Consider the following 144,179-nt stretch of genomic DNA (forward strand, 5'->3'; position numbering starts at 1 on the left):
TACCATGTTTTGGGACCTTGATTTTGATTTTCTTATTAGGCTTTGCCATAAGCTTCATTTAGTACACTAGAGATACTTCTAGAAGCATTGGATCTACAGAATTTACACCTAAGGAACAGAGTCAATTGTACTTCAACCTGGGGTGGCTGAAAAGTCTTTTTTGCCTTAGTCTCTTCCTAAACTAGCAACTTTCTAGATCGCTCATTAAATGGTTCAGAGCATGATATCCTAATGAGATATATGTTGCTTATAAAATGTAGACGTCTTTAGGTATCATTCTTCATAGTAGGGAGCACAAGAATAACAATGCATTCATTTCAGTAGAGGAATCCAACATACACCCGCAAGGTTCACTGGTAATATCTCCTACCCACTACCACATATCTGTCTTTCCAAGACACCAGGGAACTTGCTACTTCCTGTTATCTCATCCTACCCACGTGCTATCATTAATACCACAGATTAGCATGGTACCCTTTGAGATTGTCAAGTTCCTTAAAGACTATATCCAGAGTCAGGGGCAGAGCAATGATGACTGCCTGAGCGTGGAGGTAAAAATGTACTGTTGTCCCTGACAAATGAAAGCTAATTAATTCTGAGCTTCTCAATGCAATGTACAAAAATACATTTTCCAGATGGATAGATGCATACTGAGTGTGAAAGACTGTGTTTATTTGCTCTAGTAAAGAGCCACATACGGAACAGCAACTATAATTGGAGTTACCACGCCATACTCAACACTATCATTCCCCACCACTCTTCTGACGTGACCAACTGAAGAACCAAATGAAATTATAACTCCAATTATCACCCAGCATATTTCAGGTCTGTGTTGGTAGTACTGGCCTCTGCAATGTGCTGATGTTTTAGATTTACTAAGGGGAAGTTCCATCAACTTTCTCTTAGCCCTTTCTACAACAAAAGTTTACTTCACAGGCCTGAGGGATATTGTAGAAATTCTACCAGTTGTGGGGAAAAAAAATGTACCCCTTCCACCCCTGCCAGTGCACATAAGTACTGTGGAAATAAATTCTAGATGGTTTCAGAGTCCCATTGAATCACTCTAGGGAAGACTTAGGAAAAAAATCCAATTATGCCTCAATTTTCATAAGCCCCACTCTGATCAGAGGAGAACACTGATTATAAGTCTTCCCCAGCATCACAACACTACAAATTAGTATCAATTCAGGACAAGAATCTCAAAAAATTCAGCTATGTTCAGGTCATCTTTGTATGGGCTGGAAGGGAGACTCAATGTTAGAACAAGGTTCATTCTTTGGGGTGCTGGGTTCCAAAAGAATCCTCTTTAGGGTCCCAAAACATCAGATAATATTGTTTGTTTGTTTCCATTTTAAGAGTAAGAGAGGCAGATGAACTTAATAACTTGACATTTGTCTCTTTTCCTTAAACAAGTTAAACTAAAATCTGAGAGGCCCTTTAGTGGGGGACAAAGGTCACTGTAAGAGGAGGAACGTGTGACACCTGTAGTGTTCTGTGCAGGCTTTTTATGTGCACTTTATGTTTTTAGCAGGAAATGTGGTAGAATCCGCCACTCAGTGTCCTGAATGATGGAATACATCTTTCTAATTTTAAGTTACAGCCTTGGGAATTCCGTGTTGCCATGTATCTAAGACATATTCTCTATCAGCTCTATAAGTAACATTGCCAGAAATTTCCCTTCCCATCTGCCTTACTCCTTTGTCTCTCTCAATTTGTTCAGAAGTTATGTGGAGAAAATGGGGGGGGGGGTCATTCATTAGTTTCCTCAAATGATAATAAAATGTTAGGATTTGGAGAGTGCGATGTTCCATTGAGTAAGGGGATACCCCCTATAACCACTGTTCTCAAGGCTGAAAAGCTGTGATCCCAAAAGCTAAATGAGGATGGATAGGCCAGAATCTTAACAAAAACAAAGTGGAGATTAGGCTAGAGCTTATGCTTGTGCACAGAAATTAATGCCAGCCACCGCACTGATGAGAATTTCAAGACTTCTTACAATTTGTAATTCTTCTCCTGCGCCTTCATTTCCAGGACAGGAGGGTTTCAGAAACCATAAAATGAGCTCTGTTCAATAGGGAATCAGGGTGGAAGAAAAAGCCTTGATTTGAAGTCATTTTGGCTACAACAACTGGTATAGAATCAAGTTGCCCACGGGAAGCTAAAGATGGGGATAAGAGAAGCAAGCCTAGGGCCTGACACTGGCAAGGAGCCCGAGGTCATCACCCCAGGCCCTTTGAAAACTCAGCAGTACTAGGCACCTTCCTTATCTCACTTTGGGGTTTCTGGAAGCTACTCTGACTTACAATCGAACCCATGTTCCTTGTTGTCTCTCTTTCCCAGTCTGTGATTGGTTGTTCGTTGGTGGTGGTTTGTTTTTAAAAGATTATTAAGTGTTAGTAAATCACTTGTAGGATTTGCTTCAGCTATAAAACACGCATCCAAACTTGCTTTTGCCTGGCTCTCTGTAGCCCCAAACTCCTACCTTAAGCCGCTTAGTTGACACACCTATAATCTCTAGAGCCCCATCTACAATAGCAGCCCAAGACATGGGTCCAATGCTATCCTTGGTGAAAAGAAGTTTACCTTGTCACCAAACCAAACTTGCTGTTATACTTTTCTACTCAAATAGCCCAATTTTAGTAACAGGGCTTCTGTTCTGTTCCTGCAATGAAGCCACTTCCCCTCCCCCCCTTTTATCCCAGTTCCATTAATGCTGTCTTTGTCTTGACAAGCTTGTCTGATTCCCCAGCTCCTATAAGCCTTGGGCTGACCCTTCCCAAATGTTTCTGGAAACCCATAGGAGGCCTGCTGCTGACTGCCTGCCCTAGAGCTGGTTTTCCTGGCCTGTGCCCCTCTGCTGGCCACCTGCCTGACTTCCCTTCCACCTTCACTTCAATATGCTTTGCTATCTGGATCCTGTCAGCTTAGCTGACTCTCCCCAGTGTTTGTTATCCCCCCACTCTGATTTTCACCATCTGCCCCTCCAGGATGAGTTTAGCTCATTTCTAGATCCCCAAAAGGATGATCTTGGGCTTAGCACAGATGAAAGAGCCCACTTTTGGGATCCAATTTGGTATTTAACCCCAACTTCCACAACTACCAGCTGTGTGTCCTCAGGCATTAAGGAATTTAACCTATCTTATTTTAGTTTATCTCTAAAATGGGACCAATAATACTCTTCTAAATAGGATAATTTATGTAAGGCATGGAGCAGAATATTTAGCACATAGTAGGCACTCAATGTATGATAATCCCACTTAAATCTTTGCCACTGGATTACTGGTAATCTGTCGCCATTTCTTTACATCTGAGTTTATCTTTCTTCAGTTAGGATGGAAACTATTTTCATGTCCACATACACAATCAATCAATAAATATATCAGGTTATATCAGAGAGCAAAGAACATTCTGATAGAATTTACCAATATATGTTCCCTTTCCTCAGGCACCTGTGCCTTTCCCAGTATGTATGGGAGAGGCCCTTAGATATACAGAAAGGAAGTTTTACAACGTTATTGTATTTATTTGGGTAGAGGTCTAAAACTATAACTTCAAGATAAGTACATTGTAGTATCACTTAGGTAGGAGATTGCCAGATAGGGTTGCTTTGTTTTTGAAGTGTTTCCCTGATTTCAGAAATCCTAAACACTCATTGTATATAATGGGGAGAACCCACAAAAGTAGAAAAATAAATTTAAATTCACAATCCTATTATATTATTTCGTAAAGTTTTCCGGTATTCTATGCTTCTCTCTTCTGTTTAGCTAACTGTTAATCCATGCTGGGATTCTCTGTCTACGGAACCCAGTTCATGCAGTTTATCCCAGTTTATCCTTAACAAGCCCCACCAGGGTGCTACGGACAGACATGTGTCTAAACTCAAAGGACTTGCATGGATCCGAAGCTCTAAAAATTATTAACCCATTACCAGCTCTCTCTTCCCAAGTGCACCTGTATCTAAGCCCCTACTTCACATTAGCCCCATAATTGCTCTCCTGCTCAGGGGCCCTTAAATGATGGCATAGGGGCCGTAAATATGGACTGTGTTTCTGCTCGGGGCTCAGGAATCTGAATTATAACAAAGACACTCATCTTCCTTCCTCTGCCTCTCAGAGCTGCAAGTGAAACTTTGAGCTCATGCTTTCTGCTCTCCGAGGACCTTCTAAATGAAGGAATAAGGAAGGTAAGAAGAGGGGCAAAATTTGGAGGAGGTAAAGAAGAAACATGCCTCCTATTTCTTGAAAGTTCACACCATATCTGGTAAAATACTGAAAACGGAGTGGGTATTTTATGCATATACCGATTAACTGAGAGGATGACTAAGAGAAGAACAGAGAGATGGCTACCTTAGGTGACTATATTCACTGGCCAGCTGTGGAAGTCCACGAACTTAAAACGAATCCAAACTACGGAGAGACAGAGCAGAATCCAATTTATACCATCATAACATATATTACCTTCCCCTCCAAATGATTAGATGTCATTACTATAATTCCGTCTACTCCCATCTGGACCCATTGAACCCTAGGACAAGTCTGTGGGGTACTGAGTGTCTTTGCAGGACACTCCCCTGACCTGCTGCCACGTCGCGTGGGGACGTCCCTGTGCTCTCCGACCACGTCTGCAACATGACGGGCGCTGCCTTTCTGGAAGGGGCAGAGATGCCTGAGTGTCACACCTGCCTCAGTACAGTGGCAATGCATTCATGACGCAACAAGGCTGACTCAGAGTCACAGGTCTAACTCGGAATTCCCGGACCTGAGTGCTGGCTGTGTGCCATCAGGCAAGTTGTCCCAGGTGTTGAGCATCCATTTCCCTATTAAAATAAAAACAAAAATAAAAAGCCACAAATGGTGGTACTTGCCTAATTGGGCCTTTGAAAGTACTGGATGAGAAAATGAGGTTAAATACACTTCCCAAAGACATGGACAAATCCCTCACCCCAGCCTGCAGACAGGAGACCACATCACAAGACCGGTATTTCCTATCGGAATAACGACGGGTAAATAACATAATCTAATCAAAAAGCATTGTTTGGGCCCCTAACATCTGCCAGTCTAAGAGGGCTAGTTTAGTCACCAAGGAATCAAGGGTCGAGGCACTGGTATTAAGGCATCGGTCATGGTCCAAGTGAGCTGATTGGATCTAGGAAGTCGCCACGGAGCTCCCAGGGACAGAGGCTGAAGGGCTCCCATCAGAAAGATGGTGCTTGGCTGTAGTTGTTTGGAAAGCTGCAAGCAGAGGGCCTCAGCTTTCCTTAAGGGCAGGTGGTCCAGGCCTCCCTGCGCCACCATCCCTGTATTTAACAGCCTCTAGGTGGCCTCTGACCAAGGATCAGAGGTACCCTTCCAGGAGGGAGGAGAGAACACAGGTATCCACGTCTCCAGGACTCTGGCCAGGCTCTAGACCTGCTCCCATCACTGTTGTAGTCCTCTAGAGCTGGGCAGGTGTTCACCACAACACCGGAGTGGGGGTAGGGGGACGGTGAGGGAAGACTCACACCTGTGATCCATGCCAGACCCTGAGCAGATCACAGAGAACTATGGGCAGATGGTGCCCCCTGGTGGACAAAATTCCTCCCTCCCCACAAGCCCTGCGTAAAGCGTGCTTGCCTGCAGCTTTGGGCCACAGCCACCCAGACAGCCATCAGAGACGGAGCGTTGAAATGTCTTCTCGTTCACGCCCACCTTGCTCCCCAGTTACCTGCTCCTCTGGTCCACACGCTCTGGGCTAGAGCTGCTCCTAGCTAGAAGCGGAGTGCTGCCGCTACAGCCGCCTTCGGACCTCCCATCTCTGCAGAGCTCCCAGGATCTGGGCCTCTCTCCCGCAGTGCACCTGCCTTGCTGCTTCTGGGCCATTCGCCTGGGATCTGAGCCTCCCTGCTCCACCCTCACTCCAGGTATGGCCTCGCTCAGGTGGCAGACCCAGTTCTGAACCATGGCTGCTTAGTCAATGTTTGGTGAGCCCTCACTGTGGATCCAGACCCTAGTCCTTTCTAGGTCAGGCTCTCTCTGAGGACCTACTTTTAAAAAGATCAACCTGAGATTGGGGGGTGAGATGTTTAGGTGGTGGCGAGCACCCAGTATGGGGATCTAATTGAAAAAGTGGGTGTTCATTCTAGGGGTGTGAGTGAGGGGCTACACATTGAGATACTCATTCTTCCTCCTTTCTGAGCTCTCAGAATTTCTCCAGGTTTCTTTCCAGCACCCCTCTGGGCGTCGTCGATACTGGTATTAAAATGCATATGCTAATGAATCATCGAACTTTACATCGGAAACTGGGGATGTACTGTATGGTGACTAACATAATATAATAAAAAATCATTAAAATAAATAAATAAATAAATAAATAAATAAATAAATAAAACGCATATGCTTGTTACCCAGCCACACTGCGGAGAATTGTGCCGTTTGATCCTCGGCACTGGGTAGAGTTACTGTCTCTACTTTACAGGCACAGAAACCAGGATTCAAGGAGACAAAGTCTTTCCCAAAGCTCCCAAGTGGCAGAGCAAGGTCTGCAACAGAGCCCATCAGGGGTTAAATCGGTGGATTAACCTGCGCTGTGCTGGGCAGGCAGAGCATAAGGAAGAGTCTGCTTGTAGAGGAGAGGCAACAAGGGAGGATGTGGGGAAGCGGAGAGGAGTCGGGTGGAGGAGGAGGAGGCTGGGTCTGTGGCTGGCAACCCGGGATGGTTTGTATTCACTCGTCCAAGGGGGCTCTCTCACTGTGTCTGTACTGCAGGTGCAGTAAAGAGTTCTGCCCTGGGTCACATTGGTCACATGCAGCCTCAGCTCCGTGCTGTCGACCCGCCTGACCCGGTAATCTGCTCCCGGACGGGATACGACCTCCTCATCCCCAGGACTCCGCAGCGTGGCCAGCACCTGCAGTTGCCCCTGGAGGTCCTGTTGGTACCAGCTCAGCCAGGGGTACTGGGAATTCCGCAGGATGCAGTGCAGGGTTGTAGTCTGTCCGCGAGCTACCAGCACCCATCTGGGCCTTTGCTCCACCAAGCTCTCAGTGGCATCTGAAATACAGTCAGGCCAGGCTAAAGGTCTCGAGGGCAGCAGTGACTCCCCAAATAATCAGCTGCAGCCAAATCCCGAAGAGGAGAGCCCATGAACAATGCCAATGGGAGGCTCCTGGGAATGGAAGCAATGTTTTCCCGTGGGGTGCTATGCCAGGGAGGATCTCAGCAAAGCTGGGATCAGCGAGCAAAACTTTCTGTGCCTCCTGGTCCCTCGTTCCCTCCCCAACCCACGGAGGGGCTTTTGCTGCCTGGCCTCTGACCTGTACTCACGGTAACCACGAGTGCCCAGCCCCACAGAATGGACAACAGTCCCATTCCCTGGCCCCACGGGCTTTCTCCAGCGAGGCAGTGGGTCAGGGCCAGGAGAACACGATCAGGTCTATAAGGTGGCAATTAGTAGCTGACACTCTAGGCCCAAAACTCAAAAGGGAGTGGCTTTTTCGGGAAACACACTATTTTATCTCATTTTCTCACTGAGGTTTCCTGTTTCCTGTGTGCCAACAGCCCTCACACAGGCAGGCACACACTCTCCACCTTCACCGAGTGCTTTAGTGAAGGTACGTGGCCTGCACCCTCTCAACTGTGTCCCAGGGATTCCGAACACCTGAACACAGACAGTAGTGGTTCTGAATCCGCACCTCAAATCTCCGCAAGGGATTCAAACATCTCAATGTAAGCAAGCAGACTGGTAAATTGAGCAAAGGCTTCTCTCCCCTGTATGCCACACACACACACACACACACACACACACACACACACACAGAGGCCACACGCTGGGCAGTAGACAATGGGCTTTCATTTCCAATTCCCATGTTCTCCTCTGTAAGGGCAACTAATGAATTAAACATAAGAGACTCAATTTTCACTGTTGAAAATAAGGGAAGAGACTTACCTCCTGCCCATTTTCTTAGAGCATTTACTCTAGAAAACTTGTAATTTTAAGTTTTCTCTCTTTCTTTGGAATATATGTAAATCACCCAGAAATGTTTTTCTCCAGGACCTGCAATCATCTCTTTGAAATACAAACATCAGAATGAGCCTGTCCCTCGATTTAGAGCACATGCCTCATACCAAGTTGCAAAATGACGCCCTGTCATAAAGATATGGCAAGATTACTTGCCCTGTGGGTAAACCCGGATGGACCCCCCCAGTTAGCAAGTGACTCCAGGATGTCCTCTCCAGCCTCTGATCTGAGGACTGGTTATCACTTATCTCGAGAACGTGTATGCAATGAGTTGTGTCTGATGGCTTATATAAAAGACCTGCCTGTCTTGGCAATATCTTAACAAGATGCCTGGGATGAACATGATTTAATGCTTATTCAATAATAAGACTGCTGTCTTTCTTTTCTACTTCTGGGGAGAGATTTCCTGAGTTGGGAGGAGCTTTGATTTTCGGTTACCTTTTCCTGACAATGCCCAGTGCTGGCACTACTTAGCACTGCGACCTTGGGACTCAGTTTATCCATCTCGAAGATGAAGATAATAATGAGAGTGATTTTGTAGGAGTAAATAGATTCATACACACAAAAAATCTTGGAATAGTGTTTGGCGCAGAAGGAGTACTTAGTGAGTTGACATCTGTCACGTCGATGGTAAATTGCCAATTCAATTTACATATGATGGAATTTATGGCAGGATTTACCTCCCTTTATCTCTCTCTTAGTCATCGGCTGAGATGAAAATCACAAGTTCTCATAACTTTCTAACATTGGCAATAGGCCTCGTTTTTCAGAAAGTTTGGAAACCAATAATCTGGGAAAATAGCTCTCAGAGTGCCTGTGTGTCTCAGTCAGTTAACTGTCTGACTCTTGGTCTTGGCTCAGGTTACGACCCCAGGGCCCTGGGATCGAGCCCCACTTCAGGCTCCTCGCTCAGCATGGAGTCTGCTTGAGATTCTCTCTCCCTCTCTCTCTGCCCCTCCCACCTGTGTTCTCTCTCTTTCTTTAAAATAAATAAATAAATCTCAAAAAAAAAAAAAAAGACCCTCTCTTCACCCTCAGCATTTTACAGACAAAACCATGGGGACACATACTATTTCAAGCCCTGGGATTGCACTGTATTCAAGTCTGTGCTCCCGGTAAGGTGTCTGTGCTCCTGGAGAGGTGTCTGTGCCTTCACGGACCCTTGATGAAGGAAGAAGGGAACTGGAGCAAGGGGAGAACACAGACCCATCACCCGGGGGAGCCCACACACCAGGGAACAGCTGTGGCCTGGCGTTTTAGGGCTTTGTGCCTCCTAGAGTCAATATTTTTGTTAATCTGCTGACATATAAATACTTAAACAATATGGTCCACGTGATTCTGGCAAAGAGTAACAGTTACTGGTGCCCTGTGCTGACAACAGAATACAATTTCTAACTCAGTGGGCTTGATAACTTTGAAAGCTTGTGGTTCTTGATTTAAAAAAAACGCTCATTTTCATTATGTACAATTTTGCATATAAAGTGGGTTTGTTAATATTTTCTATGTCAGATGATTTCAAATGTGCATAATCTAATTGTGCACAAAATGTCCATCACCCTCATTCTAAGTAACATGTGCTGCTTCTCTTTTGGCTTTTGCTCTCTTACCTATTCCCAACCTCTTCACTCCAGAGAGGGCAGGGGAGGATGCTCTGGGAAGCATTGCCCAAATCACACATCTTGAACACCAGAAATATATACGTGCCAACACAGAGGTGTCCTCACCTAGCAAGCCACATGCATTGCATTCTGAGTTTACTGTGGAGAGAGTGGCTCTGGGGAGCAGACAATGCAAGGGAAGAGGGCTGGGAGCAGGGAGCAAACCAGAACTGGGGGAAAAGGTGAACAGGGAAAGAACAGCCCAGTAGGCCGCCAGAGGGAGCCCAGGAGCAGAAACCCCCAAGGCTGCAGGCACTGGCTCCCAGCTCCCTCCCTCAGGCGGGCCCACTGGCAGGTAGACAGATTTCAGGATAAGGGATCCTGGCCCCATCTTGGTTTACAGGGCTGGCTGACCTGTCTCCCTGCCTCCCCCTCCCTTAGCCTTAATCCCCAAATGCGATTGGGATCGGAGTGTCTCTGACACTCCTGTTATCTCCTCCCTGGATTCCTGCTCCTCAAGGTCAGTGCCTCCCCAGTCTCCTCCTCCGGTCTTGGCCCTGCTCCCATCCTGGGCCGAGGTAAGCCCCTTCCTTCCCCAATTCCTACTCAGGTGCTCACGGCAGCTGCCAACAATATCGGCTGGGTACTTACCAGCTTTGATGAGCTCAATAGATAATGAAAAGAGTATGCATGCCCTGAATGAGGCATGAACAGATCCTCTAGCTCCTGTCCACCATGGTTTGAGCTGAATTCCTGTGGGATGTGTGGTCCAGTTTCTGTGCTGGGGGTGCCTCCTGGGCACATGTCCTTGTTAATTTCTCAGAGCCTCTTCATTGTCTGATGGAGAGAAGACCCTGGGAATCAGTGAGGTGATTTCCAGCTTTGGCTCAGCTATGTCGGAGCCTGGACAGAAAAAAATGCCAGGCATAGAGTGAGATGTGGGTCCCCTCCCTAAGAAGCAGTCAGCAGATGACAATTCCCTCCACCAGGGCAAGCTATGGTGGAAAGACACTGTGGGTGGCTGGGCGCCCATCGGGTGTCTGTAACCTAAGGAAATAATGGAAAGAGCAGTGGCCTGGGGGCAGGGCCCCTGTGTGCTGGTGTTAGCTCGGCTCCTGACTGCGCGGGGCATCAGGCACTACTCTTCTTACCTCTTGGTATTTTCCTTTCCTCATCCAAAAGTTAAGTGGGTAAAATTCCTTTCCACTCTCGTGTTCTAATATTCTAACATTCTTTCTGTGCTTTTATGGTTTGAATACCAAAGCACTTGTCAGTAGGGACCCTGGGCCAAGCCTCCAGTGGAGCGAGAGTCACTAAATGTGACTTCTCTGGCAGGCAATTCATGGAAGGAAGGGTAGAGCACCAAGCCGCCCACGGGCCAGTTTACATTTATCTCCCATTTTCTCCCTCTTCTTCCCCTCCCCTCCTCCTCCTCCTCGCTGCTCCCCAGGAATGTGCAGAAACTTAAGGCTGACCCAGACTCGCCCATCTGGAAAGCTGATTATGGTTCCTTCACCTCTATGTGTCCTTCCAGGGATTACTAGCAGAGACTCCTCCAGGAGATGGAAATCATAGCCTTCCCCAGACACCCCCTCAGAAACTTCTCTCCTTCCTCTGCTGCATGTTATCAGTCTCGCCCCCCACCCCCTGCTATGCCCCAGTTCCAGATACAGAAAATGCCCATAAAAACTGGGGTGGGGCAGGTGCCAGAGAGCAGAGTGCTCAGTAAGGACACCCAAGGATACAGGGATGGGGGTGCAGAAAGGGAGAGAGAGAGAAATAGAGACAAGGAAGGGAAAGCAGGGAAAAACCAAACCCCCAGGGAAGACTCTGGCATGAGGTTGGGGTGGAAGAGTCTAAACGATCTGCTCCTGGGAATGTCAGGTCAGGTCCCTGCTCCGGGGCAAGAGCAGTCTGCTCTGCACCCTCTGGGCACCTCACACCTCCAGAGTTATGTAAGCGGCACCACTCAGAATCTGGAGGATAATCAGCTCAGAAGAGCCCCGGTCTGGCCCTCCCCCATGGCACGGTGCCTGGCACAGGTAGAGGCACATATAAATCCATACTTCTTGAGTGGCCATCCATAGGAGAGATGCTCCAGACCCCAGGAGCCATGACCTGTGCCCTTCTCTTTGGGCTTTTCCTACTTATGGCCCTGGCGGTCCCCTCCCAAGGCAAGCGCCTTGGCCCCACATCTCGCCTGCGTTATTCCAGGTTCCTAGATCCTTCCAATGTCATTTTCCTGCGCTGGGACTTTGACCTTGAGACTGAGATCATCACTTTTGAGCTGCAGGTCCGGACAACTGGCTGGGTGGGCTTGGGTGTCACAAGTCGCTACACCAGAGCGGGGAGTGATCTTGTTGTTGGAGGAGTCCTGCCTGACGGCAACGTCTATTTCTCGGTAAGTCTGAGGGTGACTCCCTTCCAAGGATGAAGGTCTCTTGCTGGGCTGAGCATGGCTCTGAGTCCAGAAAGGATCCACACTTTCCAAACTTATTCAGGCACATGCCCAGAACACCAGCTAACTGATGACCTCTCTCTACAGAAACGGTCCATTGGAGAGTTTCAAACTAGGTCTTCCAGACTTCATGGCCTTGAGGTGCTAAGGAATGGAACCACTGGTCTGAAAGAGTCCTGCACTGCTAAATGCAGGACAATGGGAGAGAGTCAATACTATATAAGAGCCAGTCTTCAGCCCTTATTTCCGTTAAGCTCAGTCAGGGGGACGACAACATAAAATGTTCTAATAACCACAATGGCAGCTATAGTAATAGTAGCTTAAAATTGTTATGTATTTTTGATCAACCAGGCATTGTTCCAAGATCTGTGCATGTTCAACCTCACAGCCGCACTATGAGGTGGACAATTACTACCCCATTTTGCAGATGAAGAAGCAGCTCACCCATCTCTCCCAATCTCACCCATCAGAACTGCTTTTATATGGGGAAGTGTCAATGTTATGAGCCACAAGAGAAGACAAATAGCATAGAGAGTTCAGAGAGTAAGTGAGCTTTCAAGAGCTGGAGATGCAGGAACATTAGGATTGATGGACTTTGGACGGGAGCAGTAAATCAAGGTCAAGGGGTGAAACCCCATCAGACACTGTCCATCCCAAGAGCAAACTACAAAGTAAAGGACCTGGATTCTGCAAATTTAGTGCCTTGGGGTTGCTAAAGGGACACAAGCTCCTCCAAAGTCATGACCACTGGGGTTTCTTGTCCTTACTCTTTGACCTTCTCTGGACCCCAGGATCAGCACCTGGTGGATGAAGACACCCTGGAAGAGGACGGGAGCCAGGATGCTGAGCTGCAGGGGCTGACGGAAGATGCTGTCTACACCACCATGCGCTTCTCCAGGCCCTTCCGCTCCTGTGACCCTCACGACCAAGACATTACGGTAAGACAGTAAGGAGAAAAGCATTCAATTGTAAGCAGCTTTTCCTTTTGGGGATGTGGAGTCACCCCCGATCTAGAATGTAAATTTATCTCAGGCAGCGGTCACGGTTCCCAGGGCTTCTGTCCCTCTCCACCTTTCCAGGCACTGCCCCAGTCGTGCCCCTCTCCAAATCCATAAGCCCTCTACAGAGTGATTTGCCATGGATTAAGCACCCAACTCACCCTCCTCTGGTTCCCCTCTCCAAGAACCTTGCCTGATTTCACTGAACTTTAGTCTCATTTCCCAGATATGGACACAGGCATCGAGAGAGAATGTGACTTGCTCAATATTTCCAGCAAGTTGTTCCCTGAGGTAGAACTAGAACACAACTAGTTCTGACCCCCAGTCAGAAGCTCTTTCCATTCCCCTGTGTAGACGTGAGCAAGTGGTTTGTGTCAGTCCTTGGGTGTGGGTGTGTGCAAAGTGCTGCTCACGGGCAGCAGCACCTCAATGCCCATGACACCCCCAGAGCGACACCATAAGGGTGCTGGCCACCTACGGCCTGGACGACACTCTGAAGCTGGATCGGGACCGTACTTTTGTCAAGTCCATCTTCCTGCTACAAATAGTCCACCCTGACGACCTTGATGTCCCTGAGGATACCATCATCCATGACTTGGAGATTACCGATGTAAGCCTCCTCCACTGCACCCAGCCACCTCCAAACCTCCTTCCCATCTTCCCACTCGATCTAGACCCTCCTCTTGCACCTGATACTCAGTACATTCCTTGAATGGAGGTTACTGTGACTTCCCGTAGTCCCCTGAGGACCACCAAGCTGGTCTGTCCCTTCCCTGGCTTCTCTAAGAGCCTCATTTCCAACCCAGCTCAGCCTCTGTGTGTCCCTCCCCAGTTCCTCATTCCAGAGGATGACACCACGTATGCCTGCACCTTCCTCCCTCTCCCCATCGTTAGCAAGAAGCATCACATCTTCAAGGTACAGTGAACCAGACATTGCTAAGGCAGTTGAGCAGGGCAGTGGGCACAGTCAACTCTGAAGGGATGTGTTGGGAAAACTGCTGAAAGGAAGCCAGAGAGAAGTAGCTGGGAGAACATTTGGGCCAGGTCAGATTTGGTGGGGGTGGTAGTTTCATGCTTTCTTGAGCCCAGAACTATAACTCCCAGCACTGTTCTCTCCGAGCCCCACAATGCAGCAGAGATTTTGATTAGTAAGTGTTTCCAAAGAGCAAAGTATAAGCCTTACCTTGGACCCAGAATTGTGCTCATGGCCAAGGAGGAAGTTCAGGCTGTGGGGACAGGGCCCAGGGCTGTCAGGTCAGTGAAGTCTGGCTAGAGGGAACTCCAACGTGGTCACCTGATTTCACAGTTGAGTTATTTCAAATTTTGATCTTATAAAACCCAGAAAATATGTGGGAGCCATTTTTTTTCCTTTAGAGGAGAATCCAACAAGGCATGTGCTCAGATATAGTGGACTGGGGAGGTTATTAAGGGAAAGTCAGAAGTCTTGGGGATATTCTCGGCTAGATTTAGTATGTTGTGCACTCAGGGGAGGAGTTTAAAAGGATGGGGGCTGAGAGAGAAGTCAGACAAAGCAGGGGTAAGTGATGGGTTGGGGAAGAAAAACAGAGAACAAATAGAAAAAAAAGAGACACAGAAGAAGGGAATGGGTGTAGATTTATTTGGGGAAAAGGGATGGGGGGAATAGGACTTGACATAGATGATCTTGACCATGATCTGCCTCCTTCTCTCACCCAGTTTGAGCCCAAGCTGCTTGAGCACAATGAGACGATGGTGCATCACATCCTGGTGTATGCCTGTGGCAATGCCAGTGTTCTCCCCACGGGCATCAGTGACTGCTATGGGGCTGACCCTGCCTTCTCCCTCTGCTCGCAGGTCATCGTGGGCTGGGCTGTCGGGGGCACAGTGAGTCCTGTGATGAGGGACCTAGGCGGCTGGTGGGGGTGTGTGTGTGCATGTTGTCAGGTGACTGGGATTGATGGACTGACTGATGGCAGACCAGGAGACAGGGGAGGTCTGGGATGAGGGCCAGTAAACACGGGCAGTTCCCGGTCCCTGCATCTAGCACCTGGCCCTTCTTGCTGCCAAATCTTCCTCCATCCAACAGAGTTACCAGTTTCCAGATGATGTGGGTGTCTCTCTTGGGACCCCCTTAGACCCCCAGTGGATCCGACTGGAGATTCATTACAGCAATTTTCACAACCTTCCTGGTGAGCATCTAGAGTACTTATGGAGGAAGAACTGGTGCAGCTTGCTGATACCTTTAGGTGTTGGGAAGTGCCGTGGGGTGCATGCTGGCTCATGTTCATCACAGCCCTGTCCCAGCTTTCCTGGGCCTCTTGTTCTCACATTGTGACCAGGTCTCTTGCATTCTGTCGTTGTTCCATTCTGCACCAGGCGTGTATGACTCCTCAGGCATCAGATTATACTACACCGCACGGCTGCGCAAATACGACATGGGGGTCCTCCAGCTGGGCTTCTTCACTTTCCCCATCCACTTCATACCCCCAGGCGCGGAGTCCTTCCTGTCCTATGGGCTGTGTAAGACAGAGAAGTTTGAGGAGGTGAAGCTGGGAGGCACATCCTCCCTGAGGTTCCTTGTTTCCCAGCACAGATTTGGGCTGGTCCCTAAGCACACACACCCTGAGCCTGGGACTTGGAGAATAACTACACCCTGGTGCCCAGGAAAACCACTAACCTGGATCATGCAAGGGAAGGAAGGAGTTGGGGCTCTGGGGACTGGAGGGTGGGGCAGGAGAGGGTCCAGTAGGGCCCAGTAAGAACGAAAGGGGCTCCTGTCGGTCATGTGAGGAAGGTGTCAAATATTAAGGGAGGCAAATCAAGAAACAGGACAAGATGAGAGTTCTTAGCAAACCAGATGTGTCTCCTCCCCATCACAGATAAATGGGGCCCCAGTGCCTGACATACAGGTATATGGCTACCTGCTCCACACCCACCTGGCTGGCCGTGCTCTGCAGGCCGTGCAATACAGGTAAGGGAAGACGTGGTCTTGAAGCTTTCCCATCTGCATGTGGGAACAAATTTGAGGATAGCTATTTATTCTACAGCAAAAGGTTATGCTCAGTTGGGAGTAGGAGGAGCTAGAACTATCCCTGGAGTAGAGGTGGTTGGAATAAGACTGTGGAAGGAGGAGCTTTTCTGTTTTATGGGCAACCTGTCCCACCAGCATGAGCCCATACACTGCTTCATTCCCTCTAGAAATGGAGCACAACTCCGAACAATCTGCAAAGATGATTCCTATGACTTCAATCTGCAGGAGACTCGAGATTTACCTTATCGAGCAGAGATCAAACCGGTAGGAGCCTGCGGGGAGGCGTGACTGGAGTCGGGGTGGGGAGGCAGGATCAGAGGTCATCACTGTTCGCCAAGAGAGTTCTAAGTCTGTACCAGTCCTTCTGTGTCTTACTTTGAGCCTTCATGTTTCACTCTGAATAGGGAGATGAGTTGCTGGTGGAATGTCACTACCAGACGCTGGACCGGGACTCCTTGACTTTTGTAAGTACCTCCCTTCCCACCATGGTCAAGCACAATGGCCTCTGAATAGAGCCCATCCCTGACCTTGACTATAGAGTGACTCTGATTATTCCAGCTGAAGCCCTTTTCTCCCTCCAACGGTATTATCCACTCACATGGGGCTTTTCATGCTCTCACATCCCCACGATTATAAGATGGGTACAAGGATTCCCTCCTTTCTCTGTCGACGACCCACTTAGACCATGGGCAGACAGCATGTTATAGTGACCCAGAGCATGGACTCTTGGTCTCCATGCCTGGTTTTGAATGTCAACACAATCATTAGCTTTCTAACCTTAGACAAGTTATTCAATCTTTTTGTGCCTCAGTTTCCTAATTCATACAGGAACTAATAATACTACCTCATAAAATTGTTGTAAGAGTTGATTGACCTATGTAAAACCTCTAGATCATTGCCTGGCTTATAGTAGATGCTCAATGAGAGTTAGCTGTTGCTGTTACGGTCACAAGGAACCCCACACCTTTTGTGTGTCAAGAGTGGTTCAGTGCTTCTAGGATCCCAAAGGGGTTGCATGCTATTGAGGAAGAAACTACAGCCATATGTATTATTATTATTACGTGAGGTAGATACATACTATAAGAGACAAATGGGGATAATTCCCAAGGGAATTCACAGGGAAAAACCATAAGGCCCTACTATGGTGAACTGAACATGTGACATATTTGAATAGGTCCAGCTTTAGACATGTAGAGATGAGGAATCCTGGAGAAGTTCAAAAGGGAGTGGCTTTTTCAGGAAACTCAATATCTTCTCTCATCTTCTCAACTATCTTATCTTCTCAAACCAGAGCAGAGGCCATGGAAATGTAGAGGACAGGGCAGATATTATTTCTTTGGAAATAATATCAGTGATTGTCCACCGACTGGAAGGAGAGGAGGGGAAAGAAAAGTGTGGGTAAGAAGCCGATGAACATTCATTCAGCTGGTTATAGGTTAAGGGAAAAGGAAAACAGCATCATTGGTAGAATGACCACTTACACTATTTTCTGCCTACCTTGTTCCCCTCTCTCTGCTTGCCTTTGTGACTTTGTGTTCCAGCTCTGTCTCTCTCTTCTTCCCCAGGGTGGTCCCAGCACCATTAATGAGATGTGCCTCATCTTCCTCTTCTACTATCCCCGAAACAACATCTCCAGCTGCATGGGGTACCCTGACATCATCCACGTGGCCCAGGAGCTTGGGGAGGAGGTATCAGAGTGAGTCATCCTGGAAGATAAGACTTTCAAGTGTGTGGGAGGGGTCTTGGGGAAGACTGGAGGAGAAAAAGGAAGACACCTACTACCCCCTACACTAGTGAGGCAGGATTCCTCAGTGGGCGCCTAGTTGGCACCTGCCCTCCTAACCCCTGCTGCTGTCAGTGTCTGACTCTCAAAGCTCTGACATAAGACAGAATAGGGTTTTTCTCACATATCAATGAGGTCATTCAGGAAAGCGGATAAGAACTGACCTCCAGAAGTTAGATCACTTATGCACAAATTCTCTGTCTGCCTTTTTCTCATGTGCTACCTGACTCAATCACAGACTGTTTAAAGTAATGACCCTTAATTATTTAGGGGTGAGAGTTGTCTCTGGGATTCGATGTCTCTGAGATTCCCTGAAACTCCTTTCCGAGGAAAATGCACATTGTGCGGACACACCCATTCCACATACAATTTCAGGGCCTGTACAGGTTCCCTGAAGTCACTCCATCCAACTTCTTGGACTTCATTGCTCCCAGATTAAGAACCACTTCTTTAAAGAGTCAGGAGTTTCTCTTTTTCACTTTAAAAAATTCTCATCTGTGAGTTTTGCTAATTCTCCTTCTACCAAATTCATGCTTGTCTTATTGAGTTGAGAGGCATTCCTTTCAGCTTATGCTGATGTGGAAATGATACTAACCAATGTGAAGGCATTTTGTGAAAGCTTTAAGTTGACCCTAACATATTGTGTGTTCCCCCTGCCCATGGCAGCTCCATGGAGGGCATGATGGCCATGAACAATGTTGAGTGGACCCCAGAGAACATTAAGAAGGCTGAGAAAGCCTGCAAGGAGGCCCAGCAGATGGTGATAATAAAGACCATTGATGTGAGTGTCCCAGGAGACAGCACCCTGTCAAGGTTGGAGATGGCAGGGGTGGGATGGTGTTGGGCCAAGCCCAGAAAAGAAAGGAGGAAGCAGGTGAATGACAAAGGCGGGAACACTGGGTCAGGGAAGGAGGGGCTGGGAAGTAGAAAGATGGGCTGATGCTGCTCTGGACTGTGGAGTAGTGGGGGTCTCCCAGATAGTTTGTGAGGCTGCAAGGACTGCGGAGTGGCATGTGAGAGCCAAAGAAAGGAAATGAGTGGGGGAGGCTTCTGCCTCTACCCATTTTCTCCCATTTGCCTTTTGCTGCAGGAATTGGTGGAAAACACGACAGGCTGGATTCCGGAAATCATCCCAGCTACACGGGGACCCTGCTTGGAGTCCTCTGGAGGCAAAGTGGAGCCCCAGGACCAAACCCCTGCAGGCTTCAGGGCTGCACCAGTAGCCCTCTCAGGCTCTAGCACTGCTACCCTGAGGTGCCTCCCTTTGGCTGCCCTCTTGTTTGGGCAGGGGGTTCTTTCTTGGCTCCTTGCTACCCTGCAGGTTGGAGTCTGATACTGTCTCCTCATTTCAAATACTCAGGTTCCTCTCTGCTCAGCCTTCCCCTTATTATCAAATGCAGAAACTCCCCTCTGCTTGGGCTCCCCGAAGTCCCCCATCTGTGCCCCTTCCCATGACCCAGGCCACAACATTGCAGGCCTGGGGACTGTACCTATTCCATAAAGGCTCTCCAGGCTGAGGGATGCAATTCAGACTTTCAAGCTTTAGAAACACTGATGGGACCACATATTTTCTGACAAAATCTGGATTCAGGGGTGGACTACTCTCTGAGAAGTCTGGTGCTCCAGCTTACCTAGGGGATGCCAGCTGGGGAAGTGGGGGCTTGCATGCAGAGGAAGAGCCCTCCAAACTCTCCCTTGCCCATGCTGACCCTAAAAGGGGGCTCCTGGTTCTCTTTTCTTATGGCATTTTTTGCCCAACCCTCCCTGTGAGGCAGAGGCAGCAAGCTACGTGTATGATTTGTAGTAAAGAGAGAGGCTGTGTTTATAAGGACAAAGCTCAAGACATCAGATTAAATAGAACTTTACTTGCTTCCTGTTGCCATCTTCTTCCTTTGAGCCTTTGGTCCAGGAAAGGAAGCTGGGAGGTCTCTTGGATGGCTCAGTATAAGGCATCCAGAGGGTATTTGAGGACCCAGTTGCCCAAAAGGCAACATCGTATGCAGTCCTTGCTCTTCTCACCTGTGCCTCTACTATCAGATAATCTTTATTTATCCCACCAAGTGTCACATTCTCAACACTCAGGTCACTAGGGGTTCAAGAGCCTAACTGGCCAGGCAGGCTGAATTGGGCTCTGAAAATGGGTCAAGGCCAAGGTGGAGGGAGCAGTCCTTAGCTCTGAGGCATGTCAAGAAGATCACATGGACAGAGCCGGGAATAGACACACATCATTTGTGCAGTCAGGCTGCAATTTGCAACCACAGTTGAAAGGAAAGGTGCATTGGCAATGGCTGTTCTGGGCTTCTGGGGGGGGGGGATTTCTGCTTTCTAAGCTTGAGAATCTGTGTAGCACCCTGTCCTTTGAGATTTAAAGTCATCAAACTACTTTATGAATTGCCTTGCTCATTGTTCATGTGCTCTGGAAGGGACCCCTTCTTTGGCTATCCTGAGGTGTTTAGAGGAATCTTAATCCCTTAGAAACGAGGAATCTGGCCTCAGTAAATTGTTTACCACTGCTTGAGGGGCCAAGCATTGACTGAACATCATAGCCCTGCTTCCTGGCAGAGCAAGCTCTGACTGAAGAGGTATATGCTAGATAATGAGCCCATTATCACTTCCTCTGGAGAATTCTGGAGGCTCCGTTCTAAGATTACGCAACATCTTCAGTGTTCACATTAAGCTCCTGAAGTCAGTCCTGGATATTTTCAATGCTTGGGGTCACTCCTGGGCCTTGTAATGTGTGAGCAGAGGGACTCGCTGCCCTTAAATCAAAGTGGTTTTTCAAAGTTTATGATTATGGAAAAAACTAGGTTCACCTGAAGCAGAGGACTGTGTGTGCTCACTGTTGAGTATCTCTGTGGTCCCACCATTCAAGGCAAATGGAGGATTTTCTTTTGATCCTAAAACATGGTTGATGCCGTTTGGCAGCTGCGTGAAGTACACAGAGTACTTTCTACAGCACGAGGAAACACACAGATAAAGATGAGATGTAGACAGAAACGTGAAACAACAAGCACAGACCACTCTTCACTTTGCTTTGTCAAGTCTGACATTTCTTATCCAATATTCTATATTACTCCAAGCCTCCCAAGCAAATTCTTTCAACCCCAAACTCCCAGGTTAAAACAAAAACCAAACACCCTTTCTGACTGGGTTTCAGAAGCCAGCCCTCAGTTTACACTGTAGCCTTAATCTCAAGGCCTATCCTGACAGGTTCAAGCCAGCTGGGCAGCTGCCCCCAGGTTCTGCACCAGGATCTCCCCATGGCTCCCTTTGCCCAGCTCATGGCCAAGAGTGGGTCCCAGGCACCTCTACTTTCCTTTGTGCACCCTTGAATTTCTTGTTCCTCTTTAGCCTTCCTTCTTTCATCTTATTTTTCTTTCCCTCTCCTGACTTGAGCATTTATTGATCATGCATACTCACTAAGCACCATCTGTGTGCTTGACATTAGGTTAGAGCAGGAGCCACTGAAATGAACAAAAACTGGGACAAACACCTGCTCTGCCCTTGTGGGGCTGTGGTCAAGTTTCTATGAACCCCTCAATGGCTGTTTTCTTCTTGGGCTCACACTATCCATCTCTGAGCTTTTCCCAGTGCCACGGAGTGTTTCCTCCCCAACTGCCTAGAGAGAGGAACTCTATTTATATCAACCGATAGAGGATGATGTTTCTATAGTTAAAAGGGATGCATTTACATTATACATATACTAGACAGAGAGCTCGGACCAATACTTCTGGGGAAATGGTTTAAAACTTTCATACTTAAGGTAGGATACTTGATACCTCAAGGCTTTTTCCAACTCATGAGCTTTGTGATGCAGTTTCCTGATGGCCTAACGACACACTGCAGGAGGAAGCGGCTCAGTGCTGAGGTTCAGAGATGACCCCCAACTTCAACATTCTGTTCCTTGGGCCTGTCATCCCTCATCCCTGAGGGGTCTCTAAAGTCAGGTTGGCTCCAAGTGACTGAGACTATAGTTCCTTCTCCACCTCACCTACTCTACTCAAAACCCCATATTAAAAGTGGAGGGTAAATAAAGGATTTATTCCCTGATTATTTTTTTCTGTGGTTTTGTGAGGACAAGAGGAACCATGAGCTCATGTTTACAATGACCCTGGTCTTTCTCGTTGAAAATTTTTTTTTTAAGATTTTATTTTATTTATTTATTTTAGAGAGAGAGATAGCAAGTAGGGAGAGGGGCAGAGGGAGAGAGTCTCCAGCAGACTCCCTGCTGAGCGAGGAGACTGACATGGGGTTTGATCTCATGATCCTGAGATCATGACCTGAGCCAAAAACGAGTTGGATGCTTAACTGACTAAGCCACCCAGGCAGCCCCCTTGTTGAATATTTTTTTTAAAGATTTTATTTATTTATTCGACAGAGAGAGACAGCCAGTGAGAGAGGGAACACAAGCAGGGGGAGTAGGAGAGGAAGACGCAGGCTCATAGTGGAAGAGCCTGATGTGGGACTCGATCCCATAATGCCAGGATCACGCCCTGAGCCGAAGGCAGACGCTTAACTGCTGTCCCACCCAGGCGCCCCTCTTGTTGAATATTTTGATATAATTAATTTATGGGAAAATTGCAAGGATTCTCATATATCCTTTATCTAGCTTTATCCATTGTCTATATTTTGTCACATTCTTCTCTCTCTCTCTTCCTTTCTCTTCTCTCCTTCATCCCCTTCCTCCTTCTTCCTTCTCTTTCTCCCTCTCTGTCTCTCTCTTTCAGGAAGCTGATAACTTAGTTTCTTTTCCCTGTTGGCTAGAATGTCCATCAATGTCTAGATTCCTGCTACCACTGAGTCAGCAGAGACTGAGCAGGAAATATCCCTGCCTCACTGTTCCACGAACATGGTGGCTCCCAACGTTGCCTCTATATTGGAATTACCTGGGTGATGGGCATAGAGTCCAGGCATTAGTGAATTATGGCCCTCTCCAGGAGCTTCCAGTATGCACCCAAGACTGAGGATCCCTGAGCTAGAAGTTCAATTGCTCTTGACTAGTCCATTTCCTCCACAGACAGAAATCACGTTCCAGCTTCACACATTGGAGGTTTTACACTGGCACTCACCAGCCAGAGAGGCCCCAGTAAAGAAGAGCCTGGAAGCCCCCCAATTGCTAGAAGTTAGAATTTTAGTTGCTGGATTGTGAGGGTATGTGGGGACCTCAGAAAAGAAGCACATTTAGGGGGCTCAGGGAAGTGACGATTTACCAAGAATTAGTAAAAAAATAAATAAAGAACAAAAAACCTTTATAATGCTGAGTAATGAATGCAGGAGGAAAAGCACCACTTGAAAAATTCATAGTAATAATTGATTCAGGCAAGACTCATCAACAGATGACAACACAAATAGGAGGGGAATCAGATAGCTACCTAGCCTCAAAGTATCTCCTTATGGTGTATTTAGCACTCACTATGAGAAAAAAAAAGTAGCTTTCCTATAGAGAAACCTGGCAGACACCACCTCAACCAAAGTAACATCACCAAAAATGGACAGACAGATGCCGTGTGCGTCCTGCTCTGGGGCACCAAGAGGGACCCAGCATCACTTCTGTGGTATTTCTGCCCAAAATGCACAACATCAATGCAATCCTGAGGAAATATTAGACAAACCGAAAATGAGGAATATTCTACAGATAGCTGGCTTGTAATCTTTAAAACGTCGAAATCGTGAATGGAAAAGAAGGACTAAGGAATAGTTTCAGCATAGAGGCAGCTAAGTAGCAAACAACCGAATTAAACAGTTCAATGCAACATGTGACATGTGCTTCTGGGTCCAATTCTTTGTTGTTGCTATTGTCATTGTTGTTTTTGTGTTTTTCATAAAGAACATTACTGGCTTGATTGGTGAAATTTGACTGGTGTCTGTGCATTAGCTGCTAGTATTGTATGAATTCTAATTTCCTGATTTGGCTGGTTATATTGTGGTCATGTAAGAGTATGTTCTTGTGTTTTAAGAAATACACGTCAAAGCATTTTGTGATGATGAGACATTTTGTTTACAAACTCTCAAGTTATATACCTGTGTGCAAGGGAGAGGGAAGGAAGAGTGAGAGAGAGAAAGCAGATATTGTAAATAATTTATAATCTATGGATAATGTTCGGGAAATCTGGGTAAAGAATATACTGGAGTTCTTTATACCATTCTAGCAACTTTTCTCCAAGCTCCTTTCAAAATGAAGGAGTCAATTTAAAACAAGAAACCAGTCCAAACACTGTACAAAGACAGCATAAAAAATGGGGGGAATGTTAAAAACAAAAAAAAAAAAAAACAAAAACAGAAACAAAAAACAAGGCACATAAAGAGTAACCTGGAAAAAAATCCATTTAGAAAAGTGTCATGTTTTTCCAAGCAGGAGTTTTTGACTACTCTGAGCAGAGAACTTCCAGTCTGAAAGCTAGGGTATGCTCTGGGATTAATTTCAGCTGTTGTGCATAATACAAGTAATAACAAGTAAGTAATAGCATGTCTTTCTTTCCTTCTTTCCTTCTTTCCTTCTTTCCTTCTTTCTTTCTTTCTTTCTTTCTTTCTTTCTTTCTTTCTTTCTTTCTTTCTTTCTCTTTCTTTCTTTCCTTCCTTCCTTCCTTCCTTCCTTCCTTCCTTCCTTCCTTCCTTCCTTCTTTCTTTCTTTCTTTCTTTTTCTTTTCAGAGAGTGCAAGCGGGCAGGGGGGCATGCAAAGGGAGAGGAAGAGATAGAATCTCAGGCTCCACGCTCAGTGCAGAGCCTTACATGGGGCTCGATCTCCCAACCCTGAGATCATGAAATCGAGAGTCAGTCACTTAACCGGCTGAGCCATCCAGGTGCCCCTAACATGTATTTCTTAGAGCTGCAAATCACTAGAATTTTACAGACAATTATTTAAATAGCTAGAAAATGGCAACATTTAAATAAAAGTAAGCAGGCCTTTCCTAAAACTATAGGTCATGAGAGTGATGTTTGAGAGAAAAGGAGCTTTGGTCTAGGTGATTAGTAGGAAAATAGTAGCCACCATCGAAAAGGTGGAAAGCTATCACAGTGATGACTTAAGGCATGAAATTAAAGCTCATGAAATCAGGAGCCAAAATTCCTTTCTGTGCCACAAAAAATGTTTTAAACATTAATACTGCCCAACCATTGAATGGGCAACCTTTCAAGAAAGTGTTTAATCAGATGCTGATGAGGATTGGAAATATATGGCTTAGAGGAAAATTTATGAGGTAGCAATTTTAAACTACATAATCCCTAAAATCTGTTTCCACTCAGGTGTGCCTTTATTTGGGCATATATTCGGAAATAAGCTTGTGTTACATCCATAACACAGCCTGTTGTCTATAGCACCAATTTTGTGTCTGACTAATCATCTTTTTATATAATTCAGTAAAAGACTAAATTTTTCTCAAGCTGGAATTAAAAATATATGTCTTCACAAAGTTCATAGGATATGTTATAATCATAAATTATAGCTTTCCAGGAAGAAAATTAAAGTCTTGTCTAATTTGAAATTAGAGTATCTCATCTTACTCTTAAAATTAACGTGATAAACTTCTAGCCTTGGGTAAAAGCAGTTTCCCAAAGATTTCTAAACATCTTGTGCCCAGGGGCACCTGGGTGGCTCAGTTGGTTAAGCGTCTGCCTACAGCTCAGGGCATGATCTCGGAGTCCAGGGACAGAGCCCCACGTCCGGCTCCCTGCTCAGCAGGGAGTCTGCTTCTCCCTCTCTTTCACCCTCTGCTCCCACTCGTGCTCTCTCTCAAGTAAATAAGCAAAATCTTAAAAACAACAACAATAACATTTTATGCCCCAGTGAATCAGCCTCTGCCTGGTTTGAGATCACCTTCTCTGAGGATTGTCCATCATCTGATGCCTTCAAAACACCTCCAACATGGAAGACTGCTTCTTGCTCCTTCCACTACAGTATGAAGCGCATCTCACCTCACATTCCATTCACTGTGGTGTGATTATAGAATGTGTATGCTGTATTTCAACAAATAACCCTACATTTATATTCTATTTTGATAAAACCTAAGTGAAGAGAAGTATAACCATATGCAGGTAAGTTGAGGGACAACTATTATCCTGTCCTCCCCTCAGTGCAGAGACTGAACTGTAAGTCGCTTTTGGGAAAGCATTGCGCAACTCAATATCTCACTGCCAGAACAAGAGGTAGACCGAGGCCTCGCTAAGCAACAGCGCTCACATCTATTCAGTGAACCACCATCAAATGACAGTGCTCTTTGAAGAAAGTGAAGAAACACTGATAGATTTAATTTCATTATACAAAGGAAAGAAAATGCTACTGGCAGAAAATACGATGTTTGCTTTGTTAAACAATGTGCGTGGAAACACACACAGACATACACAGATACACACACAAATACACACACACACACACACACACACACACACACACACACACACTGTCCACAGGAACTCTACTGGCTACTTCGGAATTTTTCTTGTCTGTGTTTTGTTTATACATTTTGTTCTCTAGAAGGCAACATATGAATAGCAGCAAGTATAAGAAGCTTAAGAAAAATTATAGAAAAATAACCTAAACCTAAAATTGGGATAGTTCTATCCATTCACTTTATTTTATAAAATGAGGAAAGATGGGCATTATATAATTTAGCAGTGAAACATTTGAAAACATTTGAAAAAAGAGACACGGTGTAGACTTACTACAAAGTACCAGCACTAAGGAGAAACTGCTCTGCTCTCAGGAAATCCAAGGGGGAGGAAGAAGGGAAAAGTTTAAATAGACATTTAGGACACTCAATGGATTATGAAATAATAATAAAAATTATAAAATTTTGTATAGCATTTTACAGACTGAAACTGCATTTCCACGTACATTGCAGTTCTGGTGTTTACTCCCTCTTATAGATGAGAAACCAAGGCAAGGAGTGGCATGTCCATCTAAAGCCACGGTCCCTGGACAAACCTCACGGCAGGCGGTGTTCGTAGAGTTGCTCCGATGGAATCTATTATCTGTGTCGGGCTCTGAAGGAAGCACAGGGCTCAAGACTCAGAAGGAACAAGCTGATATTTGCTTTTACCTCTTCCCTTTCCAGGTTTCCTAAATGGTTCCAGGATCATATCTTGTGTGTCGACTCTCAAGTTTCAATCCTCAATTTTCTTCAAACATCTGAAGTCCAGGTTTCCTTTCTTCTGTCTTGTTTAGTTGGTGGTGGTTGTTGTTGCTGTTGTTGTTTTCAGCAGTACTTACCTTTTCAAGATCCCAAATTTTCAATTATGGTTGATTTATATTCACAAAGAGAATGAATTTCAGTAACTACAGAACTATGGTTGTTTGAACAAATTCATCCTCAGTTTTCCAAATCCCAAGTGCTTTAAGCAAAGCCTTTGGCAAACTGATCTGCCTAGGTGTGCAGAACCCCGTGTGCCTTAGGACGTGGAACACTTTGTCCCGTATCAGGGTTTGTGGTGCCAATAAGATAAAGGGCACTGGAGCTCCCTCGGTAAAGACACAAGTGAGGGAGTCCATGACCCAGGCCAGTGGTACAATTTGGAATTATGAATTTTGTTTTGTTTTGAGTGGGAAGGTCAGGTTGAGAGGCATATATGCCCTGGTATAAGGTCTATCAACTTTATTCAGAAGACTGCAGCTTGTGGAAAGATTCCGAAAGGCAAATGCAACTAACTGATGAATCTTTGCCCCTCGTGTAGAACCCCATCGGGCCAGCCACACAATAGTGCAGGAGTGCTGGGAGGTCAGAAGCCTGTGCAGGCGTGTTCATAGCAGGGGGTGTGTGTAGTTAGAACCTTAAGGCACAGGTGCTGGAGTTCCTAAGTGCTGGGAGAGTTCATAATGTATTTGACTATGGAAGTGATCCTCAAACTCTTTGTGGTCTCAGAACCGCTTTCATTATAGGGGTGCCTAGGTGGCTCAGTCAGTTGAATGTCAACTCTTGATCTCAGCTCAGGTCATGATCTCAGTGTTGTGGGATTGAGAAACGAGTCGGGCTCCGTGCTTAGTGTGGAGTATCCTTGTCCCTCTCCTTCTGCTTCCTCTGTTCGTGCTTTCTCTCTCTTTCTCTCTCTCTCAAATAAATAAATAAAATCTTTTTTTAAAAAAGCCCTTTACATTCAAATTTAGTGAAGACCCTGTGCTTTGTTTAGGTGGCTTATATCTGCTAATATGTACTTTCAAAATTAAACTTGAGTCATTTGTAAAATACTTTGTAAAAATTTATTTTTTTCATTCATTAAAAATAACAATATATCAACTGCATGTTCACATAAATAATACATTTTTATGAAAAACAAATATATTTTCAAAGCATAAAATAGTGAAAAGAATGATATTTTATATTTTGTAAATCTTTTTAATGTTTATCTTAACAGAAACAGCTAGATCCTTGCATCTGTTTCTATATTCATCTATTATGACACCGAACAGCATAAAGTCTTTGGAAAATGCCACTGTCTACTAATAGAGAATGAGAGGAAAAGAGGAAAAGAAAAGCATAGTATTATGGAAACAGATTTGACCTTGTGAACCCCAGAAAGAGTTCTGTGCCCTCCCACGGATCTCCAAACTACATTTTGAGAATACTGTCCTAGGATTAAGCTGTCAATAGCATTCCACTGTCTGTATTTGGTTATGACCATGAGTCTATTTATGAGGTCTGGCTGATCTAAGAAAGTAACAGACCAAGGATAAATAGTAAATTTTGATATGAAAGACCAAGAACATGCTGAAAGGTCTAACACAGAAGGAGAGGTCACAGTGAAGTAATAATGGAAAAGCTGGTAGATAAGAGAAAAAGTAAACAAGAGTATAATCAATTAAAAGTAAACAAGAACTCTGATCCCAGGGTAGAGACCATCTCCCCTAAGCCATATCTTTAAATATTCATCTCCATCTGGGTGATTTCTGGTCTACAGAAGAGTTAGAGATTTGTAAGTGAATTCAGTTATTCAGGGTAACAGCAAGGGCCTAAGATTATCTGTATAACAGTAATTTCCTGGAAGTGTATTTAATGTCTGTAAATAAAAGTACGTATCAAATTTGCAGTAAGAGTATCAGTAGTACCTATGCAAGTAGTGGTTGCAAAGTTTAGGAAGTTATGTTATTAATATCTATAATCACATTTTTATTTCCTATGATAGTGAAAGTAACATCTAATATTTTTAATTTAATTATTTGAGTTTCTGGAGTCCAAATATGTACAAGATCTACAATTGTAGCACTTTCCATATCTATGGTTACAGCTAGGATTGCTTTAGAAGCAATAATACTTTCAGGATGTGTAATAGTGAATTGCTAAATTGGTAGCTGTGGTATGTGGAAAAGTCCATAGGAAAAAAGGCATGATTTTTAACATTACTAATTAAATAATCACTATAATATTAACAACGGTTGCTACAGTGGCCATGTGAATGCCATGTATCACCAGTGCTCTCAGTTATAGTATCATGCCCTGTAACCCAAGAACAAGTTAGGTTACTTCAATAACTACGTCTAAAGCAGTAGTATTTACAGAGCTTAATATGGTATTATCTGAGATACCAAATCACCTATGACGTCTCCAGCAAGGATATATAAAATATCTACAGTTTAATTGATAGGGCTGTAGGGGTTATAATTTTTAAAATAGGAGTATATATTCTGGCTACAGAAGAAGTATCCAGAGCTTCTTTAATTATACTTATAAAAATAATCATCGATGCATCTTTAGACATATCTGCCATGTCTACAGTGCTTGGAGAAGCCATAGTTATAAAAGCTAGTGTTAATATCTGTGAAAACTTATGTAACGTAAGATCATGTATATTTAATTGATTTTTTATATCTATAGCTGTTGTTTTAAAGAGATGTCTGTAGTAATTATCCTGCTTTGAGTAGTAATCATGGAACTAGAGTAGCATTTATGGCATTTGCAATATAAGTTGGTATGGTAGCAGAAGCATTCATTGGTCTATCAAAAATGGTAGTATTTAGAGCATATGCAGTAGTATTTATAATACTGGTGGTAGCATTAGTTACAATAATAGGTAAATAACTGACTGTAGAGTTTGTTGTTACCTGATGGTGTGTTGCTGGGTCTAGAAGAGCAGTCATTAATGTGTCTAAGGCTATTGTGGTATTTGGAATAGAAACATGTGTAGTGTTACCTGGAACACTGCTAGAGTTATCTGCATCAGTAATATTTACTGCATGCCCTGTACTATGTATAGTACTGGTGGTAGGGGTAGCTATGGTATTAGTGCTAGTAGTGTAAATATCTGTAGAAAGAGTAGACATTGTAGGAATAGTATAACTAGTACTATTACCACCAGATATTGTAGGGGAAGGAGAACTGGTAATGGGAGTATGGTTGCCAGTGCTAGCAACATCAGTACTTATAGGAGAAGTGGTTACCATAGCAACAGTAGTGTTCATAGCATGAGTAGTTACAGAAAAAGTAGTCATAATAGGAAAACCATTGATAGTACTATTAGCACTACCATTCGTAGAAGGAGTAGTTGTAATTGGAACAGTATTATTGGTGCTACTAGTATCAGTACTTATTGGAGAAAGAGTAGTGGTAATTAGAACAGTAGTATTGGTGTTAGCATCAGTATTACTTGTTGGGAAAGCAGTGGTTATGATAGGAAGAGTAGTACTAATGCTAGCAGTGGTACTTATAGGGGAAGGCAGAGTGGTATTAGTAACAGCAGTACTAGTTGTAACATCAATAGTGCTTGCTGGGAAGGGAGAGCTTGTGATAGGAAGGGTAGTACTAGTGCTAGCAGTAGTGGTACTTGTCAGGGAAGGCGTAGTGGTATTAGGAACAGGAGTATTAGCTGTAAAGTCAGTAGTACCTGTCGGGAAAGGAGTGCCTGTGATTGGAAGAGTACTACTGCTAGTGGTAGTATTTGGGGGGGAAGGCGTAGTGGTATTAGGAACAGGAGTACTAGCTGTAAAGTCAGTAGTAGCTGTCGGGAAAGGAGTGCCTGTGATAGGAAGAGCACTAGTGCTAGTGGTAGTATTTGGGGGGGAAGGCGTAGTGGTATTAGGAACAGGAGTATTAGCTGTAAAGTCAGTAGTAGCTGTCAGGAAAGGAGTGCCTGTGATTGGAAGAGCACTACTGCTAGTGGTAGTATTTGGGGGGGAAGGCGTAGTGGTATTAGGAACAGGAGTGCTAGCTGTAAAGTCAGTAGTAGCTGTCGGGAAAGGAGTGCCTGTGATAGGAAGAGCACTAGTGCTAGCGGTAGTATTTGGGGGGGAAGGCGTAGTGGTATTAGGAACAGGAGTACTAGCTGTAAAGTCAGTAGTACCTGTCGGGAAAGGAGTGCCTGTGATAGGAAGGGTACTACTGGTAGTGGTAGTATTTGGGGGGGAAGGCGTAGTGGTATTAGGAACAGGAGTACTAGCTGTAAAGTCAGTAGTACCTGTCGGGAAAGGAGTGCCTGTGATAGGAAGGGTACTACTGGTAGCGGTAGTATTTGGGGGGGAAGGCATAGTGGTATTAGGAACAGGAGTACTAGTTGTAAAGCCAGTAGTACCTGTAGGGAAAGGAGTGCCTGTGATAGGAAGGGTACTACTGGTAGTGGTAGTATTTGGGGGAGAAGGCGTAGTGGTATTAGGAACAGGAGTACTAGCTGTAAAGTCAGTAGTAGCTGTCGGGAAAGGAGTGCCTGTGATAGGAAGAGCACTAGTGCTAGCGGTAGTATTTGGGGGGGAAGGCGTAGTGGTATTAGGAACAGCTGTAAAGTTAGTAGTAGCAGCTGTCGGAAAAGGAGTGCCTGTGATTGGAAGGGTACTACTGCTAGCGGTAGTATTTGAGGGGGAAGGTGTAGTGGTATTAGGAACAGGAGTATTAGCTGTAAAGTCAGTAGTACCTGTCAGGAAAGGAGTGCCTAGGATTGGAAGGGTACTACTGCTAGCGGTAGTATTTGGGGGGGAAGGCGTAGTGGTATTAGGAACAGGAGTACTAGCTGTAAAGTCAGTAGTACCTGTCGGGAAAGGAGTGCCTGTGATAGGAAGAGTACTACTGCTAGCGGTAGTATTTGGGGGGGAAGGCGTAGTGGTATTAGGAACAGCTGTAAAGTTAGTAGTAGCAGCTGTCGGGAAAGGAGTGCCTGTGATAGGAAGAGTACTACTGCTAGTGGTAGTATTTGGGGGGGAAGGCGTAGTGGTATTAGGAACAGCTGTAAAGTTAGTAGTAGCTGTCGGGAAAGGAGTGCCTGTGATAGGAAGAGTACTAGTGCTAGCGGTAGTATTTGGGGGGGAAGGCGTAGTGGTATTAGGAATGGGAGTGCTAGCTGTAAAGTTAGTAATAGCTGTCGGGAAAGGAGTGCCTGTGATAGGAAGAGTACTACTGCTAGTGGTAGTATTTGGGGGGGAAGGCGTAGTGGTATTAGGAACAGCTGTAAAGTTAGTAGTAGCAGCTGTCGGAAAAGGAGTGCCTGTGATTGGAAGGGTACTACTGCTAGTGGTAGTATTTGGGGGGGAAGGCGTAGTGGTATTAGGAACAGCTGTAAAGTTAGTAGTAGCAGCTGTCGGGAAAGGAGTGCCTGTGATAGGAAGAGTACTAGCACTAGCGGTAGTATTTGGGGGGGAAGGCGTAGTGGTATTAAGAACAGGAGTACTAGCTGTAAAGTTAGTAGTAGCAGCTGTCGGGAAAGGAGTGCCTGTGATAGGAAGAGTACTACTGCTAGCGGTAGTATTTGGGGGGGAAGGCGTAGTGGTATTAGGAACAGGAAGAGTACTACTGCTAGTGGTAGTATTTGGGGGAGAAGATGTAGTGGTATTAGGAACATTAGAACTAGTTATAACTTCAATAGTACTTGTTAGGAAAGGTGTAGTGGTACTAGGGCCAGTAGTACTAGTTGTAACTTCAGTAGCACTTGTTGGGAAAGCAGTGGTTGAGATAAGAGTAGTACTAGTAGTGGCAGAACTAGTGAGAATAGTCTCAAAAGTGGTAGCCTTAGTAGTAACTGTAGAAGGATATAGAGAACCTGTTGTGAAGGTACTTGTCATAGGTGTAGTAGAAACTATAGGGCCACCGTATATCCAAGTAACCTCAGTTAGCTTTTCTAGGCTGATAATCTTGTCAGTCAGTTGAATAGTCAGAGTCTGCCAGAAAAGAAGAGATAAAGTTGGTATTTGAGAACTTCTTAAACATCACATTTAAGTCTTTTTTTCAAATTACAATTTAACAAAAACCAATGTATTCATTCTTTTCCAGAGAGTAATAAAAGGATATAAAGATTCCTTTTTGGGTCACTGATTTCAGACAGATAAATAGGGGGATATATTGTATGCATGATCCCTGTGCTGGAAATCTGTGTCTTTCCACTTCATCGGGCCACACCACATTGCTTGCAAGTATTTGCAGCTTTGACTAAGCATTGATAACCAATGCTTATAAAAATCTCTTTGCTTTGCCACTAGATTTTAACCTCCCTCGGGGCAGTCCGGTTTCATGCTTTCACCAGCCAGACACCTAGTGTAGTGCCTGGCATATAATAGGCGTCTGATATGCTACAGAGTTTCCTACAAAGCAGGTCTGCCTCAGTCTTAATTGGAAGTAATTACTTGCAGAGGGTAGTCTTGAGCTCAATAGTCCAGGAAAAATGTGTTGAAGTAAAGAACTAGAAAGAACTAAAGAGAGAAAAGCTACCTGATTGATCAGAGGGTCATTTTCCAAAATCCAAATATCAGCAGGGTGGGCACTCTTTTACTGCTTGGAAGACAGGAACTGTACTTACCCATTTTCGCTTTGCTAAATGACCCCCTACAGGTCACTGGATCATTCTTAGGACAGGTCTAGGGTTCTAAAGCGGGTTACTTTCCCCTCTGTGGTTACTCTTGGTAACCCTACTGGTAATCTGTCTTCCACATAGGTGGCTCCAAAAGTAGACCCTGCTAGAGGGTCTATTTATGTCACTCTGTTTTGTTAACCAAATAATTTTATCTCACATCACAGGTGGGACATATTCATTTTGATGATTACCACAGCTGACTGCCAATTTTCACCAACCTCTAAGATCTATCAATCTGACCAGGGACATGAGTAATTTCGGAAGGAGGGAGAAAATCTCCAACAATTTTAGGCAATCTCTCTTTTATTTTAGCCTCTGCCACAGAAGCAAATAAGTTTTGTTATGCTAGCCTGAGAGACCAACCTCACTAAACACATAGAACCACTTCTGGGAAACACATGGAAAGGATTTCACCAGACCATTGACTACTGATCCCTGGACTACATTGGGAAGACCACTGATGCTGCACATTTTACAATAGGATTCAACACTCCCAACTTTTCAGGAACATACTATTGTATGTTTCTTTATAACCTTTCAAATACAAGCAAATAAAATAATGAAAATAAAAGTGATAACTTTGCAGAATAATAAAATTAATTTATGATATAACATTCCTTTGAGACATACCTGATTGTAAGGGTCACTCTTGAAATTCATCTCTGTGAATTGCTGGTTGTCGTAGGTGAAAGTGACTTGTGTCACAGAAGTAGAGTTTGTCCCCCAGATTTTAATATATCCAACTTTCAGTGGATTCGAGTCACTCAAATACTTATTGTGTATGGTCTGGATTTGCAATAGATTCTATAAAGAACATTAAAGAGAAAAATACATAATACATCTGCTAAGACACTGTATTTCACATTAAAATATTAAGAAATCTCAAATTACTATTGTCGTGCTGTTTGCTGTTTTATTCTTAAACACCGCATGAAGATAGACTTCCTGAGTACCTGCTGTGATAAACTTGATAACACCAACATAATGAAAGTTATTTTACCTATATTGTTACTAATTCTTACAAGGATTTTGAAAAGCAAGCATCATTATCTCAGTTTTATGAAGGAGGAAATTGAGGCTCCGGGAGTAAAGGGAGTAGCTAAATGACACAGGTAGGGTCGGAAGTGTGACGCCCCTATGTGCATAGCTCTGTATGAGTTAACACAGAGTGAACACAGAATCACGGGATATAGCCCCTAGACTAAGGATAGTTGGCAATAAATATAGGTCTTGACTAAATCATGAACTGTTTAAGTGTTAACACAAGAGTTAAACTAATGTGAGGTAAGTCACGAAATAGCACATGATTAAGGCCCAAATGAAAACCATAGTGAATATTTGTTATGGGTGGTAAGAGAAAGGAGAAATCACTACGGAATGGGGGAGGGTCAAGAAAGGACTTAGGAAGGACATGGAACTCTAGGAAGCCAGGAAGGGTGGATGGATTTAGAAAGGTGAGATGCATGAGGAAGGGGCTGGAGGCAGGGACATACGGAAGAAAGGCATGCTCACTGAGTGCAAGAGCTTCGGTAGCTCATGCCGAGCAAACAAAATAAGACTGGTGAAGACGTAAGACAGGATGAGGAAGATTCTATGCAATGCCTCAAGGAGCTAGCCGCAGTACAGCAACGCTATAAACTTGACTTTCATGGCAACAGTAGAAAGAAAAAGAAAGCCATTCAATTGGCTTTATGGAGAAATTAATAAGTTTTGAGACTGACTGCACAAGCAGAATCAAGGGAAAATGAAGAAAAAGGGATATAACTTGAAGTAAATGGGTGAGCTGAAGCTAGTGCTTATGGATTTGGGAGAGTCTACTGTTTAATTGCCTGGAATTTTGAAAGCCAGTTGATAGCCTGAAATTGGCTAAAATGGTGGGAGTACTTACACGACAGAATTAGCAAATGCTACAAATCAGCTCTACACCCCCATAACCCCATAGCAACCAGCACGCCATTGACAATTACCCCATGGAAAGTTAGAAGCTTTCTTTCATGTCAAGCCTCTGATCCTTAGAAAGAAATGCCATCAAATATCACATAGAAATAAGCATTCACTTATCGCTTCTTTGGAATAACAGAAGAATGAAATTTTAGAGTTAGGAAGTATTTAAGGGAAATGTAATGCTTTGTAATAAAGAAACACAGATTAAACAGGGGAAGTGTCTTCCCTAGGTTAAATAACCAGTTAGTAGTACAAACAGAACTAAAATCCAGGACTTCTAAATCAACAGTTTCATTAAAACAACAACATTTTAAGAGGAAAAATATGTAGTCTTCAATTCAACTTTTCTTAAATTAAGAGCAGAGAATTTACACATTTAATTAATATACAACTTATATTATTAATTAAATGCAAGGTCTTGCATTTAGTTTCAAAAAGGCAACTGCAGGATGGAGAGAGCATGACCTGACAATCATGTCTATGAAGATAATTTGAAAGTTTTAGTTGACTATGAGTTTGATACATGTGTTTAAAAAATTAACACAATGTGAGGCAGTGACAGTAAGAAAATAGAGTATAACTAAAAAGAGGTAATAGTTGGGCAATGAACAGTTTATTGTTTCATGTCACTGATGTTTTGAGGTTGCCTGTTTTGCAGTATAAAGTTCATGCCATCTACAGAAGTATATGGCAAGCCATATATGTAATTTTAAATTTTCTCATAGCCACATTTTTTTAAAAGATTTTATTTATTTATTTGACAGAGAGAGACAGCCATTGAGAGAGGGAACACAAGCAGGGGGAGTGGGAGAGGAAGAAGCAGGCTCCTAGCAGAGGAGCCTGATGTGGGGCTTGATCCCAGAATGCCGGGATCACGCCCTGAGCCGAAGGCAGATGCTTAACGACTGCACCACCCAGGCGCCCCTCGTAGCCACATTTTTTAAAAGTAAAAGGAAACAGGAGAAATTTATTTGAAAATACATTTTATTTAACCCAACATATCCAAAATATTATTACTTAACATGTATTCAGTATAAAAATATTAACGAGGTATTTTACAGTCTTTCAAGTATTTCACATTAGGCTAGTCACATTTCTAGTGCTCAAAATCACATGGGGACCCTGGGTGGCTCAGTTGGTTAAGCGTCCAACTCTTAATTTTGGCTCAGGTCATGATTTCAGAGTCATGAAATACAGCCCCACATGGGCCTCCACAATGCACTGGGTATGGAGCCTGCTTAAGATTCTCTCTTTCCCTCTCCCTCTGCCCTCCCCCCAACTCCGCTTGTGCTTGAGCATGCATGTGTGCTCTCTCGCTCTCTCTCTAAAAAAAAAAAAAAAGTCACATGTGGCTAGTAGCTATCATATTGGATAATGCAGCTCTAAGATATTCTTTCAATCATGGGTACCATCTTTTGAGAGGAATCTAGACTAATTATGGTCCAAACAGAATAATCAGATCTGTTTAAGCACAAAACAGAGGAAGTGTGAAGTTAGCCTGCAGGTGTATAATTCCAAAAGAATTCAGAATTTATACACAACAGACATCTTCAAATAACTGAAGCACTGTTAGTAGAAAAGACAATAGATTTGTGTTATGCTATTCCTTAAATGCAAATCAATAGGTAAAAATTACAGAGAAGCAAATTCCAGGTTTGACATTCAGTGATCCTCCCAGTCTAATGAGAATGATATGGGTTATCTCTGGAGTCATTTAAAATGCCTGGTAGATTGGTTGCATTATTTTCTCCAATTTATTCACTCCTGCCTATTCATACCCTTTTCCATGTAATTTTGGTAATGCCCTTCCTCTCTGGATAGGGCATTCCATCCCACCCTTGTCTTTGGGCTTGGCCATCTGACTTTCCCTTGCTAATAGGATATTAGTCAACTTGCTGCAAATTGGAGATTTTAAAAAGTGCTCAAGCATTTCCACTTCTCTTTTTGCCCTCTACCACAGTCATAAAAAAGATCCTGCCCAGACCTGCCCCTAAGGCGATCTTAGATAATATTAATATAAGGACTAGCTTATAAAATTCCAGGCAATTTAACAGTAGGCTTTCCCAGGGGTCCCTGGGTGACTCAGTCGGTTAAGCATCTGCTTTCAGCTCAGGTCATGATCTCAGGGTCCTGGGATCAAGGCCCACATTGGGCTCCTTGTTCAGAGGGGATTCTGCTTCTCCCTCTCCCTCTCCCTCTTCCTCTATGTGTGTGTTCTCTCTCTCTCTCAAATAAATAAATCTTTAAAAACAAATACAAAACAGTAGGCTTTCCCAAATCAATAAGAGCTAGCTTCAGCACACCCATTTACTTCGAGTTATATCCTCTTTTCTTCATTTTCCCTTGATTCTGCTTGTAATCAGTCTCAAAGTCTTGTTAAGTCTTCATAATGCCAATTGAACATATTTCTTTTTCTCAGATCGTTGAAGAGCCAGATGACAGGTATGTGAGGGAGTACAGCCAGGATCATCCAAGCAGCCAAACAGCCCCCTGACTGATTGTGAACCAGCCAAGATCAGCCAAGTCCAGCCCAGATCATCTGAACACGATGAACTCATGGGCTAAATAATTTATTTATTGTTTAAATTATTTATTTATTGTTACAGCTGCTGAGGTTTTGAAGTTGTTTCTTATACACCATTGTTGTGCAACAGATAATTGATCTGGCATTTATCCTGCAATTATCAGCCAGAAAACGCTGTCTCATCCCCAGAAAACATGTCATACATTTAAAGACTCATTTTTTTCACCAGCATATATATGAATTACAAGTTCCTTCTTATAAAACTGATGGCATACTGGGTAATTGTCAAAATAAGGACCATTTCTTCCTTATATTAATGTTAACAGACCCAATTTATAAGTGTAAAGGTAGGAAGTTCCTCCTATTATGATGTAGGATATTACTGTGATACAACTAACTGATAATGTTTACTCTGCAGCTAAATGGGAATGGATTTATAAAATTCAATAAAACAGTCTTACCTGAGCTGCTGTAAATTTTGCCAAGAAATAGTTCCCATTTGCATAGGTATCTGCAAGCAAGAAAAAAGAATAAGCAACTACTCATTGTTTCAACTATAGCAGATAATCTCGTATACAGTCAAAGGGGTCACAATTACTGATCAGGATAATCACGACATCTTTAAGGAACATTAAGGATAGTAGCCAAGGGATTCTTTCACTCCAGGGTGGTATGGGGATGTGCATATGGACGATGGTATTTCAAGTGAGGATCAAGTGGCTGTAAAACCAGAAAATCTTGGTTGAACTAAGGATAGATAACCCGGATGAGGAAATGTGGAGGCTACTGACTGGTTTCTTCTGTGCTGATGTAACAAGCACAGAGCCATGAGAGTTGACATGGCTATGATGATAAAGGTTCAAAGCAGAGGAGAGTGGTTAGGAATTCAGGCTCAAGTCAGACTGACAGGGATTCAAATCCCTGCTCCTACACTTAGTAGTTGTGCAAACTCCAAATAACATTTTCTCATCTGAAAAATGGAGATAGTAGCACCTAGCTCATGGTATGCCCTATGAGCAGAGGAAGTGCTCAAAATGTATTCTTCACTACCATTAGCAAAGTCGTCATCATCTTCGCCTGCATGATCCTTCTCTGAGATCATCTTATCACAGTGCTCTAGTTCCCAAGCCCTCCTGCCTCTTCAACGCTTTCTCCATCAGTTCTTCCCCAGACCCTCTTTGCTCCTCTAGCCTCCAAATATGCTCCAGAACACTCTATTCTGACAAACCCTTTTCTTGGCTCTCTCTATAGCAAGCAATCACCACATCTCCTTTTTAGTGCCATATTGTCAAAAAAGGTAGCCTCTGCTTGTTAGGTCTGTGGACTCGACTCATAATTCAATCCTACATCTCCTATACTTCAGTTCCTATGTTGCCTTTTTCACTGAATCCAATCTTTTCAAAGTCACCAGTGACACAGTATATTACATCTAAATGTCTCTTCATGATATTCGGGTGTTTTAGACCTCTTTCCCGACACGTCTCTTCCTTGAAATAATCCTTAGCAGATGCCTACTTTACTCATTCTTCTCATGTAGCTTCTATAATTCTTATTTCTTAAAAATAAGTCATTTCCATTTCATGTTCTGTTCTTGCCCTTATCAACATTCTATCTCTTACCAATATTCCAATGTATTCTCTCTGAACCAATTAATCCTCTTCTTTCTTTTCTATAAATTAGCTCTACTCTTGCAGAAATAATTACAAAACCTATATTTTTTAAATTTAGCCTTGGCTAGAAAATGTAACCTAAGCAAATACTTATAGACTCTTTCAGCAGTTTGAATGAAGAATTTTTAAAATGGAATTTTGTTAATAAGGTGATCTAAGATTATCCTTGAACTAGCTATTAAATCTCCTTATGTAAGAAAAAATTTAACAAATAGTTAAAAACCTATTAATAGAAAATTTAAGTTAAAGCTATACTTACACTGTGTCTTGGTGTTTTAAATTTTGAATTTCTAAGTCTGTTTGGTGAAAAGGAGCAAAGAGTCTCTCCATAGAAGTTAAAAAGTGTAATAATTTAAAAACTTTCAGGGACTATTGATTTTTAACCTCGAGACTAAGACATTTGTTGAACGAAACTAAAATTTTATAGAAAGTTGTTTTCCCCTTACATTTTTGAAATATATTGCTCACAGGGAGCTGATTTTTAACTAGCTGTGGTGTTATTAACCCACTATGACATCAATCATCTAGTCTAATTAGCTCAAGCTATGTAAAAGGACTCTAGATTCCCTTAAAACATTGGTTCTCAACCAGCAGTGATTTTGCTGGTGGGACATTTGGTGATATCTAGAAACACATTTGATTGTTACATCTTGGGGTTGGGGAGAGTGCTTTTGGCATTTGGGGGGTGTTGCTAAACACCTTGTAATTAACAGTTCAACCACTACCAGCAACAAAAAACTATCTAGCCCAAATTGTCAGTATGATCAATCATATGTCTGATAAGGGACTTGTATCTACAAGACATAAAAACACTTACAATTCAATAATAAAAAGATAATCTAATGTAAAAATTGACACAAGTTGTGAATAGACATTTCTCCAGAGAAGATGTATGAATGGCCAGTAAGTACATGAAAAGGTGTTCGATGGGATTAGTTATCAGGGAAATACAAATCAATCAAAGCTACAATGGCATATTACTTCGCACCCCCTAGGATGACTACTCAAAAAGATGATGATAAGTGTTGACGAGGATGTAGAGACACTGGACCCCACATACACTGTAAAATTGTGCGGCCTCCTTATAAAAGAATCTGGGAATCCCCACAAAAGTAAACATAAAGTTACTATATAAAGGGGAAATTCCACTCCTAGGTATGGACCCTAGAGAACTAAAAAAATATATCTATACAAAAGCTTGTACACAATTGTTCATAGCAGCATTTTTCCTAATAGTGAAAAAGTGGAAACAACCCAAACATCTACTAGCTGATAACTGGATATATAAAATGTGGTATATTCATACAACATCATACTATTTCAGCCATATTAAAGAAATGAAGTATAGATACATGCTACAACATGGTAGAATCTTAAAAATGTAATGCTAAGTGAAAGAAGACAGCAATCAAGGGCCACGTTTATTCCATATCTGTGACTCCATATGATCCCATTCCTATGAAATGTCCAGCATACACGGATGTATAGTGACAGAGTAGTAAATGCCTAGGGCTGCATCTCCTGGGGCTGGAGAGAACGGGGGCAGGGCAAGGGGGGATTGAGGGGTGATATCTAAAAGGTGGAAGGCTTATTTGGGGGGTAAAGAAATTGTTCTAAAACTGTGTAATGGTTGCACAACTTGGCAACAACCTAAAACCAGTGAAATGTGCACTCAAAGTGGGTACATTACATGGTGTGTGAATTGTATCTCAATAAACCTGTTACCAAAAAAGTTAAAGTCGGGCCCCAAAGCTAACAACAACAAAAAGGCATTTATTTTTTATAAGAATATATATTTAAAAAAACTTCTACCTGATTAATCTTAAAGATTAATCCAGTGTGATTTCTACTTGTCACAACACTCCCAGGCTTCTCACTCCTCTCTTCATCAGACTTCCTGTCATCACACCCAAATTTGCAAATTGTGAGCCCCACCAGGAGACTCCATAGGCATCTCAAATTCCAAGTGTACAAAATGAATCTCCTTATCTCTCATTGTTCTCTAACCGGACTTTATTGCCCATGTTCCATATCATGATAATGGAATTGCTTCCTGCCCAATCACCAAGCGTGTAGCTGGCGTAATCGGACAATGCAGTCTGCAGTCACCTTGGCAAGACATCACTGGCGTGATACAGTGTGGAATACCTCGGCACAGCCACTAACTCCTTTTGTTGCAATTTCTTGCTCACCAAACAAATCCCTGATTAAAATCTCATCCTTCACATAGATTTAATCTAAGGAAAAATACGTACTTCCTAAGAGATGGGAACATTATAGCTCATTAATAAATATAATTCTTAAATTTAAAAATTGGCACTATAAGAAGATGTGGTTCATATATACAATAGAATATTACTCAGCTATCATAAAGAACAATTTCTCAACATTTGCTGCAACATGGAGGAAATAATGCTAAGTGAAATAAGTCAAGCAGAGAAAGACAATTATCATATGGTTTCTGTCATCTATGGAACATAAGAACTAGGAAGATCGGTAGGAGAAGAAAGGGATAAAGAAAGGGGGGTAATCAGAAGGGGGAATGAAGCATGAGAGACTATGGACTCTGAGAAACAAACTGAGGGCTTCAGAGGGGAGCGGGGTGGGGGAATGGGATAGACTGGTGATGGGTAGTAAGGAGGGCACGTATTGCATGGTGCACTGGGTGTTATATGTAACTAATGAATCATGGAACTTTACATCAAAAACCAGGGATGTACTATATGGTGACTAACATAATATAATAAAAAATATGATTATAAAAAAAATCGGCACTATAGCTTATTATTCTCTTACAAGGAAGGCTGCAAATCTCTTAAAACCTAGTTTGGGTGGCTGGTTAACCTCCTTTCTCTGACTTTTGGACTTTCTGTTGTCATTTTATTTATTTATTTATTTTTTAAAGATTTTATTTATTTATTCAACAGAGATAGAGACAGCCAGCGAGAGAGGGAACACAGCAGGGGGAGTGGGAGAGGAAGAAGCAGGCTCCCAGAAGAGAAGCCTGATGTGGGGCTCGATCCCAGAACGCCGGGATCACGCCCTGAGCAGAAGGCAGACGCTTAACCGCTATGCCATCCAGGCGCCCCTCTGTTGTCATTTTAGCCACACTGATGTAAATGTAGTATATCTTACCTAATATATCTTATCTTAAAGGCTTATACTGGAGTTCTATTTACCTGCATATTAATGTCATATGCTACTCTGCATCCATGTGCCAGGAATTCTCTCTATATACAAAATCATTTTGTCTGCATAAAAAGATCTAAGTGATAGAGTTTTATAGATGTTAAAAATGAGAAAATCCTGGCAAAGAGATGGTAAGCATCCTTCCAAAAGGCATACAACCAGGAAATGACTGAAATGATATCTGAATCCAGAGCTACGGGATGCCACGTGCCACATGTTTCTCCATGGAGTTTACTTATCAGATTGAAGTTTACAGAAATAATCGAAGACTAAGTTGAACTTTGAAAAAAGTAATAAAATTCTTTTATATCCCACCCACCTCTAAATGAGCAACCAAATCAATTTCCAGGAGAACCAACCCTGTGATTTGAAGGTTGGAACTTCCAGCCCCACCCAGAGACCTTTGGAAGGGGTTTGGGGCTGGAGATTGAAGCCGTCGCCAATGGCCGGCAATGCAGCTAATGATGCCAATGTAATGAAGCCGCCATAAAAAGCCAAAAGGATGGGGCTCAGGGAGCTTCCAGATGGGTGAGCAAGTGGAAGTTCAGGGAAAGTAGTGCCCCTGGAGAGGGCATGGAAGCTCGGAGCCCCTTCCCACATACCTTGCCCTATGCATTCCTTCCACCTGGCTGTTCCTAGGTTATAATCTTTTATAATAATCTGGTAATCTAGTGAGTAAAACGTTTCTCTGAGTTCTGGGAGCTGCTCTAGCAAATTAATCAAACGTGAGCAGGCTGTTGTAGGAACTTCTGATTTATGGCCAGTTAGTCTGAGGTACAGGTAACACCTGGACTTGGAAGTGGTGTCTGAATCCCAAGGCAGGAGTTGTTGGAAGCACGGGTTATTCAGAAGCATGGGTGACAACCCAGCTTAGTATGAAGTGGGAAAGGGAGGAGGAGGCAGTCTCGTGTGACTGAGGTCTTAACCTGTGGGATCCGATGCTATTTCCAGGTAGACGGTGTCGGAATTGAGTTGAATGTAGGACACCTAGTCAGTGTCCCAGAATTACTTGTTGGTATGGGGAAACACCCCCACACATGTTAGAATTGGTACCAGAATGCTTTTCAGACCAAGGCACAAGAAGCACAAATATAAAAGAAAAGCATGGAGAAAAATGGGCTTTTATCAAAATTAAAGTTTGTTTTTTGTAAGATACTATAAAGGAATTATATAGGCAAGTTACAGACAGGGAGATGCAAATCATATCTGATAAAAGACTAGTATACATAACTCCTACAGGCCAATAACGAAAAGACAACATAATAAAAAACAGGCAGAGGACTTGAACCAATACCTCAATAAGAAGACATACAAATAGCCAATAAACATAAGATGTTCAACATCAAGGAAATGCAAATTAAATCCATAATGAGATGCACTATGTACTACTGAAATAGTTAAAATTTAAAAGCTGACACCATCAGGTGATAGTGAAGATGTGGGAAATTGGAACCCTGCATTATTGCCATTAGTAAGGAGAAGCAGGATAGCCATTTTAGAAAATACTTGGGCAGTTTCTTCAAAAGTTAAACATATCATCTGACCCAGCCTGGGAATTTCACGTCCAGGTTTTTACCCAAGGGAGATGAAAATGTATGATCACAAAATGACTTATCCTCAAATAATCATGGCAGGTTTATGCATAATGGTTTTAAAAAACATAAAACAACTTAAATATTCATCAATAAGTAAATGGATAAACAAATTATGGTCTATCCATACAATGGAATGTTATTCAGGAGTCAGAAGGTAATAAGCTACTTTATATGCCCCCATACGGCAAAATCATTTTGCCGAGTGACAGAAGCTGAGCACAAAAGGATATGCACTGTATGGGTCTATTTACGACAAGCCTAGAAAAGACAAGTCTCATCTAGAGGGACAGAAAGCAGCTCAGTGGTTGTAAGAGCCTGAAGTGGGAGTTGGGAGGGGGGAGCAGTTCACTGAAAAGATGTAGAAGGGGAAATTCGGGGTCATAAAAATATTCTAGATCTTGACTGTGGTGGCGGCAGTACAACTGTATCTATTTGTCAGAACTTACTGAGCCATATACTTAAGATGGATATGTTTTATTTGTGTAAATACAACTCAATCAAGTTGATTAAAAAAGCAATAATTTCACTTCTAGGAGTGAATCTATTCACTTCTAGGAATCTATCCTGTTAAAATAATCTGAAACGCAAACAAAGGTTAATACTCGATGGTGTTCATAACAATGAAAACGGAAAACATCCTGTATCCTCGATTAGAGAGTAATTACAGAAAGTCAGATGAATTGTGGCATATCCTTTCATGAGATATAGTATTCATAATGGTGTTTATAAGGAGCATATGATAACATCTAGACATTTCTGTCGTTATGGTAAGTGCAAAGAAACAGCATTCAGAAATTAAATATGAGGTATGTTTTCAGTGATATAAAAAATTAAGCATTTTCTTAAGTAACATGAAAGCAAAAGAATACAGCAATAATATTAAGTTATTACTTTTTCTAGTTTTGTCTTTAAAATATTTTCTTTAATGATAGTATATTACCCTCATAATGAAGAAAATGAAAAGGAAGATATTACTAGTGAAAAACAAGCTATAATTTCAGAAACTGTGACACTTTACAAGATTAGAACGTTGTAGTCCGCAGTAATAAGTATTGGAAAATGGGTGTCAGTTGGTAACAGCATGTCGGTTTTTCTATAGCGATGTCTAAGGAAAAGGATGTTCCGACTATCGTGACAAACCCCAATTATCTCAGGTAGCACTGTCATAGCCTTAGATTGGGGAAAGAAAGCATACAAAGTAGTATTTCACTGATATAAGCATCTTTTTGACAATGCTTAATTCCCTACTTCTGAGACACTAAGAAATTTTCTGAGCTCTAATTTGTCTCCTGAGTGAGCCTACTTAGGAGGAAAAGGGTGCCTGGTTATAGATGGCTGGCCCAAATAACAGAGCCAGGCCTGTGAACCACTGAGAATGAACGAATGGTCAGCCTGATAGTTGCAGCCACACTTTTACCAGAGGAAGACAGTCAGATATACAGAGATAAATCACCCCTGGCTGAATCCATAACATCATGTTGCTGAGCCTACAAAGCTGGGGACCATATACTCTTCCATAGTAATTACAGTGTGTATAAGGGGCAGGCAAAAATTGCAAAAATTCACCCAACACCATCGCTTTATAACAGTAGCAGAAACAGGTTTAGAAATAGATTTTTAGGTCATTCCAATTATATCCTGAGCTATGGTTTTTCTGCGTGCTATATGGAGACCCTGGAATGCTCATACTCACCAATGCTTTCTCCATCATCCCAGAATATCTGGCCTTCAGCTTTCCCATTGTCGTCCAATGCAACAGTCAATCCCATAAATTTTTGTCGACTAGGGAAAAAAAAAGGAATTATTTTTTTCTCTAAGTTATAGGTTGTAAGAATGAAGGACAGTTTCTGTTGAAAATATTATTCATCCAGAACAAAAAAAATTAATGCATTAAAAATGCACATAAAATGCATGTAAAGTTCTAAATATAGATAAATTAAAATGTATCTTCTTTATAAAAGAGCTTATTGCACACCTCTTAAGTATTAAGGTTTCCTAGATGGTTTAAAACAGAATTCTATTTTTAAAAATTATACACAAAAATGTCTACTATATAACACATCAAAACACATAAATACCATTAAACTGAGACGTACTTAGTTATTTGTCTATGAAAATATATTTTGCAAATAGAAATGGATTCCATCTCAAAGGGTGTATGTGCAAGTCAATTTTCATTAAGTTTCTCATATTTATATTATTTTATATAATGAAAGAATATATTTGTTTGGAATTTTGAGGTGGTTTCTTTATAGAAGGGACTTACAAATTTATGGTAAATTAATACCAAATATGTGTAATCAATGTCCTTTGATTTGAATATATCTCAGAATACTTAATTTTTTGAAGATTTCATTTTTAATAATTAATACAAATTTATTAGGCATGATCCTCTTGTGGATTAAAAATATAGACACTTAAAAAATTAAATAAACATACTTTACTTACATACGTATTACAAGTAATATGATAAGACATGATTTCCTTAGGAAGAAAACTATCAAATAACCTTTCATAGCTTCCAGATTGCTACAGAATAAAATGCAAAGTACTTGTTCTGGCGTTTATACCCCTCCATGACCTGATCCTAGCCTGCCTGAATTTTATTTTCTTCATCCCTCTTCCTATCTACTCTCCAATTAAATTGACTGGTTTACTATTCCCCAAACAAAACTCATTTTTCACCTTTAGCTCTTTAATACTCCCAGAATATTTCTCTCCCCGTCTTCATATATTCAAATCCTATTTATTATTCTAGACTCAGCTCAAAGCTCTCTTCCATATGAAACCATGCTTTACACCACAAGGCTGAGTTAACTTCTCTTCTTTTGAATGGTTATAGTTCTTTTTGTGTGTGTCTCTCTTGATATAACATGTTCTTTTTAATTTAGTACATATACACAAATTAAATATATAAATATAAAATAAATATATATTTATTTATATTTATATAAAATCTATCCTGAATTGACTAAAGTAGACCTGGAAAAAAGCACTAAATCATCCTTGGATAGCCATCGCAAATCAAGGAGCTCATTAATATTCCCAACTTTTTTAATAGTGTGGAAAGAGGTAAATGCTACTGCCCTCAAGAAAATTTTTGTCTTGGGGTGACTGAGCAGCTCAGTCGATTAAGCAATGGACTCTTGATTTTGGCTCAGGTTGTGATCTCAGGGTGGTGAGATCAAGCCTTCCTACTGGGTGCTCAGCATGGAGTCTGCTGAAGATTCTCTCCCTCTCCCTCTGCCCCTCCCCCCACCCCCCCACCCGCACATACACTCTCTCTATCTAAAAAAAAATAATAATAAAATAAATAAAATAAAATATAATAAAAATTAAAATTTTTGCCCCAGGCTTTGGACACAGAGCTACAGATAAAAGATCTCCCCAAGACTGACTTCATGAGTGCATTCTCCTCCAGATCCCAGTCAGAAGGCGCTCACAGAATGGAATCAATGAGAGGGTCTGTAACCGGGTTTATTGATTCACAGAGCCCTGGTTAAGGCGGACAGCTCCCTGCGAGGCTGCCTCAAAAGGACAAAGTGAGGCCATCGGTACCATCGCTCCTCCTTACCTGGAGTGAGTGTTCATCGCAGGCTCTTGCCAAGGCAGGATGTAGCCCCCTCTGATATGAAGGTTGATGTGGTCAAGGGGAGCACTCAGGGCTTTCCACTCACCTGTCGACACACTGCCAGATTCCTAGAAGACAGAATACAGGCAAGGAAGGATGAAGAGAAAGAGATGAAATGAACAGATGCGCGCTTTAATATAAATCTTTCTAAGGAAGCATGTTCGGAAGTCAGCAAGAAACAGCAAGTAAAAGGAGAAAAATCTCTGATTTCAGCTTTGTTAAAAACTCTGGAAATCTAGTCTTTTCTCTGTATTCCCCAGAAAAGGTGGGAGTGGGGGTGGGAGAAAAGTCAATGTGAGATGGGTGTCAGATTTTACCTCATTATCCTTTTGTGGATACTTTTGTTTAAGCAAACCTTGCTTGGCTGAAAGGCTGAAAATTATTGCCTTAGAAATTATGTGCCTCAAAGTCAGGAGAAAGTGCTGGCCACCCCTCTAGCCATGGAACAATCTGATTCTTCACAAAATATGTGAGTTCTTACCATGCTGTAGTCATACCAACGGGCTCCAGGAAAATAAGCAGAGATCTCAGAAGTGTTCTGAAACATAAAATTGACATGTCATTATGCATATTCCAATAACCTAATTATTAAAAATTTTCCATAGAATTAAGATAAAAATGGGAACTTTATTAATGATTTTAAGAGTCTGGGAAGTTTTTAAAAATTTTTTTAAAGATTTTTTAAAGGTTTTATTTATTTATTGAGAGAGAGAGAGAGCACAGAGGGAGGGGGAGAAGCAGGCTCCCTGCTGAGCAGAGAGCCTGGTGCAGGGCTCAATCCCAGGACCCTGAGATCATGACCCAAGCCAAAAGCAGACTCTTAACCCACTGAGCCACCCAGGCAGCCTGAGTTTGGGAAGTTTAATTGAAAAAGATCTGAGAAAATCCTCCAAACATATAGAAAACTTCATTTTTTAAAAATGTACACTTTGCAAAGGTGCAGGGTAACAAGACACTAAAATGAGAAATCTGTTGGGGCTGTGAAATTTTCATTAATGGGAATTTTGAAAAAAGAAAAAAATCTCCCTCGTGTTCTAGAAAGGTATTTGCTGGAAAATAGCGAGCAGGACACGATGATCTTTAAAACGCCCCTCTTGTTCTTGAGATTATATGACTGAGGGTTTCTGATCTATGATGGAAAACTCACACTTTCCAGCACGGGGCTGATTAAGAGAGCAGGACCCAACATGAACTGACGGTCTATATCCCACGTTTTGTTGTCATTCGTAAACCTTAAAAAAAAAAAAAAAAAGTACGTAAAACCCACCAAACTGTTAGGACTGTTGCAGAGGGCTCCCCACAAGACATCGCCAGAACCTCTTCTTGGGGGAACAGGCCGTACTCACTCATGGAGAAGGGGTCGGACGACAGTGCTGCCCTCAACGTGAGCTTTATGCATCAAAGTGTAGAGGTAGGGCAACAGGGTGTATCTGGTCTGAAGGACTTTTCTGGAGAACATCTCAAAGGTTGAATTCCAGGCCACAGGATCTTGTCTCTAAAGAGATAAAGAAACACGTGGCAGATACTTCTTTATGCCATTCTAACGCCATCAGAAAAAGGTCAGCAGGCACATATCCCACGTACCAGTTACACAGATCCCACCCTTTATTTCTATCCCGTCCTTTCTCTTGCCCCTGCTGCCCAACTAAACTAGTGCTGATGAGGGAAGGAGAAGGCAAGCTGAGGACAAAGCAGAAACTGACACCCCGCACCCCCCCATGGGATGTATGTGACATTCCTCAGGCACACCTGGCTGCCATAAAGGACAAAGAAATAGTTAACCTATAGAGACCACAGTCCTGCAAGACTTGAGTCTCCCTCCATTACGAATGTCTTCCGCAGTCTACAAGAACGAAGCATTTCTATCAATAACCTAGCTGCCAGAAGGGAATGTAGATACAATTAAATGTCCTTGTAATCTGCAGCCTCCAGGAAGTTCCCAACTGTCTTCATGTTAATGCCTTGCTAGAGGGAAAAACAACCTTAACTTGACAACAGCAAGGTCTCTGGTATCCTGTGAGTCTTCTTTAACATATAAAAATCCTTTTGAAACCTCCGTTTCCTTACCTCCCCCAACCCCATTGTATATAATCAGCCCCCCTCACAACCTGGGGCAGCAGCTCTTTCTGCCCAGGGGTCCTGTCCCCGTGCTTTAATAAACCACCATTTTGCACCAAAGACGCCTCAAGAATTCTTTCTTGGTCGTTGGCTCCGGATTCCACCCCACTGAACCCCACCTATATTCCACAACCTCATCAGCGCTACTTGCTTCCCACTCTTTATCACAGACTCCCAAGTCCCTGCGCAGGGCTGGAGAGATGGGTCTCTGTGCAGCACTGACGGAGCTTGGATGGATTTGAGTAAAATAAAAATTTTCTAAGGAAAAGGAGCTTCTTTTAATTTAGCCCACAGGGAGCTCCAAACACTACTGTCCTCATCGGCACATATCCCCCAAGACATGAGCAAAAGTATATTCTTGAGAATTGCTTATAACTCTGGGGTTTTGAACGCTGTGGGTTTTCTAAGGAATGGGGGGGTTCTGATTTTTATGATTTTTCCTCAACAAAGAAGTACACTACTTTTAAAGGTAAAAAAGAAGTGTGATTCGAGCACCAGCTGCCACCTCACCCTTGTCCCGATGGTGTTGTGGTTTCTGGAAAAGGGATAAAAGGCCCCCAGTTGCATCCAGCGAACACACATCTCATACTCAGCATTTCCAAAGAAGCCACAAATATCTGCTCCTGTCTGAGAAGATGCAAAATCAGAACATGAGGTGGGACTTTTGTAAGTTGCAGACATGCTGGATTCTGACTAATTAATAACGGTCCTGATGTAACTTACATACGATATTCCGAAGAGACTGAACTCCATCATGCCTGCAATGAGAAGACACAGCTGTGTTGGACGAAGTAGCCCTTTCACAGGCTAGGTCTGCCCTGTCTCTTCCATACCCTGTTTGGAAGCCCTGGGCCACCCATGATGAAAACACCCAAAGACCGGTAGAGACTAAAACTCATACCCACAGAGAAGTCAGCTCCTGCTGCTTTCGCTGCCCATGTGGATGATATGTAGACATAATCAACGCGGCTGCCAGCACACCACCCAGTTCCCTCCCTGCCATCAGAGGCCCCTGGGAGGAAGCCCACCCACCAATGATCGATTTCCTCAGCTGGTCCCACGAGGCTGTGTTGTCACCCAGCCAGTGGCCTCCCCAGCGGCCAGAAGAGGGGAATGTGGAGCGGGTGATGACGACCCCTCGCTGTCCCGTCACCTCCTGCACAGCTCTGGTTGGAAAGGAACAAGGAGGAATTGAGGGTGAATTGGAGGATGGACAGTCATGGGGTTTCATTACAGAGAGGTGCGCCAGTCTGGAGTAGGAGGCGGCCATGGTGTTCCATTTGGAGCCAGAAGGTGTCTTCCCTGGGAGCATCTGCTATTTCAAGGGGATGCTAAGAGCCACAGCAGGACAACTGGAGATCCATCGTCCCCTACACGTGGATTTCCTTTCTTAACTAGTTACCTGCATAGAGGTGGCAGGAAGGAGTGGGGTGAGGTGTGAGACAGGTGTTTACGGAACAATTACTCTAGCCAGGTATTAGCCTGGTCACTGCCATGTACACTGCCTCACAGCCTCCTGAGGTTTCCTTGGCCTCCTTTTACTGTTACAAAACTGAGGCTCAGAGAAGTTAGATAATTTGTCAGAGGACATTTAAAGAGCAAGGAGGCAGATCCGGGATCCAAATAAAAGTATACATGACTATAGCTCTTTGGTAATACTCTCTCTCTGTGCTACTCCTCACAAAATGGGATAAATTTGGCACACGAGGACAAATATACACAAAGATGTTCAAATATCTCCCTATGGAAAGGGGGATCTTCTGCCTGCAGCCTCGGTAAGAAAATAAAAACAATTGCATGAGAGGAAAATCAATGGACCAAAAAGAGGAAGGCTATTAATAGATCTGAGTACATAACGCAATCCACATATTTGCTGAAGAAAGCATTACGAATCAATAGACACAGATGAATTATTCGGTCAATGATGTCAGGAAAAGGGTCTAGCTACTCTGGTAGAGATTAATCCATTAGGTCACTTCCAATATTTCATACCAACACAAACCCCCACCTGGATGGATGGACACACACACACACCCACACCCACACTCCCCCCCAACACACGTCTGACTGAGAAATAACGAAGGCCTGAAATACAGCAGGGATAGAGAGGAAGGGTAGATGTGAGTGGTGCAAAGAGCTTTGCCACTGACCATTTCAGAATTCTAGAAATTAGCCAGCTCTAGAAAGAAATGAAAATCATCTATCCAAGAAAAACTACTAAAATCTTGGCAAGACAGTGAGGTCTGTGGGATTTGAACTTGGGGTGTTCCCAGCTGACCCCACCCCTAGTTCAGTGGCTCTAAAAGCCAGCAGCCCTGCAAGAGCCTCAGAGGTCTGACCTCTTCGGGGGCTCTGTGAAAAGCACCAGCCCCAGAGCATAATTCATACTTATGTTCTAGCTTTCAGCCCTCTGGAAAATCTCTATTCCCAAGGTGTTGTGGCCATTTGATTGGACTCAGAGCTCAACTCGGCTGGGGAAAAAAATTCTCAAGCCAGGGAATTAGCAAGACAATAACAATTTTTCCATCATAGGTATTCAGGCTGGGGTTCCTGTTGGGACAAACAAAGCTGGGCTGTTCTTAGAGTAAATTCTGGAGAAGTAGAACTGTGGAGAACTTTGTAAAGCTCCTACGTATTTCTGGGGACTGAAAAGACAGCACATGCACAAGGCTCTGGGAATGCCCAGCAAAGAGCCATGAAAAGAGAAAGTTCCAGTAACTCACTTCTGGCTGTACCTCAGGCCCTGAGTCAGCAGGAAGTGAAAGGTCTTACAAACCACCTCAAGTTGAAGGTGTGGCTTCTCCTATTTGTCCCCTTGGCAAAGGGTGAAAGACATAGAGGCAAAGAATCCAGGTGCCCAGGAAGGCCTTAACGTTCCCTTCAGTTTGACTAAATTTTAGCCAGGCTTCTTCCCCCCCCCCTTTTTTTAAGTTTATTTATTTGCTTAAGTAATCTCTACACCCAACATGGGACTCGAACTCAAGACCCCGAGATCAAGAGTTGCAAGCTCTTGGACTGAGCCAGCCACTCTAGGAACACACTCACTCGTAGGTGGGTCTGGTCTGGGCCCATCCGTACAGGCTGTGAACGTCATAGTGCCGCATCCGGGAGCCGTCTGGCAGGACCTGCTCACTCTCCATGCACAGGGTCTTGCTGCTCAGGCCCTTGTCCCTGGACTCCAAATCTGAGCGGAAATGCTGAGTTACTTCCCAAACATCTTGCTTTGTGCACTCGTGAGAAATGCTCATTAGCTTGCTCTTTCTCCATTCACTCAATGACTATGTTATCAGTAACAGTTCCAATTTCAAGAATTATTTTGTCTACAAAATCAACATGCTGTGACTTTATAACTAATGAAGGGTAAGGACAGGGTGTGGGCTAGGAAAGGCACACTTCCTTGTCCCCCGATATTTATAGAGTGCAATCAGAGCCCACTTAATCAGCACAATAAACCCCTTTGTGGTTATGACTGTTTCTTCCAGTAGGTGGTAATATTCTCAAGGGAATAGATTTCGTTTCAATCACCAGTATTAAGGTCTCTAAATTTTCTGAGTTGTTAGCACTTGTCTAAATATTGAGGGAGGAAGGAGAGGAAGGGGGAAGGGAGGGGGGAAGGAGGGAAGAAGGGGACGGAGGGAAGGAGGGAAAGGGACGCAGGAGTTAGTGAGCGATGGACAGCATAACTGTGACCCAGACGTCAAGAAACTCAGATTCTGTCCCACAAACTACTGGTTTGGTGTTTCCAAGAAGGTGAGTCACTTCCTTCCCGGGGTTTCTGTACGGTGAGAGGATTCAACTTCCTGAGATACCTTTGATGGTGAGGCCCTATGATGCCCTATTGCCGTGTGTACCACAGGATTACTAGGACATGTCCTTCATGAAGTGTCTGTGGACATGGGCAGAGAAAGTACACAGCCTAGATTTTCATTCTTTAATCAAAATATTCTGTGTGTGCGGTGGTGGGGGTATTTAACGTGTAAGCAATTTGTTCATAGATACCAATGTCATCATGCATTGCTTGGTTTCTTTCATAATCCATCGTGTCATTATTTCTATGCCTGATTAGTAATTTACACTTGTTCGAGGTTATTCTATTTGGGATTTTATGTTATGGGTACAAGTATTTTCTTTCTTCAAAATTAGTTCGCTTTGACAGTAAGAGGAGAATGTTCAGAGTTTTGGGGGAAGGGAGAAATTTGATGAAGGGATCATTTACATACATGGCACGTAGGGTGGGTTATTAAGAATGTCATCACTGCAGTTCCTGACAGATCCATCCACAAAGTTTGATGGCTCATTCATATCCTGCAATGAGTTAACAAGAAAGATTCTGTGATGTCAGAGGCAGTGTGGCCTTGGCTCTGGAGGACATCGACTTCACGGAGATGAACACATCTTATTTAAGTCCTCAGCTAATCATTTCATTGACTGTTAACTCTAAGGCATTGACCCAAACAGACTCCAGGAACCCATGGTCATCTAAGTAGGGTGTGAAACTCCTAGTTTACTTGGCATTTTTAAACTTGTAAGGATTAGTTCATAGTAGCAAAAATATGGAGATCATGCTGGATCCATAAGGAGAAAGTGGAGACCTAAGGAGATTCCTTGATACATCTTCCCACACAAGAAGCCCATCTTTGTCTTCCTATGTGTGAATCACTCACTTTTTATCTGTGGCCAATGGTTGCTATTATCTCCCCCTACTCTTTCTTAGTCCAGTAGCTTAGACTAATTCTGACATCAGCAGAGACCAAACACAAGGAGGAGCGTCAGGCTTTCTGCAGTAGCTGCAGCCCTCAAGAGTTGTAGGTAACTCAGAACCAAATCCGGAAATCAAATCATACTTGGGGGATTTATTACTTAAACGCAAGAACTGGCGGTTCCTGAAGTGAATGTTCACTGCCCACTTTGTTAGCGGAAAAGTGAAGATTTTGTAAATTAGACTACCTTAAACAGGACATACTAAGGGCCAAGGTAAGTATTCAGGGAACTGTTCACTATTTTTTTTTCAGCCACATCTTTCCTCCAGCAGAACAAATGCCCCAGAGTAACCATCTCCCCCTATTCCTCAGGGCTACCCACATTTCTTCACTATTCGCTTTGCCTGTATTTAGGCTAATCTTTCATGTGTCCGCTCTGGGCCTGTCTACGCTGAGAGTGGTGGCTAGAGAAGCCCCAGGGCTGCTAGTGGGCTTGCAGGTATGTCTCTATCTGAATTATGGGATTCTTCCAGCCTAGCCCAGACCTGTGGAGCTCTTGAGAGCTGGCCTAGAAAATGCTCAGCATTTCAGGCCATTGGACGGTGAGGAAGGAAATTGGAATAGTAATATGCCTCCCATCCCTAGAAAAACACAAAAAGAAGCCTTTGGACCCATGTCCCACAGACATTTCAGGAAGCCCTGTTCTTAAACCCAACTGACATGTGTAAGCAACATCTGAACAGGCCTTTGAAGGTGAGTCTGTACCAGCACTATGGTGAATATCTATTGTCTCTTGGATTCATGCCTTGCCTGCCCTGTATGGAAGGATGGGCCCTCAGGCTCCCCTAAGTGTTAGCTTCTGGGTAGTTTGGCCAATGGGAGGCAGTGGCCCGAGACTGGAGGGTGGGAGATAAGAGAAGCTGTGGTATTTGTCCCTCTTCTTCCTTCTCTGGCAGCATCTCCAGTAGAGGCACATCTCCTCCATGGGCTCCAGCTTTGGCAGGCATATTCCTGGGCAGACCCACAATCATCTCTGTGTCTCTGGGGGTCCAGCACCTCAATCGTACAAGAGTATCCCTCTCTCTCACTCCTCCAGCCTTAGCTCTCTCCTTTGTTTGTCTCTGAATTGCCTCTCCATGGTTTGACTCCTAACATTTCCAAAGAAAAAACACTAAGGGTGCACTTACAATCCACAATCCGTCAAACTTCAAGCTCTTCTCTGACTCTTGAGAATTTGCATAGAGCTCTTTTATTTCCAGCTTCCACCATGCAGCTGTGCTATTACGAAAGAAGTCGGGAAAAGCAACGTTGGCTCTGTACAGCTGTAAGAGTAAACACATACTCTCACATTGGGTCTTTGCCTGTCCAGGGAGGGGAGTCTGGGGACCAGGAAGGGGCGAGGAGCAGGTCCTTGTACAAGGGTCTGCCCCAGTCAGGATCTGAAACTAGCCTCAGCTCTGCTGTTGCTTCTATAGAGTTTACTGTGAACATGAAGATCACAGAAGGCTGACTTCATTCTTTATTCTCCTAGAAGGAGGTCAGATAGTCTTAAATCCCCTTTAAACATAAGATTCACTTAATGACTGGACCTTTAATTATATGAACTGGAAAATGAACTATCTGTGCCTAAGTGATCAAACTTTAGATACGCAAATGTTTATTCTACACTGACCAAATAAAGGAGCCCAGCCATCCAGGGAAAAGTGAGCTGCAGAGGGAAGGGGTGTTAGATGCCCAGGCTGATGTGGCATCAAGTGCTGATAGCAAAAACATTACTCCTTTTAACTGACTGGCATATTTTTTTATATGGAGTCAATTCATCAAAAACCCAGTTTGTTTGTAAACGCTCCAGTGAAAATATTCTGGACTTCAATTCATATTTTTCAAGCACCATTGGATTTAAACAAAACACAATCTATTAAAGGCACATATGTGAAGACATTTCACTTGATTTCCCTCTACACATTTCCAGTTTAGTTGCTTATTGTGTTTTCTGTTTGAGGATCTCATTCTACCAAGAAATTACCAGTTGACAAGCATGCTCAGGGAGCTGCTTAACAAAGTGCTGGGATAAAACTCACAAGTATCCAGACGGTTAAGGCAACGTGGACAGAAATCTGCACATAACTATACCTTAACCTGAGTTTCATGGTCAAGGGAGGTATTCACATTCACGTTGGGCAGTTCTGGCCAAACCTAGAGAAAAAGAAGAAAAAACCTCTAAAAGGCATTGCATATGGACCATGAGATGATTCACGTGTCAGACTCTATTGACATGCATCTCCATAAAATTCTTGGAGATCTTTGACATTAATTAAATTGTAAAATCTGAATATATGAAATTCTGTGAGGGGAAAATCGGCTAGGGTCCCTTGACTCATTTCATGAGCTTTCAAAATTATTAAGTTCAAATATAAAATGAGTTAAATCTGTTTTAACTATATCATCTGAACAATTACCTTTCAAATGATTGCTCTGCTGTCTGTCATAGACATATAACAAAAATCTCTTCAAAAATAACAAATTTAAAGCATAACTCTAAAGAACTAAGATTCAGTTCATTCACAACCTATAAACTTAGCCTCAATATTCTTAAGCAGCATTATCACTTATTTGGGACCCCAAATATACATAGCATTAAAAAAAATCCAGAATTTCAACCAATCTCATCTATAACTAGAAGGACATTAACTATATACATTGATTAATTAATCCATTCAGCAAACACTTACTGACACTCACTATGTGATAGGCCCTGTACTACAATCTGTATCTACTGAGATTTAAGTAAGAAATAGTCCTTGTTTACTTTTTTAAAAAGATTTATTTATTTATTTGAGAGAGAGAGCGGGAAAGAGAGAGCATGAGCAGGAGGAGGGGCAGAGGGAGAAAGAATCTTCAAGCAGATTCCTCATTGAACAGGGAGCCCAACGTGGAGCTTGATCCCAGGACCTGGAGATCATGACCTGAGCAGAAACCAAGAGCTGGACTCTCAACCCACTGAGCCACCCAGGCATCCCTCTAGTCCTTGTTTTCTAAGAGTTCACAGGTAAAATGTGCGTGCTAAGTGACATGCGATCCTCACTGAGGATACTGACAGAGAAAAAGGAAGAAATAGGGAGAGCTAAACTGGTCACTGAATGCTTTTTAGGAGGGTACATCTGAGTTGGTCTTGAAGCGCAGGTGTCACTTGGCTAAGCTGAGAAGGTAACGTTCAAAGGCACGGTAAGCATGGCATGTACTCGGAACAACAGGAAGTAGCCTAGTACAGTTACAGAGCAGAGTCTGAATCCTGCCTAGAAGCCTCTGTCGTCTGGGGTCAGGAAGTTCACCTACAATCCTGTGGCTATAAATCAAACAGATGACCCCTGAGGTCACCGAAAGGAACTGAAGGAGATAAGAGGAGGAGGAGAATCTACAGGACTTCATGATTTATTTAGATACGGAGGAAGCTAAGCAGGCTAGTCAAAAATGAATGCAAGTCTTGAGTCCGGGTGTCTGGCACACACACACTTCAGAGCCATTCTCAAAGGGATTCTTTAGGTTTGTGACACGACCAGCTGGAATGCATAAGGGGTGGAGCACCAGAATGTTTCCAGACAATAAAACAAAATTCACTGATATTTTAGAGTATTAGACCTGTAACCTTGGTCTTACTAATCAGCATCAGGCAGATTTCTACTCCCTCATAATTTATTAATTACCTACCGTATTTTGCCAAGATTTATTGACAGCCTCTTTTAATCAAGACATTCTGGTACTGATTAATTATGGGCATCTTCTCCCAAGGCTTACCTTTCCCCAGACAATGTCATTGCTGTCGGGCCATTTGATGAATACATTGCTATCCTGCCCTCTGGTGAATGGGCGATACTGGGTCTCGTTGCCAGAAATGGCTGGGTCCTGCAATGAAAGGGTTTAAAACAGTGAACATGAGAAAAACGTCTCCAAGACAAAAAACAAAAACAAAATACCCATAGATAATTTGCCTTATGTCTATAAAATTCTTGAGGAATAAAATATGCTGTTTGAAAACATTAATAAGACATTACCCTCCCATGAAGAAAAACAATTTATTGTGCTCCCAGAGTGTGGTATCAATATGCCTTAAGAATACGAATCTTATTTCTTCTGTTCTGTGTCCAAAGTGGCTTCCCCGCCTCAGTTACTCTATAACAGGATCCTGTTTCACAATTGTCATATCAATCATCACTGTCTGAAATTATCTTTGTTTTCTTTTCATTTTTTTAAAGTTTTTATTTAAATTCTAGTTAGTTAACAGGCAGTGTAACGTTAGTTCAGGTGTACAATATAGTCATTCTTTAATGTTTATTTATTGGTTGTCTCTGATAGAATAAAATCCCTATAAGAAAAAGGACAATGTCTTATTCATTAATTTAGATTATACACACACACACACACTTTTTAGAACAGTGATTTTCAAAGACTCCGTATTTAATTAATACCTGATTGAATGAATGAATGAAAGTCAGGGAATAGTGCTCTATTTCTTAGAAGCGAGAAGGCAGGACCATTTGCAGGTAACTACTTCTGTGTTTATCGAAATATAGCCTCTAATGCAAAATAATAAATTGGTGTTCTGAATCTTAGCTCAGTTGTTTGTGAGTTTAATTAAGAAGAAGTAAGTCCCCTGAGCCTCACCATTGCTGGGTAATGATACAACTGGAGTAGCTTTTGAACCCCCTACGGTAAAGATGAGACTAGGATAGAGCTATTGCCTCTGAGGCACAGCCTGGAACAGTGAGGCGTTTTGATTGTTGTTGCTGCAGTCAGTGTTTCAGTCCACAGTTCTAACTCTAACCAAGGGAACTGTAATAACAAATTACATCCCAGTGACAGTTACGAAAAATAAATAGTGCAAAGTATCATGTTTGGAAAGCCATTTTTCATTTGTTCTGTCCTCCTTTATTTGTTTTTTAAAACTTCAAAAAAATAATTATAGTTTCACAGGAAGTTGCAAAAAAATGTACAGGGAAGTCTCGTGTACTCTTCTTCTAGTTTCCCTCAATGGTACTATTTTAAAGCCATGAACCCAGAAACAGAAAATGGGCCCTAATCTTCTATATACCTACCAGAATGAGAATGAATCTCATGCCATTATTCTTCATTTGCTCAATCAGGACGCTGAGGTTTTGGAAGCTGGGGCTGAGAGTGAAGTCCAGCTTCCTGTCCATGTAATCGATGTCTACATGCTGGACATCCTACAGGAAGGAGCAAGCAAGATGCTGGGGATCCTATGGCAGTACCCCACAGGGCCCACAAACGGCTCTGCTGACCCCATAGCCCCCTACGCTGACTTCTCAATTCTGCTGATTGAAATTGCTTTCTGATTCCTGCATACAGATCACCTGTCCCCATCCTTTTCCTTCTGTTCCCCCAATTGGAATTCTCTCTCCCTTCCCTCCCTTGGTTCATTTCTTTTCCACTCTTCGAATTTCAAACCTGGTGAGCCTATCAAACCAAGTGCTAGTTGAATGTTCAAGGGTAGAAAGCAGGACTTCCCCGAGAAATATGTTCATTTCCCCCCCTTCAGTAAACCTGATTGGATTCATTCACATTTAGAACTATATTATTGTATAGCTTTCTAGAATGTGTATATTTCTGCCGTTTCTTTTGACTGGATGGTCCTTGAGATGAGAACCTTGTTTTCCTTTTTCTCTAAACAGTACCAACCCAGGCTTCTGCATGTGAAAGTCACCCAATCCAGGATTGGTGAGTGATGGCCAACGTGGTTAATATCCAGTTGAAAAAAAGAGACACTCCTTTTTAGCCTGAGGAGGATAATCACCCGTATTGCCTTAAGATTCTAGGTAAAACTTGTTTGGGCAACAGAGACTTGTGCAAAAGCCAAAGCTTGGAAAAGAACAAAGCAACATATTATTAACACCGATCACCTTAGTGAGGTAGATCTCTGGATTTTTTTCATCTTTTGATCTTCCTACTTCTTAAATTTACATTTAATAAGCGTACGGTAGAGTAGTATATAAAAATAAAGTACTTAAAGCCTCAGTGAATGTTTCAAATTATCTTTGATGAGAACATCATAACACTTTATTTTTATCTTCCAGTCATTAATTGTCCTCTAAACTCTCAAGAGGTGGACTGAAAGCAGAAAACGAGCATGCGTGATGAGAAACCAATGATTACAGAGGAGGAAGGGCATGCTATCTGTGGACTTCTGCTTGCTGACGGCAATGGCCTATACTTCTTGGGGCTTCTGAAGCAGACTAGGTTGTCATCGTGTGATATGCATATGTGGATATGTGTTCTTTAGAAAGAGTAAAGATGTGATTTTAACTGCTTTCTTTCATACTGTCACTTTATATCCATCCTCTCTAATAACAGTCAAAGTATAATCTAGAATTGTCATCCCCTTGACATGATTCTCACTTAGAAGTTCCCAAAGTCATGGCTAAGACCAGCCATGCCTACTGCAGGATATTCCTGGCAAAAGGCAGTGAGTAACAATATCCTTCAATCACACTGACAACTACTGAAAAATTAACGCGACTTTCAATTTTGAACCCTTGATTTAAAAAGGTGGCATGACGGGGCGCCTGGGTGGCACAGAGGTTAAGCGTCTGCCTTCAGCTCAGGGCGTGATCCCGGCATTATGGGATTGAGCCCCACATCAGGCTCCTCCGCTATGAGCCTGCTTCTTCCTCTCCCACTCCCCCTGCTTGTGTTCCCTCTCTCGCGGGCTGTCTCTATCTCTGTCGAATAAATAAATAAAATCTTAAAAAAATAAATAAATAAAATAAAAAAATAAAAAGGTGGCATGAAATAAATTTAAAAAGCACTGTATTCCACACAAGAATAGCTCCACAGCTACATTTTCCTATACTGAAGTAGTCATCAATAATTTCCCTGAAGACATTTTCATTCTATAATTCAGCACAAATTCCCATAACTAATTAAACCATGGGCTGAGTGGGGGAATTCATACATAGGGAATCTGGGCCGCCATCATTGCCTCATACAAGTGGGAGATCTCAGAATCATTCTGGTATCCATAGCGACTTAGCTGGAATCCCAAGGCCCAGTATGGAGTCATTGCCGGCCGACCAATCAACTAGAAGAAAAAAGAGAAATGGATCCAGGAAGACTTTGGGGGAAAAGGAAGAAAAGGCTTATACTGGAAGCAATTTGAACACGTCTACTGAGCACTGTCCCATCTAAGAGGCCTCGCTCAAGAAAAACAAGAAAGTCAAATAAATATGGAATGACCCTCAGCATGCAGAATGACAGAAAATCTCCCGTATTCTGCAGCTTCCACTCTGGGAAGACTGAGAACTCAGGGGTTATTACTGATTAGAGAGTCTTAGGATGCTTAGCAAATAATTAAGAGACACATGGGGTATCTTTATGCCTTTATACCTGTAACATGAGAACCTAACTTCAGGAAAGATAGAAATGATGAAGTAGGAATACCCAAGGGACACAGAAACAAAAATCGACCTATCTCAGTGCTAAGAACACGGTAATACCCAATACACATTGGATTGTTTTTCAATGCATATTCTAACCTCAGTGTATTGTTGAGTTACAAGCTCAGGGGTTGGCCCCAAAACCATATAAAAGTCCAAAATCCCTCCTGTGGTGCGGTATGTCAGGGCAGGAGTGGGCTGGAATGACACATCTGTTTAAAAAAAGAAAGGAGAAGAAGAAGACAATGAGTCCTTGGAGCCACACATCACCCAGATAGGGAATCTGCCCTAAAATGTACTCTACACTCTCTCTCTTTCTTTAATGCTCTCCTTCTCTGGAAATTTTCTCTCATGCAGTGGAACAGATGGGTTTGCAGGTACCCCAAACATAATCTTAATCTCAACATCGTGTATCACTCTGTGAAAGGAAGTTAAACTGTCACAGTAAAAGAAGGTCATGCAGTTTGGTCAAAATTTTACCGCTAATACCTGGCCTAAAGCTCTTTATAAATGTGGAAGGAAAGAAGGAAGGAAGAGAGGGAGAGGAAGTCAGTTTATCTGTCCCGTTTCCCTTGCCCCTGAATTTCTCTAGTTCTATTGATATTCCAGATCCAGGGAAAGTGGTCACAGCTGGTTATGGTGGTACATGGGGACATGCCGCTGTCTTACCCATGGCATTGCTGTTTAGCAGAAGCACCCCATGGGCACTGCCATCTTCCTCCAGGGCCATGTAGTAGGGGTGGACGCCATAGGAATTCTTCTTGTACTGGGAGAGTCATGGGGGAGAGTAGGCAGTAATCAAAAAAAGAAATATCCAAAAAGTTGTTTCTACATCATAACCCAAACAGCAAGCTCCTATTCAATACTGAAGATTCACCACAATGTCATGTCCTTCATGAAACCTTCCTTAACCTTCCTTTCCACCCCAAACAAAAAAGCAGGTGCCCTCCCCCTCTATACCATCCTCGTTTATTATCACATAATTCTACTATAGCACTGATTATACAGGGTTACCATTAATTCTGCATCTCTCTCTCTCTCTCTTACTAACCCATAAACCTCTGGAGAACAGACAGCATTTTATTAAATAAGACATGTACCTGACACATAGAATATACTAAAGAAAAGTTTATGAAGTAAAATCCATAGTCCATAGGAAAAAAATATGTTAGGGACAGAAGGAGCATAACCTGTGGCCTATTTCATCTGAGAACAGAATTTATCAATATAAGATGAAGCTGATTAATAGAGCACTTATACATGTACATATGGACTGAGATTCATTTACACGGGGAGAAACGGATTGATAGTCTTGTTCTTCTGTGCTTACCGCTGGGGGTTCATCACGAGCAAACATTCCCCACGTGGTCCAGTTCATATTTCTTCTGAAAGCTGTGTGCTCTGTCTCCCCAAAGCCATAGATGTACTGAGAGGGGAGGCGAGTAGAAATGGAGAGGAACATGTCGTTGAACGTGAAGCCAGGCAGCTGAGAATCCCAACTGCAACACAAAGGCATACCTCCACATTGCACTGATCACAGGCCAGAGTAAGCACTGGGCCCACTTGGGAATTCTAGTTGGTTCCAAAGCCTCCTAAAGGAATGCCCAGCTGGATCCAGGTTCAAATATTGTAAGATGACAGAGCTCAGAACAATGGCCATGACTCACTGCCAACGTTCTGCATTTGCATTTTTATTCTGCGGTCTGCAAGGCTGAGAACTCCTTTTCTGGGTCATGGGCTCCTCCGAGGCAAGGACTATCTCTCACTCATCTTTTTATCTCTAGGTATCATTGTCTGGGGTATCAGTTTGAATACACGTATGAATAAATAAACAAGGTCTAAGCAAATTTCCCAACAGTAAAGGGTGAAGCTCTTCGAATGACTTTTCTGGGTTGGCCAAAGGACTTCTTGGCAAAGAAGGCAACGGACTCAAGTGAGACCCACACAGTCCAAAGAGAGCCGAAGGCTGCCTGCATGTGCGCAGACAGGGGATACTTTCTACTTGGAAGGGGAACGTCAGCCCCAGGCAAAATCCAGACCTTCACTTCATTCCATTCAGCAGCAGGACAAGGGATGCGAATTGACGACTCTTTTCACGTTTAACATTGGGAAAGGCTTTACGTCTGCAGCGCTGATGGAAGCAAAGATTGTGAGAGCTGTTTCTCTTTCCTTAGTAAACGTTCCCTCTCTCCTGAGTCTTCTGTTATTTTGGAATGAGGCTATATAGAGCTGATTTCTAGCCCAGGTATTCTGTCCTGCTTATTAAAAAGACTTCTGTTCTATTTAACAAGCACAATGAGTAGAACATGCATTTTTCTTTTTTTCTGAAATCAAGCAACACTTATTTTAAGCCTCTGATGAATTTTTCTTGATGAGTTAGTGACTAGTAGAAAATGGAGCAATAGATCCACTCCCTGTTTAACACACACACACACGCACACACACACATACTTATTTATATTGTCTCTAAGATTAATATTTTATGTGTATTAATTAGAACCACAGTATTTAGACCTAGAACCACTTTAATGAGAACTAAATAAATAGTGCTTACATCACAGTGCTGGAGCTTTTTCGTCGAATCTGGATCCCAAAAGGATTGTTCTGAATCCTGACGTCATACAGACGGTCTTCAGGGGAGCCAACTGGAGAGGGAGGGGTGTTTAGAGGCACTGGGACCTCATACCTTTTGTTCATGGAATCAAAGATCTAACAAGAAGAGAGAAGGAAACTCTCTTATGGAATAATCTTAGACAAATCCCTCCTGCCAGCTCATATAATTCAGTTCCCATGTTTTCTGGACAGTTTGAATCACATTGGGAGGTATCAAATATGCCAAAGCAAATAGGTGTGAAGCCTCTCCACCTCCAGTGCTCACTATGGATCCTAAACTCCAAAATGCCTCTGAAATACCTATTCGGAAGCAGGGAGGGCACTTCCTCTAAATAATTTATGAATCCAGTGTATAGAATTTCATGGATGGAATGTGTGTGTGTGTGTGTGTGTGTACATGAATATGGACGTGCACGTAATTGTGTAAGATTTTGTTTAGGCCTGTATATATATGTCAGTAACTAGAGAACCGAGTTTGTATACGGACTCAGATCTTACTGGTTGAGCTTCCAGATGCTTAAGACAAGTTTTGTCCATAGCCCTGCTTCTTAAAATTGTGTTTCTCAGACCCAAAGCAGCAGTATAACCTGGAGGCTTGTTAGGAATGCAAAATCTCAGGCCTCCCTCCCCTCCACCTTCTGAATCTGAATCTTCATTTTCACAAGATCCCTGGAGTGATTCCGCCAACACAGTGTGAAAAACAATGTTTAGAGCTGAGTTGTCCAAGGAGGTATTGTCACCGGTGAGACCCTGTGACCCCCTGAATTCAAGATTGACCCCCCCAACTCAGGAAACTCCAAAGAAGTTTCTGCCTAACTGTAACTTCATCTCTTAGAAACTATGGAATTGCTGGAACAGGAAAAGAAACATTTGAGGAGAGGTCTATGTAGATGAATCAGAAAGGGCGGGCACAGTTATCTCAGCTTCATTATGATGTTAAAACCCTCTTCTGATATTCACCCCAAGCCCTAACAAAAGGAGCCTGCTTACCCCAGTTGGGAAGTTACTGGCTTTAGAATTCATTCCCTGAGATGATCTTTTTGTTACACATAAAGATGACCTTGTGAGGCACCTGCTGTGGTCTCTGTCTCTAACACCCAGCAGTGGACCCACCAGACACTTGTGGCCATTAAACATTGGAAAGGTGCTAGACATACAAATGGCTAACAGACACATGAAAAAATGTTCAAAATCATTAGCCATCAGGGAAATTCAAATCAAAACCACACTGAGATACCACCTTACGCCAGTTAGAATGGCAAAAATTGACAAGGCAGGAAACAACAATTGTTGGAGAGGATGTGAGAAAGGGGGTCCCTCCTACATTGTTGGTGGGAATGCAAGTTGGTACAGCCACTCTGGAAAACAGTGTGGAGGTCCCTTAAAAAGTTAAAAATTGAGCTACCCTATGATCCAGCAATTGCGCTACTGGGTATTTACCCCAAAGATACAGACGTAGTGAAGAGAAGGGCCATATACACCCCAATGTTCATAGCAGCATTGTCCACAATAGCCAAATCGTGGAAGGAACCGAGATGCCCTTCAACAGAGGACTGGATTAAGAAGTTGTGGTCCATATATGCAATGGAATATTACTCAGCTATCAGAAAGAACGATTTCTCAACATTTGCTGCAACATGGACAGCACTGGAGGAGATTATGCTAAGTGAAATAAGTCAGGCAGAGAAAGACAATTATCATATGATTTCTCTCATCTATGGAACATAAGAACTAGGAAGATCGGTAGGGGAAGAAAGGGATAAAGAAAGGGGGGGTAATCAGAAGGGGGAATGAAGCATGAGAGACTATGGACTCTGAGAAACAAACTGAGGGCTTCAGAGGGGAGGGGGCGGGGGAATGGGATAGGCTGGTGATGGGTAGTAAGGAGGGCACGTATTGCATGGTGCACGGGGTGTTATACGCAACTAATGAATCATGGAACTTTACATCAAAAACCAAGGATGTACTGTATGGTGACTAACATAATATAATTAAAAAATATTATTATAAAAATAAAAAAATTAATAAAATTTTTAAAAAGGTGCTAATCTGAATTGAGACTTGCTATAAGTGCCAACTACACACCCAAATCTGAAGAGTTAGTATGATTAAAAGATTCTAAACTATCTCAATAACTATATTTGGATTACGTGGTGAGATAATATTTCAGCGTGTTGGGTAAATAAAATGCTATTAAAATGTACTGCATTCGATTTTTTTTCAAATACATTCTTAGGAGTGTGGCTCTGAGGAAATACATGTGGTTCACGTTGTACTGCCCTCAGAGCAGAGCTGTGGGTCTCAAAGCATGGCCCCTTGACCCACAGCAGCATCGGGATCACCTGGAAACGTGTTAGGGACGCAGACTCTCGGACTGGAAACTTCGGGGCAGAGGCCCCGTGATCTGAGTTTAACAAGACCTGTGAGTCCTTCTGGTGCTCTCTGTAGTTTAAGAACCGCTGCAAGAAAAATAACTCTAACTGGAAGTGAGCTAATGCCACTTGGGTGAGTTTCCCATGGAGCAACCACATTTTTCACAGGCCTAGGAGGGGTTCTTTGAGGACACTTACCACTGAGCACTTGGCAGTGCAGGATATTCACAACCCTGGTGGGTCCAAGGTCTCATCCTGGTTCTACCATGCTCCTAAGTCTCTAACCTTTACCTCTCTGGGCCATGGCGCCTTTGTCCGTAAAATGATGGATTTGGACCAACGGTGTTTCGATGACGTTCATCCGCATGGAGCTGTAAGAACTCTGTGTGGAAGATCAGAACCTGCACCACTGAGGAAATTACCTTGAACTGCAGCATGTTTTCTGTGTGGTAGACCACGCTCAGCCGGAGGAGGCTGACTGGCGTGGAGAGCGAGCGAGAGGCAGCCCGGGCTGATGCAGGGGCCCCGAGGTGGGCGAGGTCTGTGGTGATGCCCGTAGGCAGGTACTGAATGTTACTGGCGGCATAACTAGGGATGGTGTCGTAGTAACAGGTGGGCACATCAGGAACAGCTGTGGACTGGAACAAGAGGAGAAATTCCCCATCAGCCTCTAACCCCACACTTCGAGGGTCTGATTCCTAAAGAAGTTGGTTCACACAGAGTAAGGCTCTTACACCATGCCCATTATTGTGGCCTGAATTCTGATTCCCCCATAAGATGTGAAGTCCTACCCTGGTGTCTGTGAAAGTGACCTTATTTGGGTAGGATCTTTAGAGATGATCAGGTTAAATGAGATCATTAGGATCGGCCTAATCCAATATGCCTGGTGTCCTTATTGAAAGGGGAAACTGGACCCAGAGACAGAGCTGCAGCCAGTGAGATCCCCATGTGAGGAAGAACGCAGAGATCGGGGTGATGTTTTTATAAACCAAGCAAGACCAAAGAGTGCCAGAGAACCACTAGAATCTGGGAGAAAAGCATGGGACAGATTCTCCCTCCCTTTTCTTAGAAGGAACCAACTGACACCTTGAGCTCAGACTTCTAGCTCCCAGAACGCTGAGATAACACATTCCTATTGTTCCAAGTCACCTAGTTTGTGGTACTTTTTTCATGACAGCACCAGCAAATGAATACATCCATTTAAAAAACACATGCCCATTGCCCTCCTCTCCTGGGTGGGCAGGGAAGGGTCAGCAGGAAGCCTGATCTGGAGACTAGAATCCTCAGGCAGGGTTCTGTTCCCAGTGTCCTCGTTGCTGCCATTGTGACCTTGAGATAATCTCTCTGGCTTTCATTCTGTTTTTCCAATGAAGAGAAACAGTCTTACCTTACCTTCCTCATGGACTCTCTAACAGGTGAAAAAAAAATCACTTATAATACTCAATGCACAATGCATATCCAATGTATTATTGCTGTGTTAAAAATAAAAGTGGGGTTTTAAATGCTGTGGTTAGAGGAGAGAGAGCCAGAGTGCCCATAAGTGTCTTCTGATTCAGGGTATCTGAGGAAAACACTGACCACCTCTCACATGGAGCTGGCAAAATAATTTATCAGTTGACATAATGTCATTTTCTTTCTGAAGGATGATTACCCTTCAACCCATCAATATTGGGGAAGTGTTTTCTAGGTGTCTAATTATTCATGGGATAGTTTTTCCAGCTTCCTGCTCACTGCGGTAATGTGTCCCTGATCATTACCTCCCAAAGGCACCCCCGCTGCTTGCAACTCTCCTCAGAGACGGCAGCATCCTCAGGGTAGCAGTTGAATTTCTCCAGGTCACTGACTGGAAGTTTCCATTCAATGGAGAATCCTTGACCGAGTATCAGTCCCCTGAGATCACTGATCTCCACCACCTGAGGAAGGAGAAAGGAGGCCACATGACACATAAGGTGAGGTTGAGCCACCTGGCTAATGTCCTTCCCTGATGACCTGGAAAGGGAGCTAGCCCTTAATCCAACACCACTTTGTCATGGGGTATTTGGAATATTATTTTTATCCTCTGGGGCTTTTGACCTCCCTGTTGGGAAAACGATCTTGGCTTATTCCCGACCATTCTCACCTCATGGAGTCACTGTGGAATATTGAATGGGAAGGGCTTTCATCATGTTAGGGAGTACAGATCACAAGCAGGGCTGTCTTTGTAAGACTCATTGCCCTCTGGGTGTGGTGCTCACACGTGGTAAGAATGATGGCAGTAATAACAATAGTTAAACTTTATGGAGCATTTATATGGGCCAATCACTGTGATATCCACTTTATATGCATTATCCCCATCAATCCTAGAAGGTAATTCTATTCTGGAAATAATATGGCTATCTTCATTTTACAAAATAGAAAACTGAGGATTAGAGAGGTTTAATGCTTTGCCCAAGATCTCACAGCTAGGAGACAGCAGAGCTAGGACTGGAACCCCATTCTGCCTAGTACAGAAACCAGGCTCTGATTTTTTGCTATCTGCATTGTCAAAATGGAAGGGGGCTGCCCTAAGAAATAGTGAATTTCCCAGCACTTGAAATAGTCCACTAACAATCAGAACCTTTTGTTAAAGATTAGCATGTAAGGGCTCATTCAATAAGAGCAGAACTGGGATTACCCCTCGTATTCTCTTCAACTCTCCTTTTCTGTAATGGTATAAAAGTGGTGTGTCAATTGTGTCTCAAACAAAGACAGTCTTTAACTGAAATGAGAGGACTAACATGTAAATACTCTCCAGAACTAGGCTAATGTGCTGAATCCTGTTTTCACTACATCACATCTGGGATCAGCAGGTCTCTTTTTAAATCCACCCAGAGAAGAACTGCCTTGCCTCAGGGTCCCAGCTCCCACTGCCTTCGTCAGTGTTCTGATGCAAACAAAGGTCAGGAGTCCATAGTTAGCACGCATATGTTTCTCCTTCTGCAACTGCCCTGTGGTATGGTAGATTTTGCAGCAAGCCAGCTGTCTCCGTAACTGCCCAAAGTCGAAAAAGCAAGGGATCTCTGGCTGTCAGAATCTTAGGCCAGGGCTTTTGACAAGGGCCCTGCAAGGATGGAACAGTCTCCCACCTTTGATGAAACATTGTAGGCAACATTTGAAATGGAGGTGGCAGAATTATTAAGTAAGACGGTAAAATCAGTAGGTTGCTTGTCCATTCCCAAGATTATGATATCTGTAAACATGAGGTTGTTAGGGTCCGTATAGCTATTATTTATAATATTTGCCTGAAGACGGTTCTGGAAAGAAAAAAAACAACACAAAAACATCTGTTTAGAAGCCAGGTACATCACCAAATACTGCTCAACATCTTTCTGACATCTGAATATGTCCTTTATCTCTGAAGTTCTAATTGGTGCCTGGTGATCATCCCTAGGGAATTCGCTAACCCAGACTCTTCATGGTCTTCAATCTTTCAGTAACATTTCGTGTTTGCTTTGGTTCATTGGTTATTTATTGATTTCATCGCTCAAGAAATATGCTCCTGACATCACAGAATTTCCAAGTGGACAAAATGGGTGCTCTTAAAACAAACAAAAAGACATCAGCACATACACAGACCTATTGGCACACAAAGATGAAGCCACACACACACGCACGCACATGCACGCACGCACACGCACGCACACGCACGCACACGCACACACACACATGCACACACACAGTGCCCAAATACATTTTTCTTTTTATTTTAATGATAATGAGGATAGGAGCTAAAATTTATGAGTGTTTACTCTCTGCGAAGCACGGTGCTAAGCATCGTGTTCCTTTCCGACAGCAAGCTGTGAGGCTGAAGCTACAATGAGCCAATTCTTGAGAGGAGAAGACTGAAGTCCCGGGGAAGCAGACAACCTTCCCAGGTAACCACATTTCAAAAGGGATGAAGTTGACTCTGGCTGGAGCCTAGAGAAGGGGGACATTTTGCCGGTTCTGAAAGGGCGTAAATACGCCTGTTCAAAGCTCCTTAAAGGCTCTGCACCTTGAATGTGAAGAGAACAAGTTGTACCAGGAATGCCCTGGCTGCTACTAGAAGATGAGGGACAATGATTCGGAGGGGGGAGTTAAGATGGCGGAGGAGTAGAAGACACCGTTTTCAGCCGGTCCTCCAAGTCGAGCTGGATAGGTACCAGACCAGCCTAAACAACCACAGAACCAGCCTGAGACGCAGGAAGACGCATCTGGATCTCTACAAATGAACATCTCCAGCGCTGAGTATTGAGGGGACGCGGAGACTCTACCCAAACAGGGCTGCCTGTGTATCGGCGCGGCAGGCCCCTCCCCCAGAAGGCAGGCTGAAAAATCAAGAAGCCCACAACCCGAGGCGCCTGGGTGGTGCAGTCATTGAACTCCTGTCTCCGGCTTAGGGCGTGATCCCGGCGTTCCGGAAAGGAGTCCCTCATCGGGCTCCTCCGCTGGGAGCCTGCTTCTTCCTCTCCCACTCCCCTGCTTCTGTTCCCTCTCTCGCTGGTTGGCTGCCACATAAATAAATAAATAAAATCTTTAAAGAAGAAGCCCACATCCCTAAGATCCCTATAAAACAAGGGGCACGGCCTGGGACCCAGTCAATAATTTGGGCTCTGGACAACCCCGCAACCTCTCCTCATCAGAATGACAAGAAGGAGAAGCCCCCCCCAGCAAAGAAAAGACAGTGAGTCTGTGGCCTCTGCCACAGAAATAATGGATATGGATGTAACCAAATTATCAGAAATGGAATTCAGAGTAACGATGGTCAAAATGATGAGTAGAATTGAAAAAACTATTAACGAAAAGGTTACTGAGAATATAGAATCCCTAAGGACAGAAATGAGAGCGAATCTGACAGAAATTAAAAATTCTATGAGCCAAATGCAGGCAAAACTAGAGGCTCTGACGGCCAGGGTCGCAGAAGCAGAGGAACGGGTTAGTGAATTGGAGGATGGGTTAATAGAGGAAAAAATGAAAATAGAAGATGGTCTTAAAAAAATCCACGCCCACGAATGTAGGTTACGGGAGATTACTGACTCAATGAAACGATCCAATGTTAGAATCATCGGCATCCCCGAGGGGGTGGAGAAAAACAGAGGTCTAGAAGAGATATTTGAACAAATTGTAGCTGAAAACTTCCCTAATCTAGCAAGGGAAACAAACATTCGTGTCCAAGAGGCAGAGAGGACCCCTCCCAAGCTCAACCACGACAAACCTACGCCACGTCACATCATAGTGCAATTCGCAAATATTAGATGCAAGGATACAGTATTGAAAGCGGCCAGGGCAAAGAAATTTCTCACGTACCAAGGCAAAAGCATCAGAATTACGTCAGACCTGTCTACACAGACCTGGAATGAGAGAAAGGGTTGGGGGAGCATATTTAAAGCTCTTTCAGAGAAAAACATGCAGCCAAGGATCCTTTATCCAGCAAGGCTGTCATTCAGAATTGATGGAGAAATAAAGACATTTCAGAATCGCCAGTCACTAACCAATTTCGTAACCACGAAACCAGCCCGACAGGAGATATTACGGGGGGTTCTATAAAAGTAAAAAGGCCCCAAGAGTGATACAGAACAGAAAGTCACAATCTATAGAAACAAAGACTTTACAGGCAACATGGCATCATTAAAATCATATCTCTCAGTAATCAGTCTTAATGTAAATGGTTTGAACCATCCCATAAAACGCCACAGGGTTGCAGATTGGATAAAAAGAAATGACCCATCCATTTGCTGTCTACAAGAGACTCATTTCAAACCCAAAGATGCATTCAGACTGAGAGTAAGGGGATGGAGTACCATCTTTCACGCAAATGGACCTCAAAAGAAAGCTGGGGTAGCAATTCTCATATCAGATAAATTGGATTTTAAACTACAGACTATAGTTAGAGATGCAGAAGGGCACTATATTATTCTTAAGGGAAGTATTCAACAAGTGGATATGACAATTATAAATATATATGCCCCCAACAGGGGAGCAGCAAGATACACAAGCCAACTCTTAACCAGAATAAAGAGACATATAAATAAAAATACATTAATAGTAGGGGACCTCAACACTCCACTATCAGAAATAGACAGAACACCCTGGCAAAAACTAAGCAAAGAATCAAAGGCTTTGAATGCCATACTCGACGAGTTGGACCTCATAGATATATATAGAACACTACACCCCAGAACCAAAGAATACTCATTCTATTCTAATGCCCATGGAACATTCTCAAGAATAGACCATGTTCTGGGACACAAAACAGGTCTCAACCGATACCAAAAGATTGAAATTATCCCCTGCATATTCTCAGACCACAACGCTCTGAAATTGGAACTCAACCACAAGGAAAAATTTGGAAGAAACTCAAACACTTGGAGACTAAGAACCATCCTGCTCAGGAATGACTCGATAAACCAGGAAATCAAAAATCAAATTAAACAATTTATGGAGACCAATGAGAATGAAAATACAACAGTCCAAAACCTATGGGATACTGCAAAGGCAGTCCTAAGGGGGAAATACATAGCCATCCAAGCCTCACTCAAAAGAATAGAAAAATCTAAAATGCAGTTTTTATATTCTCACCTCAAGAAGCTGGAACAGCAACAGAGGGACAGGCCTAATCCACGCACGAGGAAGCAGTTGACCAAAATTAGAGCTGAAATCAATCAAGCAGAAACCAGAAGTACAGTAGAGCAGATCAACAGGACTAGAAGCTGGTTCTTTGAGAGAATCAATAAAATTGACAGACCACTGGCAAGACTTATCCAAAAGAAAAGAGAAAGGACCCAGATTATTAAAATTATGAATGAAAAAGGAGAGGTCACGACGAACACCATTGAAATTGGAAGGATTATTAGAAATTTTTATCAACAGCTATATGCCAATAAACTAAGCAATCTGGAAGAGATGGAATCCTTCCTGGAAACCTATAAACTACCAAGATTGAAACCGGAAGAAATTGATTCCTTAAACAGGCCAATTAATTATGAAGAAATTGAGTCAGTGATAAACAACCTTCCAAATAACAAAACTCCAGGCCCGGACGGTTTTCCTGGGGAATTCTACCAAACATTCAAAGAAGAAATAATACCTATTCTCCTAAAGCTATTTCAAAAAATAGAAACAGAAGGAAAGCTACCAAACTCATTCTATGAGGCCAATATTACCTTGATCCCCAAACCAGGCAAAGACCCCATCAAAAAGGAGAATTACAGACCGATTTCCCTAATGAATATGGACGCCAAAATCCTCAACAAGATACTTGCTAATAGAATCCAACAGTACATTAAAAGGATTATCCATCACGATCAAGTGGGATTCATACCTGGGATGCAAGCGTGGTTCAATATTCGCAAATCAATCAGCGTGATACATCATATCAACAAGAAAAGACTCAGGAACCATATGATCCTCTCAATCGATGCCGAAAAAGCATTTGACAAAATACAGCATCCTTTCCTGATTAAAACCCTTCAGAGTGTAGGAATAGAAGGTACATTTCTCAATCTCATAAAAGCCATCTATGAAAAGCCTACTGCAAATATTATTCTCAATGGGGAAAAGCTGGAAGCCTTTCCCTTAAGATCAGGAACTCGACAAGGATGCCCACTCTCGCCACTATTATTCAACATAGTACTAGAAGTCCTTGCAACAGCAATCAGACGACAAAAAGGGATCAAAGGTATTCAAATTGGCAAAGAAGAAGTCAAAATGTCTCTCTTTGCAGATGACATGATACTCTATATGGAAAACCCAAAAGAAGCCACTCCCAAACTATTAGAAGTTATAGAGCAATTCAGTAACGTGGCGGGATACAAAATCAATGCTCAGAAATCAGTTGCATTTCTATACACGAATAACGAGACCGAAGAAAGAGAAATTAGGGAATCCATCCCATTTACAATAGCACCAAAAACCATACGTTACCTTGGAATTAACTTAACCAGAGACGTAAAGGACCTATATTCTAGAAACTATAAATCACTCTTGAAAGACATTGAGGAAGACATAAAAAGATGGAAAGATATTCCATGCTCATGGATCGGAAGAATTAACATAGTTAAAATGTCCATGCTACCCAGAGCAATCTACACTTTCAATGCTATCCCGATCAAAATACCAAGGACATTTTTCAAAGAACTGGAACAAACAGTCCTTAAATTTGTATGGAAACAGAAAAGGCCCCGAATCTCCAAGGAACTGTTGAAAAGGAAAAACAAAGCTGGGGGCATCACAATGCCGGATTTCGAGCTGTACTACAAAGCTGTGATCACAAAGACAGCATGGTACTGGCACAAAAACAGACACATAGACCAATGGAACAGAATAGAGAGCCCAGAAATGGACCCTCGGCTCTTTGGGCAACTAATATTTGATAAAGCAGGAAAAAACATCCGGTGGGAAAAAGACAGTCTCTTCAATAAATGGTGCTGGGAAAATTGGACAGCTACATGCAAAAGAATGAAACTTGACCACTCTCTCACACCATACACAAAAATAAACTCCAAATGGATGAAAGACCTCGATGTGAGACAGGAATCCATCAAAATTCTAGAGGAGAACATAGGCAGCAACCTCTACGACATCGGCCAAAGCAACCTTTTTCATGACACATCCCCAAAGGCAAGAGAAACAAAAGATAAAATGAACTTATGGGACTTCATCAAGATTAAAAGTTTCTGCACATCCAAGGAAACAGTCAGAAAAACTAAGAGGCAGCCCACGGAATGGGAGAATATATTTGCAAATGACACTACAGATAAAGGACTGGTATCCAAGATCTACAAAGAATTTCTCAAACTCAATACACGAGAAACAAATAAACAAATCAAAAAATGGGCAAAAGATATGAACAGACACTTTTCCAATGAAGACATACAAATGGCTAACAGACACATGAAAAAATGTTCAAAATCATTAGCCATCAGGGAAATTCAAATCAAAACCACACTGAGATACCACCTTACGCCAGTTAGAATGGCAAAAATTGACAAGGCAAGAAACAACAATTGTTGGAGAGGATGTGGGGAAAGGGGATCCCTCCTACATTGTTGGTGGGAATGCAAGTTGGTACAGCCACTCTGGAAAACAGTGTGGAGGTCCCTTAAAAAGTTAAAAATTGAGCTACCCTATGATCCAGCCATTGCACTACTGGGTATTTACCCCAAAGATACAGACGTAGTGAAGAGAAGGGCCATATGCACCCCAATGTTCATAGCAGCAATGTCCACAATAGCTAAATTGTGGAAGGAGCCGAGATGCCCTTCAACAGAGGACTGGATTAAGAAGTTGTGGTCCATATATACGATGCAATATTACTCAGCTATCAGAAAGAACGAGTTCTCAACATTTGCTACAACATGGACAGCACTGGAGGAGATAATGCTAAGTGAAGTAAGTCAAGCAGAGAAAGACAACTATCATATGATTTCTCTCATCTATGGAACATAAGAACTAGGATGATCGGTAGGGGAAGAGAGGGATAAAGAAAGGGGGGGTAATCAGAAGGGGGAATGAAACATGAGAGACTATGGACTATGAGAAACAAACTGAGGACTTCAGAGGGGAGGGGGGTGGGGGAATGGGATAGGCTGGTGATGGGTAGTAAGGAGGGCACGTATTGCATGGTGCACTGGGTGTTATACACAACTAATGAATCATCGAGCCTTACATCGGAAACCAGGGATGTACTGTATGGTGACTAACATAATATAATAAAAAAATCATTAAAAAAAAAAAAAACCAAAATTAAAAAAAAAAAAAACTATAAAAAAAAAAAAAGGGATGAAGTTGAGCTCTGACCAAGGTAGAACTGAAGACTTGAGAAAAAAAAGGTGGGGGGGCACTTTGATGTTTAAAAAGATTCAGGGACCCACAAACGTGCCCAAGTGATTTTTTGCAAAGGTGCAAAAGTTATGTAGTGGAGAAAAGAGAGCCTTTCCAACAAACAGTGCTGGGACAGTTGGCCATCCGGAGGCCAAAAATACAACCTGCCCCTCAATCTCACATCATGTATAAAAATTAACTCAAAGCAGATCACAGACTTAAATGTAAAAGGCAAAACTAAAATTTTTAGGGAAAAAATAGGAGAAAAATATTCAAGATCTAGGGATAGAAAGAGTCCTTACTGTGGACAACAAAAAGCATAATCCATAGAAGAAACAAATGATAAATTAGACCCATCAAAATTTAAAACTTTTGCTCTGTGAAAGACTCTGTTGAAAGAATGAGAAGACATGCCTATAGACTGATAGAAAATATTTATACACCATGTATCCAACAAAGAAATCCTCTCTAGAACATACAAATAACTCTCAAAACTGAACAGAAAAATCAGCCGGTCAATGAGAAAATGGGCAGAAGAAGTAGATAGACATTTCACCTAAGAGAATATAAATATACACAGATGGCAAATGAAAAGATGGTCAACATTATTAGACATCAGAGAAATGCAAACTGAAACCACAATAACAGGTCATTATACCCTTATTAGAAGAGCTAAAGTTAAAAAAAAAAAGTGACAACATAAATGCTGGTTATGATGCAGAGAAACTGGGTTACCCAAACATTGCTGGTGGGAATGCAAAATGGTACGGCCACTCTGAAAACCGGCTTGGCAGTTCCTCAGAAAACTAGACATGCAAAAACTGTAAGACCCAGCAACAGCACTCTTGGGCGTCTATCCCAGACAAATGGAAACCTGTTCATGAATGTTCATAGCAGCTTTATTTGTAATAGCTATGACTGGAAATAACCCAGATACTCTTTATTAAGTGAATGGTCAAACAAAAGGTAGACATCTATATCTTGGAATGCTACTCAGCGACAAAAAGGAATAGATTGTTAATATACAGCAACTTGATGAATTTTGAGAGAATTTTGCTAAGTGTAAAAAAGCCAATTCCAAGCTTACATGCTGTATGATTCCATCTACATCACGTTCTTGAAAGGACAAGATGTTCCCATGAGGGGAAACTGGGTAAAGGGGACAAGGGAAACTCTGTATTATTTCTTACAACTGTGGGGGGCTCTGTAATTATCTCAAAATAAAAAGGATAGTTTAAAAAACAACATGCTTTCTTATTCTTCATTCTTCCTTTCTTAAAAGAAAGCAGAAATAAAGGAAAGAGATATCGCACAAAAGAAATCTCTACCCATGCACAATCAGACTTCTAAGAAAATCAAATTAGCATTCTCATATCCTATGCTAGCGTTACTGCCTTTCTTCCTCTCGGTGCCCTTGGGAGACAGAGATGAGGCAAGTGATGATCCGTACCTTTCTGTATCTTCCAACCTTTCAAATCCACCACATAATACCTGTGCCAAGATTTGGGGGCTGGAAAGGAAGGCCATTATGGAAGAACTTAGAAAGGCCCCATACCACTCATCCCACACATACTTGTACCCTGGTCTCCCTGCCAAGGACACATTCCAGAAGCCAGGACTCATTATATCAAGCTCAGAGACAATGATTTTTTTTCCCCAGAAAAAAAAAAAAACAAATTCTTCATGAAGTCATACTGACTTGAGAGGTTTATATATCCAACATAGATTAAAAACTCTCATTTTAACTCTAGTCCCTTCTGGGACCACCACTGGCATGGCCCTTGTTCCACATGACCAAGCATCGCAGCAAACCAAAAACTCAAAAAGCCATCACAGAAAAGAACATACACTGTGTGTTCCTCAAAAACAGTACTTACAGAGCTGACAGAAAAATCATACAGAATATACTGCTTTTCACCATCTAGAAGAGAAAGAGGAGTACCCGTTATTACAGGAAGCAGAGGAGCCGTGCGGTCATGCTTTTCTCTTTTTTTCTCTGCTTACCCAACCAATTTCCTGGACCACTTCAACCAACCCTAAATGCTTCACCCTCCAAACTCGCATGGCACTTTGTGGCACCATTTTGCTGGCATTTAAAACATTGTGACTTGCAGTTATAGTCATCTGCATGCACATTGCATCCATCCTGCTGGCCCAGGAGTTCCTCAGGGGCAGTGCCTATGTCTTATTCATCTTCATATCCCCTGCCCGCAGTGCAATAAATATCCAATAAATATTAATAAATGCTAATTCTACTCAGGGCCGTGTTTTTAATATAATCACAGACCATAAGCTTATGTCAGTTACTTCCATGGGAATCTTACAGTGGAAGAGCACACTATACAAATTACTTCCCCCTCAACAGTAACCAAAGCAGTAGTTTAAAAATCTATTAACAAAATGTATTATTTGGTATTGGTAATGATACCCAAAGAAGAGAGTAATTAAACCAAATAATGTCTGTTGTTTTGGTAGTTAATAAGATACGAGTTGCTCATTTGAAGTCTATTTTAATGCATTGTGTTTGGCTAGCCAAACTTCCAGAACAAGTTGATTCTAAACTTACAGAAATCAGCACCGATGATAACAGGGTTAGTGCCATATTGGACAGTCTGCAATGACTACTTTTCACGGAGAATCTCAGGGAGGGGACCACAGGGAAGCCTACCTTTAGACACACCATCATCCCAGTACAGCTCGCCCCATGCCTCTCTCTTGTAGTCCAAGGCAACAATGAGTCCCAGGGAATTCTTCCGACTGTAAAAGAGCAACTCTCAGTTTCAGAGAATGAAGAAGGCATAGAACTTTGTTCAGCCAGCCCCTTTCATGCTGCAGGGACAGATGAACTCAGAGTCTACCCCAGAAACAGAGTAGATATTGACATCCTTTGGAAACATGGACGCTGGTTGTGGATAGACAGCAGAGGTTGGTAATGAATGAGCATAAGAAGAGTGGTAAAAGGAGGCAGTTCCTGCCAAAGACTGGGTTTGTGATTCTACCAACAATCAGCACTTACTGGGTGCTTACCGTGCACCAGCCATTCTTCTAAGTGTCCTATATACAGTAAATCATGACTATTATTTCGCTTAACCTGCATGATGACACTGAACAGTCAAACTATTGTCACCCCCAGTTTGCTTGTGCTAGGCAGCAACACAGAGAGGACATTGCCCATGGCAGCACATCTGGTAATAGAGCTGGGGTCTGAACCTGAACTTTCTGGCTCTTGACCTTGGAAGCTATGTTCATTTCCATGTGATAACTCTTACCTCCTATTTAATTTGCATTCTCTCATGCCCAAGGAAATCTACTTGAAGACAGTTTCTGGTCATAGGGAAATCCTCACAAATGATTATTTTGACTGTTCTTAAAATCTGATTCAATTCCCAAGTGAGACTCTAGAAATGTGAAGGAGCTAAGGCTACCTCACCTGCTAAATGAACACAAAGGTGCACTCTGGGGATGACCTTGAAAGGAGGGAAGATAGATTCCTGACTGGAGATATTTTCCCTTGATTTATCCACTTTTGGTGTCCATTTGCCTGTCCCATAACATGCTTCCCTGGAGCGCCAGGGCAGTCACACCTTAGAAGAGTGAGGAGCCTACCTGGCCTCTGTGGTTGTGTTGGGCTGCTGGGTGGGAAATATGAAGCCCCCTCGGAGATGAAGTCCTATCCTGTCGAGTGGCAGCAGCATCTCCACCCATTGTTTCCTCCACTGGATGGCTACTCCCTAGCCAACAGAAGGACGACAGAGCAGATAATGGACCGCTGGACTAGGAAGGACCGTGCAGACCATTCTAGTTCAGTTGTCTCATTTGAAATAAGTCAGTCAGAGCAAGACAAATGCTGTATGATTTCACTCGTAGGTGGAATTTAAGAAACAAAACAGATGTACATAGGGGCCAAAAAAGAGAGAGACAAACCATAAAACAGACTCTAAGCCACAGAGGACACACTGAGGGTTGCTGGAGGGGAGGTGGGGAGGTATGGGTCAAATGGGAGATGGGCATTAAGGAGGGCACTTGTGATGAGTACCAGGTATTGCACGTAAGTGATGAATCGCTAAATTCTACTCCTGAAACTAACATTATACTATATTGTAACTAATGAGAATTCAAATAAAAACTTAAAAAAAAAAAAGAATGAAAAGAAAAGACCCTCCAAAAGCAAAGGGTTGCCTAAGGCATAATTGAAATAGATAGCAGATCTGAGACTCCAATGTGCCCTATTTCCTTGAATTATACCATGTAGTGATTCTTCCACAAGTGGGCTTTCACTCACTCACTAGGGTATCTCAGCCTAAGGCCAATTACTAGTTCTCATAGCTGCATAGCAGCCAGGTTGATACAATGAAAATTCCCCTAAACCTACCCCGGTTATTCAAATTATTTCAGAGTACACCTAGAAAGGCCTTCCTCACAGGACTCCTGCCTTAGAATTGCCCCCTGCTAGAGGCTGGTCTCTGACCCAAGCGGACTGCCTTACTTACTGTCTCATAGTCGTACCAGATGGCGTCTGGTATGTAAGCTTTCACTCGGTCCACACCCTAGGGAAACACCAATAGTGAGCAACATCAGAATGCCGCTTACAGTTTACACAGAACTCACGTGTGGTTGCACGTGCTTGTCTGAACAATCCTGAGAGGTGGTTGGGACCATCCCATTCTACAGGTACAGATACCAATACTCGGAAAAGTTGGGCAGTTTACCCAAAGCAGAGCCGTGCCTAGAAATTAAGCTTCTAGGCTCCTGAACTTTCTAAGAGAAGCAGAGAAAGTTCGTTCACTGAGTTACTTGTGTAATCTGACAGGTGGGAGAAGACTGAAACAGGCAGGCCTCTAGGAGGGCCTTCCAGCAGGACTGCGGCTGCTCACAGCACCTGCCAAGAGATGGGCCTTTGACATTAGTACACTGGAGATTTCCCAGGTTTATAAAGTGATCAGCACCATCCTGATCCCTCCCCCACACTTCCCCCCTCACATTTTGGGAGGGTACGTGTGGTCCCTCATATCTGGTCTCCAGACTAACGCCCTCCCCCTTGCCCAGACCTCCCTCCCTGCTCCTCTCTCACCTCTTCTCTTTCCCCAGCCCAAGCCCAAGAGCACAGGTCCTCTGGTCAAAAGGAAGCACAGAGAGATGGCCAGCCCAAACTCACAAGGCATTTAAAGCCTATCAATCCATGGTCATATGCTTAAGAAAACAAGTTTTAAGGTAATTTTACAAAGCAGAAATTGTTTTGCTTGGTGGGGTAGTGGGACCAAGAATTGCTATTTTTCTTTTTCTTTTTTTTTTTTTAAAGATTTTATTTATTTATTTGACAGAGAGAGAGAGAGACAGCCAGCGAGAGAGGGAACACAAGCAGGGGGAGAGGGAGAGGAAGACCAGTCTCCCAGCAGAGGAGCCCTATGCGGGGCTCAATCCCATAACACCGGGATCACGCCCTGAGCCAAAGGCAGACGCTTAATGACTGAGCCACCCAGGCGCCCCAAGAATTGCTATTTTTCTAATTTCCAAACTTTCATGATCTCTCTCATTCATATTTATATTTATTTTATTTTTTAAAAAGATTTTATTTATTTATTTATTTATTTATTTATTTATTTGAGAGAGAGAGAATGAGAGAGAACGAGAGAAAGCATGAGCAGGGTGAGAGGCAGAGGGATAAGCAGACTCCACATGGAGCAGGGAGCCCAACATGGGGCTCAATCCCAGGACCCTGGAATCATGACCTGAGCCGAAGGCAGACATTTGACTGAGCTACCCAGGTGTCCCATATGTATATTTATATTCATATTTAAATGCAGCCATAGATACTACAGACTCAGCTTATTCAGCTATAGAGCCACGAGGACAAGTGTGATATTCCACCCCATTGTTCAGATTATAAACATACCTCATATAAAACAGGTGTGATGAGGAGTCCAGGCCCCCATAAGAACTGCTCGCGCACATCCCAAGTAGCTGGGTCCTGGTAGAACCTGGAAAACAGAGTAGGCAGAGGAAGCCTCCAGTACAGGACAACGGCACACTAGGTGGCAACAAGATCCAGACCAACCTTGCTACCACTAACAAGGCAAGTGAAAAGAACAATCTGAAAGGAATTCTTTGTGGGTCAGGAAACTCACTCATGGACCAGGGGCCTTGCTACGGTGTCCCCCCGGGCGTGAGCTCGGTAGAAGAGGGTATAGAGGTAGGGCAGCAGGGTGTAGCGGATGTTCAGATAATATCTGGAGGAATTCACCAGCAGAGAGTGCTCGCCAAAGGCAGCCGGATCCTGGTCCTAGAGGAAAATGAAGCAGATATGAGATATTTCCACTGTGTTTTACAAGTTTGTTCCCTTATGATGAGAAGTTTTCTCGGATGAAAGTAGCTATGTGCTCCAACTTGGAAGGTATCAAAGTATTTCCAAAACTAAATGGATCTCGGTACTGTTTCTCGATTTTATAGATGAAAAAGCAGTATCAAAGATTACATGACTCTCCCAATGTAAACTGCAAGCGCATGACAGAGTTTAAATTTGACATGTGTTTTCTGATCCCGGTCTATGGTAGCCTCAAGGGTGATAAAGAAGTCCACAGAGGGGGTGCCTGGGTGGTGCAGTCGGTTAAGCATCAGGCTCTTGGTTTGGGCTCTGATCGTGATCTCAGGGTCATGAGATTGAGCCCTGCATTGGGCTCCGCACTCAGCGTGGAGTCTGCTTGGGATTCTCTCTCTCTCTTCCTCTGCCCCTCTCACACATGCTTTCCCTCTCTCTCTAAATTAATAAGTCAATTAAAAAAATATGGAGGTTGCCATGGAGATAAAGGGGCTAGAGTGGCCCCTGCTCCCTTCTTAACTGACCTGTTATATATTGAGGTTTCTCATAATACTTCATTTGGCTAATAATAATAATAACAGTAAGTTGTACAACCAGTAAAAAGAATTTGAATTTGAAACCCACTGTCTTAGGCTGCATTGCCTACCACCACGATCTATAATCCATCTTTTCCTTTCCATGAAATTTTATGAATTTGCAATTTTAAAATTTGCATCTAGTTTTATCTGTAATGTTTTCACCATCGATATTTGTTTTCTTTTCTCTACCCCAAAGACAGTGACCTCTATTTTTTTTTTCAGTATACAATGTACAAAGAAATCATGACTTTATCGAAGAGCAAAGAAAAAACCCTTTAGAAGGGAAATCTAATTTTCTTAGGACCCAGAAACAGAACTTTTCCATTAATGATGGGGCTCATTTTGTTCATTTTCCTTGTAATTTGTAAGATATGAAAGATAATGTAAGTCATATTGAGATCTGTCATCCTGCACTCTATTACTGGGACTGAATTTTAGAGAAAATTACTTAAATTTATTCCTTTCTTTTGTTCCTGAAAATGCTCATTTCCTCCCTTCAAAGGGAATAGAAAGTAGAGTGGTCTACTCCAGGAGACCACTCTATGCCCCCAAAGTAGGGCTCATGAAAATCCTGAGGCCAAACACCAAAGAAAATAACATTCCACATCCTCCATCACTCGGGTCTCCAACCAACAAAGTGCAGAGCTGCACTATGGTGGCCGTATACCACGGGGAGCTTTTGAACGCTTGAGATGTGGTTAGTAAGACTGAGGAACTGAACTTTTAATTTTACTTGACTTGAATTAATTTAAATATAATCCTAAAAACGGAATATTTTCAAAGAACTATTTTTAAATAAAATGAAGAATAAAAATAAAATATTTTTAAATAAAAGATTTTTCCATTAAATATAACTTTATGTTTTGGGTTATTGCACTCCAACTGCTGAAAATTTAGCATCCAAACTGTGATCTGCTGTAAGTGTAAAATGCACTTGAATTTTGAAGACTTAGTAGAAAGAAAAGAACATAAAATATCTTATTGATTATATTTTGTATTAAACAGGTTGAAATGATCATGTTATGGACATACTGAGTTACACAAAACATATTTAAAATGATTGCTTCTGTTTCTATTTACTTTTTAAATTCACATTTAAACTTAATGTGTGGCTCTCATTATCATTCTATTGCATAGAACTCCTGGAGGGACAGGCAAACAAGCACTGTAACTTAGCAGCCTAAGTGATCCGAGGGCTCTTATCTATCTAACTCCTTCCAGGCCATCTCAAGAGGAAGGCAACCTGCCAAACCTGCTCCCAGTCACCTGCTTAGAAGTCCAGAAGTAACTCAACTCTCTCCAGATTGCAAATGGCTAGGACAGTCTGGGGATAAAATATTTTGATGATTTGGCTGTGAGTCGTTTCCAAGTTAGAGACAAAGTCAAGAACGGCAGCTAAAATGATCATCAGTAAGTTACCCTGTTGAGCCTATTAAGAGCTGACCTACTCAATTTTGAAACACTTCAAGTGCAGATTGCTTCATTAAAATAAAGGGCATTCCACCTTTCTTGCTCCTACCATTGTCCCAGACATCTCCTTAAGAGGGGCTCTGAGCCCACTTCTATATACTCCACCCATCAAAAACATGATTTTGATAGAAAAGGATAAAAGAGTAAAAAGTAGTAAGGAGGGGAGGGTCTTGCAAAGCATTCATAGAAAGATAGAAAGTTGTAAGAAGGTGAAAAAAATCTTCAGATCACTGGCCTGCCACTCCCTAAACCATCCCTCCTTTCTCCTCCATATCTAGAAGTGGTTTCCCTTGTATTGTTTGAGGTAAAATACCAGTGGACTCCAATTGTCCCATCTTATACAGGTGGTAACAAAAGTAAGTGATAGCAGCACCACAGAAATTTGAACAACCCTTCTCACCTTCATTGGTGAGTTAAGAAAATCAATATAAATCAGTATAAATCACAATAAAATCATTCAATATGTATATACTTGTCATGCACCTTTATCCCAATACTCTGCTCTTTTGGTCTATGACCCAAAATTTATCTACTCTCCTTCTGCACTAATGGCCAACCTGCAGGATTTTTTTTTTCGTTCCTTTTTAAAAGCAAGTAGATTAGACAATCCAAGAAGTTTGCATTGCTTCTCTTGGGGACCTTACCCTGAACCCAGGCCCATTGTGATTCCTCGATAGTGGATAAAATGCTCCAAGCTGCATCCATCTTGTGCAGAGCTCATCTGTGACATTTTTTGTGTAACCACAGATGTTGGCACCTACCTGGAGAATAATCGCACATACAAACACAGTGGTCAGTGATAGTGGCAAAAGCATTGACTGTATACCTTTGCAATAAGGGGGGAAAATCTTATTTCCATCATTTCATGTTTACAGAGGTCCCAGGCTTTCAGAGCCAGCCCCCAGCCAAATGTAAGAAAGCAGCAAATGCACATCATGGATCAGTTGACAAGAGCTCATTTCAATGTTCAGTTCCCAATTTTATACTTTGCTATTCACTGATGTTTTGCTAATGGAATTTTCTGTGATGCTAACATATTTTACTTATGGTATCTTCATGCTAACTTCAAAGATTCCATGGATGACTACCCAATGATAAAGTTTGACCATTCTATCTTCAAAAGACATGCCACATATAAAAATGGATTTTCTAATACCACAGGGAGACATAAATGCTCCTTGGTTTTTAACATCTAAAAGACTAGTAAAGGAAAGAATGCCAAAGACAAAAGGTTAAAGTTCCTCGGTTGAGAGTGAAACTCACCATGGGGATACCAAATAGGTTGAACTCAAGGATACTAGGGATGGACCATCGGAGATCATCCCATGTGGCTGCATTGTCCCCCAACCAGTGTGCAGCATATTTGCCAGATCCAGCAAAAGTAGAGCGGGATAAGATGAAGCTACTTTTGTTGGGGAAGATATTCTCCATGGCTCTGAAAAGGAATACAATCGATTGAATGTGAAGTAAGCTGTGAATATCTAGGACTCACCTGTACCCAAGGGGAGCAATGGGCTTTCCAACCAAACAGAAAAAACATCAGGGCTTCATAAACTAGGTGAGAAAACTAGTTTAGCATTTTTTTTATTATCTTATTTTGTTTAAATTCAATCACTTAACATATAGTGTATCATTAGTTTCAGATGTGGAGTTTAGTTGTTCATCAGTTGCATAAAACGTCCAGGGCTCATTACATCATGTGTCCTCCTTAATGCCCTCACCCAGTTTAGCATTTTCAAGAGCTTCTTTCTCACTTCTGAATAAGGTTTCAGACTTCATAAAAGACAGTCTAACCCTCTACAGTCCAGTCCCCCAAGAAATGTCTCTACATTCCTGTCCTCTTGATTATGCCCTCTTTCTCTTGTTGGATCTGGTTGTGTTCTGGCCCTTTTGGTCAACAATACATTGGAGCCATGTCTTGAGTTATTGACCCCATCTTTTCCCTTTAGACAAAGCTTTTCCAATGTCCAGTCCCCCAAGAAATGTCTCTACATTCCTGTCCTCTTGATTATGCCCTCTTTCTCTTGTTGGATCTGGTTGTGTTCTGGCCCTTTTGGTCAACAATACATTGGAGCCATGTCTTGAGTTCTTGACCCCATCTTTTCCCTTTAGACAAAGCTTTTCCAATGTCCCTTGTTGCCATGTCTTGCTGCCCCTTTATAATCAATCCTGTTTAGCACAACACCAGCTCAGGTTGGAACTCTGTAACCTCCGCTGGCCTACGAGAACAGTATGTACACCAGCTGGGTTCTAGGCAACTGGGTTCCTCTAAAGCTTCAGAACTTATTATTAGCGATTCTCAATGTTAGGGACTCTTAATCTATGCAAAATAATATTAATTTTATATTATTTTTTTATTTTTTTAACGTTCAAATGTCTTTAATTAAGAAAGTGTCACTCTGAAGAGCTATTATTACATTTTAAAGATGAAGAAACTGAAGCTTACAGCAGTTAAGAGGTGGCAGAAGCATGACCTGAAATCTGATTTGTTTGACCACAGCCAAGGTGTTTGGCCCCTTTGCCAGTAAGTCCCAGTGTGTACATCTCCCACTGGAGGTATAGTAGATGGTTTTGAGTGGTATATAGTTGATGATGCTAAGTAACAGTGGATCACGTGGTGAAAAAAGTTATGTCCTTTTCAGTTCTCTTGATTCTATGGATTATGTCGAGGTAGAACTATCATTTTTGAGATTCTTTGTCTTTACACCTCTCTAACACTTGCTAATCTGTTTTTTAATTTTAAATGAGTAAGTCTCAAAAGATGACATATGATACTCTTTATAAAGTTAAATGCTATTAAAATATAAAATATAATTTTCATTGTACTACATACAAAATTTCATATGTCAAATAAGACTCCATTAAAGAGAAAGCAAAGGATTGAAAACGTGGAATTCAGAAAGATAATTACTTCAGGGTGGAGGGGAACATGAGGTGGGGTAAAAACACAGTGAGATGAAAGCTATTGTCCTAGCTTTTGTTCTGAATACTCTTTTGCATAGGCAATTTCCTGAAATGCCTCTCCCTCCTCCTTCCATGCTAAGCAGTTCATACCTTCCTTTAGCGACCTGAAATTAAACAAAATCACAACTATGGGATGGTGATACCTGACCCATAATCGCTGTGAGCCCTTCTATCTTTCCTTTCAGTACATGGTCTGAGACAAGTGTGTCACCAGGTCCTGGGCAGTTCCTCACAGACACTGTCCTAGCCACCAGTGCTCCCCAACTTCATATTACTGGGTACTACCTTATGGGGAGCCTATAAATGCAAAATGATTTAGAACGGCAAAAGGGAGAAAATTCTGAAGTAGGAGATGGGTTTGAAAGAGTGAAGTCCTCCATTCTGACAATTTAATGACCAAAAAATAAAGGTAGCATAGAGAACACTCACTCTTCAACTCCTACCCTCATGCCTACTTTGATCTTGACAAGAAGGCACGTTGCCTTTATTGGCACTGGCTAGAAGGTTTACGGTACTCTGTAATCATCGATCCTGAAAGAAATATATTCAGGTTGCACAGAGTGAAACCGAAACAGGGGTAAAGTTATCTGAGGCTACAGGTTTATCTAGAGGCAGACCTTTATGGTACCACAGATTAGATAAGTCTGTGTTTTCTAGCCCAGAGGAACAATCTTATTCAGAGATCCTCAAATCTCTCTTTTCTGTCCCTCAGGTCCAGCCGACGTCGGTCCTGATCTCTGAGGGGATCTGGTCTTTCTACTTTCAGCTTGGAGGAGAACTTCCTTCTTGGAGTAGACCAGTAACCACTGCCCCCAAACGATAGTTCCAGGAAGGTTGAGCCAAATACTCATCAGATCTATGGCTTAAATGTTGCTGACGCTCAGATCCCACTGAACAAAAACATCTTATTTGCTTTTTCACCATTCTGCCTCCTATCCCAAGGCCAAGTTCCACTTATCCCCACTGCTCTCCGGGAACTGAGGTCATTCTGCCTGATCCAGAGACTTAAGAAGGGCACTTAACCTTCTCCATCATAGTTACCTTTTAACTATTAATCATAGCTATTAGAATATATGAGCCAACCCCCTCACGATCTTACAGCACTTTTATTACAGAGAGACAGTAGCAATAAAGCAATTTGAAACTCTCTTTCCCTCCTGCTGCCCATCCTTTCTTACCCCTCCCACCTTCTGTTCTTAGACAGAAGCATCTTAGGGTCGAAATCGATTGGAACAAGAAAGAACTGTGGGAAACATTAATCCAAGCCTCTCCTTTCAAAGATGAGGAAACGGAGCCTTACTCTTCTAGCTTGTTTCCCGGGAAAGGTAGAGTGAGAGAGACAGAGGTCAGAAAAGAGAGGATAACAAAATCAGAAACGTGTGTCCTTCCTCCTGCAGTCTTTCTTTTATGGAGATCAAAACTTTCGCATTAATTGGGACAGGGACTCTCTCTCACCTGGGCAATCCCCCCATAATACAAAGTCGGGAGGGCAAAATGGTGCTGGAGAAAAAAACAGGGGCAGCTGCAGCCTCGGACTCACCAGGCCCCTTGCAGGCCCTTCCAGACGTCCCTACCTCAGGCCAGGCGGCTAGGCAACACACATCTTAAGTACACACACTATTCCACAGGCTAAAGTTATAGGGATGACTTTGCCCTCAAAAACTTGCAGTTCAGCAAGAAAAAAGGGGGGGTATCTAAATGTTGTAATACAAGATTTTTGCATATTGAGCATATTGTAATACAAACAAAGATAGCACAAAAAAAGGTAAATAACCTTTTCCTAGAACTGACAGGAAGGTTTCTAGAAACATCTGAAAAGAGGCTTTAAAGATAAGCGTATGTTTGCAGACAGGAGAACTGAGAGGGAGCCTGGGGCAGGCAGTGGAGAGAGAAGCCAGGAGGGTGTGGTGTGGGTAGCTGTGCCAGGTAAACAAGGGATACTCGGGCAAAATTGAATTTCATTTTAACAATAATTTTTAGTATAAGTATGTCCACTACAAATTTAACTGGGTCCAATATTTTTATTTGTCAAATCAGGCAACCCTAGTATGGTTCTGTAACAGGACCTAAGCAAGGGCTGGCTTCCAACTGGGGGCTCTAAACACCTTGCACATTACTGCCTACCACTATCTAATGAAGTCCCTTAGTCACAAGCCAATCAAAACTAATCTCACACGGGCACCAAGGGGCTCTATGAGAAGAGTTCTTAAGTATCCTCTAAGATCTGAGTTATACATCCTTATAACCACAAAATATATTTGAAAAACATACTTATGGAAGATACGCAAAACCCTCTGCCACCCACCTCCCCTACACGGGAATTAGGGCGAAAACCAAGTGCTTACGAGTGTGTTGCTTTTGCCATGGAGTAGCCATACAAGCTGTGGACGTCATAGTGAAGGCCCCACTGAAATTCGGCATCCATGCAGAGGGTTCTTGCAAAAAGCAAGCGGTCCAGAATTCCTGTGGGAAAATAGCCATCAGTGAGGCGCTTCCTATCAATCAGCTCTAACAAAATAACCACCCAATTGTTCGCTTCCCGGTTACTGTACCTTCCCACCCAATTGCCACCTGACAAAATCCTTTCCAGCTTTAAATTCTATCCTAAATGCTACATCCTACCTGGGACCCACTAAGCCCCTCTCTGAGTTTGATCATTAACATTAAGGTGCATTCCCTTGGAGCTCATAAAACATGGTGCTGAGCGGAGGCAACTGGGAAATGAGCTGAGAGCAACAGGAAGTTGGCTTGAGATGAAATGTAAATAAAGCACCACATTTCTCTACACACATTTCATCAAGAAGAATTATGTGTGTAAGGAATAGAGATGGGGGAAGTGGGGAGGATATAGTTTCACTCTTCCATTCTAGGCATTCAACCCCAATTAGGTTTTTTTTGTTTTTTTTTTTTTTTTGACAGAGAGAGAGAGACAGCCAGCAAGAGAGGGAACACAAGCAGGGGGAGTGGGAGAGGAAGAAGCAGGCTCCCAGTGGAGCAGGGAGCCCGATGCGGGGCTCGATCCCAGGACTCTGGGATCACGCCCTGAGCTGAAGCCAGATGCTTTAACGACTGAGCCACCCAGGCGCACCAGGCTTTTTTTTTTTTTTTTTTTTTAAGAAATGAGATACAACATTTGGGTGGTTTCATGAATAAGAACTCAGATCCTGCTTCTAGAATCACCATTGTCTGACTGTTATTTTCCCTTTTCATGCCTAAAATGCTCAACATTTTCTGCTTTGTAGCCTAGAATCTCGTTCTTCCCTTTTCTTCCCTGTGGACCAATAACTGGGCTCCATATCAGCTCTCCTTCCTGAAGCCATGCCATGGACACAGGGCCTCAGTATGAAGCACAATTCCAGAAAGTGGTGGAACCAGGAAACCCTGACGCTGACTTTTTCCCACTAGCCCAACAGAATCTCACCAGCCCAACTCAATCAGAAATTAAGTTGAATGGTAAAACATTATGAAATTTATATTTTTGGCACAGCTCAGTTTGTGGAATGAGACTCATGACCACTTCAATGACAAGAAAAAACACTAACATTGTCCCGGGGTTAAAGGTAATTTACGTAAGTTTTTATCAGGCTACTGTGTACTGCCCAATCCTGAAAAGATGAGAAGCAGAGCAGCTACGTAGGAGGTAGTGGCTAGTCATAGGTAGGCAGACAAAAATGGGGGGAGCTAGGGAGTGAGGTGCTTGCCAGAAGCAGGCAAAAGGGGATAAGACTGCAGTTTTCTATCGACAAAAAAACAAAAAACAAAACTTAGTTCTCGCTAAGAAGAAGATTAAGAGATTACAGGGAAACATGATAAACTGATCTGAAGTGGGAAAAAAATGAGGGGGGAACACAGACTGAGCAGAGAAGAATGAGGAATAAGCAGACAAGCAAACAGCAGATTTTGCAAGAAGTTAAATGGTTTGAAGCCAAGATTCCTCCTAAAAAACATCTCCACTCCTTCTGTAACCATAAGAAGCTAAAGAAACCGGTCAACCATGGTCCAGGGTGCAAGTGAAGTGGACAAACCAGAATCAACCGGCAGACACAAGCCGGATGCTCACCAAGGCTGTGTTCTCTTCCTGGAAGAGTTAAGATTATATTTCACACTTTCGCTCGAGGTTGAACTGACAATACACGATTGGATTCTGAGCAAAGAAATGTGAGCAAATTGAATACGCCCCACTTCTGGGCCTGCCAATCAAACTCCTCTACTTTCTACTTCATCCAGGAAGCTGGAAACAAAGGACTCAGATGGGAGAACCGAGCAATGGAAGAAACTAGATTCCTGAGCCACTGCTTGGATGAGAGCCACGCATCTCACGCTGGAATATATGAGCAAAAAATTAACTTTTTACTCTGTTAATCCACAGCATCATCTATTTGATACTCTTTCACACACATACACACTTTTGAAATCAGGACTGGAAAATCTGACTAGGAATGAGGTTTAAAAATAAGAAGGATCTAAAAGGAACCATGGATGCTTTAAATTGTGGCTAATGAGCAAAAAAAAAAAAAAAAGCACAAAATTACAGAGTTACTTCAATGGAAGGTAGTTTCTACCTTGAAGTATTCTGGTATTCTCACAAAGCTGAAAACTGAACTGTCTGAGGGGTTTGGAGACCACGAAGAGGACGGGAGGAAGGCAGAGCTCCTTGGGGGAGGCGCGCATCCACCACACGCCCGCCCTTGGGTTCTGGTGGCCAGAAGGTGGCCGGAGCCCAAGGGCACGGCAAGGCCTCCGGTAGGGGAGCAACCAGCGTGCCTGCAGGCCCCTTGCACTGGGAACTGAGACTGTTCTCGGCCCTGCCTGAGTGTTGCTACGCTTGCTCTAAGCATATCTCATGACAACTTACGGGGAGTGAAAGGAGGAAAGTTGAAGGTGTTCCATTCACACCCGCGATCGGAACCTTGCAGAAAGCTGGATACTTCATCCATTTCCTTCAAAGACACACAAGACACACGAGGGGAAGTGTTACCGATGTAGGGTTAGTCGTCCGGGAAGGTTTACTCAACTAGAGGCTCCACATCCGGGGCCTCTTACTAACTGACTTTGGGATCGTGAGTAATCTTCCTAAACTTTCTTGACCTCTGTTTCATCTTTCAGATTGGGTTGTGTCTAAGGTGCCCTCCAACCCGAAATACTATCAGGCACATTTTATCTTTTACACATGGATTTCAGTTAACTAATTAAGCGATACCATTCCAAAGGCTGACTCTTACCTTATGAATAATGTGAGTTTTATTGTTGCTGTTAATGTTTCAGTGCTGTTCGAAAGAACCTAAGACAGAGGAGTATTTCTGTTTTATCATTTCCCCTGTCTTTTAGTCCACTCAGTGAGGGGCAAGAAGATACAACGGAGACCAAATCTGTCTCTTTAAAATGGATTAAAAATAGGTGATGCCTAATCTTGCTAACAGAGATAATTTTCCAAATTTCAAAGAAATATCTCCACCTGCTATCCCCACCTAAAAAATAAAAGGGGTTCATTAAATCATTCTCTGATGAACTTTAAATTTTAAGGAATCGGTGCGACAGCCTCTCATAAAACAGTATTTTTAAGTTGAAAGACAGTTAAAGGAGGAAGAAGCAGAGGCCACAGGAAATTAAAGGACTTTCTCAAAAAAGAAATAATCAGTTGGTGGCAGATCCAGAATTAAAATCTGGGGTTGTGAGGGGTCTATTTTCCTGCATACAAGCTCTGCATTAAGTAAAAGGATTTTAAATACCACTGTGTCAAGAAAACGATTTTATTACAGATCAGGGTCAAAGCTCTTTCTCAAACCTTGAATTATCCGTTTCTAAAAGCAGTTTGATTCTGGAATAACAACTTACAATCCACACTCCATCAAACTCAAGAGTTTGATGAAATTCACTGAGCTGCTCCTTCCACCACTGAGTGCAAGTCGGATTACTGTAGTCTGGAAAGACGGTCCATCCGGGGTATCCCTAGAGAACAAAGGAGAAGGCGGTGGCAGTGGGTACGCCTGAGGACGAGGGACATACTCATTGCTGCTATGGCTTCTGCCACCAGGAGCCCCAGGCATCTTATCATTTCAGAATCAAAACTTCCCCTCAAACTAAATAGTAAACTAGATGCAAGGAACCAAAAGAAGAAAAAAGAAAGAAAAACAGCCAATTAAATACACGAGAAGCCATCAGATGTCTTTTATCTATGAAAACACGAAAACAAAATTTCGTGATGTCAGACCAGCTGGGAGAACAGTCTAAAAACACTCATCCATCTAGCTGGGTAAGGTTTTAGGAGAGAATGACTAGAGTCACTTAGTGTGTTAATTAAAGGTCATTTAAACCCGCTTTGAATAATGATGTTTATAAGTGATATGTTTGGTTTTGGTAGAGAAACAATCTGTTTTAAATGGTGGGATGAATTTTGTGCTTCTTACTCAGTTCCAATATTTCTTATCCTCTCTTCTCTTCCTAACCTATTCCTACTGATGTAGCTTTTAACATTTTCCAGAAATAGCACAAAGGTAGAACTTACGGCCAAATTATTGAAAAGTCTGAATTGACAGGCTATAAGCTTTTGTGCTTATATTCTTGTTTATTTTCCCAACAAACTTATAGGTTGTCATTTAGGATCTTACGCTCAGGCAATATAGTTAATACATATCTTACATATATTAATATATATTATGTGTTATATATATTACATATATTTTATATTATTTTTATATATTATAAAATATATAAATATATGTGATATAAAAACATGTTTTATATATATATGTATATATATAATGCAGAGACTTTTTAAAACTCAAGATGGGAGCTTAAAATTCTCAGTTTAAGTGATGGAACTCCTGGTCTCTTGTGTTAAGTGATAGGGCACCAAATAGTAACAGGAGGTAATTTTGGACTTCAGGAAATAGGCAGTGTGGTAAAGAAGTCACCTACAGCAACACTCTATCTAGAGTAGGCCCAGCAAACTTCATTCCAACCAAATATCTTTATTTTTATTTATTTGTTTATTTATTTTAGAGAGAGGGAGAGTATGAGTGAGGGTGGGAGGAGGGGCAGAGGGAGAGGGAGAGAGAGAATCTTAAGCAGGCTTCATACCCAGCACAGAGTTCGACACGGGGCTCAATCTCACAACCCTGAGATCATGACCTAAGTCGAACCCTTAACCACCTGAGCCACCCAGGCACCCCCTGAACAGTTTTATAATAAACCTCCACCCACTTCAAAGACGACTACCTCTGCCAGCATCTCAGATCAAATGTTTGATGTTATTTATTGGTCAATGGAGGCAACTAATTAAATTCTTATAATCATATGCAAATTACCAGTTGTATACCACTCCAATATGAGTACTACTGAAATGAATCATTGGTCTGGATAATCTATTTTTAGATAATCAAAATCATGTTTATGTGACCATGGGCTCTGATTTTGTACTTATATATGAATATCGGTCTATCTGATATTTTAGAAGTTCACTTCAGACAAAACAATAAAATCTAAGCATTGGTTTAGGGAAGGAAGGAAACTACTGTTTCATAGAAGTTTAGACTCAATGAAAAAGAAAGTAAATAGGATTAAGTATTATAAACAAAGTCAATGACAGGAATTAAGTGAGCAGTTAGATTAAGGGGGCATTGATAACCCTGAAAAGACAGTTTTGAAAAGTAAACTGTCCAGGAGCAACACAACTTGCAGCCACATAAACTCTCAGATTAAGTATCAGTTTTAGTAAATCTCACATAATCCAATCAGCTAGGGCTGACCCTATGTGTAACTGGAACAGAAAGTTGCCTCCACGATTTGATGTAAAGTACTCTGGCAATAGGCTTCTCATCAGCCTACTCCAGTGCCTGAATAAAGGCTGGGCTCTGTAAGTCTCATGTAAAATAAAAGTACATTTGCTGAGACAGGTTTCACATTAGACTGTGAGCATCTTGCTACATTATTGTAGCCGGACGTATTGTCTTGGGAAAGAGAAAGAAATTGAGAGGCCAGAGGACTTTAAGAATAAATGAATTTTCTTCTTACAATAATTGCTTCTCAAATATCTGTAGTACCGAAGGTCAGGGGCTAGCTTTTTAGAGACTAGATATTAATTTTTCCCACCATGAAGAAAGAAATGAAAATTATGTGATATGGCAGAAGTGCTCTCGCCACAATGACAATCATATCGCAATATACAAATGTATCAAATCAACATGCTGTACACCTTAAATTTACACAATATCATACGTCAAATACATTTCAATTTTAAAAAATCCTTCAGAATCATAATCATTTTACCATTACATCTACTGTTTTAAAAATAATAATAAAGGAAGCCTCGAAAGCCAAGGAAACAGTAGATATTACAACGTGCCTTCTACTCACTTTCATAATAAGAGTACAAACTTCCCCCCAAATGACTGTAATTGTTTTCCTTGCAAAATTACCTGCCCAACGACAAAGCCATTGTCTCCCAAGACCCATACTCTCTTTGTCCTTCCACTCATATACGGGGGGTAGTCAGAGTTATTTAAGATGCCAGGATTCTAATAAATAAACATATAACAAATATTATTTTTGTCAATTTCTTTTGCACTTTGAAAGGGAAAACAAGGCAACAGACTTGTTTGAACATACCATAACGATTACATATTTCAGTCCTTGCTTATGTAAGTCGCTGGTAAAATCTGAGAGATTAGGGAAAGCCTGTTTATCGACAGTGAAATCCTTATTTCCATCCATGTAGTCTATGTCAGAGTACTGGACATCCTGAAAGATAGTGCCGGCCAGTTAGAACCTAGGCAATACCACCGTGCTGATGGAAGGGATCATAGCTCTGGTTCTTGCTCCCTAAAACTAAAGCCATATTTCTTTCTTTCCTTTCTTTCCTTCTTTCCTTCTTTTTTTAAGATTCTATTCATTTATTTGAGAGAGAGAGTGAGCATGAGCAGGGGGAGGAGCAGAGGGAGAAACAGGCTCCCCACTGAGTGCAGAGCCTGACACAGGGCTTGATCCCAGGACTTTGAGATCAGGACCTGAGCTGAAGGCAGGCACTTAACAGACAGAGGCACCCAGGTGCCCCTGAAGTCCTATTTCTTAATGATCCTTGAACTTCCAGGACTTGGCTACCTCCTAGAAGTAAATAAGCCCCTTCTGAAAGATGCAGGCACTCTTAGGCTGCAGTTTTATGTCTTTGTCCTGACGGATGCGTGTCATGAGGTACTGGGAGGAAGTTGAGGGTAGGGACTATGTCTTGTTCATCACTGCAACTTGAGAGCTTGGATGCTTGACATAAAACAGGTGCTCTTGGGGCGCCTGGGTGGCTCAGTCGTTAAGCATCTGCCTTCAGCTCAGGGTGTGAACGTGGTGTTCTGGGATCGAGCCCCACATCAGGCTCCTCCGCTGGGAGCCTGCTTCTTCCTCTCCCACTCCCCCTGCCTGTGTTCGCTCTCTCGCTGGCTATCTCTCTCTCTCTGTCAAATAAATAAATAAAATCTTTAAAAATAAAAATAAAATAAAATAAATAAAACAGGTGCTCTTTAAATGTCTGTTTGGGTGAGTATATTCGTAATGTTGTAACCATGTGCTAACTTGGACCCTACACATTAAATTAGAATATATCATACGAGGAGAAAACAGTCTTCTTGCTCTATAAAACCGCTAGAATAATAACTCACAAAGATAAATGACAAAGGGGCAGAGCTTTAATTAACCAAAGTCTCATACACAGATTATTTGAATGTTTGCATACCAATCTGTGAGGAGCAGGTGTTATTCTTAGTGAGAATTGAAAGGTGAAGGGGTTGAGCCACACGTCCCAAGGTCATATGCTTGGGTGGGTGGGGTCGACTGGGTTTTTTGTGATAGGCCCTTGGGGTCCAGCTGCTCTTTTATCCCCCCCCGCAAACTGCCACAACTTCAAAGACATCCGAAGTTCTTCTAAGCAAGTTTTCCTTAGGTAGTAAGTGTTTCTCATGTGTCCTAGAAGGTTCTAGCTTCCAGGCCCGCAGGAAAATGTGGCTGGTGGCCTGGTGCCAACGCAGCACATCTGTTCTAACACCGGGCAGTCAATCGTACCCAGGTGCCTCCACTACCACGTGGTGGGAAAGAGCCAATCTGTGGAAGGAAAGCTTATCTGTTCCTGAATCAGCAACACCTCAGAAAAGCCCTGCACATCAGAGGTGCGGGGATAGATCGAAACCAATGCCACATGTAGTCAAAAGAACTATTTTTGAATCTTGGGCCTACCATTTAGCTAGCTCTCGTGACCTTAGGTTAAACCATGCAGTGTGTCTCCATCATCTCATTTACAAAGTACCAATATATGACGTTTAACCATGATTGTGAAAGCACCGTGTAAAACAATAACCATGTGGCAAGATTTGGCCTGATTCCTCCTGGAATTAAGCGCTTGCAGGTGTCAGATTTGGGAGCATTAAAATGAAACACATGATCAAGTTCCTCTTAACACCAAAACACCACAGCGGGCATGTTTTCTCACAGGAAAAATTCATCTCCCTGCCTGCTCTCCTCGCTGCCCTGAGAGGGGATTGTTAAGTCCTGATTTCCACCTGCACAGTCTTCCTTCACATGCTAACCAAATATATGCTTGCAACACAGTTCCAAAGATCTAGCCCCAAATAAACTGTTCTGATAACTTCCTTAAAGGCATTATGCATCTCCTGGAGGAACTTATCAAATAATCTACACTTAATAATTCTCTACTTACTAGTGGACATTGAACATCATAAATACCACTGAGCTTTCAAAATTAGAGTCTGCTAGATCTGGAGGGAGTGTTCAAGGTCACTATGAGAAACTCACTTACTGTGAGTCATTTTTACAACCATCAGCTCTTGTTAACCATATCTCCCGAGGCGCTGCTTTCATAAAGTAACAGCTAACTTTGATGGAGCTCATCCTCTGCGCTGCCTGCCTTCCACGCAGAGAGTAAGGCATTCCTCACTACCAGTCCCCCACAGGAAGCCTTACGTTCTCATTTTATAAAGGGGGAAACTAAGACTCAAAGATGCTAATTGACTAGAACAACACTGAGAAAGCTAGGAAGAAGCAAAGCTAAAATTCAAAACCATATCCATCCGACTCCATAAGCTGCTGTTTCCATGGTGACAAAAGTAATTTAGCATGCAAATTTCTGACACTAAGTGTGCCTGTTTGTCCGTCTACGTATGTATGTGTGTATCTATCTATCTGTCTATCCACCTATCTCTCTGTATTTCTTCCCAATATGTTGAATTAGACGCAAAAACTAAAAGATAGGAGATGGTGCCTTACACATGTTACGAGAAGTTCTGACTTACATAAGGGATCCCAGCTACACGATTTCGATCCACAACCTTCTTCAATCCATTGATGCCACTATAGTTCCTGCGACTAAGCTGGAACCCAAGACTCCAGTAGGGAGGCAGGAATGGTCGTCCAATGAGCTGAAAAAATAAATATACACATGTCTAAGCATTTAAAAACTGCTGTTTTGAGTACCATGGCTGATACAGAAAACACTGTTTCCATTTCCATTTATAACTGTCTTCAAGCAAAGCCCTTACCTCCAGGTATTCCTGAACCACTTGTTCCGGAGTATTTCCCAGGAATACATAGAAGTCAAGGATGCCCCCAATTGTGCGGTAAGTGATGGCAGGAGCAGGCTGCAGGGTGACCTCTGCAGGATTAAAATGAGAGTCATTAGAATTTCGTGGTTGCAACTATACTTTTCTCTGGAATATGAATACCTGAGCTATCCAAAACAATCTTAGCCTCATTTTGCAAGAGATAACAATCACATGTTTCTTTTTTTTAGATTGTTTGTTGTTTATCATAATATTAAGTGAGTAAAACACTAATGAAGAATTGATTTTTTAAAAGAAAGCAGAACCAATTCTATTTTTTGTTATTATGTTATTTTTTTAATTTAAGTTCAATTAAGAACCGATTCTATTTTAATCTGGCTATATAACAATACAAATGTCTGGAATTTGTGAGTGATTTAACGTAACAGAAAAGTTTTAAAAACCTTGTTGGATGAATTTAACTACAATTTACAAACAAAAATAAAAACAAACCCTTATTAAGGCACTCTTAGTCCAAGAAGCTTGAGGGAGAAGATTCTGGAGTAGGGAAGGGATGAGCTATGAGAACACAGCCTTGTTGCCTACAGACAGCCTGGGTTACGTGTTGAAATCGACAGGTATTGTTGGGACTTATCTGTCAGTGCATCTTACTATCTATAGAATATGATGGAAAACACTGCATCAAAAGAGAACCCCAAAGAAGTTTTCAATAGGAATAGCTTTCAGCATGAATTGGATTTATAACAGGTCACCCTACTTTTGGGTTCCCATATAGAAGCATTGTAGGTTAAATACACATTCTGTTAAACAGCGATCTCGCCATGAAAGTCGTGTTTATAAAAGCCACACCCCCAAACATATTCCTGTTGAGATAAAAAGATGCTTCCTACCCATGGCATTACTGTTCAATAGAAAAACCCCAAAAGAGGAGCCGCTGGTGTCTTCAAGGCACAGGAAGAATGTATGAGCTCCATACAGATTAATCATGCCCTGTCAAGAAAAATGGTAACAAATAATAGTAGTACATGTTAAAAATGTTTTTATTTACACTAGAACAATATCAAATGCTACATACAACATGAACTTGGTCAATACTTGACTTAGCTTAGTATTGTATCAAAAAGGTATTCAAATGGTAACATCAACTGATAAGTAGATTAACAAAATACATACAATGGAATACTATTAGTAATAAGAAGAAATGAAAACCTGACCCATGCTACAACAGGAATAAACCTCATACATGAGATACTAAAGAAACAGATGCAAAAGAAACCATACATTGCGTGATTCTATTTATATGAAGTATCCAGAAAAGTTAAATCTATATAGACAGTAAGTAGATTAGTGATTGCCCGGGGCTAAAGTGGGCACTGGGGTGGAAATGGGGATTATGTCTATAAAGGTATGAGGAATCCTAGTTGGGTCATGAAGATCTTCTAAAACTGGATTATGATGATAGCTGCACAACTTGGTGATGTGCTAAGCAATCACTGAATTGTACACTTAAAACAGATGAATTTTACAGTATATAAATTATATCTCAGTCAAGTTCTTTTTTTAAAATTTGGAAAATATCTGCAAAGACATATGACAAAATGTTAGCAGAAAATGATGTTATTATGAGAAATTTTGTATTTCTTCTTTATGCCTAGCTATATTTTCTAATTTTTCTATAATTAATATATAATTCTTAGGTAGTAAATAAGTTTAAAATTAAAAAAAAAGATAATGAACCTGTCACAGGGCCGTGATGAGCACTGATATAAAAAGAGATAATGTGTGTTACTGTGAGTGAAAAAGTGAGAAAGAGAAAAGAGAGCAGGCAGGCAGGAAGGAGGGGAGGATGGGAGGGAGGCAGGAAAGAAGGAAGAAAGATAGATAAAACATCTATCTAATCTGTGACTACATAACTCAAGGATTTTTCAGCTCTAGAAAGCCAAGCTTAGTATGATGCTTAGGGTTCCATGTTTGTCAGGGACCTTGAGCAAGCACTTTAGTGAATGTGCCAGCTACTGCTTTACTCTTCATTGCATCAAATACCGGTGGGTGGGCCAGTTAATGTGCTTGCTACTTGATTTGTTCATCTCCCATGGAATACGACTTGCAAAACTTCAGTCCCATCCCTCCCTTGCAACTACATGAACAGGCACGCCTTGCACAGACTTGGCAAACATCAGAAGCACAATGAAGGCTTCAAGACCTGCTCTACAAAGAAATGCTACTTTAAGTGTTGTCCGTGGACTGGCACCTCTCCACACCCTTTGCTGTAAATCAGCAAGGAAAGTACAAAAAAAACAAGAAATCTTACAGCAATTTAAAAGAGTAATTTTATATCTGTTCAATTTAAAATTTGAGCTTATATTTTATATGTCTTTGAGTCATTTCATTTCATTTCCCCAGGTTTAAAAAAAAAACAAACAGAGAAAGAAAGGAACTGATCCTTCACTACAGATCAGTGGACAGGCACTGCTCTAGACCAGCTCTTCGCCCACTTGAATATGCATGTGGTTCACTTGCAGATCTGGTGAAAATGCAGCTTCTGATTCAGTAGGTCTGGGCTCTGACTTGGCATTTCTAACAACAACCCAAGTGATGACAACACTGCTGTCTCCAGAACATACTTCAACTAGCAGAGACCTAGAATAATACTAAAGCTGCCAAAGGGGGAATTTTTTTAGTCCACAAAATTCTAGTGGAGGTGGCTCCTGCTGAAGCTCTCCCCTAGCTGCTACCCAGTTATTTAAGACAAACATAGTTATTTTGCAGAAGGATTTTCTAATATATATTAGTCCATCATATAGTCATTAAATTATATTTCCCTTTAAAAGTGGGACGTTTTAAAAATTGATACATTACTGATGAATCACTGACCTCTTCCTCTGAAGCTAATAATATGTTAATTAACTGAATTAAAAAAAAAGTTCTCATCACAAGGAAAAAAAAATTCTGTACCTAGTGTGGTGACAAATGTTAATTAGACTTATTGTGGTGATTGTTTCACAGTATAGACAAATATGGAATCATTATATTGTACACCTGAAACTAATATAATGTTGTATGTCAGCAATACTTCAATAAAAAATAATAATAATAAAAGAAAAAACCAAAGAAATTGATGTATTACTAACTGTGAGTTTATAAACCTCAAGAACAAGTATCCTCCAGCACAAACGGATCTAACTTGGGCAAAATAAGATATGGATGTAATTCTGTAGGTTGCTTGGCTCTAGGTCATTTTCGGGAAAGGAGAGAAGGGGTTCCTTACCGTGAGCCGTAGGGAGGGGGAAGGGAAGCTCACCTCGGTGGGGGTGGCATCGCGGGTGAAGATGGGCCAGGTCTTCCAGGTCATGTTGTGGCGGTACTGTTGGTGCACGTGCTCCCCCAGCCCGTACACGGTGGTGCTGGGCAGACGGAAGGACAGCTGCAGGTACTGCTGGGCGAACTGCAGGGGCCCGATGCTCGTGTCCAATCTGGGCCGTGGGGTAAGAGCGAGAGTCACCAAACAGCTCTCTCTGCCAGGACCCTGTCCGCTACTCTCCCTGTTGACTTTGAGAACAGTTGTTTCAGGTGCTCTCATCCACGTTCCTACTACCTTGGCAGGCCTTTCTAGGGTGTCTCTGATGCTTTCATTCTAGGGGAGAGGTAATACCAGAAGCTCCAGTTGGATGACTGGGGGAAGAGAGCAGATGGGACCTTTCACTTGCTGGGCATCTACTTCATGCCGGGCCTTGCTCTGGAAGCTTCATGAACATAGCTCCGTTCACGAGCAACAGTGGGTATTCTGATTCCCTTTCTGTGGATGTGGGAACTGAGGTTGATGGAGAGACTTTGCCTAACATCCCAAAGCTGACCAGTAACTTGCTGGTGCCAGAACATGTGTACAGGTTTTACCGACATGAATCCCTGTACTTTCTCCCATACAATTTGTGGTTTAAGCTCAGGCCATTGTTAGGTTCTTCGTGGCAAGTTTCTCAGGAAATAAAAACTTGAAATGATAAGCAGTGAAGCTGAGTTCCAAAGTGAACGGTAATCCAAAATAATAAAACTTCCTGTTTCATAACAGACCATAACTCGGAGCGCGTTTCTCTAACTTAGCACCCCAGCACATTATATTTTAGCATGCTATGCTCTGCAATCATGACAGATTAGCGAGTGTTAATGATTTACAGTAAAAACTGACATTTTTCTGAGGTCCAAACATTTTCCCAAGTCGTACTTATCTCATTATCCACCCCCGGTAAGCCAGACTGATTGATACTGAGACTGTATATTCAAAGATATACAAAGAGTGTTGAAAAGCTCACAGGACTCTTCTGTTGCTCGTCCTCATTATTTTGATGCTGAAGGGCTTATCAATGACCTCTATGTAATAGTTCAAATTGGAAGTATTAGTAGTCCTCGCAGACAGGTTAATAATTTCAGGGGGGACTTCATAGCGTTTGTTGTCGGTATCACTAATCTGTCAGAAGGAAAAGAGAAAGACCAACTCCAGATGAGACCACTTCCTTGTAGAGCTACAAAGGATCTTCACTCTCGGCCCCCGATGAAAATAGCTTCTAATTATTAATCCTGTGTTTCCTGAGTTGTGAGAAAAAAATCACCCAATCACGCGAATGCCACAAAATATGAAACAGCCCACACACTCCCTTGGGAGGTTCCTGCAGAGGGGAACAGAGGCACCTTCTGCCTCCACACCTCTATGCAGTGCCTAAAGGAGAATGATCTGAACCCAGTATGGGGGCATTGATCTCCTCAGAGATGTATTCAGTGATAACTACCAAACCAACCTTAAAATGAAAACGATTGGATGTCTGATATTCCGCTGTGAAGGTGGCATCCCTCACATCATATCCAAACAGAGATGGGAATGGCAACTTTCTCAACTGGGCTGTAAACCCTAGGGGTGGGGGGAGAAAAATGGGGGGAGGAAGCTTTTAGACTTTATTTTGCCTTTAGCTTATCTGAGTCATCAAGAGCGGTTCCCTGGACCTCATTAGGGTAATGCTCACCTGTCCTTGTGTCATTCTGGATACTGTTGGCTTCGTAGCCCCAGTTCCTGGGGAAGAAGCACCTAGGGACGTTAGTGTCTGGCACAGGTTTCCAGCAGCACTTATGTTGCTGCCTGCAGACATCCTGTAAACAACGGCACAGAGTGAGCATAATATGAAATGAAGGAAAGAAAGTTCTGTCTATGTATTTATAACCAATTTTATTCCAAGAAGAATTTAAGAGAGGTCCTATTTACATGGCAGTCATTTATTTCTTCTTCTTTTATTCTCACATTTATCCAGCCATCCAATATGCATTTATTACCTACCTGACAAGAAACTAATAATACAGATAAACAACACAGTTCTTGCCTTTGGGAAACTTCCATTACGGTCTAGTAGTACATGCAATTTCAGTATGAGAGGAGTACTTGGACAGAGAGTGTCCAGGGGGCTAAAGGAGCGCACATGCCAGCCTTGGCACACAGCCTAAGGATGCAAGCAGGGTGGGGAGGGCTTCCAGTAGGTGAAAGGTAAGCCCACTCCTAGTGCATGGGGAGGGGTTAGATAAGGGAACAGGAGAGCAGTATTCCAAGCAAAGAAAGCAGCAATGCATGATAGATTCATAAAACCACAAGTTCATTGTGCCAAGAACACTGAGTAAGAGAAACACTCTGAAGGGACACAATATTCATACTATGAGTAAGCTGGATGTCAGACCAACCAGTTTAGACTTTCTCATGAGGAAGGGTCACGGAAATGACTAACAGTAGGGCATAAAGAAATGCATTTCTAAAATGTAAGAAAAATAAAGCAAAGGAAATAGGAAAAAATTTAGAACTGGGACAGAGGGTGACATAAACAAATTCACAATGTCCACAAGGTAAAAATAAACCACATGTGGTTTCTCAGAGTGGTTTGATTATGGATTCTTAAAATGATTATTATTTGGGGCACCTGGGTGGCTCAGTCAGTTAAGCGCCTGCCTTCAGCTCAGGTTGTGATCCTGGGGTCCTGGAATCAAGCCCCACCCGGGCTCCCTGCTCAGTGGGGAGTCTGCTTCTCCCTCTCCCTCTGCCACTCCCCCTGCTTGTGCTCTCTCTCTCTGTCAAATACATAAATAAAAGCTTCTAAAAAATGATTATTTTTTGGTGAGATGTATTTTCTATAGGTCCTACAATTTTAATATTAACTTACATAAAAATTGTTTTGTTATAATAAAGAAATAAAATAAATGGCAAATTGAATCAAACTGTTGAAACAAACATAGGCATCCACCACTCCACCCAACTAAATTCACATGAAGTGACGGAAGTATCATTAAGAAAAAAATACAAAACCATTACAAAGCAGCCAGCTATAATGCAATATGGCAGAAATGATATGAAATTACTGAAACACAGGAAATAGACCTCATCAACTCTAGGGGAAAATATAATAATAATCTAAAACACAAGGGAGAAAAAGAAGTGCTCCAAGCCAAGTCAATGTGGAAAAGTAGAAGAGAATCTGGGCCATAGTTTTGGATGATTAATTGGGAAGCTCCAGTATGAACATTTAGCTCCCCAATCTGACATTCCTTACAACTATTGGTAAGCTCTGGTTAGTTCGTGGGCATCCTGAAGTATTTGTTCATAGGCTAAGGAAGTTAGGAAAGATGCTGGGAACCAGAAGACATGGCAGTGCACCAGTTAATCAGCCAAGCCCCTCACCCAGACAAGTACCCACATTCTCTCCAGTGGTCCTTTCCTTCCCTCCTAAATACTCTGTGCAAGCCAAGTTAAATAGGACAGGCAATCATAGGTAATTAAATAAAGATGACAGTCAAGAACCACCAAACATGAGAAATCAACACTATGATAGGAACCAGACTTAATAAACAGAAGAAACAAATTGCAGGAAGCAATAATAGAAAAAAATTACAAAACTTTTAAATAAATATAATTATTATCTTTAGAGAGAGGCACATAACTGCTGCTTTCATTAGAAAAAAAAAACAAGAAAGAATACTGAAAGTTAAGATACTGAACAAGATTTAAAACTCCCTAATATTTGGACTGAGTAACATAAAGGAAAGAGAACAATGTCAAGACAAGAAGAAAAAAAAATTTTAATCATATTTAGGATTACCTCAGAACACAAGGACAAAGACACGGAAAGAAGACAGAAAGGGTAGGCAAAGTGACCAGGGGGCCAGACAGTAACACTCAACTAGAAGATTCCAAAAGGGGTGAAAAGAGAATACAGGTGAGGGAAGGGGGAATCAAAGAGAGAAAGTAATGTTATACATGATGAACAACTCAATATACAACGCAGGTAATTAGAAAAGAACAAAATAAACCCAGAAAAACTACATGAAGGATTTTAATGAGTAAAAGCAGTAATTAATGAAAGAGAAAAGAATCAAGTATCTATAGTTATCAGTTTAAAATGTGAAATAAGTGTCTCCTCTGTTCCAGATATTTGTCTAAGTTCACGTGATACAGTGCTGTCCACAAGCTTAGTAGGTGAGACAGACAACACCATTAATTAAATAGACATTGAAATGCCATGTTCCTGACAAGCTAAATTTCAGTGCACATATGAGACCATGAATATGCATTTTGGAACTTCCTATTTTGTAGGTATGGCCTATGTGTGAATTCCTACTACGGATATTCCAACACAGATAATTACTACAGTACAAAGATATATTTTGATATTAGCTTGGCAGATCAATAAATCTAACAAGACTCTTTGAAAAGATCAAAGAAATACAAATACCTTATGAAATCCTCTATTGACAAAAAGAGGGACAAACAAGATTATAAACAAAAATGGTGAATGACAACAGATATATAGAATTCTTTTTTGAGAGAGAGGGAGAATGAATGGGGTGGCAGGAGAAGGAGAGAGAGAATCTCGAGCAGGCTCCACGCTCAGCATGGAGCCCAATGCAGGGCTCGATCTCACGATCCTGAGATCATGACCTGAGCCAAAATCAAGAGTCTGAGACTTAACCAACTGAGCCAGCCAGGTGCCTCAGATATATAGGATTTTAAACATAACTAAGGATTGTAAGAAAACTGTTTGTACAAATATTTGCCAATGAATGTGAGACTATAATTTGAATCTTTAAATAGTAAAATAGTAAATAATCAAAATAAGAAGAGGTAGAAAACTTGAAATGACCTGTTGCCATGAGAAATTGTAAGTAATCAAAGACCCTTCCCTAAAAAAAAAAAAAAAAGAAAGAAAAGATACTTTGCCCAGATGATTTGGGGAATAGATATTCTTATATTATATATATATTTTTCTGAACATAGGAAAGATGGAAAGTTTCCTGACTCATTTTATTAAACTATAAAAATTCTGGCAACCAACTAGACAAGGAAAAGTCAAAAATAAAAATATATAAGCCAATTTCACTTTAAAAACATAGACGTCAGTATAAACGTTAAATAAAAAGTTAACAATTTGAATTCATTAGTGTATTAAAAGAATTCATGCATAATGGCCAAATAAGGGTTATCAAGCATAAAACTAAAATGGTTCAAAATTAAGAAATGTTTTAACGTAATTCACAACATTGACAAAAGAAAATCATATGATCATCTCAAAAGAAGCAAACTTTTTAAAAATTTTTAAATTTATTTATTTTGAGAGAGAGAGAGAATGTGTGCACGCAGACTCTACGCTCAGCATGGAGCCTGGCACGGGGCTCCATCTCATGACCCTGAGATTATGACCTGAGCCAAAGTCAAGAGTTGAATGCTTAACCTACTTGAGCCACCCAGGTGCCCCCAGAAGGAAACTATTATTAAAATATAATAATGTGGTAAATTTAAATGCCCTAAATTAAAAAGCAAATTATAAAATAATATATAGTATAATTTGGGTTAAAACAAAACAAAAATATATTAATATGTATGTATAATATATACATATATGCAAAAGCATAGAAAAATTAAGAGAAGGATACACACCAAGCTATTGACCTGATTCTGGGGAGGGGATCTGGAGGTAGAGAGAAAGCATTATGAATAAGGAAAGACTTTCCCACTTTACTCTGTACATAACTCTAATCTCGCAATCTTTTTTATTAAAGGAATACATCCAGCATAAATTTTGTGATTAAAAAAACAAAAGAATATGTCACAACACTACTCTTTTGGAAAAGGTATAGTACTGACAACTATTTCAGATGCTAACATCTGATGTAATTGCTTTGAAAAATGACAATATGAATATAACTTAAATTAGTGTTTCACGTCTATCATAAACAAAGCAATCACATCATGATGAAAAAACATTCTTAAATGTACTCATTAATTCTCCATATATACAGCTGATATTCCTGCCTCATCTTCTCCAGATAGCAACAACAAAAAAAGCTGGAGGGGATCAGTGGAAAAAGAGTTTGCAGGCTCTGGATAACCTCTAGAACTGATATTCCTAAGTCTGAAGCAGATACTCTGTGGCTCTGCTACCTCTGAAACTGAGGTTGGCAAAGTCCAAAAGGTTAGTTTCACTGTCATAAATTGTTCCAAAGTCTGTAGACCTCTATAAAAAGCAGTAAGACAAGAAATCTAATACGTTCAGGTAAATCCAGTATTTTTGAAGGCAGTCTGCCATAACATGCCTCCTTCAATTTTAAGCCATTTGCAGTGTTGCACACACCAAAGGTCAAACCATTAATGTAGATACTTCTCCTTATTCTTTCCCATTTCCACTGCCACCGCAGACAAGAACACAGACCTTCATAAATTGCTCCCTGGACTACACTGTCCGACTCATGACGAGTCTCCGTAAGTCTGTTCTTCCCCTAACACCAAACTCTCCCAGGGAGTAGTCTCCAGTTATCTTCTAAGTAGACTTTTATGCTACTTTCCACTCAAATTATTAACAGAAGAATTTGAGAATTGCTTGAAAATGATCTAATCCAACTTCCATTTGATATAAGGATTTTTTTCAGTAGTGCCTCTGAAAGATGCTTAAGTTCCGTGAAAGACGTGTAGCCAACTTCTTCCAAAATCCAAAATTTCACCTTCATAGTTAATATTTTACTGCAAAGGTTATTTCTTATGTTTAGTTAAAAATCAATCTCCAGAAAGTTCCATTCTCTGAAACTTACTATAGTTGCATATTGCCTTTTAGATAAAATATCTCAAACAATATTGAAAAATTAGAAGGAAAAACGATCCTTATTGTTACAAGACAAAGAAGAAGAAATGCATATTGGAAAAAAATGTAAATGGTCATTAGTTGCAGGTATCATTATTGTCTAAGGAAAATCCCAAGATGCCTATAAACAAACTAGGATAATTAATAAGTAAATTTAAGAAGATTTCTTTACAAGATAAATATTCAAAAAATCAATTTTAAATCAAAATGCCAACAACAGTTTAAACAGAAAATTAAAATTTAAAAATATTTAAATAAAATCACTATATCAAAAACTAATGATGTACTGTATGGTGACTAACATAATGTAATAATAAATAAATAAATAAAATAAAATAAAATACCAAATAGAAAAAATTTGGAAAAAAATTTCAGACCTCTACACCAAAAACTTCAAAATTAGAAGTCTCAATAAATAAGGAAATATATCATGATCATAGATTAGAATTTTCACTCTTGTAAATATGGCAATTCTTTCCAAATTAATCTGTTCATTTTATGTGACCAGAATAAAATTTCTGATAGATTTTTTGGGGAAACTGAGAGACTAATTCCAAAACGTATTTAGAAATCTAAAGCATTGGGGCACCTGGGTGGTTCAGTCAGTTAAGCGTCTGTCTTTGGCTCAGGTCATGATCCCAAGGTCCTGGGATCCTGCCCTGCGTCAGGCTCCCTGATCAGCAGGGAGTCTACTTCTCCCTCTCCCTCTGTCCCACTCTCCTGCTCATGCTCTCTTTCTCTCTCAAATAAATAAATAGAAAGAAAGAAAGAAAGAAAGAAAGAAAGAAAGAAAGAAAGAAACCTAAAGCATCAACAATAGGCTAGCCAATCTTGAAGAAAAATAAGAATGATATGGAGGACTTTCACAACCACATATCATGACCTTTTATAAAGCTATACTAATTAAGGCAGTGTGGTATTGGCAAATGAATAGACTAACAATGGAATAAAATAGATATTCCAGAAATAGGTCCTCACAAAGACATATAATTTACAGTAAGAGTGCCACTACAATGCAGAGGGGAAAAGACAGTAATTTCAATAAGTGGTGATGAATCTACTAAAGATTCAAGAAAAAAAAAATGTTCTGGACTTCTACCTGATACCAAACACAAAAACCAATTCTAGCTTGATTAAAAATCTAAATTTGAAAATCAAACAATGCTTTTGGAGAAATATATAGGAATATATTCTTTAACTTTGGCATAGGCAAGATTTTTAAATAGAATACAAAATACATATTAAAACTCTTAAAGTGGGTTATATTAAAATTAAGAACTACTTTTCATCAAAAGTCACCATTGGGTTAAAAGTCAAATCACAGAGTAAGAGAAGATACTTAAAATTTATATATCCGATAAAAGATTTGTATCCAGAATACATATATGATTACCACAAAGCAATAAGAAAAATATGAACAGCCCAACAGAAAAAACTGGTTAAAAAATTGAAAAGACACTTCACAAATAGGATTATACATGTAGCCAAAAAGTAATATGAAAAGGTGTTTAACTTCATTAGTCATGTGGGATGTACACAGCATAGGGAATACAGTCAATAATTTTGTAATAATGGTGTATGGTAACTATACTTATCATGGTGAGCACTGTGTAATGTATGGAAATGTTGAATCACTAACTGTACACCTGAAACTAATACAACATAGTGTCAAATATACCTCAATATTAAAATTTTTAAGTTAAAATTACATTAAAATAAAGAAAAAGGAGAAAACACCAAGAGTAGGTTAGGATGCAGAGTAATTGCTCTTATATACTGCTGGAGGGAGTGTAAATTGGTACAAACACTTTGAAAAACTATTTTGCAATATCACCAAAAGATAAACATGTATATATCCTATGAACTGGAAATTCCATTCTTATGTATCATTATTTGCATAGAATATAACTACATACTTAGTAACTCATGAGGAAGAACTATAGAAACCATTTAGAAGTGATAGGAAATTTCAGTTGGCCAATTATATAATTAATTTGTCATGATTCAATATAATATAAATATATAAATATAATTAAAATAAATACATATAGACTAATCAGTAATAAGAAGCACCAGTTAGAAAATATAATGGATTGTATATACAATAGAAACTAAATATATGAAAGATCTAGGGGGAAAAAACCCCTCATAATGCATATGTAATAAAATTGATATTACATATGCATAAAGAGAAAGAGAAACATAAAACATAAAACCCAGTTGAGGTATATACATAATAAGAAAGAGTTGAATTGGAGAGACTTCCTGTTTTCAGAATGGGAAGATGCAAAATTATTGAGATATCAATATTTCTTAAATTTAATCTAAAATTCAATGCAGTCCTAATTAATATCCCACTAGGATATTATGGGATATAGAATGGAGAATACAGGGGAAAGAAATAAAATCTAAATATATACCTCCTTTCTGATAAAGTCGTAAGTTACAATTAAGCAGGGTTCAAATAGTTGATATTCTTGTGGTAGCTACTCAGGGAGAAAAATCTACGCTCTTTAGCACACATTCATTTGGGGGATCTGTTGCCAATACATGATTTTATTTTTGGTTTCTTGGGTTTTTTTTGCTTGTTTCAGGTTTTTATTTAAATTCTAGTTAGTTAACATATAGGGTAAGATTGGTTTCGGGTGTGGAATTTAGTGATTTTAACACCAATTTTAGAAGGCTCTTGTTATAACAAGTCCCTAGAGTTATACAAGTGACTGACTCAGTCACCCATATGCGCTTGATGGCCTCTGTTCTCAAAGAATACATGGTTTAGCCCACAAACATCTCACCTTACCATGGCGAGCCTTGGAATCACACTTCAGACACATTTAGCAATGCTGGGAATTCCCCCTCGACTTTGGACTTGAGACCCCATGAGCCAACACTCGCTTAGTTCCTCCTCCTCTTCCCTTTACCTATCCTGCTTCCCCCACTTCCACAGTGTTCCTGTTTATTTTAATAAGGCAAGAAAGAAATGACTCCAAACAAATCGGAGGCCCACAATCCCCTCCACCACCACCCTCACCCCACTTCAGAAACTCATTTCATTTCAATAAAATCCAGCAGACCAACAGCAGGGAGCCCACTTATCTGACCTCTGTCACCACCTGGCCTGGAGCACAGTCTATCCTGTCTGATTCAGGGATCTCTGGGCACTCTGGAACAAATTCAGCCTCTGCATAGGAATTAAAGGGAAAAGTTGAGTATTCGTAGCGCAATAACAATTCCAGGAAGGATGCAGGGACAGTTACAGACTTTCAGCCAATTCTCCAGTCAACGATTACCGGTAGCCGATATCTACATGTACACACAAGTGCTAAACACATTTGCCTTTTGTTTGGTTGGGTTTTATTGAGATATAATTCACATGCCATAAAATTCACCTTTTTAAAGTGTACAATTCAATGGCTTTCAGTATTTGACCAAGTTGTGCAACCAATCACCACTATCTAGTTCCAGAACATTTTCATCACCCCGAAAAGAAAGCATGTACCCATTAGTGGTCACTCCCCATCCCCCTCTTCTCTCAGTCCCTGACAAATGCTAATCTGCTTTCTGTCTCTGTGGATTTGCCTATTCTGAATATTTCATATAAATGCAATCATAAAGTATGTGGTCTTTGGTGTCTGGTTTCTTTCACGTGGTGTAATGTTCTCAAGGCTCATCCGTGTGGCAGCACGTAACAAGTACTTCATTCCCTTTTGTGGGTGAATCATAACCACGGTATGGATATAACCCTTTAAAAAATCCATTCCAAAGTTGATATACCTTTGGGTTGTTTCCACGTTTTGACTATTGCACAGAATTCTACAATGAACATTTGCATACAGGTTTTTGTGTGAACATGTGTTTTGAAGTCTCTTGGTTATATATCTGGAAATGGCATTGCTAAGTAATATGGTTAACTCTATCTTTAAGTTTTGAGAAACTGCCAAGCTCTTTCCCAAAGGGACTGCACAATTTTACATCACTACTAGCAGTGTGTGAGGGTTCTAATTTTTCCACATCCTCAACACTTGTTATTGTCTGTCTTTTTCATGATAGACATTTTAGTGGGTGTGAAGAGTATTTGATTTTGACTCGCACTTCCCCAAAACTGATACTCAACAACTTTTCATGGCATATTGGCCATTTGTAGATCTTCTATGAAGAAATGTCTGTTCAAATCCTGTGCTCACTTTAAAAACTGGATTATTTTTCTTTTTTGTTTTGAATTGTATGATTTCTTTATATATTCTGGATACAAGAATCAAATATGTCACTTGCAAATATGTTTTCCCATCGACTGTCTTTTAACTTCCTTGACAGTGTCCTTTAAAGCACAATTTTTTCTTAAAAGTAAAATTTGCCTATTTTTTCTTTGGTTGTTATGGCTTCAGTGTTATATCAAAGACACCGTTGCCTAACCCAAGGTCAAAATATTTATGTTTTCTTCTTAGAATTTTAGAGGTTCGGCTCTTACATTTCAAGTTTTGATCCATTTTGGGCTAATTGTCATATGTGATGTCAGATAGAGATCCAGCATTATTTTTTTTTACACGTGGATATCCTGTTGTCCCACACATTTGTTTTTTGTTTATTTATTTTTTGCTTTTCCCCCCCACTCACTTTCAGCTATCTGTGAGGTAAACTGGGATGATATTATTGTCCCCATTTGAACAAAGACCTTCACTCAATATTGGTTATTTTTACTTTAGCTTTTGTCCCCTTTGTGAGCCCCACCCCCATCCCTGCCACCCTGCAATGTAACGTCAGAAGTGGGATCTGGTTTAGTAGGCTCCATGCGTCAGTCAACACCCAGAATTCCATTTGAAGCTTGAGTCAACAGTTAATGTGGGCATAATAGGTGCCCTTTAGAACCTTTGTTTCTGTTCAAAGAAGACCTCAAAACAACTCTCCTACCTTTATGTCTCTATACTTGTTTGTATATATATTTAAATAAAAATTTATTTTAAAAAATGGGATTAAAGACTTAAATGTAAGACCCTTGATCCTTGGGATGCCTGGGTGGCTCAGTCAGTTAAGTGTCTGCCTTCAGCTCAGGTCATGATCCCAGGGTCCTGGATCGAGTCCCCCATCAGGCTCCTTGCTCTGCAAGGAGCCTGCTTCTCCCTCTACTTGCCCCCTCCCCCTGCTTGTGCTCTTTCTCTCTCTCTCTCTCTGTCAAACAAATAAATAAAATCCTAAAAAAAAAAAAAAACCAAAAACTAAACAAACCGTGAAACTCCTAGTAAAAGGCGTGTGAGAAACACTTCATGAAATTGGTCTTGGCAAGGATTTCTGGGATATGATACCAAAAGCACACACGACAAAAGCAAAAAACATCAGACTAAAAAGCTTCTGCACAACAAAGGAAACCATCAGTAGAATGAAAAGGTAACATAAAGGATGGGAGAAAATATTTGCAAACCATCTATCTGAAAATGGGCAAAATTCTAAAATAGATAAGGAATGCCTACAACACAATAGTAAAAACAAAACAAACAAAAAGAATCTGATTTAAAAATGGGCAAAAGACTTCCATAAGCATATATCTAGAGACACACAAATGGCCAGCAGAAAAGAAGCTCAATGTCACTAATCATCAGGGAAATTTAAATCAAAACCACAACTAGATATCACCTCACATCTTAGGATGACTATTATTAAAAAAAAAAAAAGGTAAGTGTTGGTGAGAATGTGGAACAATTGGAACCCTTGTATACTAATGGTGGGAATGATGCAAATTGGTGCAGCCACTATGGAAAATAGTACAGAGGTTCCTCAAAAAATTAAAAATAGAACCACCATATGATCCCGCAATCCCACTACTGGATATTTATTCAAGGAATTCAAAGAATTGAAGTCAAAAACCTCAAAGAGATACTAGCATTCTCATGTTGACTGCAGTGCTATCCACAAATAACCAAGATGTGTGTCCATCCACCAATGAATGGATAAAGAAAATGCGGTATGTGTACATATAACAGAATATTAATCAGCTGTAAAATAAGGAAAGAAATCTGGTCATTTCCAATGACATGGATGAACCTGGAGGACATCATGCTGAGTGAAATAAGCTGGTTACAGAAGGACAGATGCTGCATGATTCCATTTATATGAGGTATTTAAAATAGTCAAATTCACAGATGCAAAGCCTTGAATGATAGTTGCCAGGGCCAGGGGGAGGAGGAAATGGGGAGCTGTTAATCAACATGTATAAAGTTTCAGTTATGCTAGATGAATGAGTTCTACGGATCTGATGTGCAACATCCTGCCTACAAAGAAAGATACCATCTTGTACACTTAAGAATCTATTAAGAGGGTAGACCTCATGTTAAGTGTTCTTACCACAATAAAACAAAATTAAATTAAAAAGAACCCCCTCCTTTTCAACTCATGGAAGCATATCTTCGAAAAGCATCTTGAAAGAAGTGCAATATATATAGAACAGGTGAAAGTGGAATTGACTACTCTGCATGAATTAGAGTGTGGTTTCGGGTAAATGTAGGTGTGAAGATCTAGTTTTATGTTAACTAAAAGAAACTACTTATTCACGTACATTGGATAGTAATCTCACGGGACTTGTTACCCAAAGTTTAATAGGGAAAAAATAGCAATAGGCTAAAAATAGTTTATATCAATGGTTTTCATATATCCTTTTTCAAAGACAATTGTTCTTAGAAAGCACCCTAATATTTGCTGGGAGAGTGGTGAAGAGAGATTGAATAAGTAGGATTCTGCTGTTAGGACAATTTCTTTTCAATGCATACTTAATCTACATGTATAAAGTGAGTTTTAGCAAGCAAAATAAACCTAAAATTCTGTTTTAATTAGGGATAGATTTTTATATTACACACTATTATTTTATTATTTAGAGTATCATGTGCATGGAGGAGAAAGCATTCTGTTGGATGTTTCTGTGTGAGAGAGAACAGTTTTGAAGGTATTGATGAAGAAATGATAGCTATTTCAATCAGAATATGGGCTGGAGGCTAATTGTAATTGATATATTAAAGCCAAGTTAATCAACTTGCTGCAAGCCGATTTCCTTTTCCATAATGTAGTGGGATTGGGCACTGTTACCTCAACTGTTCTTTCTCATTGAAGGCTCTACTACTTCATGACTGGATTGAAGGACAGAACTCTGATGAGCCTAATTTTGCATCTTGTTAAAATTTCATCAAATAGGACTTGGGAGACCCTGAATGTCACTGGCATTCAAGGTCTTGTTGCAGAAAAAGAATACTTGTCTTTCGCAGATTGACTGAAATCGGTTGTGGATGTGGATTTTGAATGATGCAATGTAGTGCCATGCTGAAGAGCAAAGGAACATAACCCTTCCAACCCCAAAGCCACAAGCATCTTCCTTACCTTCATCTTTCTGAAACACAAAAAACATCAAGAAGATATCCAAGGCCAGTACAGTTAGGAAGAAGATGATCAGAAGGACTTCCAATACACTGAGTTTCTTTGCCATCTAGATGGAGACAGATAATGAGATTTAAGCAAACCACAGAGCTCCATCAATCCAAAAGGACAGGCAACATGATTAGAATGTGAACTCATCTGCAAGATGACTTGATTACAAGCATTCCTCCTGACATAATCCAGAGAATACTGGTTTCCACTCATCATAATGTTTACAATTAACTCGAGTCTGTGCATCCAACACCCCTAGAGCCCTTTCCCTTTTTGTCTGCAGAGGGATTGAGTATTGTCCAAGGAAAGAATATTTCAGACATAAAGAACCGGAAGTAGAGAGGGAGGAGTGGAACAGAATACAAGAAGAGATGAGGGGTTGAGGTGCCTCACAAAGCCCTTTTAGGTGCCACTTTGATCCTCACACCCTCCCTGGGCAGTAGAGTGGAGAGTACACTCAGGGAGGGAGAAAGTAACAAAACCTGAATCCTAGTCTTATTCCAATTCTCATGCCATGATGGCAAGGTGTTTAGTTATTTAGAAGTGACTAATCCTGCTGAGACTCTGGTAACAAAAGTGAACCTAATCCTGATCTCCAGCACAAGGCTTGCTAGCATGGTCACAGCACACACACCCATATAAATCTGGTCACTCACTGAAGCCTTGCCGTTCATGCATACATAGACTCAAGCTTTAAAATATTTGGTGTATTGGTGTGTGTAGTGAACTGGGAACCAAAGAATGTTCATTCTCGTCCTGGCTTGTATACCAACAGGTGGGCATTTTAGCAATTTGGATATTCATTTGTTCATCTTCCAGAAGTCAGATTCTGGAGGCACTCCCAGGCTTCTGCTCTAATTGTAGCAAATATCACATTATACATATGCCTCACAACCCCATGACTGCCCGCACCATGTCATTCCTTGACTAACTCTCCACCTTCACTCTTCCCACCACCCCTGAACATTGGTTACTCCCTAGAACTTATCACCCTCCAGAATTGCTCCATTTCTGAACTCTTAGCCTCTACTTCCTACTTACTGGGCAGAAGCCCACCCCCTTTTACCCTCTCATGGCATTGTTTCTGTATTCTTTGATCACATTGAGGTTTCTGTTCTGTTCCACTCCTTCTTAATCTCTTAGTCCCTCCTGGCCTCTTGGTTATTATCCTTCCCTGACGTAGTCCTCAACAGCTATTTTTTTCTCTCATCTTCCTTGCTCTCTCATCTGCTAACTGAATCCATACAATGAAACCATTGATCCAAACTTCTGCCTTCCGGGTTTATGCACTCAGCCCAACATAGATGCCACTGGGTTCATAATCTGACAAATATACTGGGCCTTCAAGCTGACTGACAGTCTTATCACCTTCTCTCATTTTTTACAGGAGAAATTTCAAACATTGATCCTTATTTTTAAGCCCCAACCTTTGTCACCTACACTGCTACTCTCAGCCAATATCGTCTCCAATGTCACAAACAAAACAACTATTTTGCAGAAGCTATTTCATCTCCCTGCTTCTCAACCCAAACTTTTCTATAAAAATTATCTAGGTAAATTCTTATTTTTTCTCTTCTCTTTTGAAGAGTTTTCCCTCCTCTTGTCTAAGTATAATACTTGTATCTATTCTGTAGATTTCACACACTGTGAATTTCTCAAAAATCTGTTCCACCAATTATCCTTCCTCTTCCTTGCATTATCAACCTCTCCATCTGAATGTGCTCTTTCCCCTCAAAAGTATATCCCAAGTCACCCTAAACTCCGGTGATGATTCTGTGTCCATCTCTAGGTATACCGTTATAACTTTCTTTTTCCTCTTATAGCTAACTTTCCAAAAAGATATGGCACACTGTCTGCATTACCTTCCTCGTACGTTACTGGCATGGCTTCTGTTTCTTGCATTCCACTGAAACTTCCCCTGCCAAGGTCACCAGCGATTTAGCTGCTGAATACAATGGGCACTCTCTTAATCACCCAGCACTATCAAGCACTCCCTCTTTAAATTTCTCAGTGTTTGGACGCCTTGATTATCATTTAATCTTGGTTTTCAGCCAGTTTTCTGGCTCCTCTTCAATTTTCTTTTAGGTCCATTTCATTAAATATTGATATTCCCTATATTTTCAACATAGGTCCACCATCCTCTCTCTTTAGCAAGCCCCACCACTCATATGACTTCATATAACACCCGAGGGCAGTGCAATTATTTCTAGCCCAGAGATTCAGATTTATGCATGCAGATGCCTATTAGATACCTCACCTGGATGTCCCATAAATGTAACCAAATTTGACATGTTTGAACACGTGTTCACCGCCCCCCACACCGCAGTCCTAACTTCCACCAATTCTGCCCAATCGGCCTTTCCTCAATAATTGATATCTCGACGAACAGAATCACAATTTCGTTAAAAAATTTACATAACTTTTTTGACTCCTGTTTTTCTTGCTGTTCTCACAGCCAGTCTACCAGTTCAGTTAGACTCCTTCCCCAGTATCTTTCAGATTTGTTTCTTCCTCTCCATCCCTACTGGAAATGCTTTAGTCAGCTTGAACTGTGACCACAGCTTCCCCACTCGCTCCCTGGTTCCAATCTGCAGATGGATTATTCTTTCTACTGCACAAACAGGGTTATTTGGTTTTCCTATATTCAGGTCCTTAGTGGTTCCCCAAATAAAATACAAATCCTTTAGCTTTGTTATCAAAGGTCTTCATGACATCTCCTATGCCCACGTGGCCTGCCTCTTCTCTCCCCTATGTTCCAGCCATAACAAACCAACAACTGTGTAGTAATAATCTATGAATCCACGTGAACAAATACTTTTTTTAAAACTCCTTTAACTTTGCACTCCTGCTCTTCTCAGCCCTGGCCGAATGCCATGACCATTTCTATAAGTATTTCCATATGCGTATAGTTTCACTTTTTGATTGAGGCAGGCTTTTGGTTAATGTGTAATAAGCCGAGTAAAAAAAGCACCTTAATTTTGAAATGGGGGTAAGGAGCAAGGATCTACAGATAATTTGCCAAGGGAGGGGGGAGTTAGGATTGGAGTTTGAGATTGAAGTTGGAGTGTATTAACTATTTTTTCCTATTAGCCTAAATCTATCAGATGTCTCTCCTCTAAATTATTCAAAGGTTTACTCTAATCCCCTTAAGATATATATAATATACAATATTATATTCCTATGATACCCCTACATCAAAGTTGACCTGGCAGGCATTATGATTCCCATTTTATGTTAATGTTAAGGGATTTTACCTAAACATGGTTAGTGGAAAAACTGAAGCAAACACTGAGGCTCTACTTCTTAAACTAGTCTTTGAGTATTTGCGCTCTCTCTAAAATGTCTCCTAGACTTCAGAGCTTACAGATCCAGAGGCTGGATCTCCAATGGTAGAATTTCAGGCAGTGAAAGAAGTCTGAGGGACCAACCTCATATGCTTGCCATACCTGACTTCCTTATTTCTACACACAGCCCATGACTCACTACCACAGCCAACATACTGTCTGTCACTCAGCTTCCCTTCTCCAAGCATTGTGTCTCTCCATGAGGAGACTTTCCTTCCCAGCCCCTACAAACCCAAAGCAGCTACCTCTTCCAAATCTCCTGAATCCTCCCGGGGTGGGGAGCAGGCTCAACACCCGTGGCTCAGGAAGTTCCAGAAGACTCTGGGGACAGCCCCAGGCATTTTCCTGCCACAGGAACTATTGCCATTCTGGCAGAGAGCAGGTAGATGGGGATTCATAAAGGTGGGAAGTCTCTCCTACTTAGAAACCCTCCCTACTCAAAGCCACTTTCCTTTATCAAACACAATTTTAGAATAATTAAAATCCAGGTTATTATTAAAGACCTTAATGGTCATATACCATTTCCCTCTCTGCCCCAAGAAATGCATCTACTGTCTTCCCAATCCATGTCGCTTTCAGCTAGCTTCCAGAAGTATCCTGTTAATCCTTTCCTTGTCTTCTCCCAGTGAGAGACGAACATTTTGCACTCCACCCTCCCCATCTGTTACACACACACCCCTCCTGTCCAGTCAGCCTGTGACTCCATGCACTATCTCATCCCCACTCCTCACAATCTCTGGAAAAGGAAGAAAATATCAGGTCCAAAAGAAGAGTGTGAGTTGTCCAGATCATTTAGCAGAGCAGACAGGGACATTTAAAAGAAAAAAAGATGGGGCGCCTGGGTGGCGCAGTTGTTAAGTGTCTGCCTTCGGCTCAGGATGTGATCCCAGAGTCCTGGGATCGAGCCCCACATCAGGCTCCTCTGCTGGGAGCCTGCTTCTTCCTCTCCCACTCCCACTGCCTGTGTTCTCTCTCTCACTGGCTGTCTCTCTCTCTCTGTCAAATAAATAAATTAATTAAATCTTAAAAAAAAGAAAGAAAATACTAAAAAAAAAAAGAAAAGAAAAAGAAAAAAAGAACACAACTTATTCAAAGCACCACATGCATGGAGAAAAGTACTCACCTCATAGCCGTATCCCCTTATTTGCTGTGTCTATCCCTCAGTGGTTCTTGAGGAACACTGAGCAAAGGTGACAAGGCTGATGGAGCCAGCTTTTGCCAGGATTGATTTATTGCCCTATAAATTTGACGGTGATTGGAGGAGAGAAGCACATTTTCCAGATAACCATAAAAGGGCCCTTGCTTTCCTTGTAACTTAGAGAAAGCTCCATTTGTTAATAAAAGAGGAAGGTGGGGTTTTATTCTAATAGTTATGCTTCTTCTGTGTTCCTGTTCCTATCCAATTACTTTGCTTGTCACACTACATTATATTTGCTTGTCTGTCCATGTGGCCTAAAGAGCTCAGGGAGCTGGCCATCTTCAGTCGCACCTGCATTTCCTGTGCTTAGCATTTTGTTCAATATCTGTAGCTTTAAATATACAGCTATTTGTTGAATAAGTAAATGAGAAAATGAAGAGCTCTTGCTTGGTTCACCCACATTGTTTCCTTTTCCATTTTGTCTCCCAAAGTTCTCTTGAATAACTCAACTTTCCATTAATTTAAATAAGCATTCCCACCAATTAGTCTCAATAAATTAAGCAACATCCAAGTAGACATTATAATCTTAAAGTGAGAAGACACCTCTACTAGAAATTTGTCATGCTCTTTGACTGTTTGGCACCTTTAAAAAAACTTCTAATATTTAAGGAACTTTCCACCTTGGGAGTTCTGCCCACCCCGTCCCCCCCAAGTAAGAGGCTAGAAATTCTCTTTCACAATCTCCCTTTCAGCCAAGCTAGAGGCAGGTGGTCTGTGCTCTGCCAATGAGAGATGCACCTGTGGAATCCAGGATGGTGAAGAGACATTGTTGCAGAGGCAGCAGGGACTGGGGACCTAGCGGCATCATATGCTCAGTATTGGGGGTACAAGCTGCCGGACATGTGCTAAGGGCCATGGCAGGGGAACCTCCCACAAGGTAATCAGGCTGTTGTACCTAGCCACATAGCTTACAAACCTGACACTCTAGGCCTCTTGGAGTTTCAATGAGTCACTAATACCTTTCAAGATTCTTTTTTGTTCTTAAGCTAGCTAAAGTGTGTTACCTTCATATTGAAATATAACTCACATGCTGTGACATTCACCGTTGCAAAGTATATAGTTCAGTGGTTTTTAGTATATTCACAGAGTTTTGCAATTATCTATCTAATTCCAGAACATTTTCATCATTCCAAAAGAAAGCCATCATTCATTCATGGTCCCTCCTCATTCTCCTCTCCCCAGTCCCTGCAACCACTAATCCACTTCCTATCTTTATGGATTTGTCTATTCTGAACATTTTATATAGGATCATACAATATGCAGCCAGTTATGTCTGGCTTCTTCCACTTGGCACAATGTTTTCAAAATTCAACCAAATTGTTGTTTTAGGCACCCTCAGTTATCAGTGCTTTATTCCTTTTTATGGCTGGATGGTATGCATTACATCAATACATTACGTTTTGCTTATATACTTATCAGTTGATGTACATTTGGATTGTTTCTACATTTTTTATTATGAACAATGCTGCTATGAACATGCATGTACAAGTTTTTGTGTGGACATATATTTTCAATTCTTTGGGGGATATACCTCAGAGTGAAATTTCTGGATCATATAGTAACTCTATCTTTAACTTGTGAAGAATTACATTTTCCAAAATGGTGGCAGGCAACATTTTACATTCCCACCAGCAACATATGAGGGTATATAGTTATATATCCTATATATAACAATATATGAGGGCATGCCATCTTTCAGTGGCATCTAAGATCCCTAAGTAATACAGTAGCTATAGTAGTCCAAGTTTGCTTCAAATGCTCAGTGTATGGCAAGTATACACACACACACACACACACACACACACACACACACACACACACACACAAACTTGGTTCCTACTTTTATGAACTTCAGGAATGACATAAGCACCTTATCTTTCACTCCAGTAAAAGAGAGCCTTTGTTAGAGGGAAAATGTACTTGGATCTCATTTCAAATTGGGACAATATCTTGGCAAAAGATCAAGAAAGGAGATTTATTACTACATAAGATCATTCTATTCTTTGTGTGATACTTTACTCTTAGCTCCCCACATCCCATGCTCACTTATGACATCTCACGTTTCAGTACTAACTGACAATCTCAGCTATAATCTGTTTCCTGAAGTGCAGAAATTACCTAACTTTGCCATCCCTTCTTGCTAACTAGCAAATGGAAGATATTGGGTCACATGCTTGTGTTGATAAATGAAAAAGAGACACTTTGAAGAGAAGAAACAAGCATGCAACCCAGTATCTTCCAGTTGTTTATTAGTAAGAAGGCACAGTGAAGTTAGCTCTTGGCAGAACTTAAAAAGTGATCAAAGCAAGCAGATGGTTGAATCATCAAGTCAGAAACCAAAAATATGCATAACCCTTAACTTTCAAAGCACCATCCTCCAAGACAAGATGCAAAAATCTCAATGATATTGCTGTAATGACATTAAGAAGGGAAAGTTACCGACAATTGGACCATATTTGCTAAGGCCAACACAACCTTGTCTTTGTAAGTATCTATGATAATTGATGTTATAACAGAGACACTTTTAATAAGAAAAGTAATGAATTTCTTCCTCTTTAAGTGAAAGGGTTTCAGATTGTTATTTTTTTATTTCAGCATACCTACAAAGAAATAAAATGAAATTATGTGGTCTTGGGGAGAGAGAATATCTCAAAAAGACTTCAACCTTTCTCCTAATAGCTGGCCAGGAGTTACAAGTGTAGGTCCACGTTACAAGGTCTGCTTCAAGGTAACCGCAAGTGTATATGGCTCCATGTATAGTCATTCTCATTTTCTTCCCCAAGTTTTTATTTAAATTCCAGTTAGTTAACATACAGTGTAATACTAGTTTTAGGTGTACCATTAACTATTTTAATTTTTAATATGATAAATATCAATAGATATAACCACATGAACAAAAGCTTTGGAATCCTCAATAATTTTTAAGAGTATGAGGTGGTGCTGGAACCCCTTCAAAACCCCAGTGATTCATTAGTTGCATATCACACCCAGTGCTCATCACATCATGTGTGCTCCTTAACGCCCATCACCCAGTTACCCCATCCACACACCCACCTCCCTTTCCGCAACCCTCAGTTTGTTTCCTGGAGTCAAGAGTCTCTCATGGTTTGTGTCCCTCTCTGATTTCTTTCCATTCAGTTTTCCCTCCCTTCACCTATGATTCTCTGCACTATCCCTTATATTCTACATGTTAGTGAAATCATATGATAATTGTGTTTCTCTGATTGGCTTATTTCACTTAGCATAATACCCTCCAATTCCATCCATGTTGATGTAAATGGTAGGTATTCATCCTTTCTGATGACTGAGTAATATTTATTGTCTATATGAACTACATCTTCTTTATCCATTCATCTGTTCTCTATCCATTCAGCTGACATGTCAGCTCCTTCCACAGTTTGGTTATTGTGCACATTGCTGCTATGAACATTCAGGTGCAGGTGTCCCTTCTTTTCACTACATCTGTATCTTTGGGGTAAATACCCAGTAGTGCAATTGCTGGAGGTTGGAAGGCAACAGTGGGTTGTAGGGCAGCTCTATTTTTAACTTCTTGAGGAACCTCCATACTGTTTTCCAGAGTGGCTGTACCAGCTTGCATTCCTAACAACAGTGTAATAGGGTTCCCCTTTCTACACTTCCTTGCCAACATTTGTAGTTCCCTGTCTTGTTAATTTTAGTCATTCAAACTGATGTAAGGTGGTATCTCATTGTGGTTTTGATCTGTATTTCCCTGATGAAAAGTGATGTGGAGCATTTTTTCATATGTCTGTTGGCCGTTTGTATGTCTTCTTTGGAGGTGTCTGTTCATGTCTTCTGTCCACCTCTTGACTGGATTATTTGTTTTTTGGGTGTTGAGCTTGATAAGTTCTTTATACATCTTGGATACCAGCCCTTATCTGTTATGTCATTTGCAAATATCTTCTCCCATTCTGTAGGTTGCCTCTTAGTTTTGTTGACTGTTTCCCTTGCGGTGCAGATTTTTATCTTGATGGAGTCACAATAGTTCATTTTTGCTTTTGTTTCCCTTGCCTTTAGAGAGGTCGAAGAGGTTACTGCCTGTGTTCTCCTCTAGGATTTTGATGGATTCCTGTTTCACATTTGGGTCTTTCATTCATTTTGAGTTTATCTTTGTGTATGGTATAAGAGAATGGTCCAGTCTCATTGGCAAAGAAGGCAAACTCTCACTCTCCGCAGATAACATGATACTTTATGTGGAAAACCCAAAAGACTCCATCCCAAAATTGTCAGATCTCACACAGCAATTCACAACATGGCAGTATATAAAATTAATGCACAGCAATCAGTTGCATTTCTATACACTTACAATGTGACTGAAGAAAGAGAAATTAAGGAATCGATCCCATTCACAATTGCACCAAAAACCATAAGACACCAAGGAATAAACCTAACCAAAGAGATAAAGGACCTGTACTCTAGAAACTACAGAATTTTTTCTTATGAAAAGAAATTGAAGACTACACAAAAGATGGAAAAACATTCCATGTTCATGGATTGGAATAATAAACATTGTTAAAATGTCTATACCGCCCAGAGCAATATACACATTCAATGCAATCCCTATCAAAATACCAGTGACATTTTTCACAGAGCTGAAACAAACAATCCTAAAATTTGTATGGAATCAGAAGGGACCCTGGATAGCCAGGGAAATGTTGAAAAAAGCTGGTGGCATCACAATGCCTGACTTTGAGCTATGTTACAAAGTTGTGATCAAGACAGCATGGCACTGGCACAAAAACAGACACATAGATCAACGGTATAGAATAGAGAACCCAGAAATGGACCCTCAACTCTATGGTCAACTAATCTTTGACAAAGCAGGAAAATATATCCAATGAAAAAAAAGACAGTCTCTTCATTTAAAATTCTTTATTCAAATAGAATTCCAGTATGTGACTGAGTAAATGACTGAAGCCAGGGAACTCAGATCCCTGCCAATCTGCCTTCTTCCTTCTCCCAAAGAGCAACACAGATCCCCTTTCCAGAGTTTGGAAATCACAGCTTTACTCTGACACCAAGCAGTGTGCAGATGAAGAGGCATGATCCCAGAGAGACAAAGTGACTTAACCAAGTCCATGACCCTAAAGATTGCTTCTAAGTTCTTTTCATTCAAATGAAAGCAGCAGAAAATGCTCAACCAGGGGACCAAACACATGTGATGGGGTGAGGCAGGATGCAACCTTACACTTAGAGGACAACTCTGCTTAGAAAGAGAAACTAAGGAAGCCACAGGTCCAATTCCTTCACTGACACCCTTCCTGGAGCTGCTAAGAATCTTTCAGTCTTACACTGAGGGTCTTCACGTCCGTAAGAAACTGGCTGTTTAAAAGCCAAAAGGATGAATGAGTTCAAGACAGGTGACTGACTGAGGCTTGGGAACTCTTAAAACTGTTACAACTACACAGGGACTCAGTTGCTAAAATGAAGTCTGGGAAGCAGACATGCCTTAATCTAGGAATTCTTGAATTAGGATCCCCAGAACTCCAAGGGGTGTAACTTTGGGAATCTGCAAATATTGATGGGAAAAATACATCTTTGTTTACTAATTTCTAACTGAAATTTAGCATTTTCTTAGATTATAAATGTAGATAGCAGAGCATGGTAGTGTTAGCAGTACACAGAGTCTTTCAAAAATAGAATCACAGATAGTTTCCTGCCACAGTATGACCACTATGGTACATATCTCAAAATACTGTTTATGCTGAACATCACATGGAAATTATGGTATTATGAAGCCCACTGCTAGATCTTGTTATTTAATGTGATCACTAAAAATGCCTCATGTGTTACTATGTTAACTTTTTAAATATTCATATAAATGTATTTTAATATAATAGGATTTCTTTAAAATAGTATACATTCCTGGTGTTTAAAAAAGAAAGAAAAAGACTTCGGGAAGTATACCTATTTGTTTCCAATACGCTCATTATTCCAGGAATACTAAAAGTAAATATCCCTGTTGAACACTAATACATCATTTATCTCAAGTTGTTTTTTTTTTAAGATTTTATTTATTTATTTGACAGAGAGAGACACAGCCAGTGAGAGAGGGAACACAAGTGGGGGGAGTGGGAGAGGAAGAAGCAGGCTCCCAGCGGAGCAGGGAGCCTGATGTGGGGCTCGATCCCAGAACCCTGGGATCATGCCCTGAGCCGAAGGCAGACGCTTAATGACTGAGCCACCCAGGAGCCCCTCTTTATATCAAGTTTTAACCATCTCAGGTTTTGACCAATAGTGTTGCCAATTCTGCTTTCGCCAGTTGCCATTTTACCAGATATAGCAACCACTACCCAAGTAGAGGCTTCCACAAAGTTGAATCTTAAGAAGAACCCACGCCAGAGGTGTGAGGGAAAGGGTGGAAAATCATAAATCTGATCATTCCACCGGTGGGTTAGACTGTAGGAACTCTGATGCCAAAGAGAACAAGATCAGCTTACAAGGGTTTGCCAAACAAGAAGCCTTAACCCCAAAAGGAGGTTACCCAGGGTAAAAATATCACAGAATTCAAAATCTCTTGTAAATTTGCTTATTTTATTTTTCTCTAGCATTTAAGTTACATGAGTTTGTGTGAACTGTGGTTATACATGTTAGGCACAGAGCAAAGAAATAAGATTTACACATTTTGAAGCATGCCACTGCAAAAATAAGTTCCATTTTTTACATTCAAACTCCTTCCTTTAGTTTTGCCGGCTTCAATCTCATCCTCACTCCCATTCCCATATGCTAAGTGTTATCTCACCTGTCTTCTCGTTCTCACGTGAGTTGGCCCTTCTTGTCTCCTCCCATGAGGCTACTATTCCTGAAATTTTTGTGTTTTCTTCTTGTAATGATCATTTTTATCAACATCTTCTGTTTTCTCTCATCTTTCCTGCTAACCTTTCCTGTGTTTCCTTGCTTTCCCCTCATATCACGCTCTCAGCCTCTTGCTCCCCTCTTCTTAAACCAACTAGCAAATGTTCTTTCTGGATAGTTTCTTGAGGCATTCGTCAATTCCAGGACCTGGAAATGTCCTGGCAAGCTTTTTCTTGTGTATTTAGCAAGAGTGGGGCCCATTCCCTGATTAAACACACACACACACACACACACACACACAATGCAACTTCATCATGGACCCAGTTCATCTTCAGTAGATATTGTCTAATAAGCCATCAGTACCATGTTCATTACACAGAGACAAGAAAACAACCCATAGAGTTCCCACACCTCCCTACGGCCTATACCACAGGGCTAAGACACAGACAAAATATACGACAAAATTAATAAAATACCCATACTGAGCATGAACCAATTAACAACACAGAATAATTTTATGAGCATGAAATATAAGTAATTGCAAAGCTGTTCATAATTAAGATCTTGTTCTAAAAATTCACAGAGTGCTTCCCCACGTCAGTGAAATGAAATTATGCAGGCTGATGTCTCTGTTGGTCACATCAATGCTTAACACCTGTTGGGAACCAAAGGAAAAGGAGTGGGCATCTGGTGATTGAAATTTTCTGTGCTCAAATGAATCAGAGACAAGCCAACAGTCCTCATGCACTCTGCTACTTTCACAATTCATTGCCTCGCTGTCAGGCAGCCCTCAAATTTTCAGGTGAGGAGGCTGTTTCTTAACTCCTTAGATTACAAACTTGTTCAGTGACAGGGAAAAGACAACATGTCCTAAATAATGCAATCACAACCACAGCAGAGAAACAACTACACGGAAAATTGGAGAAGATGCCTTCATTTTCATTTCTCAGAACCCTCCTTGGGTTTCCTCCTTTTCCTGTTCCCCGATAGTGACTTCGTGTTTGCTCAGTGGAAGGCCAACAGTTCAACTTTTTTCTAGGCAAATGCTTTCCATAAACTGTCACTGCAGGTGCTGTTAGTAGCTAGCATGACAGTCCAGGAGTCAGTCAGCAACAAAATTGGGCAAAGTCCAGTTGGTTGACAAGAAAGCCACAAATATGAGGAAATGAGTAAAAAAATACAAAACTGAAGGAAAACTTTTGTTTCAGGCCTTCTAATCAGGAAGGATTATGAACGAAAAACAGTCCAGGAGAAAGCAAGAAGCAAGCACACCCAGAAAGATCCATTTACCACAAAGATAGGTGTTGGAAATGCCACAATGCCTTGATCCCAAGGGGCAGATTTTCCACATTTTTAACATTCATGAAATCTGAATGTGTCCTGCAGTCAACAGCCTTAGAATTTCTGTGAGCTAAGCAGCACTCATGACAATTATTATTGTCTGGGCATGCATGAACTGCATTGCTATTACTGGTATTATGAATGGATGCACTACAAACCACTTAAGCATTACTTTAGGAAAGAATAGGAATCCTGGCTGATAGTAAGATCAGGAAATTGCTTGGGTGAAAACTTGTATAAAGCATTTGCTACATTTGGAGAAAATCCCATAGATGTTAGTGAAAGAATTTTTATGAAATGATGTATCACCAATACTTCTGATAGCACAGAGGAAATACCTTAACCCGTTCATGCCACATATTTTTCTTTTAAATAATAATAAATAAAATAATTTATAATATTTACATAAAAATTTGAATAATAAAAATCTGTGATACTAATTGGTTAAGGCATTTCTTTCTATTTTTAAAAGAAGATTTTATTTATCTATTAGAGAGAGAGAATGAGAGACAGCACAAGCAGGGGGAGGGGGAGAGGCAGAAGGAGAAGCAGACTTCTGCTGAGCAGGGAGTCCAACATGTGGCCCAGGAACCTGGGATCATGACCTGATCACGCTTAATCCACTGAACCACCCAGGCGCCCCAGGTTAAGGCATTTCTAATATTTCTTCACAGAGTCCACCTCATCTAAATTACTTTGATGAAGATTTATCAAGGTCCATGTGTCTCTACACAATATTTTCCTCTATATTATCACTAACATTAAAATTATAAAAATCTTTGTTTAAGGAAAGTTTGCAAAGCTCTCTATGTGTTTAAAGTAGAAATTTTAAATGATATGAAAGCATTGTGTCATACTCTGTAATCCTCTTTTCCTTCCTCATGACACGTGAAATAATGGAGCACCATTAACGGATGGTGTCTTATATTTGATGGAATATGGTAGTTCGAGCTGTTTGGGAAGTGAGGTGAAGGAGCAAAGACAAAGTTTTATATAAATTTGCAGACAAGAAAACATATATGGAAATCAAGGATCCAGACCCTCAATTCCAAATGATAATAAGTCAGGAATTTTCCCTTCATCTCCATGCTGTCCACTGTTGGTGCACTGAACACAGACAGCTTCCCAAAGGACTCTATAGGAAAGGGACGGGGGCAGGAACTGCCCTAGGACTGGACTAGGAAATACCATTGGGACTTTTCACTGGTCACAAACCTGTGTCGCAGGGTCATAACTGAAGGTGGGTGTTATCACCATGCCGCTCACAGAGATGCTGACACTGGAAATGGAAACACTGTCCACTCCCCAGATCTCGATGTAGCCCAGTTTCAAAGGGTTTGAATCAGTGATGTATTTGTTGAAAATTATATGACTCTGCATCATATTCTGTCAGTTGTAGATAAAAAGAAACCAGAGGGGGGAAAAAACAAAAACAAAATCCATTTAAATTTTCTCAACCTTTTTTTAGACACAAATGTAGATCATGAAGTAAGACGACTTGAGAGTCACCATCTTGTGCCCTTGGATAGCTCACACTGTGATTTCAGCCCTCTATCTCCTGCTTCCAACTATCACCCAACTTTCCATTGGCTAAGTACTTGCAGTATCTCTAGACTCACCCTGAACTCTAAGGAGACAAAGAGTCTCAACCATCAGGAACCTTCTGTTCTGCGTGTAGAGAAGTCACAAAATGTGCAGACCATTCCAAGGCAACACAGGGACAAGGGCTAGATAACATAGAAACAACTCGTCCATCTGCACCTTGGTGAACCGGAAGAAGTTACTGATGAAATATGAATGGATTTAATCACAGAAAACTTCCTGAGAGCATACTAAATTTCCATCTTAAGTCCAGAGGAAAGGAAGGATGCAGATTAACAAGACGAGCCGGGAAGCGATTCTAGGAGGTACTTTATGCCCTTATGATATCTGGCATCCAACTAAGCCAACAGAACTCTGTTCTCCCTTCATGGTATCAGTCACACTCACCTGGCTGGCAGAAAAGTTGGCCAGGTAATAGCGTTCTTCTCCATAGGTATCTGCAAACAAGCAACAAGGGAAGCATGATCTGGAGCTGTGCTCTCGAATTCCAATTGCTTACTTGTTGAGAAAGAAGGGAGGATTTTGGTTTTCATTCTACTTTTCTTCTTTACAGAGTTTTGTGAGATCAGTCAGACTTTGCCCCCAAACTCCATTTACACAAAATGTTTGAAACGAGTGTGTATAGATGCATCTAACAGAGTCACCTCATAGAATGCAGTGTCCTGAACCACTCTTAATCCACTTCTCTTTCTCATGGTCTACCCTTCCCAACATCTCCCTAGTCACCTCGGAATTTCTAGATTCCTACTGCTAGAGGCACACATATGTGTGCATACATGCATGTACACCACATCACAAACGTCAACACTGGTGTCTTGATCAGCTTATTTTGAGAGGTATGAGGCAATTTTTAAATGAAATCTCCAAAGATCAAGGAAAACCAGAGACAAGACTTCTTCGTCCTTTATGCTTAATGTATGCCACAAGTTCAGGGAGAATATGAAGCTCGGCATGTCTAGTATAGGCATCCCCACCCTCCCTCCTACTCTGGGGGCTCGCTCACTCTCCCCATATTCCATCTCTTTCTAACTTGCTTACCACTCGGTCAGAGGACATTGGCTATCCTCCAGAGCTGTGCTGTCCAGGATAGCAGCCACTAGCAGTATGTATCTACTTAAATTAAAATTAATTACAACTAAATGAAATTAAAAATTCAGTTCCTCAGATGCACTTGTCACATTTTGAGTGGGCAATAGCCACATATGCCAATGGCTACCATATTGGGCAACACACATACAGTCCATTTCCATCACTACACTGGACAGCATTGGCTTAGACATAACTAATGGAATGTAAGCCTCCCTCCCAAGAGTTTACCAGTTCCTGTAAACTTCTAGTGGAAAATCCCCCCAAATAAATAGTATAGCTGACAGAGGCACTGTCTTTCTTATTGGGACAGTAAACCCTGTAATTAAAATGTGCCCTTGAACATAAACCACATGGAAGTATATCTCAGTTGGCTACTAAGAAACTTTCCCATTGGCTTTTATGCTGCTGTCTCGCACAGTGAATTAGGACAGTTGGGTAACGGTGAGAGATTCAGAGCTACACTTCATTTACATGATGCATAAGGATCATATACAATAGGCGTCGTGCACTTGAAACAATAAACGGCTATGTTTAAGAATGCAAAACTCTTTTGACGTGGAAAAGATAATGAGCAGGCCTGTCCCCTAGTCAGCGGTATTGACACGAATCCAAGGCAACCCTACTCACCAATGCTTTCCCCATCATCCCAGAAGAGCCAGCCTTTAGCAGTCCCCTCGTCATCCAAGGCAACTTTGAAGCCTATGAATTTCTGACGGCTGCAATGAGGTAGGAAAGAGCCATTAGCTAAAAACAAAACCTCTACCACAAACCAAGGGTTTTCATAGAAATATAAGGGAAGTGCTTCATGGTATAGACTGGGTACTAGGATTCAAGAGACTGCTGATCTAGTACCAGTTCTGTGTCCGGTGGCTATATGACTTCATGTCAGGAATGAATGAATGAATGAATGAATGAATGAATGAATGAATTAGAGGAATTTTCCTTTAAGGCTCTACAAGCCTATAAGTGCTCTAAAAGTACTAAAGAAACTACAAGCAAACTCACTGGTTCTGTCAGAAAAATCCTGATGTGATCTTTCTTTTTTCATGACCTAATTTCCTAAGCACATGTACAGTGAGCTATTTATAAATGTCCTAAGTTCTTCAGTTTTTAACTGAATTTTTTGAATCAAACGAGTATAGCTCTAAGAATTTTAGTTTGACATCAGACAGACGGGAATTTTAGTCCCTGCTCAACTACTTACTACTAACTGTGTGACCACCTGAAGCCTCTCTTTGCTCATCTGTAAAATGGGGATAATAGTATTTACATCACAGAGTTTATTTTTTTCCTTTTTTTAAGAAAAATAAAAAATTACCAAATAGAAACCTCCATATTAGTAGAGTTCTAGGCACAGAGCAAGCACTCACTTGATGTTAGCTATTATTAATTATTATATAGACTTAAGTCTAGAATTCTAAAAGCCTGTGTGTGAGGAATCTCAGCCTCAAGCATCAGTTGCACTGTGGCTTACATAATTTTTCAGCAGTAGTTTTCTTAGCAGAGTCAATTAAGATCCAGAGAGTCTTGCAAAACTAGTATGAATCAGGTTGCTCCTTGTTTGACTTCCATTTCAAGTGTGAACAATTAGATCTATCGTTTCACCCACTTAAACCTAAAATAGTTGCTAATAATTGTTCAAAGAGTACAAAGTCTGAAAAAGGTTAAAGCACAAACAAGCCTATAAACAAACACAAATCTTTAGTAAAATTCCTTTTCGGTCTGAGGGTGCTGCTTACAAATTGGCAGGCTTCACCAGGATCTGAGCTAACTGGCAGGTAAAGGAGAAGCCTTGTCCCTTGTCATTCACCTTAAGCGAGTGTTCTGTGCGGGCTCTTGCCAGGGCAGGATGTAACCCCCACGGACGTGAAGATTAATGTGGTCAAGAGGGGCCGCCAAGGACTTCCACTCTCCCCTTGCTCCAATGTCCACACCCTGTGGGCCAGAAGAAGGTAAGACAGGCTGAGAACACACCTCACTGAATGACACGTTCACCAGACACCTTGCCTACTCTCCCAGACTTGGTGGCCATCCAGGAGTCTTCAGCACACAGCTGTTATTACACGTCTCCACATTCACTCAGCTACCGTGTGGACTCCCACGTTGCTGCTACAACATCATGGCAGCACCCTTGTCTTCTGGGGTTTTTACTGTGCGTACTACATGAGATCGTTGTGTGGATCTCAGCCTACCCTTCTTCCACATCCTGTTCCTGTGTCAGAGAGCCGTGCTGGAGGAGGTTGAGCAAGACCTTTACTTACTTCTTGTTGCCTCCTGATACACCCCCTGCAATGGCATTTCTAGACCTTCTCTCACTTTGTCTCTGCTCCCTCTCCTTTCACTCCCCCCACTCCCCACCCCCACCAACTTCACTGTAGTCTTGACTCCTACTTGACAGAAAGAATTAAAATGAGCTGACTTACTTTACAAATCCTTATCTTTAACTCGCTACAACTTCCTTTTTGTTTAACATCTTTATCTTGCCTCCTGTGTGACAGGGAGAAGTGCTCTCTCACCTGGAGCCATAAAGCTTATTTCAAAGAAACCAGCCTTCCGCATTTCTTCAGCCTAAGGCAGGGCTTCCCAGCTCCAGCACTATGGACATTTGGGGCCAGATAATTCTTTGTCATGGTGTCATGTCATAATTCTCTGTCCTGTGGTTTTGGGGATGCTTACCCATGTCTATCCCCTAGATGCCAGCAGTGCCAAATGTCTCTCGGTAGGCAAAGTTCCCCCATTTGATACTTGCTACTTTAAAGGGAAGGAGGAAAGCTACCATAACATTCCTCTACTTCGGTCCCTTATGTTCATTTTAACCATCATCTGCTTGTGTGAACGGTAGGGGTAGGTGGTCAGAAGGAAGCCCAGTGACTGATGCCACACTCCCTGGGGCGGACTCTGCTTCCTGGGCCTGCCTCAGGACTCCAAAGTCTACAGTATTTAATAAAAATTCCACCCCCACATCTCTGGCTTCTTCAGTTTTCTCACTGACAGCATGAGAAAATCTGATTATATGATCTCTAATGACATTCACTCTGCTATCTGATGAACACTGGACATTTCCTCCAATGATTATTCCACCTTCAGGTGAAACTTGACACATGTAAAACTGTCAGGTTATCTCCTTACCAAATTCTTTATTTCTCTCAATGGTATTTCCATTCTACCACACGTTATATAAATATCATGTGATTTTTTATCTCATGATTTCATTTCTCATACTTGATTTATCACAAGCTTGTTTATTTTCCTTTAAATAGTTTCTGACCAGGCTAGTCTAACAAATTCCTGTTTAAATACCTGTTAAGATAGGACTGTAAGGTAAAAATCTCAAAGCAGCACTATTAAAATAAGAATAGACAACCCAAATGCCTTTGTAGGGGGGAATTTGCATCAACTGTATAGTCATTGATTATGATTGAGAAGCACTGTTTTAAAAACCCAACATATGTTCCACACTGTAAACAAAGAAAATGGCCACAAGTAGATAAAAACTTTGATTCACACACATTGCCTGTTCTCAAGCTTTGTAAAAATAGGTAACCAATAAAGTTAAGTCAGACAAGTCCCTTCTCTCCCCCTCTCCCAAATAAAGTCTACAAACTGCAGTGCCCAGAATGACAGAAAGGAGGGGAAATGGGGAGAAGACATTTCATAGAATGCTCAAGCACGTAGGCTTGCCTGAGACAGTCAGAGAGCTCTAGAAGGAGCTGTGAACTGCTGGTTTTGCACCTTACTTGGAGAAACTAAGAGTCAGTGCTTACTGAAGTAGAGCCACTCTATGAAGCACATCGACCCATCCTGCCTCGAGGCACAAGTGAGGCCTAAGGCCAAGCAGTAAGGGGTGCCTCTTGCCTCTGCTGGTCAGATGAGCACAAGTGGGACAGTGTGGGGATGGGAATTCACAGCTACCAAGGCAGCTATGATAGCAGTCATGATCCTCGAGAAATGGGAACCACCAAGATACAAGTCATACATTCTTCACCTATCCTTCGTTTGAGGCATTGCTGATTTCCAAGCTCCACTGCACAAACAGCAAAAATATTGTGCAAAAAGTGGTAGTATAAGCTAAGTTGGACTTCCTTATGTTTTCTCCCCTGCTTTCCATCTCTGCTTTTTTGTTCTATTTTCTGGGTGATTGCTATTATAATGTTTTTTAAACAAAATTTTAAATTTCTGCATCATGCCTTTAATTTCCAAGGTTTTCTGAATATGCCTGTTTTATAGCATGCCTTCTTAAGGATATCTTTTTATCTCTCTGAGGATATTAATTTCCTCATTAAACTTTTAAGTAACATAAGTACTCAGCTCAGTACAATTTTACCAGTGAATGCACCCACTAAGCCACCAACTAGATCAAGAAGAATATTACCAGCCCCCCGCAGAAGGCTCTCTCGTTCTCTCTCATAATAATCACCACACTGAAGGCAGAGACTATTCTGATTTCTATCACTTTTGCCTGTGTTTGAACTTATAGGCCATATATGCTTTAACTCTCGTTTCTGGCTACTTGCACTCAATGTTATGTTTGTGATGTTCATCGTTTTTACTTGGGCAGCAATAGTTCAATACTTGCATTAATTTATATTAGTTTTAAATAACGAATACAATCTATGTATCCACTTTACTGTTGATGGACTTCAGTGGGACTGGGTGCTGATCGAACCTTTTTGGAAAGCAATCTGCTAATATGTGTCAAATTTTTATATCCCAGAAATTCTACTGATAAAAACTAATACAGAGATAAATGTAAAATGGTGTTTCCTGCAGCCTTGTACCATTACATATTAAAAAAACAAAACAAAACAAAACAAAAAAACCCAGGCAAACCTAAATCCTAAATGTTCACCGCAGAAGTGGTTTGCTAAATGATTCTACACAATGGAATATAATACAGTTGCTAAAAAAAAAAAAAAGGGGGGGGGGGAAGAGCTTCAAGTTCAAAGAGCTGAAGTTCAAAGTTCTTTGATGTACAGATATTCAAGATATATTATTAAATGAATTAATCAAGGAGCCTAATAGTATGTACAGCAAGACACTATTTGTATAAATAAAAAAGAATATGCATATGCTAATCTATACACAGATTTTTTTATCAGCAAAGGTATATAACAGACTGCTAACAGGGACTGAGAGATAGGGAACATGGTGAATTTTACTGTCCTTTCCATTTTCCAACGCTTGCCCTTCTGGATTTTTACTATAGTAGATATCTCTACTTTTCAAATTTATTTTTGGCACACTATAATTTCTTTCATGGTACCTTTCCTATCTTATATTCCCCCTGGTGTCTCCCATCCCTTAACCAGTACATCTGAATCTCAACTTCCTCTAAATTTTGACACCATGTTTAATATTTCACAGTATTCCTTATACTGAATAATAATTTGTTCCTTTTCACATGATCAGATGGTAAACTAGGTCTCATACTGTATGTATATCCTCCAGAACCAGAATCAGAATACTTTGTCTATAAAGGACCAGATAGTAAATATTTTAGGCTTTGCAGACCAGATGGTCTCTAGTGAAACTACTCCACTCTGCTGTTGTATTGTGAGCACAGATGTTAACAATAAGTAAACAAATGCTCATGACTGTGTTCCAATAAAACTTTATTTATAAAAACAGGTATGAATCAGACGTGGCTCTGGATGGTAGTTTGCCAACCTCTGCTCTTGTCCAAAAATAGGTACACATGAAGATTAATCAAGGAGACACTACTACTCCATTAATCCCAAGCATGGAATCTTCATTTTAATTTAACAGCAAAACTTTTTTTTCTAAATGGCTTGCTCCATCAAGTTGAGTCTTCCTAAGTGATTTTTTTTCTTTCCTTCCTCAACCAAAGCTCTTCTGTTTAAAAGCCATGTATAAAATCAGCAATTTCCAGGATACTGTTCTCTACTAGCCCTCACACTTCCCTTTCTTTGTATGTAGTGCATACAATTATGTACAGAAGCATTAGAGTTCACGACATGCAGATATCAGTTCCAGGTTTGACAGAGAACTCTATGGAGAAACTGTGGCAATATTCCAACGCCTGACACTCAGAAAGGTGGCCTGCACCTGGCTGGGCCAGGCTGGGACTAGAGTGAAATAAGTGAGGTGCCTACGGGGCACAGTTCAAGGCGGTGCTTGCTCTCAGGGTCAGGCAAATGCTGGCTCAGCCCTAGGAAGGAGTACCTCTTTAAACAGCACACCCAGGCACCTCACTTGCTGCACCCTAGTGCCGGCCCTGCACCAGGGGATCTCAGTGTTCACCATCACTCACTGGGAGTGAACGGAGCAGTCAACTTGCAAATTCAGCAGCAAGGCCAGGTAACTTAACAACAGTTGGCTGCCCCCTCCTGGAAAGCCCTGGTGGGGAAGCGCATAGCAGAGTCTTAATGCAGGGCCTCCAAAGGACAGATCCAGCCCAGGAAAAAAAAAAAAAAAAAAAAAAAAAGTGGGGGGAGGGTGGAAAGCCAGAGGTATAAGGGAAGGACTCAGGGTTCCCTAGGACAAAGAGGAGGAACAAGACTTCCATTGTCCTTGTCTGGTTTTTACTTAATCTCACCACAAACCCACTAAATAAAAGGTCCAGAGTATGCTCTGCCTCTGTCCTCCTGCTGTTCTCCTTCTCCTGTAATTTAAGTCCTTCCAACTTTTCTCCTCAGAAAAGTTGGAAGAGTAGGCTTAGTTCTAGGGAGAGGAAACACCTCCTTGGATTCTTCCTCAAGAATTAAAGCCTGACTTGTGTCCCTACAAGAGTACATGGCCCTGAGGTTGCTTTGACAGGCCCTGTTTTCCCAGCTGGGGTTCAGACTAGCCTAGAAATGTTCTAGACAGAGAATGATGTGTTCATCTTGCATTCCTAAATGTCGCTCTGGCACACAAGGGTTGGGTCTCATACCTCCGAGCGCACTTTATACACGGCCTAAGACCATGCTTACCTCAGGAGATTACGTTTAACAGCTCCTCCTGGAACATCTATGCTATAGAAGGAGATGTTTAATAAAAAGACAGAAAGGAAAGGCCCCTCTACATATGAACTTACAGTCTTGTGAGGGACGATATGAACAAAAACTACAGTTCACTGTACAATTTCAAGTGTTTACTAGTATTGCCGTTATACGCCACTGTGAAAGACAGAAGCCAACACATACAGAACACTCACAAAATACATTAGTTTATAACAATTCTGTGAGGGAATTGCTCTTATCCCACTTAGAGGTAAAGAAACTGAGGCTACAAGGTTAAAAGTGACTTGTCCAAGATCACACATCAGGTGAGTGACAGGCTCAGAACCAGACCAGTGGTGCGTCAGATGTGGAAGACTGCGCACACTACCATTTTCCCCAAGATGTATAAATCATCAGAAAAAACTTACCGTGTAGTAATCATACCAGCGGGCTCTAGGGAAATACGCAGTGACATTTCTGGCATTCTAAAATTAAACACAAACAAGGCTTGGGAGGTGGGCTCTTGTACCCAGGGCAGTGTAACCGATTTGCACAGTAAAAAGGTCAAAACAATAGTATTGGTTTTGAACCCACATGCTCATCTTTTTAGAGGCCAGCAATGTTGGGGAAACCTTCCAGCCCTCCCCTCTTGCCAAATGGGAGATTTGCGTACCCTAAATTAACAGTTTCCCTAAAGCCCTTTGGGATCAGACTTTGGAGAAAAAAATCATCCTTTGCTTCTAGACTCACCTCCTACCCTCTCTAAAGAGACAAACTCACGAGCTGGGTCTGGAGCAGAAGAAAATTTTGCAGATTTTATGGTGCCAGTACATCAGGGATTATGATTAGTGCAGTAAGCTTTGGGGAGGAAGCAAGTAGCTGGTATTTTAATCAGAATCCTATACATCAACAGAAAAAGTGAAGAAATGGCTTTTCCTGCCTGAGAACATCTTACAGAAGGCAGGGAAGGGCTAACCAGAAACAAGATTATTGGTACAAACAATTCCATAACATGTGTTTCTGACCCATACTCCTTATTTTAGTTAATAAAGAAATGATTCTATCTTAAAATATATCAGAAGGTTCTTTCCTTCTTGATTATCCTATGAATCAGAATCTGTTCTGCCGATTTTAAAGGTGAGGGAGCAGAGGACCAGAGCCCCTAAGTGATGGACGTCAGCTCAGAGGGAGAGGAAGAGACAGAAGTAGAGTAAAAGACCACATCTCAGGAAGCCCAGCAGACCAGGCCTCTTCTGCTACCTCTAATCACTGGGCTTCGTCACTCTAATTTTCTATTCATCAGAGGCCTCCATACTCACAGGCTCCAGGACGGCGCTGACCAGGAAGGCTGGGCCCAGCAGAAACTGACTGTCTATATCCCATGTCGCCTGGTCTGACACAAACCTGGAAAGAGAAACCAAGGTACCACAATCAGGACCCCAACAGGGCCTCAGACCCAGACCCTGAAGAAACTCCTCGAGTTCAAACCCAAGTCAGAAATCCAGCTGCACTCTACACCTTCCTTTAACTTTTTCTCTAGGTCTCCTTTCACCAGAGATATACTTCCTTTCTGTCTGTCATGTTCTTCAAACCCCAGAAATGGTCGGATTTAGACATGTTCTCACCTATACGTATCTCCATGTTTCTTAACCGTGGCACGTTTCAAATCCAAGAATGGCCTTCAGCCCTCAAATCTCCACCCCGCACATCTGGCCTTGTCTTGTGACCTGAGCTGCTACAAAAGATCAGCAGCTCTTCAAATACTCAATTTAGAAAGACAGTATTCCGGGCTGTATTGTAATCACTTTGAATTTTTTTTCATTCAGTAGTCTTTTATCGAGGACCTAGGGCATGACTGGCGCTGGGCTAAAAGGAATTATAATGTACAGTCTGTACCCAGAAACCTTATGGCAAAGGACAATCATGTCTTTAATTTAATCTGGAAGTACTTTGTTTTTGTTTTTGTTTTCCAAAAGCCATCACACAGAATGATATTACCCCTTCGTCATTGGGATCCCAGCTAGACACTCACTCGTGGAGAAGAGGCCGCACGACCGTGCTGCCCTCCGTGTGGGCCATGTGCATCAGGGTGTAGAGATAAGGCAACAGGGTGTATCTGGTCTGCAGCACACTTCTGGACATATTCACGAAGGCAGCATCCCAGGACACAGGGTCTTGCCTCTAAAGGAGAAGAGTGTTCAGAGCTCACCTCAGGGACCTGGGAACTTAAGGAAGTCACTGAATGCTTATTACAAATGAAGATCACACATCGCTAAACCAAAGTTGATTATAGATGAGCCTGAGAATATTCTTTTTTTTTTTTTAAGATTTTATTTATTTATTTTGACAGAGAGAGACAGCCAGCGACAGAGGGAACACAAGCAGGGGGAGTGGGAGAGGAAGAAGCAGGCTCCCAGCGGAGGAGCCTGATGTGGGGCTCGATCCCAGGACTCTGGGGTCGCGCCATGAGCCGAAGGCAGACGCTTAACAACTGCGCGACCCAGGTGCCCCTGAGAATATTCTTAATATATGAAAGAAGTCACTCAAGCTTTCCCAAGACAGCTGTTGAAATTTCTCCATTAAGACATTCTTTTTGGGATATATTTGGTACAACACAACCTAAACAAACAAAAGAATCTAAAGAACACTGAGGAACCTCGTTCACTGAAACATGAGGACCTTTCCATGTACCTGTTGGCCATGTGTATGTCTTCTTGGGAAAATGTCTATGTGGCTTGTCTACCCATTTTTAAATCAGATTGTTTGCGGGTTTTTGCTATTGCCTTATATATTTTGGATATTAACTACTTATCAGCTATATGGTTTGTAAATATTTTTCATAGGTTGCCTTTTCATTTTGCTAATTGTTTCTTTAGCCGTGCAGAAGCTTTTGAGTTTGATGTAGTCCTACTTATTTATTTTCACTTTTGTTGCTTGTGCTTCTGGTGTCATATCCAAAAAACTCATTTCAAGAACAATGTCAGTGGGCTTTTCCCCTACGTTTTCTTCTAGAATTTTTAAAGTTTCAAGTCCTACATTTAAATTATAGTCATTTTCAGTTAATTTTTGTGAGTGATATAAGATAGGGTTCCCATTTCATTCTTTGGCATATGCTTATCCAGTTTCCCAACAGCACTTATTGAAGAGACTGCCTTCTCTCCATTGAGGATTCTTGGCTTCCTTGTCAAATATTAGTTCATAGTATATGCAAATGTTTATTTCTGTGCTTTTGATTCTGTTCCACTGATCTATTTTTAGGCCAGTAACATACTATTTTGATGACTATAACTTTGTAATATAGTTTGAAATCTGGAAGCATGATACCTCCAGCTTTGTTCTTCTTTCTTAGGATTGCCTTAGTTATTTGGGGTCTTTTATAGTTCCATATGAATTTTAGGATTGTTTTTTCTATTTCTGTGAAAAATGCTGTTAGAATTTTGATAATGATTGCATTCAATCTATAAATTGTTTGGGGGTAGTATGGACATTGTAACAATATTTTTTTCTTATTATGTTCAGTTAGCCAACATATAGTACATCATTAGTTTTTGATGTAGTGCTCAATGATTCATTAGTTGCATATAATACTCATTAGTTGCATATAATACTCATCACATCACATGCCCTCCTTAATGCCCATCACCTGGTTACCCCATCCCCTCACCCCCCTCCCCTCTGCAACCCTCTGTTTGTTCCCCGGAGTCCAGAGTCTCTCATGGTTTGTCTTCCTCTCTGATTTCTTCCCATTCAGTTTTCCCTCCCTTCCCCTGTGGTCCTCTGCACAATTTCTTATGTTCCACATATGAGTGAAATCATATGATAATTATCTTTCTCTGCTTGACTTATTTCACTTAGCATAAGTCCCTCCAGTTCCATCCATGTCAATGCAAATGGTAGGTATTCATCCTTTCTGATGGCTGAGTAATATTCCATTGTATATATGAATTCTAATCCATGAACATGGAATATCTCTCCATTTGTTTATGTATTCTTCAATTTCTTTCATGTATGTCCTATAGTATTCCTTGCATAGATCTTTCACCTCCTTGGTTAAACTTATTACTAAGTATCTTATTGATTTTTGATGCTACTGTGAGTGGCATTGCTTTATTTCTTTTTCAGATATCTTCCTGTCAATGTATAGAGACACAACTTATTTCTGTATGTTGATTTTGTATTCTGCAACT

General features: G+C 41.5%; 3 protein-coding genes and 1 gene segment (V, D, J or C); 1 reads left to right on the plus strand and 3 right to left on the minus strand.

Annotated features, from left to right (window-relative positions):
* Positions 1–6,532: 6,532 nt before the first annotated feature.
* On the minus strand, positions 6,533–8,904 carry LOC103669007. The segment is given in 2 exon segments: positions 6,533–7,026; positions 7,290–8,904. Coding segments are annotated over 2 exon segments (549 nt in total).
* Positions 8,905–11,668: 2,764 nt separating this feature from the next.
* On the plus strand, positions 11,669–19,710 carry LOC103669006 (putative DBH-like monooxygenase protein 2). Its single transcript, XM_008697322.2, has 13 exons — positions 11,669–11,992; positions 12,841–12,987; positions 13,496–13,657; positions 13,880–13,963; positions 14,743–14,910; positions 15,113–15,215; positions 15,403–15,569; positions 15,906–15,997; positions 16,225–16,321; positions 16,462–16,521; positions 17,623–17,753; positions 18,507–18,621; positions 18,931–19,710. The coding sequence occupies exons 1-13, from the start codon at positions 11,684–11,686 to the stop codon at positions 19,171–19,173; spliced, it is 1,878 nt and encodes a 625-aa protein (XP_008695544.1). The 5' UTR covers positions 11,669–11,683; the 3' UTR covers positions 19,174–19,710.
* Positions 19,711–28,104: 8,394 nt separating this feature from the next.
* LOC103669102 (probable maltase-glucoamylase 2) lies at positions 28,105–117,722 on the minus strand. The gene is made up of 48 exons (XM_040643909.1): positions 117,617–117,722; positions 113,359–113,438; positions 105,116–105,239; positions 104,894–105,003; positions 104,411–104,565; positions 103,405–103,576; positions 100,994–101,093; positions 100,083–100,195; positions 99,837–99,962; positions 97,153–97,284; positions 96,963–97,061; positions 94,381–94,494; positions 93,401–93,485; positions 90,891–91,008; positions 86,845–87,016; positions 86,226–86,342; positions 83,343–83,497; positions 83,111–83,195; positions 81,708–81,764; positions 80,824–80,948; positions 79,886–79,974; positions 79,095–79,138; positions 70,503–70,670; positions 69,156–69,311; positions 67,821–68,036; positions 64,968–65,122; positions 63,744–63,912; positions 63,083–63,179; positions 62,513–62,625; positions 61,933–62,058; positions 60,059–60,187; positions 58,761–58,868; positions 57,099–57,161; positions 56,153–56,287; positions 54,486–54,570; positions 53,311–53,449; positions 51,298–51,431; positions 50,989–51,023; positions 50,776–50,892; positions 49,494–49,642; positions 49,295–49,379; positions 48,629–48,685; positions 48,091–48,215; positions 46,210–46,298; positions 38,524–38,573; positions 34,225–34,398; positions 32,571–32,905; positions 28,105–31,682 (listed from the first exon to the last, which is right to left on the minus strand). The coding sequence occupies exons 1-48, from the start codon at positions 117,720–117,722 to the stop codon at positions 29,693–29,695; spliced, it is 7,677 nt and encodes a 2,558-aa protein (XP_040499843.1). The 3' UTR covers positions 28,105–29,692.
* An 11,017-nt stretch (positions 117,723–128,739) lies between these two features.
* Positions 128,740–144,179, minus strand: part of MGAM (maltase-glucoamylase) — a 232,736-nt gene continuing 217,296 nt past the window's right edge. The window contains exons 45-52 of the mRNA XM_008697325.2: positions 142,025–142,173; positions 141,312–141,396; positions 140,421–140,477; positions 134,862–134,986; positions 133,679–133,767; positions 132,350–132,399; positions 131,576–131,746; positions 128,740–129,674 (exon numbers count right to left, since the gene is read on the minus strand). Of these exons, the coding sequence (XP_008695547.1) occupies positions 129,597–129,674; positions 131,576–131,746; positions 132,350–132,399; positions 133,679–133,767; positions 134,862–134,986; positions 140,421–140,477; positions 141,312–141,396; positions 142,025–142,173 (804 nt within the window). The 3' untranslated portion in view covers positions 128,740–129,596. The remainder of the gene's footprint in view (positions 129,675–131,575; positions 131,747–132,349; positions 132,400–133,678; positions 133,768–134,861; positions 134,987–140,420; positions 140,478–141,311; positions 141,397–142,024; positions 142,174–144,179) is intronic.

Source organism: Ursus maritimus, unplaced genomic scaffold (genome assembly GCF_017311325.1).
Source record: "Ursus maritimus isolate PB19 unplaced genomic scaffold, ASM1731132v1 scaffold_3, whole genome shotgun sequence".
NCBI classification, from domain to species: Eukaryota; Metazoa; Chordata; class Mammalia; order Carnivora; family Ursidae; genus Ursus; species Ursus maritimus.

What these genes read in the sequence shown, in the direction of transcription:
- LOC103669006 (XM_008697322.2), top strand. Translation starts at nt 11,684, where the DNA reads ATGCTCCAGACCCCAGGAGCCATGACCTGTGCCCTTCTCTTTGGGCTT. An exon ending in ACGGCAACGTCTATTTCTCG is followed by an intron (nt 11,993 to 12,840) that starts GTAAGTCTGAGG and finishes TCTGGACCCCAG; the next exon opens with GATCAGCACCTGGTGGATGA. An exon ending in GCTGGGCTGTCGGGGGCACA is followed by an intron (nt 14,911 to 15,112) that starts GTGAGTCCTGTG and finishes TCCATCCAACAG; the next exon opens with AGTTACCAGTTTCCAGATGA.
- LOC103669102 (XM_040643909.1), bottom strand. Translation starts at nt 117,722, where the DNA reads ATGGCAAAGAAACTCAGTGTATTGGAAGTCCTTCTGATCATCTTCTTC. An exon ending in CTTTCCTCCTTTCACTCCCC is followed by an intron (nt 91,009 to 93,400) that starts GTAAGTTGTCAT and finishes ATTTTCCCACAG; the next exon opens with GAATTCTGGACCGCTTGCTT. An exon ending in TCACACCTGTTTTATATGAG is followed by an intron (nt 81,765 to 83,110) that starts GTATGTTTATAA and finishes GTGTTTCCCTAG; the next exon opens with GGTGTGGACCGAGTGAAAGC.